This window comes from Sus scrofa, chromosome 15, assembly GCF_000003025.6.
Source record: "Sus scrofa isolate TJ Tabasco breed Duroc chromosome 15, Sscrofa11.1, whole genome shotgun sequence".
Classification (NCBI taxonomy): domain Eukaryota; kingdom Metazoa; phylum Chordata; class Mammalia; order Artiodactyla; family Suidae; genus Sus; species Sus scrofa.
Genome location: NC_010457.5, coordinates 18,133,502 through 18,272,500, shown reverse-complemented (window position 1 = coordinate 18,272,500; position 138,999 = coordinate 18,133,502). Strand labels below are relative to the sequence as shown.

Below are 138,999 nucleotides of genomic sequence, written 5' to 3'. Positions count from 1 at the left end.
GACAGCATCTCTGGAGCACTGGGATGCAGGTTAGATTCCCAGCCCAGCACTGTGGGTTAAGGATAGAGTATTGCCACAAACTGCGGAGCTCAGATCTGATCCCTGGCCCAGGAATTCCATATGCCGTGGGGCGGCCACAAAAGAAGAAGAAGAAAAAAAAAAAAAAAAAAAAAACCCTACTCCTTTCAGTGGTACCATAAGTAAATAGCAAGGATTCCAAAAATGTTTTTTGCCTCACTGAGTGTGGCTGGTTTGAGTATTTGGCTTCATTTTGACAATGACTGATACATAGTAGGAGGCCAATCAATATTTATGCATTGACTTTCTAGTACAGATTTGATGCATGAATGAATGAATGAATGAACACCTGAATGATTTACCTAAAGCATATAGGAAGTTAGCAGAGGCAGAGGTCAGTGTGGATGGAAGAGATTAGGTGAAGGCCTATAACAGGTGGCTGTGAACTGGGCCTGATGTCAACTTTCCTTTGTTGTAAAGCTTTCCAGAATTCTCAAACATCCAGGTTAGAATGAGCCATGGAAACCAACCAGTAGAGTGGTTCCTAATATTATTCTGGTCACAGACCCTTTAGAATTGGATGAAAGTTTTGGACACTCTCCCTCCAAAAATACATCCAACATCCACACTTAAGTATCCAATTTGAGTTGGTTCCCTAAGCGAAAACCCTAATGTCTAGTTCCAAGTCCTCATTAATAGAAAAGGAAATGGAGTCCAGAGAGGGTGAGTGTCCAGAGCTGATCAAAACCTAGTTCCCAGGGCACTGAGGGTAGTTGCCAACCTTAAGTTTATATACCCACCGAGGACCAAGTGAAGAGGATGAAAGTGTAACTAATTACTCTGTGATTCCTCCTCCCTTCCCTTGATGTCTCAAACCTCACACACCATAAAATTCCAGTAGCTAATCTAACCCTACAGCTGTGCCACTTCATTAAAATGTGGAAACTGAAATTCTAGAGCAACTAAGTCTTCCAAATCTACTGTGTCTTCATGCCAGGCTCTGAAAATAGAAGAGTGGAAAATGGCCACAAAGAAAGCCAAGCAACCCTGAAATGGGGACCAGCCAGTGGCCAATCCCTGGAGCAACCAACTTATCAGTCCAGCTCACACATAGCTGAGCTGATGGAGAATCCCATCACTCCAGGTGTCAGGATCAGAGATACCAGGAATAGTCCTGGCAGGTAGCTGGAAAGCAGGTGTTCTGAGTAAGATAGGAGCTCAGGAAGTAACAGAAACAACCAAGATCAAATAATTCATGCAGTTTAGGGCTAGGATAAGAACCCAGTATTTCCTTGCCTGGGCTGGGAGTGGGTCTTTGAAGGCATGTGGCAGAGAACAAGTGTGGAAGGATGGCTGTCTTAAGTCTGAGGAAGGTTTACTGAGGCTCACCCCAGTGACACCAGGCTCATTTCTGTCCTGGGAAAGGACACAAATGCAAATGCTGTCCATATTTCAAAGGATCCAGGAGCAAATTTTCTAATGTCTGTTTCTTTCTCCTCCTCCCCTGTCCTGAGGCTCTTCCTAGGGAGTCATGATTGTTACCAGCACCTCCTCCGAGACCAGTGAAAAAAGCAAACCTCCAGTTAACCACTAGGTTATGTGTTAGAACCGTGGGAAGACGGTGCCTTTGTCCAAAATGGCACTTGAGAATGTCACTGAGGCATGTCTTCTCCTATTGACTAAGCTCTCTTCTTAACTCTCTAGGGACAGCATTAATACTCAAAATACAAAATGAAATGGTCAGACCTGTGGTCCATCCTGCACAGGAAAGGATCCATGAGACATTATGAAGAAACATGGGAGATGCCCTACTGATAACCATTTCCTCCCAAAGGCCACTCAACTTCATGATGTTGTAACCAAGCAAGACCCTATGGCACCTTCCAGGGACAGATCTCCTCACCTCCACCATGTCTTCTGCATGCCTCCTGTCTGCAGAAAAACTTGAGACTCCTAGGCCTTCCCTGGTTTCCAAAGAAAAATTTAATCAGAGAAATGAGAAGATGCAAAAACAAAGGTAAACATTCAAGCAAGAAAAAACAATAATAGTTTTTAAAAAGTCTAGGGTCTTAATTCTCCTCAAGGGCTATAGATAATATTCTAAGCCATGTCCTTTGATCTGCTTTGCAGATACTAAAATCTCCACCACATGGAAGAAGTTAACTGTATGCTGCCTATAAGCACATAGACCCCCAGACTGTTTGGAACCAGAAGGTTGATGATGTTGACTCCCAGTTACCTCATCACCACTCAATTAGAAGAACATCCATGAGCTGATCACATACCCTACAATCCCCTTCCTTCACCCTGTTTTTACAAACCTTTCCTGGAAAGACACTGGGAGAGTTCAGGTATTTTAAACACTAGCTACCTGGATTCCTTGCCTGGCACCCTGCATAAACACTGCACTTTCCTTCACCACAACCCAGTGTCAGCAGCTTGGCTTTACTGCACCTGCATGTAAATAATGCCATGAGTCAATCATCTAAGATCTCTATTTAATATCTCTAAAACTTTTTTTTAAGTTTCTATATATTCAATAAATTTTTTCAACATGTGTACTTTTTTAAATGATTAGTTCTATAAATCTGTTTCCCTGTCTATCACTTCCTTAATCACATGAAATTTAGGATTGGATTAATTGATAGTACCCAGTTCTTAATACACTAGTAAAGCCAATGTAACATTTGATACTTGAAGCCACTCTGCAGGGTAGACTGTGTGCTTCAGTTTACAATTAAACATATCCTTCATTTGAAATATCTGAGCTCCTAAGCATGACATGTAGACAAAGTGTATAATATGTCATGAGTTTTAAATATGACAACTGTTCTGACAGCTTGTTAAGGTATGAGGTATGTAGACCATGTTCATCCAGTAAGAATACAGAAAGGTTATGAGAGATTCAGGAAGGAGGAAAAGTATGAGGGATATATGGTAAAGTGGGAAACCAGACAATGTGAGTTTCAACCTACATTGTACCTCTCACCATCAGAACCTATCCTGTAACTTGGTACATCCATGGCATTTTATTAGGAGGTGTTAAACAGTAAGACTCCACTGGTTAAAGCCCAGGGTCCTCATATGTCTAAGTTTTCATTAATCATCTACCATAATCAGAGGCAACTTCTTACTAAAGGTCTAAGGCCAGTAGGCACATGAAAAGATGCGCAACGTCACTAATTATTAGAGAAATACAAAGCAAAACTACAATAAGGCACCACTTCCCACAGGTCAGAATGGCCATCATTAATAAGCCTGTAAATAACAAGTGCTAGAGAGGGTATAGAGAAAAGTGAACCCTCCTACACTGTTGTTGGGAATATAAATTGGTACCACTATGGAAAATGGTATAGAAGTTCCTCAGAAAACTAAAAATAGAACTACCATATGCTCCAGCCATCCTACTCCTGGGCATATAGCCATACAAAGCTATAATTCAAAAACTACATGCACCCCTATGTTCATTGCAGCCCTATTCATGGTAGCCAAGACATGAAGACAACCTAAGTGTCCACTGACAGATGAATGGATTAAGAAGATGTGCTACATCTATGTAATGGAATACTACTCAGCCATAAAAAAGAATGAATTGATGCCATTTGCAGCAACATTTATGCGACTAGAGATTCTCATACTGGGTGAAATAAGTCAAAAAGAGAAAGACAAACATATGATATCACTTACATGTGAAATCTAAAATAGGGCACAAATGAACTGATCCACAAAATAGAAAAAGATTTACAGACATGGAGAATAGACTTGTGGTTGCCAAGGGGGAAGGGGAGGGAGTGGGATGGACTGGAGTTTGGGATTAGTAGATACAAACTATTAAATTTAGAATGAATAAGCAATGAGGTCCTAGGAGGAACTATATCCAATCTCTTGGGATAGAACATGATGGAAGATAATATGAGAAAAAGAATGTAAATATGCCTGGGTCATTTTGTTGTAGAGCAGAAATTGGCACAACATTGTAAATCAACTATACTTTAATAATAAAATAAAATAAAATGTCTAAGTCATCTTGGAAAAATTCCTGTTTTCTAAACACTTGCTAGGGCAGGGCCAAAGATCAGCATGCTCTCTACCTGGTAACCTGCCTCAGCAAGTGGAGCGTGAGAAGGAGCTAGTTTCTCTAGAGTCAGGTCTGGCCTCTGCAGTCTATTCTATGCCTGCTTGCCTCTATGCCCCACCCCAGTTCATTTTCAGCTTTCCAAGAGTAGATCATCATTCCAACTACATCAGAATTCACCCCAGGAAGAGAATTTCAACAAAGTATTTGCTTAAGAGGGTGAGCCTTAAAAGTTCTCATCACAAGAAGAAACAATTTTAACTATTTGTCCAGTTGGATGTTAACTAGACATACTGTAATGATCATTTCAGCATATACAAATATCAAATCATTGTTACACACCTGAAACTAATACAATGTTATATGTCAATATCTCAATTTTTTAAAAAGTGTTTGTCCCTTGTTATTTCATGTAGATTTCCTCTCTTTTCCCACCTCCTCCTAAAAGTTCTCCCCTAGAGACATAGCCTCCTACACATCCCTGACCTTGGAATTTGTTCTTAACCCATATCAGAGCCCCTCTCCAAGACAGAGCTCCTGGAAATGGGTAGTCACCCATAGCAACATTTGGTATAAAGACTTGAAGTAGTGACTTGAAACAATTAAAAAAAAATTTCCCCAAAACATGACTAGTAGTAACTGTGCTTTTAAGCCAAGCTTCACACATACACAATTGCAGTTGTGTGGAGCTTCCTGAGGACTATTATTTTCCAAGTATAGCCAAGCCATGATCCATTTGGAAGTTACCGTAGGGGGAATAAAATCAGCAAACAAGCCATAATCATAGGTTTTTCAGATCCCTGTAAATTGATATATAGCCTTCAGGCTGAGAAATATTCTACAGGAAAGCAGCAGTTCTTATAATCTTCTTTGCATAAAAAAATCCAGTTCACCTACAAAAGATAATGGGTGAGCGTTTTCACTCTAATTTTCTCATTCATGGGAGAGTTGCAAAGCCCTCCTTTACCAAAATGTTTCTTCCTGATACTCATCTGATGTGTCAGGAATAGACTAATTAGTATAGGAACCTCAAGGAGATCCCAAGGGACAACAATATCTGCAATATCTGAGATCCTGCTAGCTGCCCTGCCAGGGAAGGATGCTGAGAGTCCTGTTAGCAACAAGCATCATTAGCCATTCCACACTTTGAATCATTTTCATTTAGGCAGAGGGAGAGGACCTTTCAGAAGGACAGACCGCTGATTCCCTGTCATTTAAAGGACAGAGATGTATTATGCAGCTCTCTTATTTGAATTATGACTCAGAGATAAGCATTTCCTCTCTGATGAGAGTGGAGGTCCATAATAGCCATGGAACTTTTTTCCTGAAAGCGTTCTCATTTGTATGCTTAGCAGCTGCTAGGAAACCTGTGAACAGCTGGCTGGGGTCTGATGAGAGCCAGACTTGCAAGCTTAAAGGGAAGACTTGGAGTCATGACCACGGGGGAAGCTGGCCACTGATGAGACATCAGTATTAGTTATGCTGTTAATCTCAGGGCTAGACCCACAAATTCCAGGATCCTGCTGGGACCTGAATGAAGACAGACTGGGAACACAGTGAAGTATGCAGCCTGAAAGGAAGAGTCATAAATGTCGGCCATTTAGGGGGACAATTTTTCCTACTTGAAAAGCAGTGCAGCTCGTGGAAAGGGAATGATTTCCTAGTGATACCCGCACTTGGTGGTGCTGGTTTTCTGGATTTGAGTTGTTCTAATAGGTGTGAGTGGTATAGTCTTGTTTTCATTTGCAACCCCCTAATGACAAATGATGTTGCGCATAAGTGTTCTTCATATATTTTGCATCCAAAAATCCTTTATCAGATGTGATTTGCAAACATTGTCTCCCAGTTTGTGATATGTCTTTTCATTCCCTTACCAATGTCTTAGAAATAGAGAAAAAAAATTTAATTTTTATGAAGTCTAGCTTTTTTTTCTTTCATGGATCATGGTTTTGATATCATTAAAAATTAATTGTTGAACTCAAGGCCACCCCAAATTTCTTCTCTTATCTTCTAAAAATTTTGTTTTGCATTTTGCATTTAGGTCTATAATTCATTCTGGGTTAGGAAAGGCATGAGGGGAGTTCCTGGTGTGGCTTAGTAGGTTAAGGACCCAAAGTTGTTTATGTAAGGATGTAGGTTCAATCCCTGGCCTCACTCAGAGGGTTAAGGATCCAGCATTGCCACAAGCTGTGGTGTAGGGTCACAGATGTGCCTCAGATCCGGTGTTGCTGTGGCTGTGGCATAGGCCTCAGCTGCAGCTCCAATTCAGTCTCTGGCCTGGGAATTTCCATATGCCTCAGGTGCAGCCATAAAGAGAAAAAAAGAAAAAAGAAAAGTATATGGGGAGAGTCTAGGTTTATTTTTGCATATGGTTGTCAAATATCTCCACCATCATTTGTCAAAAGACAGTTCTTTCTCCATTGAATTACCTTTACTCCTTTGTCAAGAATCAGTTAACTATGTTTAAAAGGGTCTGCTTCTGGGCTCTCTATTCTAGTGATCTCTGTGTCTATAGTTTATCTAATACTAGGCTTTCTTGATTACTATAGCTTTATAGAAAGTTTTGGAGTCAGGTAACATCAGTCCTTCGATTTTATTCCTTAGTGTTATCTTGGCTATTCTTGGTCTTACATTTCCATACAAACATTAGAGTCAGTTTGTCAATATTCACCAAATAGCTTTCTGAAATTCTGACCAAAATTTCATTGAATCTATAGGTAAATTTGGGGAGAATTAATACCTCAACAATAATGAATCTTCCAGTCCATATACACAGACAAGTTATTTAGATCTTTGAATTTTTTTTCCTCAAGACTTTTGTAGTTTTATGCATATTTTGAATACATTTTGTTGGATTTATACCTAAATTTCCCTGTTTTGACACTAATGCAACTGCCATTTTTCTTATTTCAAATTCCAATAGTTCATTGCTGGCATACAAGAAACTAATGGACCTTTGTTATATTAACTTTGCATCCTCTGACCCTTGCTCCAATTGCTTATTTGTTCCTAGAGATTTTGTTGACTCTGAAATTTTCTACATAGCTAATCATGTCAACTGTTATTTTGTCACAGTCTTTGTAGTTTTATTTCCTTTTCTTGTCTTAGTTCATTGGCTATCACTTTCAGGATGATATTGAGTAGGAGTGGTGAGAAGGCACATGGTAAACTTGCCCCCAATTTTAGGGGGTATTCATCCGGTTTCCTACCATTCTTCAGCATGATGTTAGTTTTAATCAAGTTGAGAAAGTCCCCCTCTATTCCTAGTTTGCTGAGAGTTCTTATGACGAATGGGTGTTGGGTGTTTGATATTGCCAAATGCACTTGTGTATCAGTTGATATGATTATGTGATATTTTCCCCCTTACTGATCAATGTGGTGGATTACAATAACTAGTATCCAATTTCAAACATCGAACTAGTCTTGCCTACCTTTGTTGTGGTGTATAATTCTTTTGTTGGATTGGTGATCCCATAGCTTGTTGAGACATACTCAGAAAATAATGACTAGATTCATTCTTCCAGGTATTAAAATGTCTACTTCAGTATAATTTTAAAAACTTTTTTTAGTATAATGTTAGTGAAATATTTCCATTTTTCATCTTATTCAGAATTTCTTGCCTTCCTGGCTTGTCTTGCTCCCCTCTCCAGAATGAGAAGCCAGCAAGGAGGAGAGACTTGATCAGAAGTTTACTCTTCTGGAGTTCCTGCTGTGGCTCAGCTGTAACAAATCCATCCAGTATCCATGAGGACGAGGGTTTGATCCCTGGACTTACTCAGTGGGTTAGGGATTCAGCATTGTGGTGAGCTGTGGTGTAGGTCACAGATGTGGCTCCGATCTGGCATTGCTGTGGCTGTGGCATAGGCCCTAAGCTGCAGTTCCAGTTCAACCCCTAACCTGGGAACTTCCATATGCCAAGGGTGTGTCCCTAAAAAGAAAAAAAAAAGTTACTATTTTCTTCATAACCTCCTCCCTTACTCACTAGCTGAGATATTTGGCCACTCTTGGGTTGGCCTGGGCTTGGAAGGGAAGGAAAGAAGCACAGTTCTATGTGGCCAACATGGTTGTGATAGATGCATCATACTGCAAAAGTTCCAAATCTCCCATGAGTCATTGGGAGGGTTCTTCAGGAAACCTGCTCCCCGCTGAGGGCTGGCATCCCCACACCTGCTACTCCCATGCCACAAATGACATCTCTCCCAACTACCCACCTTTTTTTTTTTGTTTTGGCTTTTCTAGGGCCACACTGGTGGCATATGGAGGTTCCCAGTCTAGGGGTCGAATTGGAGCTGTAGCTGCCGGCGTACACCACAGCTCATGGCAATGCCAGACCCTTAACCCACTGAGCGAGGCCAGGGATCAAACCCTCAACCTCATGGCTCCTAGTCGGATTTGTTAACCATTGAGTCACGATGGGAACTCACCAACTACCCACTTCTGATTCTCCCTCAGCTCCCAGTTTTCTAGGGTTCTTCCTCCTATTGGGAGTTACCTCACCCTTCCAGATGGTTTCCTTGTATAGGATAAGAAGACTGATACCTGCTTCTTTTTCTAAGGATCCACATCAGACCCATGTGAAATATATATGCACAGAAATTCCCCCTGAGGCATGGCTGCTTGGGTCGCCACTGAGGTGCAGGTTTGATCCCCAGCCCATGGCAGGGGGTTAAGGATCCAGCATTGCTGCAGCAATGACCTATGACCTATGTCACAGCTGTAGCTCAGATGCAGTCCCTGGCCTGGGAACTTCCATATGCCATGGATGCAGCCAAAAAAAGAAAAAAAAAAAGAAATACATATGCTCACAGCCTTGCCTCCCCCCACACTTTCACTTCATGCTGTATAGCTGTAAGCTTTATTGGGTATGAATTAGATGTCTATATCCTTCATATCCCTAATTCCAAGGGACATAGTGAAAACTCTCTAGTTTTCTTAAAGTTTGACTGAAGGTGAAGGAAGTCTCCACATCCACCCCCGCCTGACCTCCTTCTCCTCCAGGCGAGATGCAGACATTATAATCAACTATACTTTAATAAAAAAAATTTTTTTCTTTAGCAATTGGATAATTTATACTGTTTCTTTTTTCCTTTCCTTGATCACTGAATCATATTTCTGTTACTCATAAACTATTTAAATAAAACTAATTTTAAATATTAAAAAATTATTCCATATTAATTTATTATCACAATTATTGTTAGCACACAGTTGAGCAAAATAATATAAATGCCTTACGCATCCTTATAAATTTTAAAAAGTAAAAATTTCAAATTAAAAAAAAAAGAGATGTAGACAGGGAGTTCCCATTGTAGCTCAGTGGATTATGAACCCAACTAGTATCCATGAGGATGCAGGTTTGATCCCTGGCCCTGCTCAGTGGGTTCAGGATCCAGCATTGCCACGAGCTGTGGTATAGATCACAGATGCAGCTGGGATCCTCAGTTGCTGTGGCTGTGGTGTAGGCTGGCAGCTATAGCTCCAATTTGACCCCTAGCCTGGGAACCTCCATATGCCCCTGGTGTGGCCCTAAAAAGCAAAAAAAAAAAAAAAAAGGATGCAGACAACACACAAGGCTTAGCCTGGAGGTGATGAGCTATTGGAGGTGGATCTCCTTTCACCATCTCAGTGATGTGGGAATCTCTTCTCCTCAAACTGCTTCTCTCCAAACCTCAGAAGTCAGCCAAGAGCAAAAGGTGAGCAGAAGCCAAAAAAGACACCACAGAGGACAGACGCCTTTCCCCTAAGGAAGTGAATATTCCTACCACCAAGCTTCCTAGAAAGACGTCAACCTAATGGCAGGAAAGGAATACTCCTGAATGGGACTTTGATTTATGGAAGGGAAGTCTTTTCTGTGCTCACTGGTCTTCAGGGCTCTGGGAACAGAAATTTTAAAAAAATTTTTTTTAATTAGAGTCTAGTTGATTTACAGTATTGAGTCAATTTCTGCTGTACAGCAAAGTGACCCAGTCATACATATACACACATTCTTTTTCTCATATTATCTTCCATCACATTCTATCCCAAGAGACTGGATATAGTTCCCTGTGCTGTACAGTAGGACCTGATTGCTTATTTAGTCTAAATGTAGGCACCAGAACTTAGAGATGCAGACACCCTAGAGCACTGCTAGTGAAGGGGCAAGTTGGGCCTGAGGGTAGGAGGCAGGCCAGCAACCAGGCCAAGGAGGGCCCTGCTCCATCCTGGGAAAGGCAGTTTGTGCTTAGGGGCCCTTGGAGACCTGGTTCTTCCTGAAGGGTATAACACTTCTCCTAAGCCTAAACCTCCAACTTTTTATCAAAAGGAGCCTGGCCTTGGCTGTGTGGTGGGGAATCCAGAGACAGACCTGTCCCCCACTTGGAAAAGAGTGGTTACAGGGAGAGCAATGGCCTGTCTTTTCCCACTGTTCCCCTCTGAGGCAGGATTGGCAGTGGCAGCAGAGGGCAGCAGCCAAGGTCACCAGCCAGGCAGCAGGATGAGAATTTGGAGTGACCTGGTCCCACAGCTCCTTGAGACAACACCAGGAAGGGTGTTCATTGATGGGCTGGGAAGATGGAGGCCAGATGTCAGTCTCTGTCTGGGTATAATGAGTAGAAGTGTAGCCTTGTTTAGAGCAAGCACAGCGAGTCTTAGGTCTACTAGTTATAGCAACAAGCTGTCAAGAATTGCAGGCCAGAGACCAAAACCGTATGGACTCTATTAAGTTTGCAAAAGTGAAATTGCTGTTGTCTTCTGTCTTCTTCTTTTCGATGATGATAAGCCATAAACTCTTAAAGCAGAAAAGGGTTTCTGAGTTGGTCTTTGGGGCAGCAAAAAAGGCTGGAGGGAAAAATTGAGGAGACAAATATCTCTGTTAATCATTTCTTCAGGGAAAAGGATTTCAAGATGCAGGGAAAGTGGTGGCTTCATCACAGAAGAGTGGACAGTGGCTGTCCTTAAGACAGAAAAGAGAGGACGCTTCCATTGCGGCTCAGCGGTAATGAACCAGACTATTATCCATGAGGATGCGGCTCTGATCCCTGGCCTCACTTGGTGGGTTAAGGATCTGGAGTTGCTGTAAAAAAAAAAAAAACCACAACAACAACAGCAAAAAGACAGAAAAGAGAGTGTGAAGAGGGGGCTAGGCCTGAGAAGGCCACTATCTCCTTCAAGAAATATTTAAAAATAACACCCTCACTCTGGAGAAAAGAAAACCATCCTACATTGTTGGTGAGAATGAAAACTGGCTCAGCCACTATAGAGAACAGTATGGAGGCTCCTTAAAAAATGAAAGATAGGAGTTCCCACTGTGGTGCAATGGGATCAGTGGCATCTTGTGAGCACTGGGACATGGGTTCAATGCCCATCCCAGCACAGTGGGTTAAGGATCCATCCAGCATTGCCACCGCAACAGCTGGGGTTGTGACTACAGCTCAGATCTGATCCCTGGCTTGGGAACTCCATATGCCACAAGGCGGCCAAAAAAGGAAAATAGAGCTACCATATTATCCATCAATTCCATTCCTGGGCATATATCCAGAGAAAACCATAATTCAAAAAGATACATGTACCCAATGTTCAATTCAGTACTATTTACAATAGCTGAGACATGGAAGCAACCTAAATGTCAGTCAACAGAGGAATGGATAAAGAAGATGTGGTACATATATACCATGGAATATTACTCAGCCATAAAAAGAATGAAATAATACCATTTGCCGCAGCATGGATGGAGCTAGAGATGATTATACTAAGGGAAGCAAGTCAAGGATAGACAATTGTCATATGATATAAATTTTATGTGGAACCTAAAAAAAGATACAAAAGAACTTATTTTTAAAATAGAGAAAGACTTAAAGACATAGAAAATAAACCTACGGTTACCAAAGGAGAAAGCGGACAGCAAGGGATAAACTAGGAGTTTGGGATTAACATGTATACGCCACCACATATAAAATAGATAAGCACAAGGATCTACTGCAAATCACAGAGAAATCTACTCAATATTCTATAATAACCTATATGGGAAAATAATCTGAAAAGCATATGTATTTGTGTGTGTGTGTCTGAATATATATATATATATATATATATATAACAATATATATATAATTGAATCACAGTGCTGTACACCTGAAACTAATACAACACTGTAAATCAATCATACTTCAATTAAAAAAAAAAAACCTTCACTCCCCCACAAAAAAATATGTGTTTTGCAATCTCCAGACTTACCTATCTCGGAAGCTTATTAGCTATGTGTTTTTGGGCAATTGGTCTTTGAGTCTGTTCTCTCACTTTTTTTTTTCTTTTTTTTAAGGCCTCGTCTGCACCATATGGAAGTTCCCAGGCAAGTGGTCAAATTGGAGCTGCAGCTGTAGGCCTACACCAAAGCCACAGCAACACCAAATCCTTAACCACTGAGTGAGACCAGGGGTCAAACCTACATCCTCATGGATACTAGTTGGGTTCATAACCCACTGAGCCACAACAGGAATTTCCAGTTTCCTCACCTTTAAAATGCAGCTAACACTACGTCTACCTGCCACTGGAGTATTGCAGAAATAAACTGAGATAAAACAGGTAAAACACTTAGAACAGAGTAAGCACTCAGTAAAAGGGAATTCATAAAAATTATTCTATTCGATATGACCTAGGGATAATACTTCCACACAGTGCATTAACGGATCCTCATAATGAAGATCTGAGATATCGAGAAAGAGTTAACCTAAAAAAATCGGGCACTTGGGAGTTCCCATCATGGCCCAGTGGAAACGAATCTGACTGGGAACCATGAAGTTGCAGGTTTGATCCTGGCCTTGCTCAGTGGGTTAAGGATCTGGTGTTGCCATGAGGTGTGGTGCAGACACGGCTTAGATCCAGTATTCCTGTGGCTGTGGTGTAAGCCAGCAGCTACAGCTCCAGTTAGACCCCTAGCCTGGGAACTCCATATGCCGCAGGTGCAGCTCTAAAAGACAAAAAGACCAAAAAAATAATAAAATTTTTTTTTAAATTGGGCACTTGAAGTCTTTAGCAATTTTCTGGAAAATTTATTCGTTTAGAATGTGTTTAAATGACCACAAGCTCGTTGATAGCCCTCTCATCAAGAGTTAGGGCCTGTCCCTCTCTCCTGGGTCTTCTCAGGCTTATACATGTAGAGTATAGCAGGAATGATGCTCTAGGACCTCTGAGGCTGGGTCATTAAAGCCCATGTAGTTTGTGGCTATTTCTCTTGGGACATTCACTCTGGGGGAAATTGCCACCATACCAGAAATCTGGCTGTCATGACACCACCATTCTGAGAGGTCACAGGTAGGCTATCAGTCAATAGCCATGGCTGAATGAGCAGCTCACAGACAGCATTAAATGCCACCCTGTGATTGAGCCACCATCTTGGACATCAGCCCAGCTGAGCCTTCAGATAACAGCTGCTTCAGCCGACCTCTGACCATAACCATAGGAGAGGTTCCGAGTAAAAGCTTCTAAACTAGGAATGCCATGAATTTCTGAGTCACAATTTGGTGAGCAAAGTAAAATGGTCGCCAGTTTCTATCACTAAGTTTTGAGAGAAATTTTTTTTTTCTCTTTACAGCAGTACCTGCAGCACATAGAAGTTCCCCGGCTAGGGGGTGAATTGAACCTGCAGCTGAGGCCATGGCAACAATAGATCTGAGCAAAATCTGTAACCTACACCACACCTTGTGGCAACACCAGATCCTTAACTCACTGAGCAAGACCAGGGATAAAACCCGCATCCTCACAGAGACTACACTGGGTCCTTAGCCCACTGAGCCATGATGGGAACTCAGAAAATTCTTAGCCAGCAATCATAGCAAGGACACCCCATTAGCCTATGATGGATATACTTGATGTGACGTGGTACTCTCATCACAACAAGTTAAAAAAAAATCACCTACAAGTTTAAGAACCCCACAAACACAATGTTTCCAGATTCTTCCCAAGTTTTCCTAAGGCCTGTTTGGTCAGTGAATGCAGAATCCTAAAAATAAAACAAACCTCTTTTTCATGCCAATTTCTGCTACCTGCTTGATCATTTTGCTGGTGATGAACAATAATTCTGTGTTTCTTTTGTTCCTCCAAGTGCGATGAATGGCTCTCATCCTTCAAAATGGGACAGAGCACCTGTGTCCACTGCAGGTGGGACAGTAGTCAGCAGGAGAGCCACAGACGGGCAGTCACAGGGCTCCCTTCATCAGCGCAGCAGCCCCTCTGTCAGCAACTGTCTGAGTGGAAAATAGACCATTGTTGGTAGAATCTGTGAGGCACCAATCTGTCAATAAGCACGCCTTTGAAGGGAGGAGGGCGAGGGTGGAAAGAGGAAATACAAATCCTATTTTTTAATCCTCTGGGGTTTAATGTCTGTTTCACTGCTGTTAAGATTTTTGAGAGATAGAGCGTGCCTGAGAAAAATACTATGGCAAAGGGAGACAGTACAAATTGGTTTCCATAGCAACTTCTCGGATAAGAGCAATGGTTCTACCCAGCCTAGAGGGTACAGTAGTAAGACTAAAATATGCTCAAAATAAACACTTTCATGACTTTATTTTTTTCCTTAAGTATTTAATTTTATGTAACTTGCTTATTGCACAGATTAGAACTCTTACCATGACATAATGTTTCCCCATGATCCCATTTCTGAGGAACTCATGAAATGCAGAACTACACTCTGAAACACGACATAGTGCACCTACTCAAAGAATAGAGCATAAAATGTATAATGTAAGTGAAACTCAGCAGACCTAAAGTGATATTTCAATGTCATTCTTTTTTATTTTTTTTTTTTTTGTCTTTTTAGGTCTATACCCAATGGCATATGGAAGTTCCCAGGCTAGGGGTCAAATTAGAGCTGCAGCTGCCAGCCACAGCCACAGCCACATAACATCTGATCCGAGCCACATCTGCAATCTACACGGCAGCTCATGGATCTTTAACCCACCAAGTGGGGCCAGGGATGGAACCAGAATCCTCAAGGAACCGGAGTCCTCAAGGATACTGGTCATGTCCATAACCCACAGAGCCACAACAGGAACTCCTGTCCAATGTGATTCTTGATTGAACACTTTAGAGTTGACTTGGTACTCACGTCACTTACCCGAAAATGGGTCCATTGATGTCTTCCTATTTCATAGGACTATTGTGAAGATGAACTGACAAAGCCTATTTTAAAAAATGCCAATCTAAAATGCAGAAGTAATAATAATTGTACCAGCAACATCAGTAACAGGGGTAGGAAAATATCATTTTTAATATTGGAGAATCTAGATTTCCTGAGTTCACCACTAACACTGGGTTTTTTCTACCATATCCCCAATATTCAAGTCCCTTTTTGCTTATGGCCTCATCCATGGCATATGGGGGTTCCCAGGCAAGGATTTAATCCAAGCTGCAGCTATGGGAACACTGAATCCTGTAACCCACTGCACTGTGTCAGGTATCGAACCCGCATTTCCACAGTGACTTAAGCCACTGCGGTTGGATTCTTTTTTTTTTTTTTTATTGTCTTTTTGCCATTTCTTGGGCCACTCCTGCAGCATATGGAGGTTAGGATAGGGGTCTAATCGGAGCTGTAGCCGCCGGCCTACGCCAGAGCCACAGCAATTCAGGATCCGAGCCGCGTCTGCAACCTACACCACAGCTCACGGCAACGCCAGATCCTTAACCCACTGAGCGAGGCCAGGGATTGAACCCGCAAATTCATGGTTCCTAGTCAGATTTGTTAACCACTGAGCCACGATGGGAACTCCTGGATTCTTAACCCACTTTGCCACTGTGGGAGCAACTAGAGTCCCTCTTAATGTCCATCCAACCAAAGATTTTGTTTCCTCCCAGTGAGATCTGTTCCAGGCTTACTTAATGTCACAAAATATATAAGAATCGAAGGATAGTGGAGTGCCTGTATCCTGCCTTTTTTTTTTTTTTTTTTGGTTCTCAGGGTCTGTGCTATTGTTAGCAGCACTTGTCTGTACTCATAGGGCATTTTAAACAGCACAGCTGTAATGACCCAAGGAATGATAAATGGACTGGGACAAAAAAGAAAGAGAAGGTGAATTCCAACGAGGAAGAACAAGAAGTTAAGAAGGCAGGAGTTCCCGTCGTGGCACAGTGGTTAATGAATCTGGCTAGGAACCACGAGGTTGCAGGTTCGATCCCTGCCCTTGCTCAATAGGTTAATGATCCGGCATTGCTGTGAACTGTGGTGTGGGTCACAGACACGGCTTGGATCCTGAATTGCTGTGGCTCTGGCATAGGCCGGTGGCTACAGCTCCGATTAGACCCCTAGCCTGGGAACCTCCATATGCCGCGGGAGCAGCTCCGGAAAATGGCAAAAAGACAAAAAAAAAAAAAAAGCATACTTTTGGCCAACACTGAAGACCTGAAATTTATATTTAAAGTAATTTTAAAATAAATAAATAATATTATTTTGTTTTACATTTTTAAATACCAAAATAAATATGATATTAGGCTTCAAAATAGTTGCCCTAGGAGGCTATGGTTTGATGTGATGCTCAAACATTTTAGCACTCCTATTTTAAAACTGACTTCAGAACTAGAAATTAAGTCCTGCTACTTTAAAATTAAAAACTATTAATGACCAAAATTTTATTCTTTCTCATAATTCCCAAATCATTCACCAAACATGGCTATGAATTGCTTTCAGTTGTTTCCAAAAGTCACACTCACCCTCACAGGATAAAAAGTCATCACCACTGAAAATAAGTAGAAACATGTGCTCTGAATGCAATTAATTCCTACAGGAGCTTGAAACCACCCTAGGCAATAAAGGTATTGCAAGAATAAATCCAAGACGATTACTTTGAAGTGGAGAAAAATCTGGACCTAAAGTCCTAGCATATTTGCTTTAGAAAATTAATTATACAACTTTGTAGTTAGAACTTGACTCATTCATTTATTCACCAATTTGTTCATTCAACAAATGCTAATTTTCACCCCTCCTACACAGATAGTGTAATAGCAAGTTTAAGACAATCTTCTCTATATGCTGATGATTTCCAAACTTGTATTTCCAACCCCAATTTTTTTTTTGTTTTTTAGGTCCATATGGACCTTCTGAAACTCAATCTTGATGTTCTCTAGATTCTTCAGATTTTAAATATGAAAGTTTATGTCTGGACACATCAACTTGGGGGCAAAAACTGCATTTTGTTTTTCCAGTTAATCACTGGAGCACTGATCTGTTTTTTTCCAGTAGGAAGTCCAGATACGCATTTTTAAGACCCACATTTACTATGATTCTTTTATATCCTAGACCCTTTTTCAGACCCATGTGACTTCCAAGTGACAAATAGAGAGAGAACTGTGAGGTTCAATGTGTCCACTGGCCCCACCACCTCAAGTATAGTCACAGAATGAACACTGGTCCCACACAGGTCAGTGGTGATTTGCCTTGAGTGATGCTCTTGGATACCTAGACCATATTCTACGCACCAAAGTGATGATCCTGGCTTAGTTTAGGGTCACAGCTTGCTATGTCTTCCTCTGTTCACCAAGTTTCTAAAGCATGACACCACTCCACCCCCAGCATATCCTGCCAGGTCTATTGGCCTCCACTACATATTGCTTCTCTCAGATGTAAACCAATAAGTAGCCCAGGCTCCCCAGGTATTGTGGTGTTTCTCTGTGCTGTGCTGTCTTTGTGCCTCTACCTCTCTCTCTTTTGTATTAGAAGAGGGTCTTAGAGTTCCCGCTGTGGTGCAGAGAGTTAAGGATCTGGCTTTTCTGCGGCTGCAGCTCAGATTTGACCCCTGGCCTAGGAATTTCCATATGCTGTAGGTGTGGCCAAAATAGGAGAAGAAGGAGAGGAGTCTTAAAAATGCTAGTATGTCCTAAGTGGAGTAAGTCAGAAAGAGCAAGGCAAATAGCATATGATATCACTTATATGTGGAATCTAATATATGACACAACTGAACCTATCTACAAAACAGAAGCAGACTCAGGGACATAGAGAACAGACTTGTGTTTGTGAGGGGAGCGGAGGGGTCCAGGTGGGATGAATTGAGAGTTTGGGGTTAGCAGGTGCAAACTATTATATATAGAATATATTAAACAAGGTCTTACTGAATTGCACAGGAAAAAATATTCAATATCCTGTGATAAACCATAATGGAAAAGAATATGAATATATATACACATATATATGTATATATATCCCTGAATCACTTTGCTGTACTTTAGAAACAGCACAAAATGGTAACTCAACTATATTTTTTTTTTTTAAATGCTAGTATATCTGTGCTCTGATTGACACATTTTGTCATTACACTAGTAATTAAGGCCTTTGAGTATATGCTAGGAAGAAGGCACAGTTACTGAAAATGAATAAAATCTAATCCCTATCCTCAATAAATCAAGAGTTCAGAGGACATGGCTGACAATAAACACAATAAATCAACACTCTAGGTGCTTCAGCAAATACATCGTCCTGAGAACCAGAAGAGGAATATCTACAAGGATTTCTACTCCCAAAGAATTTCCTGGAGGCCTGACTCTCTATTGCTCTTCTTTTTCTCAACTTTAGGCTTATGGTCTTTGAACAAGATGATTTTAGGAAAATGAGCTGTTACCTCAGTCTTGTACCCAAGGAGCAAACTTATAGAGTCTTGCAGAGCGCAGAAAAAAAAGAAACTACTGCTGTGACCTTGCCCTCCCCCCCTCTTTTCTTTTGTCTTTTCTTTTTCTTTTTTCTTTTCTTTTTTTTTTGGGGGGGGGAGCTACACTGAGGCATATGCAAGTTCCCAGCCTAGGGGTCAAATCAGAGCTGCAGCACCCTCCCCTTCTCAATGTTCCTAGTTCTTTTCTTTCTCCTGTGAAATAATTTAATCCTATCTGTGCAAAAACACTTATCCAAAACCTAGCACATGTTGGGCTGAGAGTTCCTGATCCATGAGCAGAGGAGCAGCCCACGAAATCAAGTGAGCAGATACATTTCTCTAGGCATTGGCAGCCTCTGACTAAGCAAATTCTAAATTACCAGCTGTCAGGGGATGGAATGCTGATGAAATGGGGGAGCACAGACATCTGCAAAATGAGTCTGATTCAGGTGATCACCAATGTTGAGACCACTTTAGAAAGGGAAGCACACACTTCATTTATTTGATCTCCTTGAACTGAGCTTGCTTCTTTGGCCACAATCAGATTTTTAGAACATGAGTCACTTGGGCTTAAAACACATACACAAATACACATGGATCTCTCCCACACCACCTTCAGAGATGCCAGAAGACTCCATTCAAAGTCTTTAGAAAGGTAGGAAATGGCAGCCTCCATTCACCCAGCCAAAAGAGAAACTCCATACAAAACTGCCACATCCCAGGTAGCTGCTATGGTTTGGGATAGCATATCTCTGGTTGCAGAGATAAGAAAGGTGTAGGGGGGAGTTCCCTCATGGCTCAGTGGGTTAAGGACTCAGCTGTGGCTCTAGTTACAGCTGTGATACTGGTTCAGTCCCTGGCCTAAGAACTTTCGCATGCTATGGTCAAAAAAAATTAAAGATAGGAGTTCCCACTGTGGCACAACAAGATCAGTGGCATCTTGGGAGCACTGGGACATGGGTTCAATCTCCAGCCCAGCACAGTGGGTTAAGGATGCCGCATCGTCCAGCAGCAGCTTAGGTCACGGGTATAGTTCAAATCTGATCCCTGGCCCAAGAACTCCATATGCTGCTCGGGGCAACCAAAAAAGAAAAAAAATAAATAAATTTTAATTTTTTTAAAACAATAAGTAAGGTGGAGGAAAAGGGAAGATGGACAGTCAGATTGAGGAGGAGTCAAGTCTGCACCATAATTAGGCAATGCAGGTGGCCAATGGATGCATGTCACTTAGGAGACAAACAAGTACACTTGACCAGAAATACTACAAAACAACTGGATCGCTACAGAGGCTCATGGGGAAATCATTCCCTATGGATTGAGAAATGAAGACATGTGTCTGAAAAACTACCAGTGCAGGGAAACACAATCCAGTTGTGTCCACTACTGCCATAGTTTAGGATATCAAATTATATAACCAATCACCCAGCAAAACCTTGAAGAAATAATGAAATATCTAGGTAAGCTTTCATGATGGGGAGGGGACATGTAAGAACTAGAACATAGGCATAGACAGGGAGGTAATCGTAGGTGGGTCAACTCTCATTCAGTCAATGGCATCAGACATTTACTGATGCCTTACCATGTTCCAAGCACCATGTATGGGAATATGGAGATAAACAAAGGCCTGAAAGGAGGTGTGTGTGTGTGTGTGTGTGTGTGTGAGAGAGAGAGAGAGAGAGAGTTAGAGAGAGTGAGACAGAACCATTGGCCTGAGAATGTTGTTGACCAAAAAAAAAGTGACTTAAATTCTGTGAAGTTAGGGGCAATGGACTGAGAGGACCAAACTCACTTTCCAATCATGGGATGGTCCCCTGATGTGCATCCCCAGCCCCCAGCCCCACACACAGAAAAATTATTTTTTTCTTGAAAGATTTCAACCAGAAACACATTCACTAGCCCTACCTTTATGTTCATAGCTCCACCTTCCAGCAGCAACACAGAAAACCTCATGCTGATGGAGGCTGGAAAAGCACCAGGGAAAAGCAGTGCAGTGGCCAACAAAGCTGCCCAGCCATCAGCTCGTGGGAAGGCTGGTGGCAGGACAGGCTGTAGAATCCCCTGTTCTGAGAGAACCATGCTGCTGATGGCTTCCAGGTTCTTGGTCTCTATCTTCCCCCTGTCCCCAACCTCTGTAGACTGCCCCCCAATCCCTCCAAGCTTGCTGTTTACATAGACTTTGAATGGCCATCTAGCTTATGCACTCTGACTTTTGGTTACTTAATTTTCTCTGACTGACTACTCCCTAGAACTAGGAGGCCCACTTCCAGCATCCCAGCATCTCCCTTTACTGGTGGCTACCCACAGTGATGCTTGGGATAAGGAAGATGAATCTTCTGGGAACACAGCAGGAAAGCTTTTATGCTGGCTGCTTTCCACTAATCTTCCACTGTGCCAGACTTTGTGCTCTGGTGCTCTTTATGGACCACATCAGTGGGCTCTTTTGTCTTCTGATTCCACTGGGCTTGGAGGTGAGGTCTGGAAATGAAAGTCTTTCCTCAGGTCTCATGAATTCCTCTTCCAAAGGCCATACTGCTGTTGGGAGGCCCTCTGCAAGTAGCTGTGCTTTAGGATCTGAGAGATTAGTGAGGACTGCCCTGGGATTTGGCAGTGAACAGAAACCTAGAATGTCTTGCATTCATGGGTTTCACATCGAAGAGCAGGAGACAGACAATGAAGTAAAAGATAACCAGGTGAGATGATGGTACATACAATGGAGAAAGCAAAGAAAAGAAGGACAAAGAGGGCCAGCAGTTCAATTTGATACACCACACCCAAGGAAGGACTAGTGTGTTTGTTCAGGGCAAGGCTATCAAGCTCCATAGGAAAAAGGGAAATCCCAACCTCCACAAGGTGAGAAAACTTTCTATGAGAAAATTTTGACTAACTAGTGGAAGGCAACAAGCAAGGATTTAACATGCCATTATACTTAGCAAGAACCAAGAAAAAAAGAATATTAAAATTAATAAGGATAAATATTTAACAAAAAAGTTTAAATATTTTAAGAATTCTACTTACAGGGGAATATATTCCACCCCAAAGAGAACTTTACCCTGATAATATATCTGGATAACAGGAAAATGTTATTTCAAAATAGTGATGCTTGATGTTGTTATTTCAAGCAGTAATTCAGGGGAAAGTGGTTTTTTTCCTAATAATTTTTTATCTCCAGATGAACTCTTTCCCTCCTCTCCATTTAAGAAGACATAGTCTGGGAATATCAGTCATGGCTTAGCAGAAATGAATCTGACTAGCATCCATGAGTTTGCAGGTTCGATCCCTGGCCTTGCTCAGCGGGTTAAGGATCTGGCATTGCCATGAACTGTGCTGTAGATCACAGATGCGGCTCAGATTCCAGATTGCTGTGGCATAGGCCAGGAGCTACAGCTCTGATTGGACCCCTAGCCTGGGAACCTCCATATACCATGGGTGCGGCCTTAAAAAAAAAAAAAAAAAAGGCAAAAAAAGAAAAGAAGATATAGTCTATTCTGGGTTCTTAGCTTCAAGGATGGTTATATGTGGGGAAGGAAATATTTAGTGGGTTTTAGAGGACTTGGATCACAAACAAGTTGCTTTGGAGGAGTGTTATTACAAAAAGTATGTGAGGGCCACCACTGGCATGTTCAGTTCTAAGTGAGGATTTTCCCCAGCCTCACAGGTTCCCAGGGCCCCAAGCTCAACTTGCACAAGAATAAGATCGAAATCAAAGAAGAGGAGTTCCCGTCGTGGCGCAGTGGTTAACGAATCCGACTAGGAACCATGAGGTTGCGGGTTCGGTCCCTGCCCTTGCTCAGTGGGTTAACGATCCGGCGTTGCCGTGAGCTGTGGTGTAGGTTGCAGACGTGGCTCGGATCCCGAGTTGCTGTGGCTCTGGTGTAGGCCGGTGGCTACAGCTCCGATTCGACCCCTAGCCTGGGAACCTCCATATGCCGCGGGAGCGGCCCAAGAAATAGCAACAACAACAACAACAAAAAAAAAAAAAAAAAAAGAAATCAAAGAAGATATGACAGAAGGAAAGACAAAAGAGCTCTGCTTCCTGTGCCCTGGGCAGTGTATGGGAGGGAGGGGCGTGTACTGCCTGAGGCCAAAGGGAAATCTGATTTGAAGAAGGATTTTTGTAAGGAGAGCCAGGTCTAGCTACTCCATACAGTGAAATCTTTATTATTCAAAGCATGAGAGAGTGAAGAAATTAACTATATCCATTCATGTTTCTCCAGGCCATCAAACTCTGGTCACCTGCCCCTTCCCTGGAGGACACAAGGGACCCAGCTATGCTTGGCAAGCTTCAAGACCAATTTGTTGTTTACTCAAAAGCTGGGGTGGCTTATGAAGGGTTTTACAGTGTTCTTCAAGATGTTAAAGATAAGTTTGGTATTATTTATGCCCTGGTGAAACAGAGAAGGACCCTGTAGGGCTCCTGGGCATGGAAGCCATTTTGTGTCCCCTAGTTCTTATTTGTAAGGAAGAGGTTTCAGCCTCTAGGATCTTCCCTGAGCTCCAAAGGGCAGGTTCAAACAGTTGCTAATCAGGGAGGGAGGAGATGAAGAGACAAGAGACCAACAGCCAAGAAACATGAATGCAACCTTAGAGCAGAGTCCTGGTTCCTCCTCAGGGGATACATAGAACAATATCTTTGAGCAGAATTAAAACCCCCAACTAATGGAAGATATTAATTACTGGGTGAGGCATTCTTCATTCCAGAGAAAAGGTCACAGTTTGATAAACTTCAAACCACAAAACTCAAGCAGGAGACCCCCTGAGGCCAGATTAAAGGAATTCAAGCCCTGCACACTCTGTGATCCTTATCGGAGCCATTGCTAAAACACTCCTCACCAAATCCTCCCAGGCAGAACACACAGTTTTTGGAGACAATAACATTCTGATTCCCCCTTTGCCTGGCAAAGCAATAAAGCTCTTCTTTTCTCCTTTACCCCAAATGCTCTGAGGTTCAATTTGCATGCATGCACAGAGGCTGGGTTTCAGCAGCTACTCGTACGAAGCAGCCAGTCACCCTCAACCTCTTGCAGTTACATGAAAAGAAATGAAAAACCAAATGCTGACAATACTTCTTGTACAGGGTAAGGCTCACGGCAGAGGCCCCCAAAGTGCTAGACAGGTTGGGTGGGAAAGCTACACTCTTTCTAAGGTGAAGGTCTGTATTCTCAAAGGAATTCCAGCTGTGGTTTTCTCATAGTTTCTGGAATGTTCTGCCTCACTGCTTTCTGAAGCTGGCATAGGAGGATCCCATCTCTATCAAACAGAGAAAACAAAACATGGTCCTCTGTTCATGAAAGAAACAGAGATGGGTTCATGAAAAGCCTTATTTCTCCAGTATAGCATGAAGAGTTTTAGTGACTTTATCCACAGGGCCTCCTCCCCCTAAAACCTGGCACAGAATTGGGGCTGCAGGTGCCCATCTAAAGTGAAGCCACGTGGGGCCTGGTAAAGTGCTCAGAGCCACTGTATGTTTTCCCTCTGCTTTGACGATAACCAAAGGTGAGTCACCAGGCAAGTCACTGCACAACTCTGGTTGTCAATTTCATCACCTGTAAGATCAACAAACGGATTCCATTGTAGGGTCTCTAACTGGTGGCCCTGAAGCTGAATCTGGCCACAGACATGCCTTGTGTGCCTCGTCACACCAGCTCCTCCAGGCTCGGTGATGCTGAAAGATATTACCGGAACCCGGGTTCTTGTTCACACAGCCAAAGAATGAACTCCCCAAACATACAGGCAGCAAGCAAGTAAAGTCTTTATTACAGGAAAGCAAATAGCTCCCAGGGCTGCTGGGAGGGGAGGAGAAGAGCCCCCTTCTCTTTTGTCTTATAGGGATTTTTATCCCTTAAAGATGGAGATTACCAACGGGTCCAGAAAGATGTAGTTTCCTCCCATTGGCCTTGCCCATTTACCTATATCAGTCCTTGTCCAATAGTGGGTTTAGGGGTGGAAATGTCCTGTAAGTTTTATGATTTCTTTGTCCTTCTCTTCCCTTAGACTGAGTCACCCTTCCTCTCATTCCTTTTTTATCAATTGAGGAGTGGGTTAGAGATTAAGGTCCATGTGGGCATAGGTACACTTTCTATAGCAAACAAGGCCTGTGGGGAAGGTACATTTTATATAGTAAAAAAAAAAAAAAAAAAAAAAAAAAAAGCCTGTGGGGATATTACTCCCTGGAGCCCTTAAACAACAAATGTTACTCAATAGCCATATCAAAGAATGCATCGAAGCCCATGCTCCTACACTGACAACCTGAGTTAGGATTCTGCCTCATCAAGACAAGTGGACCAGCCCTTCTGAAGTGACCTGTGACTCTGCAGTGTCATTCCCCAAGTGAAAACCAAGCAGGGCAGCATCAAGGCACAGCCCTTCCCACTTCCACAATCTGCCTCCCCAGTCTCCTTTGGGGACTTCTACTCATCCCTTGTATATTGGGGTTCCTTCCTCAGGGTCCTCTTCAAACCCAGTCTACACAAAACCTCCTGGGTGCTCCTTCAACTCCCAATGCTTCCAGGGCTGCGTGGTCATGACTTCCCAGCCTATGTTTCACCCCTAATCTGCTCCATTTATTCCCCTGAACATCTCTACTTAGATGCTTCACAAGCATTTCAACACATCCAAAACTCACCTTCCATTAATCTCTCTTTGCCTCTTGACCAAATCCACCCCTGGTTGTTCTCACTCATTCCTCCTCTTCCAACCTCTGGGTTGCGCTATCCCATTTGCTTGGATTACCCACTTCCACCTCTCTCTTTGCCCACCACCCTTCTCATCCTTCAGATGTCTGTTTGCATCCTTGGAGAATCTTTCTCTGCCCACTGAGACTATGCTGCTCTGGGCTCTCACAGTACCCTGAATTTTTACCTATCTCCCAGCACATATCAGCACATGTGGGCCATCATAACATGTTCACCTGTCTACTATGAGTTCTTTTTTTTTTTCCCTTTGGCCATGCCCACAGTATGTGGAAGTTCTGGGACCAGGGATTGAACCCATTCCATAGCAGCCACCTGAAACACAGCAGTGACAAAGCTGGAATCTTCACCCACTGAGTTACCAGGGAACTCCTACCCTCCATTTTTTTTTTTTTTTCCTTTTAAGGGCCACACCTGCAGCATGCAGAAGTTCCCAGGCTAAGGATTGAATCAGTGCTACAGCTGCCAACCTAGGTCGCAGCTCACAGCAACACCAGATCGAAGCCACATCTGCAACCTACACCACAGCTTGCAGCAACCCTGGATCCTTAACCTGCTGAGCGAGGTCAGGGATTGAACCTGCATCCTCAAGGAACTACTTTGGGTTCTTAACATGCTGGGCCACTCCCTCCTGCCCTCCATTCTTTAAAAGAGGATCTGTGTCTTATGTGTTGCTCCTCCTGTATCTAACACTCTACCTGGCCCAGTGAATAACTGTTGAATGAGAAAACCAAATTAAAGGTAGACACTTGTGTCTTGCTCCCAAAAATGTATAATCCATCTCTAGGAATCCTTTTCCTCTCTCTTTTTTTTTTTTTTTTTTTTTTTTTGACTTTTTAGGGTCACACCCACAGCATATGAAGGTTCGGCAGGCTAGGGGTTGAATCAGAGCTGTAGCCACTGGCCTATACCACAGCCATAGCAATGTCAGATCCAGGCCGCATCTGTGACCTACATCAGAGCTCATGGCAATGCTGGACCCTTAACCCACTAAGTAAGGCCGGGGATCAAACCTGCGTCCTCAGAGACGCTAGTCAGATGCATTTCTGCTGAGCCATGGCAGGAACTCCCCTTTTCCTCACTTCTTTCTTCTCGGCTTAGCCTATAAATTAGTGACCTGCCATGATACATTCTCCTCTATTTATTATCCAGTAATATAATTTGGGCATTGAAAAAAAAACTCTTGTCTGTGCAGGTTCTTTTGCATTTAAGTCACTGCTTCTGTGACAGCAGGAGGACCACTAAAAAAGAAATGTTGACCTAGGAATGGAGTAAAATTTGCCGCCTAATTCAACACTGAATAGATTTGGTAGAATTGAATTCCATGGGAAATTAGCCCTCGCTTGCTAGGCGGCCCTTTCTGTGCTTGGTTCACACACACACACACACACACACACACACGTTTCTGGTGTTTTGAAAAGTGAGACCATCTGTCACATTTGCAGAAGGTGGAACTCCATCTCTCATCTCTAGCTTCTAACCTCCTAACACTCACTGCCACTTCAAACAAAACTGGAGTGGGGACTGTTTTTTATGTGTGTGAGGACATATTTGCAATTTACCTGCCTCTTTGACCTTGGCAAGAGGACTAGGTGTTTGAGGTGAAGATTAATGAGACAATTACTTTTACAAGGAATAGAAAGAGTCTGAATCACCAGTGTTACCAGCCACCATGACAGCCATGGCTCCTTGGGGTCAAGACTTTGCTCCTTGAATTCTGAGCAGTGGAAAGTCGATACAAGTGTTCTTTGAGATAATCACTTCTAATGGAGAAAAGAAAATTAAGATACAGCTTGATATCATGACAACAAACTTAGTAGTTAACACTGAAGTCTCTTGAAAAACAGAAGGGTAGAGTGGGAATACAAGGTCTTAGCCTAATCACCTGCTGGCCCTGGGATGCCTAAAAGCCTTTATTAGACTCAGAGCCTCCATTTCCTCATCTGCAAAATGGAATGATTATTCATGAAAAGGAAAGGAAAAATCAGTATTTAGTATAAGAACTAGCTACAGCCCCTTTGGTATAGTTAGGAATTCAACACAGGGGTGACAGCCCTTGATTTAGGAAAATAACTGAACGAGTTTCTTTGAGAATAAAAGGTAAGAACTTTTCATGGTCTGAAAAGAGAAAATTTTAACAAAATGTGGGAAAAAAAGAAATCATTCTGCAAATCAGGTGTTCCCGCTGTGGCTCAGCAGGTTAAGAATCTGACATGGTATCCATGAGGATGTGGGCTCAATTCCTGGCCTCACTCAGTTGTTTAAGCCTCAGGCGTTGCTGCAAGCTGCAGTGTAGGTCCCAGATGCAGCTCAGATCTGGTGTTGCCATGGCTGTGGCATAGGCCAATGGCTACAGCTCTGATTCAGCTCCTAGCCTGGGAAACTCCATATGCCACAGCTACAGCCCTAAAAAGATGGAAAAAAAAAAAAAAGAAAAAGAAAAAGAGAGAAAAGAAAAGAAAAAGAAATTGTTCTGCAAATCAAAGTGAGAGAAAACATAAGCCCAGAATAAAGGGGCAGAGTCATCGGGAAGGAAAGAGGGAGACCTTGTAGGCAGCAAGACGGCTCCTACAACATGGCAGCAGGTGAATAAGACATTCCCTGTGGTGAAAAGTGCCTAGTGGATTTCTACGAACAAGGACATCTGAATGCAGTTTGAAGTGGTTTTCTACCTGTGGTGTAATTACCTTCCATTTCTCCTCAAACTTCAATAAAGTCTGCAAAACACAAGAGTCTGGTATGAGTGGTGAATAGTCAGGAGGAAGAAAAGCTGCCGACAGGGTGATGGGAAGATGGGACATGGCATCTCGCAGGTCAGACAGCTGCAGGGAAGGCTGACCGGGGGCCTGCAACCTCCCTCACAAGGCCCCTTTGGAGGCAGAACAGAACTCACCTCTCCATCTTCCATGCCATGCTTGTCTCTCCTGGAAATTCATAGAATCAATGGGTAGCATTTTCTACCCACACAGAAGGGAGACTTGAGTCCTCTTGTTTAGATTAAACAGCTTTTTTTTTTTGCCACATCCATGGCATGTGGAAGTTGCCAAACCAGGGACGGAATCCAAGCCACAGTAGCGACCCAAGCCACTACAGTGACAATGCCTGCCGAATCTTTAACCTGCTGTGCCACAAGAGAACTCTTGAGTCCTCTTATTTGGATATTCAAGTGAAATGTGACCCCAGAAGCATAGCATACTTAGAGCATCTGGGCTTCAAAGCTGTCAGAACTACCTTAAAGAGATGCAGTGAGGACTGCATGAAATAAAAGATGTGAAATTAGTTGGCAAACTTTACAATAGCATAAAGTGAAATTAGATCTGAACTAGTAGATCTCAAGTCAATTTCTTGCAGGCAAATGCAAAGCCACCAGATTCGTAGTTCACTGGGGTTCTTTAGAAAGGGTTATATCTGACAATTGTTATGATATTCAGAGAGAGAACCATACATGTGCATTCAAAGTATACTTCATTAATCAAATAATCAATGAGTATGTATTGAGAGATACCATGGTAGGATTGATACAATGAAATGTTAATACATAGTCACTGAGCACAGAGATTATAGTGAAGAATTAAGTCAGCAGAAACCTAAAGACCAGGAAAAGAATCTATCAAATGTGGCCTCCAAGACCAACCCCAGCATAAACTAACCGCAACTTTGAACAAATCACCCAGCCTCTTTGGGCTTCTTGTCTTTGGCTATAAAATATAAATAAATAGGAGTTCTTGCTGTTGTGCAGTGGGTTGAGAATCTGACTGCAGTGGCTCAGGTGGCTGTGGAGGCATGGGTTCGATCCCCTGCCCATCGTAATGGGTTAAAGGATCCACTGTTGCCTCAGGTATAGGTTGCAACCGTGGCTCAGATTAATCCCTGGCCCGGTAACTTCCATATGCCATCAGTGCGGCCATAAAATAAATTTTAAAAAATTTTTTAATTTAAAAATAAATAAATAAGGAGTTCCCGTCCTGGCTCAGTGGTTAACAAATCCGACTAGGAACCATGAGGTTGCGGGTTCAATCCCTGGCCTTGCTCAGTGGGTTAAGGATCTGGCATTGCTGTAAGCTGTGGTGTAGGTCACAGATGCGGCTCGGATTCCATGTTGCTGTGGCTCTGGTGTAGGCCGGTGGCTACAGCTCTGATTGGACCCCTAGCCTGGGAACCTCCATATGCCATGAGAGCGGCCCTAGAAAAAGCAAAAAGACTAAATAAATAAATTTTTAAAAAATAAATACATAAATAAAAAGAAATATATGAGCTCTATCCTATCTACCTCCCAGCACTGCTAAAAAGTTAGAAAGAGTTAATATATATGAAAACCCTTTTAAAACTGTGAGATGCTCAGAAAAATGTCATTATTACTGTTAAGAAGCCTTTTCTGAGTGTTTTTTTCCTCTGTCCATTGTTTATCTGCTTGGTGTTAGGCAGACTCTGCATTAGGCTGTTCATGCTGCATAAAATGTCTGATCTCTTTAAGAACACTGAGTGATAAATCACTCACCCGGCATCCTCTAAGGGGTTTGGTCCTGCTCCCCTCCCATATGCTGGAGAACAGAAGGGCAGAGAGCAGCCTAGAGGGAGAAGTGCTTCAGCTCAAGATCACCTCTGACTGTTTTCATGTGGATAAGAACTGGAAGGGAATATACAATACCAGAAAATAATAACTGCGTGGGTAGCATTGCAAGATCGCAGGCTTCTCTTTTATGTCTTCAAGGCTTCCTTGTTATAGCTGTAGTGGTCTCGGGTAATAAATAAAAATACGTGTAAACAAAATACACACTTTGCAACCCTTTTCAACCTACAGAGCATTTTCACATATAGCAATTTTTACTAATGCTCTGTGAACCTAAGAGGGTGATATTGGTGACACCATTTTACAGTTGAGGAAATTGAGGCTTGGAGAGAACACAGGCTGCAGAATCAATATATTCTTTTCATTACTGGGCTCTACTTTCTAGAAGAAAGGAAAGGCTGCTCCAGGGAGGAACTGAGAGGAGAGGCGGGATCAAGCAAAGGGTTCCTCAGAAAATATTCTGGAAAGAAACAAGGTGAGGCCATGACTCAAGACCAGACTGCTGCAGGCTCTGAAAGCAGTGGTGAAGATGGCCAGAGACATGTGATATGGTGCTGATCTTGCCTTTGAGAAGCAGTCTTGGTATATTCATGGATGCAAAAAGAGAGCCCCTTGGTTACCCCCTCAAGAGGAGAAACCAAGCCTCAGTGCAAACAGATGTGGTTGGGGAGGGTGGAGCACTGGGCTTTCCCAGTAAGTTTTCCTGGAAGTCACCAAATTTTTACTGTAATTTGGTAACCAAGCAGGACCCTATATGGTCTTCCCAGAACAGAACACCCCCCACCACAGCTACTAACATGTCCTCCACCTGCCTTCTGTCTGTAGAAAAATTAAGCCTCCTAGGCCTTCCCTGGATTCCAAGGATTAAATTTAATTAGAGAAATGAAAAAAGGCAGAAAGAAAGGAAAACAGTCAAGCAAGACAAAATAATACTTTAGCCATTATAAAAGTCGTGACAAAGTCAAGGACCTTTAGCTCCTCCTCAAGGGCTGTAGATAATATTCTGAGCCATGTCCTCTGAGCTATTTTGCTGACACTCAAACCCCACCAGGTGGAAGGAGTTAATTGTATGCTGTTCACAAGCACACAGACCCCAGGCCGGTTGGAACCAGAAGTCTGATGATGTTAACTCCCAATTACCCTCTCCACCCACCAGTCAGAAGAATGTCTGTGAGCTGATCACACACTCCACAACCCCTCTCCCTCACCCTGTCTTTAAAACCCTTTCCCTGAAAGCCATTGGGGAGCTGGGGTCTTTCAAGCACTAGCTACCTGGACTCCTCACTGAGGGCTCTGCAGTAAACACAGCAATTTCCTTGACCGCACTGACTCTTCCGGGTGCCAGTAGATCGGCTTTACTATGCATGGGCAAGCAGGCCCAGTTTGGTTTGGTAAATAACAGTCCGATGACCTTAAAAGCAGTCATGATTTTATAGAAGAGAATATTTTCTGTTTGTTTGTTTGTCTTTTTAGGGCTACACCCACAGCACATGGCATATGAAGTTCCCAGGCTGGGGGTCAAATCGGAGCTACAGCTGCTGGCCTACACCACAGCCACAGCAACGCCAGATCTGAGCCTTGTCTTCAACCTACACCGCAGCCCATGGCGTTGCTGGATCCTTAACTCGCTGAACAAGACCAGGAATCAAACCTGCGTCCTCATGGATGCTAGTCGGATGTGTTTCTGCTGAGCCATGACAGGAACTCCTAGACGAGAATATTGTCCTGGAAAAGTTATTTCAAGTCAATATATAACATTTAGCAGCTCTTGGGGTCACAGGTCAGCCTGGCCACCAAGCACAATGTCCAGGCTGGTAGTAGGCCCTGGCCTGAGGACAGGAAAAGCTGGATATTACTGAAACGCCAGACACTGAGCTAAGCCAGAGGTGTTAACTGCAGCCACAGACCGAACCTACTCTGGGATGTTCTATTAGGAGTCCCTGGGACTGTTATGGTCCGGGGCAGTGTTATAAGAGTCAATAAGCAATCAATTGCCAACATTTGAAGATGGTAGAATACAACACAAAAATCTAGGGTTCTAGCCTCTCTTGCACATATCAAATGTTCTGGCTTCCTGAACCCAGATGCCTGCAAGGAAGCAATTTGCAGGAGACTTCAGAGAGCGCTCTCTGCTTCTCCCCAGGATCCCCTAGCCCAGGCTTCGTGTACTTTATCTGGATGGCATGGCATGCACTCACGCTTGGGAGCCCTCCTCTACACTGAAGCAAAGACTTGGAGGACAAGCCCAGACAGGCATGAGGCAACTCCCACAACCTGAGGTAAAGACAGCCAGGAAACTTGCTTTGGTGTGTGGCGCTCAGGCCCTGTTTTCTTCCTCCCTGGCCCTCCTGCCTGTGACACCTATACTTTTTTTTTTCTTTTGCTGGCAATCTATTTTTTTTAACTCAGTGAATTTTATATTTATAGTTGTACAACCATCATCACAACATAACTTTTACATTGCCATCCCAAACCCCTACCCTATCCCTTTCCTCCCCCATAACCTGTCCTCTTTGGTAACTGTAAGTTTTTCAAAGTCTGTGGATCAGTTTCTGTTCTGCAAATAAGTTCATTTGTATCCTTATTTTATTTTATTTCATTTCATTTCATTTCATTTCATTTGCTTAGGGCCGTACCTGAGGCATATGGAAATTCTCAGGCTAGGGGTCAAATTGGAGCTATAGCTTCAAGCCCACACCACAGCCACAGCAATGCCAGGGGATCCCCAACCCACTGAGCAAGGCCAGGGATCAAATCCTCATCTTTGTGAGTACTAGTCCAATTAGCTTTTCCTGCACCACAAAGAGAACTCCTGTATCCTTTATTTATTTTTTATTTTATTTTAATTTATTTTATTTTTTGTCTTTTTGCCATTTCTAGGGCCGCTCCCGTGGCATATGGAGCTTCCCAGGCTAGGGGTCCAATCGGAGCTGTAGCCGCCGGCCCGCACCAGAGCCACAGCAACGCGGCATCCGAGCCACGTCTGCAACCTATGCCACAGCTCATGGCAACACCAGATCCTTAACCCACTGAGCAAGTCCCGGGATCAAACCCACAACCTCATGGTTCCTAGTCAGATTTGTTAACCACTGAGCCACAATGGGAACTCCCTGTATCCTTTTTTTAGATGCCACATATAGAGATAGCATATGACATCTGGAGACACCCAGATTTAAATTTTGGCTGTCTCCCTCCCTGAAGAGAGGCAGAGAGCAGGGCTGAGCAATAAGGTGCAGTTGGAATGGTGACCAGGTGAAACCTGGCACAGCAGATGGGCAGTCAGTGTCAGAAGCCAGCAGGAGCAAATAAACAGACAAGAAGCAGCTACGAGGGCTCAGAGGAGGAGGTCTGGAAATATCCCCTCAATGTGGGTGACTCACAGTCCTCTTCCATGAGTTAAGATCAAAACTGGAGGTCTCTGAATCCAGTGCCAACCAACAGAGGAGGAGAGGCAGGGAGGGTGAGGCTCCTGACTGGCCTGCTGCCTCCATGCCTGCCACACTGAAGACCTGCAACACAAGTTATTACAGAAATGCATGGTTGGCTCAAGTCTGCTTCCCAGAGGTTACTAGTGGTGTACACATCAGTACAACCTTTAGAGAGGGCAACTTTGCCATAGTTGGCTAAACCACCAGAGAATATAGACCTGGCCCCATCAATCCCATTTATTGGGATTTATCTTTTAGCCATAACTACAAGGGTACAAAATGACATGAATATGAGTCCACTCGCTGCAGGTTTTTTGTTTTGTTTTGTTTTGTTTTTTTGTCTTTTTAGGGCTACACCTAAGGCATATGGAAGTTCACAGGCTAGGGATCGAATTGAAGCTGCAGCTGCCAGTCTATACTGCAGTGACAGCAATGCCAGATCCAAGCTGTGTCTGCAAACTACACTGCAGCTCATGGCAATGCTGGATCCTTAATCCACTAAGTAGGGCCAGGGGTTGAATCCTCCTCCTCATGGATACTAGTCGGGTGAGTTACTGCTGACCCACAACTCCTATTGACTGCACTTTTTACTAAAGATTGGAAATAACCCAAGCTTCTCAAGGGAAGACTGTTTACCGTTAAATCGTTTAAATAGCTAACAACTGGTGAAATACTTTTAACAGCCAAAGAATGGAACCCTAGCAGCCATTTTTCTTAAAAAGAAAACCAGTGATTTCTATGTACTAATATGAACATTTTCCAAAAAATTAAGTGGATAAAGCAATGCACAGAACCGTCTGTATAGTATATTACCTTTTTCTACATGAAAAGAGGGACGACAAACATCTATAGTCATGTGTGCTCTGTTTGCTTTCTAACCTCCCCCCCACACACTAAAAAACGGTAACAACGGCTACCTTTTGGGGACAGGGTGGGAGGATGGGGTAGATGGGGGATGGAAACCAGGTAGAAGAAAGACTTTTTGCTGTTATGTTTATTGTTTTGCATTTTGATTCATGTGGATATAGTACCATTTAAAACACACGCATTTCTTGTTAACTGCCAAGTCAGAAGGTGGAGGTATCGGTGGGTCTGGGCCTGAGAACAGCATGGGTAGGAGCAAGGGAGCGATCCTTGAAGGCTGATGGTGCAGGATGCTGTGATCTCTGGAGACCTCACAGGCTCACACACAAAGAACCATGGAAGGTCCAGCCTCACTTACTGCCCCAGTTCACCTAGAGGTGCCTGAGGGATGAGGGGCAGGACCCAAAAGCAAATGTAACAAATTCCTTTAGGTCACCCCTGTTCCTCAGGATTTGGAATATTACACTTCTAGAACATGACATTCCTTTTTTTTTTTTATTGAAATATAGTTAACCTACAATACTATGTTAATTTCAGATATGCAGCATAGTAATTCTGTATTTTTGTAGATTATACTGCACACAAAGTTATTATAAACTCTTGACTGTATTCTCCGTGCTGTGCATGACATTCTTGTAACTCATGGTTTTGTCCTAGTAGTCTGTACCTCTGAATCCCCCCTCCCCCACCCTCTCTCCTCTGGGAACCACACATTTGTTCTCTGTATCTGTGCATCTGTTTCTGTTTTGTTATAACCGTTCATTTAAAAAAAAATTCTAGGAGTTCTCCTGTAGCACAGCAAGTTAAGGATCTGGCATTGTCACTGCAGTGGCTCTGGTTGCTGCTGTGGTGCAGGTTCATTCCCTGGCCTGGGAACTTGCACATGCCATGGGCATGGCAAAAAAAAATTCTAAATTCCACATATAAGTGAAAAGATGCAGTATTTGTCTTTCTCTTATTTTACCAAGTTTTATACCCTCATGGACGTGAACAACATTCTTATAAATACTAAAATACGACTAATCATCCATATATACTGATAATGGTTAACATTTATATACAAATGATTCCATTCAATCTAAGGGAAGCAAAAGATGTGGCATTGAAGGCTTTGTGTGTTTGTGCATAAATATAACATGGGTATGTGAAGATTTTTTTAAGATAATTTCCAAGATATTTTTCACCCTGTGATCCTCCTTGTCCCTGCAGGTTCCAGACCATGGGTGCTGGTGCTTCACAGCGGGGTGAGCAAAGTCGCAGTGGATTTTAGTTTGACAAGAAGCTGGAAATCCCAGCATTACTCAGAAAGAAAGGCACATGTAGATGTTTTTTGCCTATCAAGAACAAAGACTGGAAGACACAGATGACAGAATTTCTTCAGTGGTTGCAGGAAGGAGCTAGACAAGAAGGATGAGGTCCTCACTTTTAGTACTTCTCTGGAAGGTGCAGGCAGTCTAGAAACATCCAGCTAGATGTGGAGGAGGAGGAAAGTAAGGCATGACAGCCAACAGCAGCTCCCATAGGTGCTGTTGAAGAAGCCTCCAAAGAAGTCTCCTGTGATGACCCAAATTGTGTCCCCTCCCCCAACCCCTGTAAATGCATATTTTGAAGCCCTAACCTCCGGTATGACAGTATTTGGAATTAGGATCTTTAAGGAGGTACAGTGTCCTTCAGAGAAGAGGAAGAGACATCAGGGATATACCTGCACAGAAAAGAGGTCATGTCAGGACACAGTGAGAAGGTGGCTATCTGCAAGTCAAGGAGAGAGGTCTCACCAGGACCAGCCCTACCAGCACTTTGATCTTGGACTCCCAGACTCCAGAACTGTGAAGAAATCAATTTCTGTCAGTTAAGCCATTAAGTCTGAGGAATTTTGTTAGGGCACCCTGAGCTGATGCAGACAGTTCCCACAGCCCCTCACACCACTGTTGGATAGGATGTCCCAGCTCAGCAGGAGGAGTTGGCTTTGTGTGTCCCCCAGGTGTGGCATGTAGGGCCTCAGAAGCCTTCATGGGATCTCAATGGTGCTGAGAGCCCAGATGGCCTAGCAGAAGGTAGGAGTCCCTACAGATGAGATGAAACTTTGAAAAAATCTGATTCAAAAAGTGGGATCCAGTGTCTGTAGCATGGACACCATCATATCAAACCATCAGGACAACTTTATTAGTTCCTTGTTGATGGCACCAGTCACACATGCCAGTCCTGACTCACTGTACCAGAGGCCAGAGACCCCAGAGGATGCCCTGTGGATACAAGAGTCCCTACCTTCCTCTCACTGCCCTCAGGTCAACCAAGCCACACCCCTCCCCCCATACACTCAGCAGCCATGTGGCTCAAGGGAAGGGAAGAAAGCAAGAAGAAGCAGAAATAGGAAAGGCCACATTTGCTCTGAAGAAACAAAATTACCTAGAGAGACTCTTCAAACTACTGGCTCAGATAGGACTAAAATTAGGTCCCTTCTGATCTCCCCTGTAGGAAGGGGCCTCGTAAGAAAATCATATCAGTAACTGGCAAAATAAGGAAAACATTTTTCTGCAGCCCTGAGTGGAAGAGTAATCCATGACTTCACTAGACAGCTTTATGAGTATATCCATCTGTGAGTGTGTGTGCGCGCACACGTGTGCATGCATATATTTCATATAAGACAATTTAGTGCCTTACAACTGGGCACTCCTTTCAAAGGAAGGATTAAGTGCTGTCTAAGCTTCAGGAAAAAAATTTTCCCTGATTAAGAATTGCCCCCAGGAAGTCTCTGATAGCCCTTTTCCATGTATGTCCAAAGCATTTACCATCTGGTCACATCTCTGACAAAATACAGCCCTAGGAGACACTCACCCTCTGATCTCCAGGAACACCATTCCCACCCTTTCACAGTGGAAAACCTCATTCCCTTAGGGCTACACTGCCCGTACCCTAAAGACAATGAATGGAATGCTTTATCTTACAGATTACCTTTCCCACAGCAAGATACACTATTGCTGGTCACAGAGAACATCATGGCCCTGGAACCTCCCTGCAGGTCCACGTAACACAGGGGAGAAAACACACTGAATGGATAGCTTCAGTCCCCTTATGTTGCCATTTCTTTTGATTTTCCTTTCTCAAAGCAGCTCCATAGGTTTTACAGCTGATAAGCAAATCAAACAAAAGAAATATCTTTTGTAAAAAGGTTTTTGGGGAGCTCCCTGATGGCTTGACAGGTGAAGGATCCAGTGTTGTGCCTGCTGTGCCTCAGGTCACTGCTGTAGTGCACTGGCCCCAGAATTTTTGTATGCTGTGGATGCAGCCAAAAAAAAAAAAAGACTTCTGTTCATATTAAGTTACAGGCCACTATAATGGAAGAGGCAGACAATCCTAAAGCCTCAGGCACCTTGGCAGGGTCTGGCTCTGGCTCAGACCTCAGGAGGCCATCTGTGGTTGGTCACTCCAAGTTGTCTGTTCTCTGGAAACACATTCGGAAACTCACAAGTTATGGAAACAAGAGAGAGGTCCTAGCATGGGAACTGAATTGGAGACATTAATAGGAGAAAGAAGACAATGAATTTTGTTTTGTTTTGTTTTGTTTTGTTTTATTTTGCTTCTTAGGGCCACACCCACAGCATATGGGGTGGAATCAGAGCCACAGCTGCTAGCCTACACCACAGCTCACAGCAACACCAGATCCCCAACCCACTGAGCAAAGCCAGGGATCGAACCCACATCTTCATGGACACTAGTTGGATCCGTTTCTGTTTCACCATGAAGGGAATTTCAAAAATAGATTTTTTTTTAAATAAGTTCCTAAAAAAGAAGGGCGTAGGGAGGGGCAAGCGTGCAGAGCAGGTTAATGTGGGTTCTGTTGAATTTCACAAGCCCTGGCTTGTGGTCTTTCTGCTTTGTTTTTGTCTGGGTTGGCTCTCCTCCCTGTGCTGGGATGGGACCTTCCAGTGGCACAGTGCTGCCATGCTCTTGCAGTCTAGAGGTGATAGGGATGGAGTAGGCACAGGTAGTTGTAGATGTCCCAATAGAGGATCATAGACAGGGAAATCTAGGGGATGTTGGGGGATCACTGTAAGTTAATAATTGCTCAAGAAAGCCATCAAAATGAGGCAGGCTTGCTTGACTAGTGGAGGCATGAGACTTTGGGTTGGAGGTAGGCCTGCATTCAGATTCAGACCAAGGGCAGTAGTTGATTTGATTTGAATACACACATTACCAGATACTAAGGAGGGGCTACTACTTGAAGAAAGAGGAAGAAGTGGTCTTTTCTAACCCCCACTCCACTTGGACGATAAAACCATAGCCCACCAGATCCTACTGGTGGAACCTCCTTGCCTGCCTGCTCTCACAAGTGTCCTATCTTAATAAATCCATTTCTTGCCTACCACTTTTGTCTCTCAGTGAATTCCTTCTGTGCAGAGGCATGAAAAACCTGAACCTCAGTAAGTTCAGACATCATGTGAGTGATTCTAATTTAAAACATGGGTACCAGTTTGAATCTGGATTTAGTCTAGGTTTGAGTCCCAGCACGTGTGTTCGAATCCCAGTCTGTTCTGGCTAGGTTCAGGCCATTAGTGCTATCAGTTTCCATAGGACATGGAGCATTGACCTCCAGGATGAAAGCTTGCTATGCAGGGCAGCCTAGCAGAGTACCATGAAAGAGACAGGGATGGTGACTTCCCGGGAGGGTCATCGCATTCGAGTTCAGGACTGTGAGATTCTGGAGGGGCTGGAGAGATGGGAGCCAGTGAGCACAGTGCAAGGCTGCTGCTCATCCCTGACTCGGAGAGAATATGAGGCTCTTTTCCCTGACTGCAGTTAAGCTCAGAACATCCTCTGACATCCCTCCCACAGAATGGTCCAAACCCACCCTGTTCAATATAGGAGGTGTCAGCCACATGTGCTCCTGAAATTGAATTTTAATAATTAAAATTAAACTAAAAATCCAATTCCATGCATGGCTAATTATTGGACAGCACAGAGGGTGAACATTTCCTTCCCTTCCCCACAGAAAGTTCTACTGAATGGGCTGAACCAAAAAATAAAAAATAAAAGAAAATAAAATATTTAGCAGGGGATGGCAATCCTGTAACTATCAGTTTGGTTGGGAAAATAGAAAAGTCATTTTAACCTGAAAAGTTTAAATTTAATATTTTATTTTTAGGGATGCACCTGTGGCACATGGAGTTTCCCAGGCCAGGGATCAAATCAGAGCTGCAGCTTCCATCCTACACCACAGCCACAGCAAAGCTGAACCTGAGCCACATCTGCGACCTACACTGCAGCTCACGGCAATGCTGGATCCTTAACGCAATGAGCGAGGCCAGGGCTCAAACCCGAATCCTCATGGATACTAGTCAGGTTCTTAACCCACTGAGGCACAACAGGAACTCCCAAATTATTCATTCACCTGAAGGATTATCCCAAGAAATTTCAAGTTCAGAATTTACATGTTAGCAAATTCAGGTAGTATTGAAGATTCCTACAAAAAAGAACTTCATTGATTTTCCTTGAGTCTTTCCTACTAATGTGTGTGTCAAATGTGGAGGGAAAAAACAATGCTCCAAATGGTTTACAGAAATCCCAAACTAGCATCCCACTCACCAGGGAAATGTTGAAAATATATGCTTTTCTGTCTCCACCCACACAGCCACATTGTGTAGAGAACACAGCTGTTCATTTGTCAGTGGTTCACAGTGACCTCTGGGGTGGTCCTCAGATACTGTCCCCTGAGCAATCTTACATGTTTTCATAGCTTTTTGAGTGGGTTCATGCTTAAAGCAGGCAGAGTCATCCCTTGTCCCCAAATAAAGACCCAGAATTCACCTGTTACATTTTGGGTTCATAAATCAGCCAAAAAGGTTTCAAAACTTCCAACTTGGATTTGGCAAAATATGTAATGGAGAATGATGGATGATCACAGGACACTCAGAAAGCCACCTGCAGCTCATCAGCCTCCTTGGAAACCAGCTCTTCAAAGAACAGCCCTGTTGCTCTCAGATCAAAGAAGAAAAAGAGGAGGAAAAAATCCAGACAAATCTTTCACTTCATTGTCTGCTAACTTCCTCAAAAAAATAATTTACTCCATGACATGGCAGCAATATATTATGCCCTCATTCTCTTTACAGAACTCACCTTTAGTTCCTCAATCATTATATCTCTGACTCAGGTTGTTTCTTCCATGAATGAAATGATTTATCTTTTTGAATAGACTCTTTCACCTTGTCATGAAGACATAGAATAGTGATTGATTCTGAACTCTGGGGTCTGGGTTGGCCAGTTCTTTTGTTGTTGTTGTTGTTGTTGTTGTTCCCCAAAGCGGGGGAGGCATGGAGGGATGGAACTGTTTAAAAAAAAAAAAAGTGGAGATATGCATTTGGATTTTCCCAAAGGGACAAGAGAAGCTATGTGGACTCCCACTTGTCCAGGCTCTGGGTAGAGTGGATTTGCCATCATGACAGTGTTTTATAGGTCAAATTAACTTGGTTGATTGGTTAGTCTTCTCACCTAACCTGTTGATGCCTGGAATGCCACTATTAAGTCTTCCTTTTAGTTTAAAACTTTACTTTCTATAGGAGTTCTCTGATGTCACTGTGGGTTAAGGATCTGGCATTGTCACTGCTCTGGTGTAGGTTCAATCTTTGGCCCCAGGAACTTCCATATGCCATGGGTGTGACAAAAACAAACAATAAAAAACTAACAACTCCTTACTTGCTATTAAAATGAAAATGTGACATGTAGAGTTATAAGACTTCAGGCCAGGCTCTCTGCGTCCTTCGCTTTTCTCAGTTTTAGCGTTCACAAGTACACTTTTGGTGAGCATGGAAGAGGCTCTCCTACCCAGCTCTTACAACGTCTCCCCAGTTGAAACAGAGAGCAGGGCCAACATGGCCGCCTCTGCACACCTAGGTTGTGAAACTTCAGACCTGCAGAACATCCATGGATAGAAAGATATGGAATAAAACCAACCTGGGAACAAATTTTGGCTCCACCACTTAAACAGTTTGTGATTTAGAGCAGGTTGTTTTGTCGTTCAGGGCTTCTGTGCTTTCATCTATAACTGGGAATTCTACCCATACTTTGTTTTACTTTAAACAAAATTTTTTAATTTTAAATCTTTTGCCACATCCATGGCCTGTGGAAGTTCCTGGGTCCAGGGATTGAATCTGCACCACAGCAGCAACCTGAGCCACAGCAGTGACAATGCTGAATCTTTAACCTATTGCACCACAAGGGAAATCCCCCATACTTCATTTTCCAATGAGAATTAATGACCTAACATATTGAAAAGGTCTGGTCCACAGCAGGCACTCTTATTGTTTTGGCAAAAAGAGGAAATATGCATTCATCGATACCTACTGTGTGCCACATCCTCTCACAGAAGTTTTCTTAATTAATTTTCACAAGCACCCATTTTGCTAGGAAAGATGGAGGGTTAGAGAGGTTGGATGATTTGCCTAGGATCATATAGTTAGGCAGTGGTGGAATCAAAATTCAAACCCATATTTTGACCTCCAGTTTAGTGTTCCCTCCACTTCAGCACATAATTTCTCAAGAAGAAAAGGATAAAGGCAAGGGAGAGGTCCTTGCTGCTGATCTTATCAAACTATGCCACATAGGCTGTTATCTTCCAGCCTTTGTGCAGCATGGATGTTACTGCAAAACTCTAGGATAAGTTCCCTTTTGTCATACTGAAGACTGGATGACCTCTTAGTTTCTCTGCATCTTTTGGAACCTCTGTTCCACACCAAATGGGCAGTATTGATTACTTTATTACAAGATAACAAGCAGATCCATGAAGCAAGCACCAGAACTAATTGGGCCTGGTTTGCTATAGATTCAAGTTTTCTGGCTGAACAACTTGTGAATTGAATTAAAACAAAGATATGTGGATTTCTGGTTTCCTTTGGTCTTGGACATTGATGTGTTCTTTGAGATCCTTTTCTGAGCATTCTGGGTCTTGAACCAAAGAGCTGAAATGCCCAGTGTGCATGGCAATGACCTTTTCTACCGGCACAGGGGAGCAAAGGGAAGGCAGGGAGGCACTGACAGGGCAGAGAAAGGGGGAGAAGGAATTTAATATTCATTTGATGCCAACCACATGCTAGGCACTTTGTCTTTTCTTTTATGGTACCATCTGCAGTAATTTTTATTATACTCTTTAACACAGCCAGTAAGTTAGAACACTGGTATTTTTATTTATAATTTAGACTTCGCTCTTGTTAAATGAGTCCACTTTTTTCAAATATAAAGAAGACTCAGAAGGAGCCAGGGCTTCAGACAGGTTTGACAACCTGGCAAGGGAAGCCTGCTGGAGCCCTTTTGCAGTAAGTCTAAAGAACCTCCTGGCAGAGGAGTCACAACAAGAAGTTGGAGGAGAACAAACACATATTTGCTGAGTAAATAGATCCATTCTTTACCTCTTTTTAATTAAAGGAACACAGATATTGGTAGGAGAATCAATACATCTAGATGAAAATTTGTTTCCCCAGCCTTCCTTGTAGAGAGGTATGATCACATTACTGAGTTCTGGCCAATAAGGCATGTACAGAAATTTGCACAGACATTCAGGGTGCTTCTACTTTTCAAATGAAAGGGGAGCAATGGAGGTGGTACCACCCTTCTCTATTTCATCTTAGTTCTGTTTTAAATATGGAAATGATGTCTGGAGTGGCTGCAGCCACCTTATGACCATGAGGCAATAGTATGAAGGAAGAAGACCAAGCAAACCATGGGGCTGGCAGGGAGGTTAAACTGACTTGATTATACTCATCTGCACCAACAATCACCTACCTACAAAATCCTTGTTACATAACAAAGTTACAGGCCCATTTTTTTAATCCTCTCTTCCTGGATTTTTTCTACTATAAGCCAAACGCATTTATAATTGTTATACCCAGTGATAAAGCCTTCCTTGAATGGGAAAGGAGGTCCTCATACAACTTGGGTCTGTGGCTTTGATTTGTCTCCCTTTCCACACTGGGTCATTGTCAAAGTATCGAGGAAAGCAGGGGACCCACAGAAAAATAGAAGTTAACAGAGCTCCTCCTTTGAAAACACTGTACCCTTTAAAAACCTAACTTAAAAGGGAGAAATATGCTCTATATTATGGTTCTTTAGGTTTAAAGTGATAGAAAATGTATATAGACTGGTTTTAGCAACGTGAGAAACAAACTACTTCACATAACTGTCAATCCAAGGGTAATGCAGGCTTCAGGCACTTGGGGTCCAGGGGCTCTCACAACAGCATCAGGTTTGGCTCTGTCTCAGTTTTTCTACTTTGTATTGGCATGGCTCTCAGAAAGTCACCCTCTTCATGGCAGCCTCTTAATTCCACTCTTACAAAGCCAGCAGACAGGAAATGTGTCTTTTCCTGGTCATGCCACCAAAAAATGAGCTTTATTTTCCAGATTTGGATCATGTGACCCACAGATACCCAGAAGTGGGGCAAGAAAAGGGAAAATTAGGTCTACCCAAACTACATGGACTGTTTATGTGTATGGGCTTGTCTCACAAGGAAAATATATTCCTAAAAGGCATAAGGATTCTTGGCAGGCAAAAGCAATGCCATCCCAGCACAAAAAGTTAGGAGTTCCCACTGTGGCACAGTGAGCTAAGAATCCAACTGCAATGGCGTAGATTGCTACAGAGGTACAAGTTCAATCCCTGGCCTGGTGCAGTGGTTGCAGCTGTGGCTCGGAATCTATCCCTGGCCCAGGAACTTCCCTATGCATAACATTTTTATGGTGCAGCCATAAAAATTTTAAAAATAAAAAAATATATATTTAAAAGGTTAGACACCAGGAAAACTCATAATTCATCTATAGTAGGAAGAGTGATGCTTCCCGAATACAGAAACACTAGAAAATTCTAAGACAGATACCTGAGAGAATAATGATGTCAGAAATAGGCTTTTAGGGGGAGTTCATGCAAGACATTGCCCAGGAAAAGTACCATAGTCTGAACTTTTAAATTGGTAGACAGCATCCAAAGCCTGAGTAGTCTGGATTTTGTGTTATTATAGGTCATTTGTCCCCAAGGGTTGGTAAGAACATTAAATTAAACCATCCTCCAACAACTCTGAGCACCCATCACGTGGAGGGTAATTAGTGGGCTTGGTAATTGTGAGGGAATCAAAGAGAAGACATACCAGTCCTCAGAGATTTGACAAATGTGTTTATTCAAATACAACTAATAATGCAAAACAGAATGAGTGGAACAGAAAAAGAAATATTAACAATGGCTGAGCATGTCAAGGAAGAAGTCATCAAGAAAGAATGTGTGTTCAGGATGTGAGAAGAGATATTCCCTGGCTATGAAAAGAATACCCCTCTTTAAATCAAGATTTCTGTCTTGCAACTTTCCCAACATCTCCAAGCTAGAAGAGCAAAGGCCATGTATGAGTTTCCAAAATTTACCTTCCCTTCAAGACTGACCCAGGGGAGGTTAGGTGGGGGTGGTCTCAGGGGATTCTGCAGAGACTGAGCTAACAACCACTGTGGGTGGGCTGAGATGAGTCCTTCCAGGGCAGGTACAAAGGCCTGAAGGTCCCTCGGGAGCAAACACAGAGCAGCTCACAGGCCATCCTGCTCTCCTCCCATGTGATCAAAGAAATAGCAGCTGTGGGAGAGAGAGGCGGACCAGGTCAAAGGGCACAGGGGTCAAGGGGAGGGCAAGTTGTTGTTTAGGATGGAGCATGCTTTATTGCTGAGAGAAAGACTGCACTTGAGAGACAGATATGTGTACACAGAGGGATAATTGATTAAAGCAGGATTGCTAACGGGGCTGGAGATTCGGCCCAGTGCCCAAAGGAAGATTGGCCTTAGACAGAGGAAGGGACATGTGAAAACCTCTCTTGGTACAGGAAACCTGCTTGGGTGGGCCTAGCGGGAGGCTCAGTGGTCAAGTATAGGACTTTCAAAGTCAGGTAGAGTTTGGGTCAAGTCCCAGGTTACCCCTTCAAAGCTGGATCACCTTGGGTTCCATTTTTGTATCCAAAAAGATAAGAATTCCATGCTTCCATCATAGAGTGTCTTAAAGACTATATGAAATCATGTACAGAAGAGGCTTAGTCTAATAGGAAAAACTCTAATGTAAACCCTAAGGCCTGTATAGAGTATCAGCACATATATCAGTATGCCAGTATATATAGCAGTATATAGACTCAGTAGCAATGAAAAAGAATGAGGTAGATCTTTACACACAAACAAGGAAAGACCTACAAGACATACTTGGAAGGGTTTCAAACAGGAAATTACAAATAAAATATATGGTAGGGTAATATTTACTTTTGACAATTCATATACCTGCAGTGCATTGAAAAACAAATATAGATAAATCCCTGAGCTCATCACGATACAAAAAGAAAACTAATTAATAAGAAAACTCTCAAAAATGCTAGGGAACCAATTCATTATTTTGAAAATAGGCTATTAAAGATAAAATCAAACATTTTTTCTTTGAATTCCCTATACATACTGTACTTCAAAGTAATCCAAGAGTTGATAAGGGAAAGTTTTTCTGGATATTTGAGGTAATAAAGAAGAGATAATGGAATTTTTGTTTTTAATCTTTGAACATGTGGCATATGGAAATTCCCAGGCTGGGGGTTGAATCAGAGCTGTAGCTGCTGGCCTGCACCACAGCCACAGCAATGCCAGGTCTGAGCCACATCTGCAAACTACACTGCAGCTTGCAGCAATTCCAGATCCTTAACCCTCTAAGTGAGGCCAGGAATTAAACCCACATCTCATGGATACTAGTCAGGTTCTTAACCCACTGAGCCATAATGAGAACTCCCAGGAATTTGAGTATCATTGGACAACCCCCAATGAATTCATGTAGCCAAGTATTGAGTATCAGTGGATGATAACCTCACAAAGAGAAAAACACCCAGAAATTAAGCACCTTCTTACAGAAGAATACAACACCTCTAATGAAGAAGTCTTGACAAAAAAATCAAATCTGAATTGGAGCCTACCTATAGAGGCAACTACCAATTTACAGGAAAATCAAGAACAGGGTAACATATTAAATAACACCAAGGGAATGGCATAAAGGGGTGAGACAAGATGATATGGATGTTTGATCACGTCATCTGACCCTCATCAGACCAGCAGAGCTCCCTTCAAAGAAAATGTGTTAAATCTGCCTCTTGTGTTTCCCTGGTGGTTCAGCAGTTTAAGGATTGGGCATTGTCAGTGCTATGGCCTGGTCATGGCTATTGTTCAGGTTAGATCCCTGGCCTGGGAACTTCTGCATGGCATGGGTGTGGCCAAAAAATTTTTTTTAAATCTCCCCCTTTCCCACCCTTCCTCTTCATTAAAAGGCAGCCTGCGGACTGCGTCCTCACCCACTCCTCTTCTGCGTGTGCAGCTGGGAAAGCCAGGACTCACCCACCCCCACCCAGCATCCCTCACTTGTTCTGGAAGAGACTCCCAAGACGTATGGACCCTCCCAACAACCTTACTTCCTGCATGGTTTTCATACCCCTAACCCCAACTGGATCAGGAGCTAACTCTTCAGTGAGAATACAGTGTGTACACCATTTTACGGGGCCAGCAGCCACCTATTTAGATGGGAAGCAACTTACACTGCACTTACCACATGCCAGGCTGCAATCTAAGTACTTTACAAATAATAAATCCATTTAGTCCTCATCATAACTCTGTAAGGTAAGTACTATTACTATCCCCATTATACAGATGAGGAAACAGAGGCACAAAGAAGTAAATTGATTTGCCCAAATTCTCCCAGAAAATAAATCATATAGGCTGTTGGCCCTCACTGAGTATTGATCACATTGAAATCTTACGTGTGTGTGTGATGAGAGAGAGAGCTCATATGTGGTGTGCACATAACTGCTCCTACCTCATTATAAACAGAACTTTGGTTGTACACAGAGATTCTCATTGGTAAGGAATGCTCACGTGCAGGACCAAATCTCTTCCTGGGGTCTTGCCTCTTTAAGAGGGGTCTCTATGGCTTGAGTAAGGCTTTGATTAAGGTAGGAGACTGGGTGATATTTTGAGGATTCTCTAAAAGATTATTTACTGAAAGGACATGTTGTGCTATGCCCATGCTAATACTTTTCCTACATTACTTCATTTAAGCCCTCAACAATCAGTTTTATTTTTGTTTTCCTTTTTCTTTTTTTACAGCCACTCTGTGAAAAATGGAAGTTCCCAGCCCAGGGGTCAAATCAAAGCTGCAGCCTACGACACAGCCATGGCAACACCAGATCCAATCCAAGCCGCAGCTACAAACTACACCACAGCTTCTAGCAATGCAGACCCTTAACGCACAGAGCGAGGCCAGGGATCAAACTCACATCCTCACAGAGACAATGTTGGGTCCTTAACCCACTGAGCTACAATGGGAACTCCAATACTCAGGTTTTTTAATTGTGCAATTTAGAGTCGAGGAAACTGAGATTTATAGGGATAAGAGTGACTCATTCCTACATTCATGGCTTTTCTGACTGCAGACCCCAAGTCCTTAGCCCTTTGTGTTCAATGACGAGTTAGTGAAGGATATGAGTTCACTGGATGTGATAATAGAAGGCTATTATCCTTATAGTAAAAGCATTAAGTGTACTTATCAAATTGGCCAAGATAAAAAAATAAAATCTTTAGCTATTGGGAAGAGGTTCAGGGAAATTGTTACTGAAAAACCTCTTGGTTTGGGAAAAAGTAAATTGGTACACACTTTCTGGAGTACAGTTCAACTCAGAAGCTCTTAAGAAGTAGCTACGATCTCATTTCTAGGCATTTTGCCTGAGTATAATTGGACAATTATACAGACATATGTGTAAAGCTGTTTATTACAATAGCAAAGTTATTACAATAGCAAAAAATCTGGGAAAATCAACCAACAACAGGAAATTGGTTAAACAATGTGAGGCATGACAAGATACTTCATGTCCATGGAAAGTGGTGCTGTAAACCAATATTCTGACAAAGAATGATACCTGATTTTCTTAGGTTGAAATATGCTGTATTTCTCTTCAGAATTAAAAAGGAAAGCAGCACAGCCCAGTTAGAGGATAATGTTGGAGGTCTGGAACAGAGGATTGTATTGCTTATGTCAAGAATCATCTTGCGATCTTCTTCTTTTAATACATTCACTTTTCCTGTATTTATCATTAAATCTGCATTGACTGGCCGGACACTTTTCTTTCTTTTTAGATAGAACACCTAAAAGCACTCTCTTTTTTTTTTTTTTTTTTTTTTTTTCCTTTTCTAGGGCCACTCCTGCAGCATATGGAGGTTCCCAGGCTAGGGGTATAATTGGAGCTGTAGCTGCCAGCCTATGCCACAGCCACAGCAACACAGAATCCAAGCCGAGTCTGCAACCACACCACAGCTCACGGCAATGCCAGATCCTTAACCCACTGAGCGAGGTCAGGGATCCAACCCTCAACCTTAGGGTTCCTAGTGGGATTCATTAATCGCTGAGCCAAGACGGGAACTCTGAAAAAGCATTCTAAATAGAAACAAAAATAAGCAATTAGCCAGGGGTGGGGGGGAAGAAATATACACATTACAGACCAAAAATAATACTTTTTTTTCATGAAAAAAGTCTGGAAAACAAACTACCCAAAATGTTAGTAACAGTTATTTCTTTCTCCTCCTTTCTCCCTTTCTTTCTTCCCTCCTTTCTTTCTTTCTACTTTCTTTCTTTCTTTGTCTTTCTTCTTTTTTTATGGCCACACTGAAGGCACATGGAAGTTCCCAGGCCATGGAATGAATCCAAGCCACAGCTGTGGCAACACCAGATCTTTAATGCACTGCTCCCAGCCAGGGATTGAACCTGCAATTCTGCAGCAGCCTGAGAGGCTGCATTGATTCTTGACCCACTGTGTGACAGCAGGAACTCCAGTAACAGTTATTTCTGATTTGTGAAATTTTAAATAATTTTTTCACTTGATTAGCTATATTTTCCCCTATAAAATAATAATTGCACAATTTTCCTCAAAAACAAAAAAAAACGTATATTTTTAAAAGCGAGTCCTAGAGCAAGAAAAGAGGGCGTCATCTGTATGGTCTTGAGGAGTAAGCAGTAAGACTTGCATCCTGAGTCCCACCAGGAAACCCCACCACCCACAGCAGATAATTGCCACCAAGACCAGTACTGATCTGCAAGTCAAAAGGGTTGAGAAAGATTTTTTCTTTTTTTTTTTTTTTTTTTTTTGTCTTTTTGCCTTTTCTGGGGCTGCTCCCACGGCATATGGAGGTTCCCAGGCTAGGGGTCTAATCAGAGCTGTAGCCACTGGCCTACGCCAGAGCCACAGCAACACGGGATCGGAGCCACGTCTGTGACCTACACCACAGCTCATGGCAACGCCGGATCCTTAACCCACTGAGCAAGGCCAGGGATCGAACCCACAACCTCATGGTTCCTAGTCGGATTCGTTAACCACTGAGCCACAACAAGAACTCCCCAAGAAAGATTTTTTAATAAATTAACCCATGAACCATAAAATCCTTGATAGTCCACTAATTATGAAAACAAATTTGGCAAGAATTATGAAAGAGGACACTTCTCCCCTTCTCACTTATGTAAATTGAGAAGCAGTAACTGCCCTTCCTGCAGTGTGGTCTGAGCCTGAGAGTCCCAGCTGAGAAGGAAGGGCACCAACAATGCCACCTGCATGATCTCAGATCAGAGAGGTAGTGCCCACTAAGGGCAGCTAGCATCACCCCACCTTCACCAGTCAGCCTGGGTTCTTAGGTGGCTCCAACATCCATGAACTGCCAACAGCCCCATCCTACCTTCAGAGCCCCATCTTTTTGGCACATGGAAGGTTCACCACCTGGGATGCTGGAGGGCTAGATTCTAAGAATGCCAGGATCCTCAGAAACTTGCAGGGAAGGGTTCATTTCATCTCTGCTGGTTAAATGTGAATAATGATGGCCTTTTTTAAAGCTATCTGGAAACATCTATCAAAATTAATTGCATTAACATATCCCCCAGTGCAACAGCTTTATACCTGGAATCCATCCCACAGAAATAACAGCACCAGTTTGGGAAAATGCATCTCGGTGAATCAGGTGTAGTGTTTGAAGTGTGCACTATAGTCTTATTCCTAGTTTCCAGATGTTGCTGGCCCTAGGATATTGAATAAAGTGACAATGAAAAATTACAGAGGGAAGTAATTCTGAGTTGGAAGGCAGGAAGGCAGGAGGTAGAGCAATCTAGAATAGGAAGCACCATGGGTTATGAGCTCAAAGAGCATGACCCAATTTCCCTCTAGGTGTAGGAGGGATGGTGTTTAAAAATGAACCCAGATTTGTTTTAATCAGGTATGGTGACCTGCAGACAAATGCTCATCATGGAGGAAAAGGCTTTTTTAATTTTTATATTTATTTTTATTTATTTTTTTTTTTTTTTAGGGTTGCACCTGCAGTATATGGAAGTTCCCAGGCTAGGGGTCAAATTTGAGCTTCAGCTGCCAGCTTACACTACAGCCACAGCAACACCAGATGTGAGCCACATCTGTGACTTACACCACAGCTCTCGGCAATTCCAGATCCTTAACCACTGAGCAGGGGGTACAGGGATGAAACACACATCCTCGTGGATACTGGTCAGGTTCATTACCACTGAGCCACAGTGGGAACTCTCCAAGGAAGACACTTGTATACTCATTGTTCCCTAGAAACAGGAGTCAGTCCATGCCATGCAGGGCCACACAAGGAAGCACAAGGGCCAGTCAGAAAACAGAGAGAGTGAAGAAAAGATGTAGACAAGAGCCTTCATTGTGGTTTCCATGAGAAGGAACCAATGAAGCAGGGTGAAAGCCAAGGATTGGCTAGTTGGAATATTTTGTCAGGCTGTGGGGCATATAAGTTGTCCCTAGTTGTCTAATCCCTGGCTTGGGTATAAATAGGACAAGAGAAAAGCAGCCCAGCAGACAAAAGCCTGATGGGGTGGGGAGGGGAGTGGGTTCCGGTTTTCAGGGCTATTGAAATTGACAATAAATGAGATTTTGCATATGAAACCATAGGAAATATTGAGGTACAAAAAGGAAACATGAAAAAAGCCATTGACATGTTCAACGATGCTATTAACTTGGCCAAATCAGAAATGGAGATGGGTGATCTATACTCACTTAGTGATGCTGCCCATGCCCAGACAGAAGTTGCAAAGAAGTATGAATTAAAACCACCAACATTAGGAGTTCCCACTGTGGCACAGCAGGTTAAGGATCTTGAATTGTCTCTGCAGCTGCTCTGGTCACTGCTGAAGGGCAAGCTTGATCCTTGGCAGTGTTGGGTTAAGGATCTGACATTGCCACAGCTGTGGCATAGGTCACAGCTGTGCCTTGGATTCAATCCCTGGCCTGGGAACTTACATATGCCATGGGATGTGGCCAAAAAGACAAAAACAAAACAAAACCCACCAATATTATAAAATATGAAAAAAGGAAAATGACCCACTATTTAGAAATTTACCCCCTCTTCAACTGAACCCTAAAGGCACTGTAATGAATTGTGTTGAATGGTGGAACTTAATATTTCCCTGGGTGCTATTGTCAGTTGTCATATGTTTCCTATTCAGGTGTTATGGGAGTGACTGTGGAAGAAAGTTTGCAGTGTTGCAGCTTTTATTCCCTGTGCAGCAAAGCTTAGAACCCATTAAAGGGATACCAAAATAAAGTTGTAAAAAGTGCAAATTATAATTATCCATGCAAATTTTAAAAAATGGTTCACATGCGAAGCGTGCACTTCCAGGCAGGTGTTTTAGTGTCTCTAGGAATTCGCTAACTCCAGGAGGGCAGTTTCTCTAAAGTCAATAAAGTCCCATGCCAAAATGTCAGAATAAAAAGACATGCTTGACACAGTTGGCCAGGCCCTAGTCATCCAGTGTTTCAGATTTCCCCACCTGCATCCAAGGAACCAGATGAGCCAACCAATCAGACTGCAGGGGCTGAGGTAATTCCAGGTCCAAGTCCTACAAGGACCAACACTGCAAGAGGAAGAAAACCAGACGTGATGTCTGGCTGGCTTCTGAAGTATCGAATTGCACCTCTAAAACTCAAAGGCATACAGAGGAGACTCAGACTGTCAAGGACCATTACTTTGGGATTCTGACTAAAGGGCAAGGTCCAACATGCCAGTTAGAGGCCCCAGGTGATGTTCCACTATTTTGCCTCAAGATTGTATTTCTTTCTGGGTAATATTCTGTAGATAGAAACTGGAGTCTGATCAGTAACTGAGGCCCCCCAGAGGGGAAAAAAAAAAAAAAAAAAAGGCCAGGGAGAGAAAGAAATATTCTTTCCTCCTCTTGTGCCAAGACTACATTCCACAAACTTGGGTGGCCTTGGAGACTCAGGTAGGTCAGGAAACGAACCATGCCTGGGTGGAAAGTCTGACTTCTAATGATGTGCACACACATGAAAAAGGAAGGGATCGTTGCTTCCACCCATGAACACTCACCTGTGCTCCCCTCCTCCCACAGCCTAGGTGGACCTGACTTTCTGCAGTGTGACACTTCCTCCCTCGCTCCATTTATTTCCTTAATGGCAGTTAATTTTGCTTTTATTCTCAAAGAAAAATTAGATTGGCTTATATCCAGTAGTCTGAGAATTTTACAGAGAGGAGTTTGTCTTCATGCCAGGCAAAAGCTGCATCCTGAGAGTTACCTTTGTGGCTCAGCAATTAACAAACCCAACTAGGATCCATGAGGACTCAGGTGTGATCCCTGGCCTCAGTCAGTGAGTTAGGTATCCGGCGTTGCCGTGGTGAAGGCCAGCAGCTGTAGCTCCTGTTTGACTCCTAGCCTGGGAACTTTCATATGCTGCGGGTGCGGCCCTAAAAAAAAAAAAAAAAAAAGCAAAAGCTGCATCCTATTTTATTTATCTTTCGCCATGGCATGTGGCATGTGGAAGTTCCTAAGCCAGGGATGGAACCTGTGCCACAGTAGTGACAACATTGGATCCTTAGCTCACTGAGCCACCAGGGAACTCTGCTGTATCCTACTATCAAAGCACTTGTTATACTTGAGAGACACAGATAGTGATCAGCCTCTACCACATGAATGGCAGCTGAGATGGTCAGAAAAAGAATGGGAATGGCTCCTTTAGGCCGAATATCCTGATTTAATGGGCACAAAAATCTCTTGGCTGTGAGGGCTGTGCACCTATACTCTGTATCAATCTACCACCTAATAGATGGCCAAACCATCCCACTTAGCACCCAGAGGTGCTGGGGACAGCCCCAGCTACAGTCTGAGGCAAAGTTGGGGGCCCCTTGGCCATGGGAAATCACTTGATCTCTGTGGGTTTTGCCTGAAAAGGCTGGAAAGTTCCAGTTCAGACTGCCCTCTCCATTCTTATCTAAGGAGAGGCCTTATGATTCCAGGTGGTCTGGGGTGACCAGAATGAACATGTCTGTGCTGAGATTCCACTATTTTCTTGCCCCTTCCTGCCACCTCACCCTACAGGACACTGTGACCACAATTGGCTCATCAGAGGCCAGGGATCACATCTGAACCGCAATTTTGACCTACACCACAGCTACAGAAACATCAGATCCTTAACCCACTGTGCCAGGCCAAGGATTGTACCCACGTCCCAGCACTGCAGAGATGCAACCAATCCCACAGTAGGAACCCCAGAGAAAAGCTATCTTGATACATACACCCATATGTTCATAGCAGCACTATTCACAATAGCCAAGACATGGAACCAACATAAATGTCTGCTAACAGATGAATGAATAAAGAAGAAGTGTTATATATACACAACAGAATACTACTCAGCCATAAAAAAGAAAGAAAGAATGCCATTTGCAGCAACATGGATGTAACTAGAGATTCTCATAAGTTAGAGAAACACAAGTACCATATGATATCACTTATACATGGAATCTAAAATATGGCACAAATGAACCTATTTGTGAAACAGACTTATGGACACAGAGAAAAGAATTGTGATTGCCAAGGGTGGGGGGTAGTAGGGAGTAGGATGGACTTGAAGTTTGGGGTTAGTAGAGGCAAACTATTACATTCAGAATAGATAAGTAATGAGGTCCTACACAGAGGACTGTATCAAGTCTCTTGGGATAGAACATAATAGAAGATAATATAAGAAAGAGTCTGGATCACTTTGCTGTACAGCAAAAAATGGCACAATATGGTAAATCAACTATAGTTTTTTTGTGTGTGTCTTTTTAGGGACACACCTGCAGCAAATGGAAGTTCCCAGGCTAAGGTTCGAATTGGAACTGAAGTTGCCAGCCTACACCACAGCTCACAGCAACGCCAAATCCTTAACCCATGTCCTCATGGATACTAGGCAGATTTGTTACCTCTGAGCCACAACAGGAACTCCCCAAATCAACTATACTAATAAAAACAAAACAAAACAAAAAAAAACAAACAAAAAAGTTCAGAGACAAAAGAAAAAGCAGGAATCAAAACTGTGTAGCAATTTCAAAAAGCTATCTTATCTTTCTCTAATTATCACTAAACCACACCCTATGCCCTAAAATGGCAATATATGTAGCCCCTGTTTATTGTTATATAATGCAACATGCTGATAGCCATCAATCAGCCCCACTTTTCTCCTCATATGGGACAACACGAGAGAAAACACAGTCCTTGGTGATTAATAAAAATACACTATACACACCCTGGGATGCAGGGCCCAGTTCTGGGGTCCTCCCCACCCTACTGGACTATCAGCTCTTGGAGCTGGCTTTAAAGTCTCATAGGGCTGCATTTCTCAGACACTAAAGAAGACACGAATTCTCTGGAGAGTCTTGTTAAAATGAAGATTCTAATGCAGTAGTTCTGGGTTCCAAAACAGTGCATATCTAACAAGCTTCCTGGTGATGTTGACACTGCTGGTCCATGGACCACACTTTGAGTATCAAGGGCACAAGAAACAAATAGCTTTGAGCTTCCAAAACATGTGTACTCATGTGGGCTTGCTGAGGCAAAAATGCAGCTTAAAAGGGGACACTGTAAAAATGCTCTGTTTGTTTCTGAATTGGGCTGCTTTAAAGATCTCGAAGTTTCCGCATGGCTTCAAGGTGTACTCATTTTGATAATATTTATAAACACATCTTATACATGAAAAGATGCCTGACTTAACTATTAAAAAATGCAAATCAAAACTGCAATGAGGCACCACCACACACCATTCAAAATGGCCATCATTAATAAGTCTACAAATACTAAATGCTGGAGAGGGTGTGGAGAAAAGGCAACCCTCCTACACTGTTGGTGTGAATGTAAATTAAGTACCACTTAGCACTATGGAAAACAGTATGGAGGTTCCTCAGCAAACTAAAAATATAACTGCAATATGATCCAGCAATTCTATTCCTGGGCATATATCCAGACAAAATTATAATTCAAAAAGATACAAGCATCCCTATGTTCATTGAAGCATTATTCACAATAGCCAAGATATGGAAACAACATAAATGTCCATTGACAGATGAATGGATTAGGAAAATGTAGTACATATATACGCACAATATGTATGTATAATGGAATACTACTCAGTCATAGAAAAAATGAAATAATGCCATTTGCAGCAACATGGAAGGATCTAGAGATTATCCTACTAAGTGAAATCAGACAGAGAAAGATAAATACCATTTGATATATATGTGCAATCTAAAATATGACACAAATGAACTTATCTACAAAACAGAAACAGACACACAGACATAGAGAACAAACTTATGATTGCTGTGGCGGGGGGGTGGGAGAGGGATAGATGGGGAGTTTGAGATTAGTAGATGCAAACTATTACATATAGGATAGATAAACAACAAGGTCCTACTCTATAGCATAGGGAACTATATTTAGTACACTGTGATAAACCAAAGCGGAAAAGAAGGTGAAAAGGAATGAATATGTATATGCATAACTGATTCACTCTGCAGTAAAGCAGCAATTAACACAACACTGTAAGTCAATTATATGTCCATAATATACATTTTTCTTGGCACCATGTTCTAAACAACTGATCTAACCATCCAACTGACCATTTTCAAACAAATTTTAAAAATAAAAACTTCTTCTAAAAAATTCATGTACCCATGCCAAATTCAAAATGCATTTACTAGGGAGAAAGAGAAACGTGAGTGGGAAGGAAGTTTCACTTTGGGCCCCAGTTAAATCCCCAGTGACTCAAGGATGCAGGTAAAATTGACTTATGGATGTGGAATTTGAAACTGAAAGGGCTCCAGAAATAAGGGCAGGTGGCTGACATCCCCTAACAGCTCTGGACTGTTCAGTGAGGGCTGACATTGTTGCTGCCCTGTGTTGTGTGTGGCTGGATGCTCTCAACTTAAAAGCATTGTTGCTGCCCTGTGTTGTGTGTGGCTGGCTGCTCTCAACTTAAAGGCAACAACCCTAACCCTAACCCGAACCCTAACCCTAACCCAAACCCTACCCTAACCTGAACCCTAACCCGAACCCGAACCCTAACCCTAACCGGAACCCTAATGGTGGGGAGAGGGGCGGTCATTTGCATTTTTGCAGAGAGCTGGTTTAATGGACAAACCTATATAACTTGAACAAAACAAAATGGTTTGGACCTGGGTTTGGGTTTTGGTTTTCTTCTCTTTTTTCTCCAGTTTTGCCCCAGGAAGAAAACCCCTTGGCAGGGGATAGTTGTTTTCTCTCTTTTGGATTTTGTAGGGCGTAGGGCTTAGACATCCCACTCCTATCTGTATAAACTAAATATTTAGGTCACGTGATGAAACCCTGGGGGAGATTTCATGGAGGGATTCTTTTCCTAACAGAATGAAGCTGATTTTTTGTTTGTTTTTTTGTTTGTTTCTGATGATTCGGCCCCCAACCTCTCCATTTTCAGAAGCCAGCCTCACCTTTAAGCAGTCTGCCCCCTTCCCAAACACCTCTCACATCCCCAGATCATCTTGATTCGGGGGTGGGGAGAAGCTGCACTTACCTGCCACCACAGAACAGCCCAGAGTTCCCTGAATAGACAGAGAACGCTTAAATGCTGGAGGTGCAGGTCTGAACTGAGATTCCTCCCCTGATGGGACCTGAACTGTCTGCCACGTTTGCTTTAATCCGTTTTAGCGCACTCTACAACTTATTCCAAGCTATTTGGTGCCATCTCCTGGAAAACTGCAACTATGGCGAAAAGGCAGGTTTCCCAAGCAAGTCCTGGAGGAAGATCATTTGATGATCGTTGCAATATTACAGTGCTTGCATTTCTACCTCTAGGAATGAGCTTTATGTGTAGGGTTTTTTTTTTTTATGGAAGTATAGTTGATTTACAACGTCATGTTAGTTTTAGGTGTATAGCATTGATTCAGTTACACATCTACCTAACTATATCTATCTATAGCTGTGTATCTTTTCCCTTATAGGTCCCCACTCCAAGAGTTACTATAGTAACTATATAAACCAGAAACAGTACACCAAAACTCAAAGATGCATGGCAGGTGTATATGTCCCTTTCAAAAACATAACTAATTTTCTCAGCCACCTTTGCATTTAGGGATGAATATGAGATAAAAGCTGACCAATGAGAAGCAAGAAGACATTGATGGGAGAAATCTAGGAAAGGTCCATTAAAGGAAAGCTCACCCAGCTAGCATGTTCTTTTCACCCTTTGCCTGTTCTCTTCTTCCTGCCCAAAATGCAAGTAAGATGGCTGGAGGATGGCAGTCATTTTGTGGCCATGAGATGAGCAGACACTGAGAATGATGGAGCAGAAAGATGGCAGAACCTGCTGGACCTCTGATTACATTATGGAGCTGCCCTTCCAGTCCTGGACAGTCTCACAGACTTCATATCATGTGAGAAAAATAAGATCCTTTATTAGAATAAGCCCTATTTTTTAATACCCAATAGTTCTTGCTGAATGTTAAGCCCAAAGTGATACAATTATTACTGACTAACCAATTGCCTAGTCAGTTATGGAGGAAGGAAAGATTTTTTTTCTAATTTTGTCAATCAGTACAATTGCAGGAACTCAGTAAGAATATTTGGCACTAAAGAGGCACTCAGTTTTTGCCTACCAATTCTAAACCCACATAGAGGAGTTCACAATTTGTTTGGCTAACACATATGTTTTATTTCCTGGTTGCAATTTCAAACTTGTAGTTCCTAAGCTTGAACCTTGACCACTGACTGAGATAAAATATGTATAAATTTTAACACAGAACATTTAGTGCTGTGAATGCTTCTGAAAACTTGAACTCTAAATCTGTAGTAGAGAGATATTATGTAATAGTCTCAATGGAGATTTGTTTCTGAAATCCTAACTCTTTATACATTATTAAGAATTATGTTCCCATCTTGGCTCAGCAGTTGACGAACCCGACTAGTATCCATGATGACTCAGGTTCCATCCCTGGCCTCACTCAGTGGGTTAAGGATCTGGTGTTGCCATGAGGTGTGGTGTAGGTTGCAGACACGGCTCAGATCTGGAGTTACTGTGGCTGTGGTGTAGGCCAGCGGCTACAGCTTTGATTCAACCCCTAGCCCGGGAACCTCCATGTGCTGAAGGTGTGGCCCTAAAAAGACAAAAAAAAAAAAAAAAAAAAAAGAATTATGGGTTTACTTGATTATTTAAACTATAGTACAAGTAATAAGCAGATTAATAAAAATATATGATAAAATGCATTCTACACTTCTTCTTAGCCAAAAGGCTGAGAAGCCATTAAAATGCATTCAAATAAAAGAAAATGAAATTCCAAAAATTATGTACGTATCTGGGAACTGCACAGCCCCACTGTGGCACATGCAGGTGCAGGGGAAGAAAGTGCTGGCTGTCACTTTAGTGATAGGTAATCACGGGGCTCAGGTTAGACTCTGTCGAAGCATTGTCCCCAGCAAGGATATGAAGCTGTCCTTGGTGACTTTATATCCTAATGCATCATTCTTTTCTCAAAGAGTCAAATGGCTTGGTAACACATACTTCCAGCAAAGGAAAGGTTTATCCACAATGAAGACAAGCTGGGAGGGTTGACACTGGGCTTGTGGAGCCCTTGGAGTGCTAGACAATTGGCACTGGCTCCCTCCTTCCCCTTTTTATGCTTTTAGCTTTCTGCGGTGTTTGAATTTATCAAATCGGTTAGGTCTGGCTCCAGATATTTTGTTTGTGGTTTGTTTCTTTGTGTTCAGAGATGATTGAGGAGCCTCTCTAATTTCTCCTGGATGAAGATCTGCTTATAGAATATGCTTCTGAGCTGGTTGGCATGGCTGGGTCTAGGGGAAAACATTGCCTGTGTTTTAAGATACAACTTGATCTTCTGCTTATTTCTGACTCAGGCTCAAGCCCTTAACATACATATTTGTTTGGTCAGTAACGTACCTTCAAATAATTTACTGGAACACAAAATAAATAGCAGAAAGAGAGGCTACAGAGGCATTAACAGCCCTCTTTGCCGAATATGCTCATCTTAAGAGAGTGAAGTTTAGAGGGGTCTTTGGCACAGAGGGTTTGCACTAGAGGACACCAATAGTCACTATTTAAGAGTATGCATAACAGTTTACATGCTCCCTTTTTTAAAAACATTTTATTGAAGTATAGTTGATTTACAATGCTGTGTCAAGTTCTGCTCTAAAACAAAATGATTCAGTTATATGTATGTATGTTTTTTTACATATTCTTTTCCATTATAGTTTATCACAGGGTATTAAATATAGTTCCCTGTATTCTACAGTAGGACTTTGTTGTTTATCCATCCTGTATATAGTAATTTACGTCTGCTGGTCCCAAACTCTCAATCCATCACTCCCTCACCTGGCAACCGCAAGTCTGAACTCTATGTCTGCATTCTCACTTTTTTTAAAGTAAAAATATACGAAGGCACATTTACATAACAGCAAACTACAAAAGATCTTTCATACACACGCATACGTATTTTTGTTAGGAAATTAAGTTCAAAGACAAATAATGTAATACTCTAGCACAGTGTAGATTCCATTAAATGGAATACGTACTGACTCCAAAAAAATATTCAGTCTTCTATATACCTAACAAAAAAGCACTATATTCTTTCTTTCAAAAACATTTGTTAAATTTTTTTTTGACTTTTTGTTTGTTTGTTTGTTTTTATTTTCCCACTGTACAGCAAGGGGGTCAGGTTATCCTTACATGTATACATTACAATTACATTTTTTCCCTCACCCTTTCTTCTGTTGCAATATGAGTATCTAGACAAAGTTCTCAATGCTATTCAGCAGGATCTCCTTGTAAATCTATTCTAAGTTGTGTCTGATAAGCCCAAGCTCCCGATCCCTCCCACCCCCTCCCCCTCCCATCAGGCAGCCACAACCTTAGTCCAGGCCCAGCGTTAGAAACCAGAAATAAAAGATGAATAAAGCGTAAGTAGTACTCTTAAGGGGGAGGGCCGTAGCACAGTGGTTAAGACACTGGAGCCAGACTGCCTAGTTATGAGTACCAGCTCTTCCACTTATAAGATCTGTGATCATGAGCAATTATATAATTTCTTTGTGACTCAGTTTTCTCATCTGCAAAATGGGCATAATAATAATATCTGCCTCTGAGTGTTATGAAGATTAAATGAGGATAGTGATATCATCAAAATGGTAAAATATGAGTTTTCACCCATCTTCCCCTCAAAGAACACCAATGTTGACAATCACCTACAGACAAGCGAGCCTTTGCAGAATTTTGGAGTTCCAGCCGAGCATTTCCAGAACACTGTTGGAGCAAAACCAAAAAACAATAACAATAATAACAACAAAAATTCAAGATTGGACATATTGAGGAGGATAAGAGGAACTTATCCTTTGTGTCAAGTTTATATTGTCACCAAAGATGGCACAGCTCAGTGCCAAGAGGGAACTTTTCAGCCCCTGATTCATTCCCAGGGTACGTGAGCGCCTAACTTCTACAGCTGTTCAGGTCAAAGCCAAAGAGGTGTACTTGTCTCTCACCCCACTTAGAATGCTGAATCGTGAATTACATGACTAGGGAGGGGTTGATGAGCAGCAAAGAGAATAGCAGCCAGGCTCAGAACAGAACTCATCAAAGGGACACAGATGTGGAGGGCATTATGTGAAGTAAAATAAGTCAGACAGAGAAAGGCAACAACTGAATGATCTCACTTATATGGGGAATCTTAAAAAGCTAAACTCAGAGTTCCCATTGTGGAACAGTGGAAATGAATCTGACTAGTAACCATGAGGTTGCGGGTTCGATCCCTTGCCTCGCTCAGTGGGTTAAGGATCTGGCATTGCCGTGAGCTGTGGTGCAGGTCACAGACACGGCTTGGATCTGACACGGCTGTGGCTGTGGCATAGGCCAGTGGCTACAGCCCCAATTCGACCCCTATCCTGGGAACCTCCATATGCCCCACGTGTGGCCCTAAATAAATAAATAAATAAATAAAGCTAAACTCATGAAAATAGAGAGTAAAATGATGGTTGGCAAGGGCTGGGGGTGAAGGAAGTGGGGAGATGTTGGTCAAAGGATACAGATTCCAGACAGAGCATGAGTAAGTCCTGAGGATCTGCTGTACAACATGGTGACCTTAGTTAAAAATATATGATTATACATATGAAAGTTGTTACGAGAGTAAATCTTAAATGTTCTCAGCACAACAAAAGAAAACATGTAATTATGGGAGGTGATGGAGATATTAACTAACCTTACTATAGTAACTGTTTCTATATTTGTATAATATATATTTTTATATTACACAATATTTTTAATGTATTATGTATCTTATATAATATACATTTTATATATTTTGTATATTACATATTATATATTATATTTCTTTTGCATATTATATATATTAAATATCTTATTTTATATATAATATATAGGAATTGTTTATATATATAAAATCATCAAGTATGCCTTAAATTTATAGAATGTTAACAGTTGAATATACCTCAATAAAGCCACGGGAGGGACAACAATTATAACAAGAAACAAAGATTAAATGAGTTAGTATTTGATAAGCACTCCTAAGAATTAAGACATACCAAGTGTTTTTAAATAAAGGTTCAGAGGCAAAGACAGACTTGTAATTCAGGCAATGTATAAAGAGCTATGATCAAGACATGTTCTGGAAGTGCAAACAGGGAAGAGATCAGCCATACTGAGAAGGTCAGGAGAGGGTTCTCAGAGAAGATGGAGAAGATGGTCCTAGTTCTGAATCTACAGGCTAAGGAGTCCTCCAGGGAGATGAGCGAGGAAGCAGAGGGCCTGTCATAGGCAGGCATCTAAGCTGCCTTCTTGGTTGGTTCGGTGTTCCTCTCAACCCGCCTGGAAGAGACAATCCCAAAAGCAAGAGGTGGCCCTTGGCCAGATTGAAAAAGGTGTGCTCAGCAGTTTTACTTTCATAACTTCATTCCTTCATTCCTTCATTCATCAGTCCTTGGACAAGCAGTTGGCCAGGCTCCTAATTGCCATCACGCTCCCTGCGTGACCATCATGATTGGACTGATTCCAACCAGCTGCAAAGGCGCAACCCAGTGAGCTCGGGTGGAGCCCTCAGAACAGCTGTGGTTTCCCTGCTCTGCAGCACCTGGAGAGGGTGGGGCAGGGACGGCTCTCCTGAATTCCAGTCGCTTGGGCCATTTCTGGTGAGCTCCCTTCCAAAGAACCCAAGCCCAACCTGAAAGATACCCAAGTCCAACTTGCAGGAGACAGTAAGGACCAGAAACCCAGTTGTTTCCTTCATCCTTCTAGCTGTGTGTGGCTGTGTGCAGAGAATTTTTCAGAGCAGGACCTCACTCCTGAAATGTGTATACCCTGAGTCCTCACAGGTAAGAAGCCTCCTTCCTTTACAGCTGAAGTTTTGAACCAGGAAGCCTGGTGGGCAGCCTTCATCTCCTTTCCCATTCTGGCTCTGACTTTGCCACCTCCCATCGCTCTCTTTTATGCCAAGGGGCTTCCTCTCTATACTACACCCACCAACTAAGGTCCCAAAGGGGATACGGTGGCAGAGATGAGTACATTAAAAAAAAAAAAGAAAAGAAAAGCCTGGTTATCATTGCTCAGCTTCATCTCTCAAGATTAGTTCCCAGAGCTGGGCCATCAACACCCATCAGAAAGAAGTGATGCAGGCTGAATTTATTTTATTATTATTATTGTCTTTTTAGGGGCACACTTATGACATACGGAGGTTCCCAAACTAGGGGTTGAATTGAAGCTGTAGCCACTGGCCTATGCCACAGCCATGGCAATGCTAGATCTGAGCTGCATCTGCAACTTACACCACAGCTCACAGGGCAACAACGGATCCTTAACCCACTGAGCAAGGCCAGCAATCAAACCTGCATCCTCATGGATACTAGTCAGATTCCTTTCCACTGAGCCACGACAGGAACTCCCAGGCTGAATTTCAACTTGTTTGTCTGGAATTCAGTAATTATATAGTTGATACCTGCCGACTACACTTAAGGAGCCTTTTACCTCAGGCACTCAGATTTGTAGGAATTCCATATACTCACAAGTGGAGGAGTTATTTTATAGCCAACCTCATTCATAGCCTTCCCCAAATACATGTACAGTATCTTCTGTGCAGCCTGGGAACATCCACCTTTTTTTGTTTGTTTGTTTAACCAAGCCAAAGAGTCCTGGAGAAAGAGGCACCCCCCCCCATCCCCACCATCTGTTCTGGGACTTGGAAAAGCACCCCAGGCACAGCTGATGCCCATTCTGTTCCATTAGAATTTGTCTCATCAGTAGAACTTGACAACTCTAATCCCAAGTCCCGTGGTTCTCAAAATATGATTCCCCAGTCAAGCAACATTAGCATTGCTTGGATGAGACTCGATAGAAATACAACTTTGTGGGCTCCACCCCAGACCTACTGAATCAGAGGTGGGGCCCAAATAACTGCACTTGAGTAAGTCCACCAGGTGATTCCAGGATGCTCATTCAAGCTTGAGAATCACTGATCTAGTCTTGGCTGTAAAGGGCCAAATCCTACATATGTTAGGCTTTGCGGGCCATAAATCCCTGTCACAACTACGCACCTCTGTCATTATACTGTGAAAGCAGCCATGAATATGGTGTAAGATGGATGAGCTGGACTGTGTTTTAATGAAACTTTACAGAAATAATCAGGATACCAGAGAGGGAGGTAGGGAGACTAGGTTAGTCCTACTTTATCCTGATATACCCTGAGAGTTCTATCAGTCAGAATTTTTATTTCATCCTTGTTCCTGATTCTGGGTTTTTGGTTTTTTTTTTTTTTTTTTTTGAAGTTCTTATTGTCTGTGGATGTTTTAGAAATTTATCCACAGTGAAAAAGAAAAAGCAAAACTGTATAGAAAGGTGCAAGGCATTGTGTCTTTTCCAAAGGCCTAGGAAGTGTGTAGTTGCGCCATTTCACAGTGAAGAAACTGAGGCACAGATGGAACACATTCAGGGCCTGCCGTGCTGTACAGGCAACACTGTGTTCCTTGAGCACAGAGGCCCTGTTTCCATCAAACACAATAGGAGCAGTGTTTTGGGGAGCTGTCAACAGGGACCTGGGACATAGGATTTTATTCAACCCCACTGCTGATCCCAGGCAACCCCCTCTAGAATCCCAGTTTCACCATCCCTCATCTACATCTATGCCATGCTGCTTTCTTTTCCTTGAAGCCACACAAACAAGAGTAAAAACAGACAAAGTAGCTAATCATTCGTTCATGTATTTCTCTAGACTTGATTCATAAAGGATCCATCCTGAGAGCTGTTTACAAAGCAGCTGGTCCTCTTTCCTCACCAGGCATAAAGTACAAATCTCATTCAGCAGGTTAGGGATAGGTTTGGTCCAAGCAGAAAATGGCATCTAGGTCTTCAGCTTGAAGAGTTTTGGCAACTGCAATTCCTCCCAAATTGGGTGGGGGGAGTGGAGAATGCAGGCAGGGCTGCAGGCCAGAAACACAATTATCAAAAATTATACACGGACATGCCTGAGCTACTATATGAAAAGCACAGCCAGATTACCTACTGGGGACAGAAAAAGTGTGAAAAGACTGTAATGTTTTCTTACTGATTTCTTAGAATGAGCCAGGTTATCTGGCAGTCACAGACAGCCTTCAAATCTCAGTGGCTTCATGCAACAAAGGATTGGTGGTGATGGGTGATGCAAGTGCCTCTTTAGGGCAGATTTCCTCATGGTGCAGCTCAGGGTCTAGGTTTTGTTTTTTCACTTTTTTTTTTTTTTGGTCTTTTTTTTTATAAGTTCCCAGGCTAGGGGGTCAAATGGGAGCAGCAGTTGGCAGACTATACCACAGCCAAAGCAATGCCAGATCCAAGCCACATCTGTGACCTACACTGCAGCTTGCAGCAATGCTGTATCCTTTCACCAAGTGAGCGAGGCTAGGAACATAACCTGCATCCTCATGGATACTAGTCAGGTTCTTAACCCACTGAGCCACAATGGGAACTCCCAGGTTGTTTTCATCTTGCAGCTCTGCCCCTAAATCAAAGCCTCCTGCAGCTTCACATGCCCTGAGGAAGACAGAGTGCCTGGGTTTTCCACTGCCTCCACTCACAGGTCATCAAGGACTAGACTCATGGCCCTGCCTAAATACAAGGGGCCTGTGGTTCATACGCCTGGAGGGGACATAATTCTACTGATACAGGAACCCATGGTGTCTGCCACATGACATGGTGTCTCTCTTCACAGCACCAAAGAGATCAGCTAATACAAGAGCCAGACTAAGGACTATTTTTTTTTCTTTTGTCTTTTTGCCATTTCTTGGGCTGCTCCCACAGCATATGGGAGGTTCCCAGGCTAGGGGTCTAATCCGAGCTGTAGCTGCCAGCCTGCGCCAGAGCCACAGCAACGCAGGATCTGAGCCACGTCTGCGACCTACACCACAGCTCATGGCAACGCCGGATCCTTAACCCACTGAGCAAGGGCAGGGATCAACCCGCAACCTCATGGTTCCTAGTCAGATTCTTTAACCACTGGGCCACGACAGGAACTCCCAGGAGCATATTTTAATAGCCCTGCCATATCATGTGTACCAATCAGCAGTGGAATTCCCCAAGACCCATTAAACACACATCCCTCATGTCATCATTCTCAGCACAGCCAATTCAGGCTTTGCTATGATTGCCTTTACCCTTTGTAGGACTCCATGAAAGAGAGAGACAAAGAATCGACATCATTTAGGAGTTCCCATCATGGTGCAGCAGAAATGAATCTAACTAGGATCCATGAGGATGTGGGTTTGATCTCTGGCCTCACTCAGCGGGTTAAGGATCTGGCGTTGCTGTGAGCTGCGGCGTAGGTCGAAGACATGGTTCAGACGCCATGCTGCTATGGCTGTGGTGCGCCAGCATCTGTAGCTCCAATTTGACCCCTATGCCACAGGTGCAGCCCAAAAAAAAAGAAAAAAAATCATTTAAAAACGACACAGAGGAGTTACACAGTAGCACAACAGGATCGGCAGTGTCTTTGTAGCACCAGAACACAGGCTCGTTCCCCGGCCCAGCACAGTAGCTTAAAGGATCCAGCGTTGCTTCAGCTGTGGCTTAGGTTTCAACTGGGTCAGATCTGATCCCTGGCCTGGGAACTCCATATGCTGTGGGTGACCAAAAACAAAAGAGAAAAAAAAGAAAAAAACAGAAACAAACAAAAAAAAAAACCCAAAAAAACAAGAAATGGAAACTAAGACCAGACAGCTGTGACGTGTCTGCTGGGTCTGATTGTCTCTTTCCACTCTCCTTGCTCTGTCCCTTCAAACAGGACACATTGACCCTCTAGCATATTTTGCTTTATCTCACTTCAAGTAACTCAGGCTGAAAGACAATTTTGGGTAAAACCCTGAAAGATAAGGGCTCCAGGACTCCTGTGCTCACCCACCCCTATCTGTTCAGTATATGGTTCTTTCCCTAATAAATACCATTGTCCAAGAACCTATTCTGTGCCCAGTGATAGGAGCTTTAGATGTATTATCTTAACAGCACGATAATCCTGTGAGGAAAATACGATTGTACCCATTTTGCAGATTAGAAAACTGAGAATGAACAAAGTAATTCCTCTACAATGTTACACAATTACCAAACCACAAAACTGGAATCTACCCTCAGGTCTGCTGACTCCAAAGCCAGACCATGTTACATCTGTTGTGCTATGCTGTCTTCCTGATCATGACCTTTGTTTGCACTTCTCAAACTTTCAGAGGGTGTCTACATGTGTCCCGCATTTTCATAAGGATCACCCAGGCAGAGACATAGGTCCTCTGGCTGCTCACAGTCACAGTGATGGTGGCAAAGATGTCCTCAGGGACCCCAGAAGCAAAAACTGCCATCTTTCTAGAGGGGTGGAGAAGACTTCAAAGAAGAGGTAAGACGGACTGTTCCAAGGAGGAAAACTTGGTGGTGATAGGGACATGGTAAGAGAGAGAATTTTCACTAGGCTCCCTCTATGCCTTTCAGCATCAGGATCCAAATGGGACAACAGCAGGCGTGTAGAATTGGTATTGAAGGGTTCCTAGAGGACGTGCACAACCTAGGCCCCAGGCTGCCCATGGGTTTCACATTCTGAGCAGCCCTGGGTTTCAGGCCAGCAGAGTCAGCTATTGGGACTTTGGTCAGGATAAGTTCTTCCCACAAGTGCCCATAATGAGGATGTGGCTATGACTGCTGAGAAAGTTGTGAAACAGGCCCTGGTCCTTGAGCTGGGGGTGGGGGGAGAGTGTCTTTCATTTTCCCAGGTGAAATTCACCTCTAAGAGCTTCCTCTCAAGTAAAGGAGGGTTGGCTCTAAAGACAGAGGGATCATTCAGTGCCATGGTCAAGGTGTGGTACCCAGACCACCACCAGTTGCAGCAGCAGCACCTGGAAATGTATTTGAAATTCACATTCTCAGAGTTCCCGTCGTAGCTCAGTGGTTAACGAACCCGACTAGGAACCATGAGGTTGTGGGTTCGATCCCTGGCCTTGCTCAGTGGGTTAGGGATCCAACGTTGCCGTGAGTTGTGGTATAGGTCAAAGACTCAGCTCAGATCCTGCGTTGCTGTGGCTCTGGCGTAGGCCAGCAGCTACAGCTCCGATTTGACCCCTAGTCTGGGAACCTCCATATGCTGTGGGAACGGCCCAAGAAATGGCAAAAAGACAAAAAAAAAAAAAAAAAAAAAAAAAAAAAAAAAAAAAAAAAGAAAGAAAGAAAGAAGGAAATTCACATTCTCAGGATCCACTCCAAGCCAACTAAATCAGAAACTCTGGGTCAATTTTTAACCTGGGGAGAAAGTCCAATCTATAAATTCTGATGTATCTCCCTCAAAGACACTTGAGAACTGGGGATGGTCCTTCAACCCTTGTGTGGGCCTATTCCCCTGCCTACTTCTTCCAAGATCAGCCCAGGCTACCCCTGAGAACCACAGACTCTTAATTACCTTCAGGGAAGCCACCACAGGGCATAGAATAGTTTGAGAGAGAGCAAAAGCAGAACTGTTGGATGTATTGACATGTGAGGTAATGGGTTATTTGTTTGGGGGAGAGGCTAGAAGTGGGTGAGTGAGTACCAGCTCTTAAAAGGAAAGAGAAGGGATACCGTGGAGCAAAGGCTAGAAGCCCACCTATGAATGGTGCCACAGGAGCATGACCAGGCTCTGGGCATTGTCCTAGATGCCAAGAGAAGTGGCAGGAGACAGAAAATATAGGAACCTCCCCACAAGGGAGCAGTTAGACCACAGCATCTTAATTTTGCCCAGTATTGATTAGGCATCTGCCCTGTGGCAGGCACTTTGACAGTAGAGAGACAGAACAGAGGAGCGGTGAGAATGTGGATCCTGCTGCCAGGCTGCCTGGGTTGGAACCTCCACTGGGGGTAATGCTTAGCCAGTAAGACATATGTGGCCATGCCAGCTTGATTTATAGGGAGCATCTGTTCTGAGTGGTCACAGCCTTGAGTCTGACTGGCCAGAGTCTGGATCATCCTACTTGTTAGAGTTTTGGAATATCACCCATGTGGTCATTCACTGCAGAGTGGACTTAAATTAATAAGCCTCTCTGCACCTCAGTTTCCTCATCTATACAATAGGAACAGTAACACTGCCTATCTCAAGTGTTATGAGGATGAAATGAGTCAACAGGAGGACTGTGCCTAGAATGATACCTGGTACATAAATTCTCATAATATTAGCTATGATAATTCCTCTCTCTCATGGTGAGAGAGTGCCTGAGCAAAAGATAGCTTCTCAGAGTTCAAATGTCCAGAGTGGCCTGAGCTGCTAAAAACAGAAGCTTGCTTCTCATAGGATTTAATTCCAGGGCTCAACACATACCATCAGCTGCAGAAAGGGGCAGCTGGCTAGCTACAGCTAAGGTGGTGGGGCCATGTCACCGGCCAGAAGAAGCCATTGCACACATGGGCTGCCTTGCTCTCCTCCAGAACATGCAGATGTTCTGGCCCAAATGCTGGCATAGACCCTTGGAGTCCATTCAAATGTAGAGAAATATTTAGATCTAATCAAAACCACTCCAGATTGTTGGCTCTTGTTTTAGATAAACAGGATAAGCAAACTGCCTAAATAGGAACTGGTAATAAATATTTCCTTTTTCTGTCTTTCTAATTCTTCAAAGTCAAATGCTCTGAGTCTAAACATTTCCCAGGGAATGTCTGAAGGATTTCTGGAGTGTTTTATTTGGTTGGTGACAAAAATTCTTTCTATTATACAGACCTTTCATGAAAATGTGATGCTCATAATATAGCTTAGAGGTAAGTAGGAGAGATGGCCTTAACTTCAAACTAGTTGGAAACTGAGGCCCAGTGGGTGTAGGAGGTCTGTCTTGGGGCTCTTGGACATTTGGGGTGGGGAAGGTGGCATGAAACCATCACTCTAGAAATATACAACCTTCTCTATTCATTGGCTGATAGAGCCCTTTCAGAACACTACTCCCCAAACTCTCACCACAGATTATCTTGAAGATGCCCATATGCCCGATACTCATACAACATCATCAACAACCATTCGCCTCAGGTAAGGAAGGGAGTGGCTTATCCTGGAAAAGACTGGAGACCTTCACCTACCACATCCCCTCTCCCTTTAGCACAAACCATTGAAAGCTGGTTCTAAACATGGGCTCCTACCTTCTGGACATGAAAGAATTAGGTACATATCTCTTGCAGCCTTTATTAGGTATTTGGGGGTGAAAATATTGTTCTAAATGTTGAAAAGACCTCCTTACATCTCTATAAAGAGACAGTCAACATCATATACAAATAGCATAATATGCACGTATTAGAATGCAAAAGAAATGGAAGTGGTAACTTGCACCTTTTACAGCAGACCTGGGCAGGAAGACATCACTTGAAACCATGGAGGAAAAGAACTATATGAAATGGTCTATATCATGTCATAAGTACAAACACGTAAATATGTTCATATATTTTGAGGCTTCCAACTACCATGATTCTCTGTATCCTTACAAAAGTAAAAAAATAATAAAATAAATCTTCCTTTCCATCATGAGAAATTATGAAATCAGCTGAAAGCTAGCAACATAGTTTATCCTATAACACGTCTACATTTAGGTCCAAGAGGCACTGCCACATTTTGTTAATCAATTGGACAATGATTTCATGAGAGGTGTCTAATATGCCTACCTTTATGTTGGTGCTTCTCCACTGGAGGGAAGGACCCAGGTAAGGAGACAGAGTGGTGCTCTCCATGAACCATCTAGTCGGGCATCCTCACTGCAGCACATGATGATGGCATAGCAACAAAGACTATGGCCAGGGATGATCAATTCTTCCTTCCAAATGTATCCAACTCCTTTATGATCTTCTTTTACTCCTAGGAACCCTAGTCCAGACCCTCCATCATTCCTTCCTCCTGCCCTGGCCGCTTCCAACCTTTTCCTCTCTGGTTCCCTTGAAGGGACCTTGGCCAGAATAATTTTTCTAAACCAGACACAAGTAAATCAATGGTAGCGGCCAAGCTTCCCAGCCACGGGGAATCAGGGAATACTCTGGCCCTACAATCCCTCAGCCACACCAACCATTGCTCCTGAGCTAAATCACTGCAGCCAGAGCAGCTTTGATAGAACTAGTCTCTTCACCTTAATCCACCTGAGAATTCCTTTTTGTCCTCCTCACCTTTTCCAAGGGCTTCAAGATCTAACTCAAATTCCATCACTTCCACAAAGTTTTCCTTGCCTCCTCAGTGTGATGGATTCTCCTTTCCCAAATTCTAATACCAATAGAATTTTCTATGGCTCTATTTGCCACCAAGTGGAGAAAAACAATGGTGCAAGAGAGTGAAGCCGGTGTACAGAGAGAAGCTAAGACAGGAGGTGTTTTATGCACAAGTAAAATAATCTTTCCATCCTTTAGACAAGGGATAAATAAATCAATTTTAGATACCCTTCCAAGCAGAATGGCCAAAATAAAAAGTCTTAAAAGAAGACAACCAACATTGGCAAGAGTATTAAGCAAGAAGAACTCTTATATACTACTAATAGGAAGGTAAATTGGTCAGTCACTTTGGAAAAATACAAATAACCACTACAGTTGAACATAAGCTTACTCCACGAGCCAGCAATTCCAACAGAATAAGTGCACATATGTGCTACAAGAGATGCACTGGAATGTTCACAGCTGCACTAATTTTAATCACCAAATAGTAGAGACAACCCAAATGGTCATCAACTGTAGACGGAATAACATCACTGAATAAATACAATGACACGAAAGCCAGCAAAGTCAATGAATGAACTCAGCCACATGCAACAACACAGATAAACCTCACAAAGATCATTGAATGAAAGAAGCCAAACACAAAACAAAAAGGGTAATAGTTAGGAAGGAACACAGAGTTTTGTGAAGTTTCAGTAACATTCTGTTAACTGATGTGGTTACATGAATTTATTTTGTGAAAAGTGATCAAGCTGTATGCTTCTAATGAGTGCCATTTCTCTTATACATATTATACATAATATACATTTAAAGTGTTTCTATGTGTAGAAGAGGGACACACAGAGAAATGCTCCAACTAGAGAGCAGAAAGAGAGGGCGGTAGACCAGAGACCATGAAGAGCATCTGTGAGCACTGAGGGCTGGCTTTATGGGTGTGGGAGCTTTGCAGTTGCACTGGGCTTTGCATTGACAGGGTCCCAAACTCGGGTCAATGCTATGCTGTCACTGTCTCACAATTCTTCATAACTTTCGAACCAGAGACCTGCATTTTCCCTTCACCCAGGCCCTGTGAATTTTGTCTCCATCCTGAGTCCAGGTTTATTGTCAATTCCCAGTATCAAGAATCCGAATTTCTAAGATCTTAGAGAAGGTCACTGGATTGAATAGGCTCAACCTCTGAAATGCCTGGATGCCTTTTCAAGGAAATTAGAACTGCAGCTGCCTTCTTGCTATAAAGTCCCAGAGATCCCACTCAATTTCAAAACCCCTAGTAGGCGTAGAGAAGGGAGGGGTGAGGGAGCTTCTACCTTCTGGGTTGTCAGCTGGTTCCTAAATGAATCAGGAAAACCACTTGGTTCTGCCAGATACTAGAGGAGAGTATCCCTTCCCCATGCTGAGGATATCACATCCCATCAAGGGCCAGATTGATACATTTAAGAACCACTGGATCTGCTTGTCTCAGCTCCCCTTCTCTCCTCTGGGGAATGAGATGCCCTAGGGAGCAAGTGGTTTCTGGTCCTGCATGTGTGGTGACAGATAAGCGTGCCTAATTCTGGGGACACTAGCAGACCCAGAGCCATGCCCTCCACCCTGGCTTCTTCCTACTTCTCCTTCATCTTAGTTCTCAAATCCTTTAGAACCAGGGAAAGGGGAGCTGACCAGGTTTCAAACCTAGAAATGTACTGTGCTTTACCTTCTCTTTAAAAAGAGAAACAGCAGAACTCGTGCAAAAGCTACTACAAAGAGTTCAGTGACCACATCCACGGGATAAAGGCCAGCCCCCAAACTAGCTTCTATGTGCGTTGGCTTTTAGGCACATCAGATAAAACAAGCTTCTCCTCCCAAACTCTAATGAGCTCGCTGCTCCTCCTCCCTCTCCACTCCAGCTGCAGGGATCCTGTGGAGAGAGGAATCCAGCCTGGGATCACTGGGCATCCAGGCCACCAAAATGACTGACTTTTCCTCGGTCCTGGGAGTCTAGCTAGGTGGGCTTCTCACCCTGCTGAATTAAACCCATTCCTTACCCTGGGTTCAACGCTGATACCATAGCCTGTCATCGCCTTTATTATCTGCCTGAATTTTGCTCCCAGTTAATCTGCTGAAGGCCCAGGATATTTTCAGGGTTGATTTGACATGAAAGGAAGAGCTCTCTGATTTTCCACTGAAAATAGATACAATCCCCAGGGTACCCCTCAGTCAAACAACCGCTCCAACTGATTCCAGGTAACCAGTCTGGTGGCTGCACTCAATTTCAATTAACCCCAAGGACAGCTTTCTTGTCCTGTGATGGTAGCAAAAATAACTTTTTTTTTCTTTATGTGCTATCAACCTACAGAATTCTAAATATGAGCTATACAGTTTTGTGACTCATTCATCTTTGGGAAAACTGTCTCTCAGTGGTTTGTTCTAGCCAAGGATATTTCACTTAATTTCACATCACCTGCATGCATGCATGCTGCATCCATCAATTCATTCTTTCATTCATTCATTTATCTCCTTATTCTGCAACATAGCACTAAGTGAACATTCATTTTCCCTACCCTGCTATCCCTTCAAGATCTTTTTTTTGAATACTTTATTTTTTCTATAGCTTATTTACAATGATCTGTCAATTTCTGCTGTACATCAAAGTGACCCAGTCATACATACATATATACACTTTTTTTGTCACACTATCCTCCATCATGCCCCATCACAAGTGACTAGATATAGTTCCCTATGCTATACAGCGGGATCTCATTGCTTATCCACTCCAATAGTTTGCATCTACTAACGACAAACTCCCAATCCGTCCCATTCTCTCCCCCTCCCCTTGGCAACCACAAGTCTGTTCTCCAAGTTCATGAGTTTGTTTCTTTTCTGTGGATGTGTTCATTTGTGCCATATATTAGATTCTAGATATGTGATATCATATGGTATTTGTCTTTCTCTTTCTGATTTACTTCACTTAGTATGAGAGTCTCTGGTTCCATCCATGTTGCTGCAGATGGCACTATTTTGTTCTTTTTATGGCTGAGTAATATTCTGTTGTGTATACATACCACATCTTCTTAATCCATGCATCTGCCAATGGAAGATATTTTCTTTATGCTATCAATGCCTGGTTCATAATGCCATTCCCAAAATATCTTCCACGATTAAGTACATCCTACTCTGATCTTATCTCTTTCTTCTGTGTCTACTTGGTAATAGCTGCTTAGTTTCCAATACTAACTGTCATAGCTCTCATGCACATGTCTTAAACCCAGGTAAAGCCTGATGTTTTCAAATGGGGAGGAAGATTAGCAGTGAATCAGCCTAAAGGGAGGATCCTTATAGGTCCCTTGTATTTTATAAAAAGCATACCCAATGTTACACTGCATTTCAAATAATAAGTACTTGTATTGGTTTTGGTAATGCAAACTATATGAAATATGTCTTAATAAGATACCCCTGACCTGGGGAGATATAATGAAAATGTAGTGGTTCTCAGTGAGAACTTGTCCCTGTAGGAAGTGATCAGCTCCTGAGCCAGGAGAAGGCAAGATTTCCTGTCACTGTTCCCTACAAGTACTAGATCCATCTCTATTCCTAGTCATAAGCCTTTGTTCAAACCCTTTTCCTACCTGGAGTGCCTTTCCCTCCCTCTATAAAAATCCACCTGTTCTTAAGGAGCCATTACAAATATCACTTCATACTCTAAGACTTCTTGTTCTACCACATGGACTTTCCTTATTCTGAATGCCCTATAAGATGCCTCATTTATTACACTAATTGCACTATGGCAAATAGTAACACATTTTTATCCACTGACCCCTGACAGTAAATTCCCTGAAAGTAGGAATCATGTGCAAAAAGTATGATTTTTAATTCCAAAACCATAAGATACAAAAAGATCACTTTATTCTTTCTCTAAACCAGGTTGAATTTGTTCTAAGCGCTATTGCCCAGATGGAGGAACATTCAGTCTCAGCATTTAGTGAGCTTCCTTCTCACATCTGCACTCGAGCCACCATGAGACTCTCCAACAGTATTGAGTTTACAAGGGAGCAGGTAACATGACCAAGGTCTCATCCTTTGAATAGGGTGGCCTCAGCTTGGGTGCTCACTGCCCAAGCCCACATGGTCAAGTTGAAGCAGGTGGCTCCACCCCCTCCTACCTCTTGCCAGAGCTCAGTCTAAAGCCCACACTCAGCTGGGCCTGCCCATCTTTCCATCAGGATAGATCTTTGTCTCTTCTGAATCCCATCTCTTCAACCCCCTATTTGATGTTGGCTACATTCTAGCATTTGCCTTGGCATCTGTTTTGTACACACTTACGCCCTCCAATCTTCTTTTTTTTTTTTTTTTTTTTTGCCTTTTCTAGGACTGCACCCGCGGCATGTGGAGGTTCCCAGGCTAGGGGTCTAATCGGAGCTGTAGCCGCTGCCTATGCCAGAGCCACAGCAATGCGGGATCCAAGCCACATCTGTAACCTACACCACAGCTCATGTCAACGCTGGATCCTTAACCCACTGAGCAAGGCCAGGGATTGAACCCACAACCTCATGGTTCCTAGTCGGATTCGTTAACCACTGAGCCATGACAGGAACTCCCGCCCTCCAATCTTCGAAGAAAGTAATGATCTTAGTCACATTTGCATCTTATACTAGTAAATAATATGGTGCCACCAAAATGAAGGCATTGAGTGAATGGTTAATCTTTTTCTGTTCTTTCATCTTCAGTCCCAGGAGATATTTTTTGAGACATAGGACCCATCCTGTAGAACTCAGGGCAAAACTTCCTCAGTGTCTGTCCCCTGTCAGTATTCTCACAGCACCCAGTAAATTGATTCACCTGTCACCACAGCTGTTTGTATCATTATGCAATCCTGTTTGCAGAACTAAACTGCAGGTTCCATGAGGTCAAGAACAGCATCTATTTTTGCTCACTCTGTTCCCTGCCTAGAGACCTGACACCCAGTAGCCCTTTAAATCAATACTGACGAAAATAATAAAACCTCTTCCTCCCATCAGCTCCCCAGGTGGGATTGTGTTTCTGACACACAGGATATGTTTGAAGCTGTGGGGTAATGGTTCTTCCCTAAGGGAAAAGTAGAGGCTCCTTTCCCACCAGGACCTCCCTTGAGAAGCAAAGAGTGAGAATCAAGATCCTTGCCTCTCCCCAAGCCTATTCCACTAGCTCTGACTCACTTTCATGCCTCTGGTCCTGTTGAGAAAACTCCCTACTGCTCTCCATTTTTCCAGAGATCCATCCAAACCTGAGCAGAGGTGAAAATTCCCCTCATATCCAAATAGGCTTTTAGAGATCCTTCAGGCCATTCTTTAAATACTATTTTCTACCACTAGACTGTGCAGCAATGGGGACGTTAATGTGTTTGGTTGAAAATAGCCAAGAATTCAATTAATTTAATGTGCTGGGCATTTGAGATCTGACATTGTGTGATTCTAAGGCAGTGACAGCAATGGCTTTGTAGACTACGCTGGGGGACTCTGAGGAACGTGATCCTCAGCACTGATGGTCAAGATTGTCTTTTCAGTCATTTCAAGTTTAAATAAATGTACATATATGTGTAACTGGGTCACCATGCTGCACAGCAGAAAAAAAATTGTATTGGGGAAATACCTATAAAAATAATAATAAAATGTAAACTAAATTAAAAAATAAAATAACTGGGTCTCTTCTAGGGTGTTCTAGAACTGTACTTTCCCACATAGTGCTAGCTACCTGGGGCTCTTTACATTTAAATTCAAGAAAAAATGAACTTTCTCAGTCTCACAAGTCACACCCAAGTGCTCAATAGCCACAAGTGGCCTGGGGCTAACCTTTTGAACAGCACTATGTGTTACATTCCTATCAGTCCAGGACGTTCTATGGAATGGCACCTCTCTAGATGCCTTGAACACACACCACGTCGAAAAATCATCTCAGCAAGAGGACTTGCGCTCAGATAGGAAACATTCGATAAACATCCACTCTTTACTCCAAGCCAGATTCTGTTGGACCTGCTTTGTACTCAGTGCATCATTAAACCTTCACAACTTAGGATATAGGCAGCAGATGACTAGTTCCCCCTGAACTAGTTTGCTTGTTCTGCTGTTGCAGAATAAAACCCACTTGGTGGCTGCATTTAATAGAAAACAGAGCAGTCAAATGAGCCAGATGAATGACTCTACTTATCCACTTCCTTTTTCTTCCTCTTTGCCCTCCTGACCATCTGGGTAGAAATGTCTCACAATGGGATAGGTTATAACTACACACTTCAAGAGATGGTAGCGTGGGTTATAAGTCCTTCCCAGAACCACACCTGAGAAGACAGTCTTCCAGGTTGAGAATAAGCAGCCAATTCAGTGCAACAGATGGCTCAGACTGAAATGATTCAGGAATGGGGTCATCATCCAGTGGGACTTTTGCATTGTAATATGCTATTGGCCAAGCCGGCGTGATGGGCAGGGAGTAAAAAGCACCAGTTCTCCTCCAGAAAAATAAAAATGACATGCAGCCAGCTCTCTATTAACCATAGAACTTAGAGCATAAGGACAGAGGCAATTGGAATTCATAGATAATTCCAAAGCTTTTCTCTAGCAAGTGACAGCAAGTGAGCTCATTTCCAGAGGCTTCAAGGCCAATTCTAAAATGTAATAAACAGAAATTGTGTGACTGTAACACACACACACACACAGCTTTTCTTGGGAGGAACTGAAGGGAACCAGCTTGGATACCCATTCAGGCCTAAACTGTTCCTGTCGAACCCTTAGACTTTGTGTTCATAAACTCATCACTCATTCAGGACTTTTGGGCTTAATGCAGACTAATTAAACTGCCATGCAGCTCATTTGACCATTATCGAAGTTTTAAAATAATTAAGAGTGAAGGCAACTGATTAAAGCCTTTCCAGGCTGCTGTAGCAGTTTATGAATTATATAAGTTCCATATTAATGTGACTCCTCTGTGACTGCAGATTAGCTGGGGGATATTCATTAAGATGGAATAAAAAGGCAACAGTAGCTAAGACATCCCTTTGTTTCATGTTCCCTGACAGCTTTTCAGGGCACTCAATGTGAAGGCATGAAAATAATATACTATATACTATATTCCTAGAGCATTTTACAAATAGGGTTATATTGCTTATTCCATTTGATCCTTCTATTAATCCTATGAGCTAGGCAAGGCTGGTGTTATCCCCTTTGTTTTGTATGAAAAGGAACTACAGGTCAAAGAAGTCTAGTGCATCACATAGGTAATAAGTAGAAGAAACATAGTCAAATACCCAGGGCTGCTAACTTTGAATCCAGTGTCCTTTAGGTGTATCATGGTGTCTCTTTATTAAGAGCCAGTCTTCTCAACCAATAGTCCCTTTATCCTCACATCTTAGGCGTCTGAAATTTCCAAAGAGAAAGATTCATTACTTTGGCTTAAGGTAAAGATTCCTATATTAAAATAAAGCATAAAAATTTTTCACCAAGAGATAGAAGAACAGAGGTATTTTTGCTTGTAATCTCTCCCTATGAATTGATGACAATAAAAAGAGATGGAAAAATAATACCATTTGACTTTTTAAGTTTTATTGTAGTATAATTGATTTATAATGTCACTTTACAGCAAAGTGACTTAGTTATACACACACACACACACACACACACACACACATTCTTTTTCATATTCTTTTCCATTGTCAGGATATTGAATATAGTTCCCTGTGCTATGCAGTGGAGCCTTGTTTATCCATCCTGTGTATAACATTTTGCCTCTGCTAATCCCAAACTCCCAATCCTTCCCTCCCTCACCCCTCCCTTGGCAACCACAAGTCTATTCTCTATATATCTGTGAGTCTGTTTTTTTAATAGATATTTTGATTTGTGTTGTATTTTAGATGCCACATATAAGTGACATCACATATTATTTCTTTCTCTGACTTAATTGGTATGAGAATCTCTAGTTGCATCCATGTTGCTGCAAATGGCATTATTTCATTCTTTTTTATGGCTGAGTAGGATTCCACTGTGTATATGTACCACATCTTCTTAATCCATTCATCTCTTAGTGGACATTTACGTTGTTTCCATTCTTGGCTATCGTGAATAGTGCTGCAGTTAACATAGGGGGTGTGTGTATCATTTTGAATTATAGTTTTGTCTGGATATATTCTCAGGAGTGGGATTGCTGGATCATATGGTAGTTTTATATGTAGTTTTCTGAGGAAGACTCATACTGCTTTTCCATAGTCGTTGTACCAGCTTACATTCCCACCAACAGTGCAGGAGGGTTCCCTTTTCTCCAAACCCTCTCCAGCATTTGCTGTTTGTAGACTTTTAAATAATTGCTGTTCTAACTGGTATGAGGCGATACCTCATTATAGTTTCAATTTGCATTTTTTAATAATTAGCAATGATGAGCATTTTTTTTTAATTTGTCTTCTTTGGAGAAATGCCTGTTTAGGTCTTCTGCCCATTTTTAGACTGGGTCATTTTTTTTGTTTTGTTTTTTGTTATCAAATTGTTTAAGCTGTTTGTATATTTTGGAATTAAGTCCTTGTTGGTCACATCATTTGTAAAAATTTTCCATAGTCTGTAGGTTGTATTTTAATCTTGTTTATGGTTTCCCTTGTTGTGCTAAAGTCTATAAATTTAATTAGATCCCTTTTGTTTATTTTTGCTTTTATTTCTATTGCCTTGGGACACTGACCTAAGAAAACATTGGTATAGTTTATGTTGGAGAACGTTTTGCCTATGATCTCTTTTAGGCGTTTTATAGTGTCATGTCTTAATATGTAAGTCTTTAAGCCATTCGGAGTTTATTTTTGTGTATGGTGTGGAGGTGTGTTCTAACTTTATTGATTTACACAGTGGTGGCTGTCCAACTTTCCCACCACCACTTGCTGAAAAGAATGTCTTCTTCCTGTAGAATATTTTTGCCTCCTTTGTCAAAGGTTAATTGTTCATAGGTGTGTGGGTTTATTTCTGGGCTCTCCATTTTGTTTCATTGATCCATGTGTGTTTTTGTGCCAATACCATGATGTTTTGATTATTGTAGCTTTGACATATTATCTGAAGTCTGGGCAGAGGTGGGGGGTAACACCATTTTAAATAAAATAAGGAAACAAATAGGTGCCCAAAGCATAAGCAATGAAGCATATCTGCCAAACACTACAAGATCTGAGTCTAGTTGAAAGAATATGGTGAGCATCAATTCATTTGCCTCAGACTCCATGGAAGGTGCAGATTTTCCCACAGTCAAGTGTGGCTAAGAAAGAAAGCATCAATCTTCCAAATACTCTTCCAAAAATTTTTTTAAATGGAGAGTGTTTCCTAAATAATTTTTGATGCCAGTATAACCTTGGTACCAAAGTTACATTACAAGAAAGGAAAGTTACATACCAAACACGAATTCATGATTTGTACACATAATCCCAAATGCAATATCAGGATTCAAAAATGCTAAGCAAAATATTATCAAAAAAAGTCCAGCAATATGAAACCAGCAATACATTGTGAAAAAGTTGAGTTAATTTATGAAATGCAGGGGAGGTTTAAATTTTAAACCTCAAAGTTATTTTTTTCCATTTACAAAAAAGTTACATGAGTTTATTCAATAGGTGTAGGACAAGACATAAAATTTACTACTTGTTTTTAATAAAATCTTAGAACACTAGGAATAGAAATGAATTCCCTAATCTGATAAATGAGATTACAATAATCTAAAAGCAGATGTCATGCTTAATAGTGAAATAGTGATACTTTCCCTCTAAACTGGGAATGAAACAACAACAGAACTTATTAATTTCTATTTAACATCATACTGAAGGTTTTATTCAGTCTAATAAGGCAAGGGAAAAAATATTAAAAATAAGAAAATCACCATACTTTGCATAAGAGATAACTGTGTACATAGAAAGATAAACTATAGACAAATCATTAGATTAAGAAGTGGGCTTAGCAATTATACTGGATAAATGCTAAATACACAAAACAAATTGTATTTCTACATAATAGGAAAAAATTAGACAAAAAATTTAATTATATCATTTATAATAACATTAAAAAAACAAATACCCAGGAAATAAATCTGACAGAGGATGTACAAGATCTCTACACAGAAAACTCTAAGGCATTACTGAGGGAAATTAAATAAGATAAAAATAAATTTGTGTATACACACACACACACACACACACACACACACACACATATTCCTAAATCAAAAGTTTCAATGTTGTAAATATTCCTGAATTGAAAGCTTCAATTGGAACTTTCCTGAATTGAAGTTTCAATGCTATAAATATGTCAGTTCTTCCTAAGTTGGTTTATATTCTCAACACAATCCCAAATGATATCTCAGCAGTACATGGGTATGGGTGTGTATAATGTATATGGGTGTGGGTGCCATTATATATGGCAATGTAAAGTTCAAAGAATATTCCAGATAAATTCAAAGACGTCTAAAAAATGTCAGAACTGACAGTAAAGCTATATCAATTAAATCAGTGTGGTGGTATTGGTGCAAGAAAAACACAAGTAGGAGAATGGAACTGGATAGAAAGCCCAGAAAGAGTCTTATGCAGGACAAACATTTGATTTATGACAAGTGTGGCACTGAAAGCAGCAGAGAAAAGACACTCTTGTCATTAAATATTGCTGGCCAGTTAGATATCCATATATAAAGAAATGAAACCCAATCCATATCTCATACCATGCAAAATAATCAATTTTAGATGAATTATTGATCTAAATGTGAAATATAAAATAATCTAAAAAAAAATTTTAAAAAGGAGTTCCCGTCGTGGCACAGTGGTTAACAAATCCGACTAGGAACCATGAGGTTGCAGGTTTGATCCCTGACCTTGCTCAGTGGGTTAAGGATCCAGCGTTGCCGTGAGCTGTAGTGTAGGTTGCAGATGTGGCTCAGATCCCACGTTGCTGTGTCTGTGGTGTAGATGGACAGCTACAGCTCCGATTAGCCCCCTAGCCTGGGAAGCTCCATATGCTGCGGGAAGCGGCCCTAGAAAAGGCAAAAAGACCAAAAAAAAAAAAAAAAAATCTGAAAATAGTAGACTATCTTTATGACCTTGGAGTAGGCAAAGATTTCTGAAAAGGACACAAAATCTACTAACCACAAAGGAAAAGGTGACAAACTAGAGTACACTAAAAGTAACTGTTCATAAAAAGATTTCACTATGACTATAAAAACACAAGCCACAAAATGGGATTTTACACTGCATGTAACTAAAACAGACACATATTCAGAATATATAAAGAAATCCTACCAATAAATAAGAAAAAGCCATCAACTCAATATAGAAATATCAAGATACTTGAAGGGACATGTCACAAAAGTGAATATTTAAATGGCCAATAAACATGTGAAAATGTTCCCATTTGTACATCTTCTTTGATATAAGAAAAGATGCTCAGTACCACTAATCAGGGAAATACAAATCAAAACCACCAGGAGCTACAACTTCACACCTGTTAGGATGGCTAAATATACGTATACACACGCAAACACACACATATGTATATGTATGTGTATATATGTATATAAGTGTACCATTCAGTGGGTTTTAGTGTGTATATATGTATATGTGTGTATATATCATGCCTATATATTTGTGTTTATACAAAATAAGTGTTGGTGAGCATGCAGAGAAATTACCACTCCTGTATGCTGTTAGTAGGAATGTACTACAATGGTGCTATCACTATGAAAATAATATGGAGGTTCCCCAAAAAATTAAAAATAAAAATATCACATGATACAGCAATTCCACTCTATTTATCCAAAACATTAAAACCAGCATCTCAAAAAGATATTTGCACTCCCGTGTTCGTTTCAGCGTTATTCATAATACCTAAGACATAGGAAAAATCTAAATGTCTATTAACAGATGAATGGATAAAGAAAATGTGGCATATGTGCACAATAGAATGTTATTTGTTCTTTAAAAAGAAGGAAATCTTGTCATATGTAGCAACATGGATTAAACATTCAGGACATTATGCTAAGTGAAATAAGCCAGTCACAGTAGGACCATTATTGCTTAATTCCACTTTCATATTTAAAATAGTCAAGCTCTTAGAAGCAGAGAGTATGATGGTGATTGACAGGCTCTGGTGAGGGGCAGTGGTGCTGGGAAACTCCTGTTCAATGAATATAAAGCTTCAGTTACCCAAGACAATTAAGCTTTAGAGATCATCTATTAACATTGTACCTATAGTTAGCAATATTATACCGTACATTTTAAAAACTAAGAGGGTAGATCTCAAGCTAAGTGTTCTTATCACATTTTTTTAAAAAGGAAAATGTTCCCAGGCAAGACAGATGCATACTAAAACTACAGTTAAGATACCACTGTATAACCTCCAACATGTTTAAATGTAAACACCTGACAAAATTAAGTTTAACTAGAATGTAAAGCAACTGATACTCTCACATGCTGTTACTGGAGTATAAATTTGTACAAACACTTAAATTGTATGGCAGTATCCACTAAATTCAAACATGTGCATAGTCAATGACCCAGCAATTCCTATATATGCATCAAAAAATTATTTAATTAAAAAATTTAAGTTAAAATAAAATTTAGAAATAGAAAGAGAAGGAATTCCATTGTGGTGCAGTGGGTTAAGGATCCAGCATTTTCGCTGCTGTTGCTCAGGTCACTGCTGTGACATGAGTTCCACCCCTGACCCAGGAACTTCCACATGCCACGAGTGTAGCCCACCCCAAAAAATAGAAAAAGAAATTCATGCTCACGTGTACCAAAAGTTACATGAAGCAAAATTCACAGCATTATTATTGATAATAATCCCCAAACTTTTTTCATGGTGTATGTATACAGTGAATTCAATACAGCCAAAAAATGTTTAACTATAGCGGCAGGCAACCTACACGGTATTGTGCAAAAGAAGTCAGAAAGGAAAGGATATATAATGTTAATTCCATTTATAAAGTTTCAAAAATGTGTGCAACTAATCTATGGTGTTAGAAATCAGGCTGGTAGTTATATTTAAGGAAAATAGAAAGGTTATGGAATGAGCAGATACACAAATTGTACTTTTAGGATCCTGGAAATATTCTTTCTCTTGACCTGGTTAACAGTTAAACAGATGTATTTACTGTGAACTTAGGGTTGATATAATTTTCTAAGTGTATTTTAATTTAATAAAAAAATACAGTTCACTGCCATAAAAGTCAGCCAATGTCCAGCCATTAATCCTTCACTTAAAGATCTAGGGTCAAAATGTGCTTTCACTTTCTCAATGAAATCCTTTGAAACAGAAAGCTTTTCATTTTGATGAAATTCCGCCTATTTATTTTTTCTTTTGTTGCTTGCACTTTGTGTTATACCTAAGAAACCATTACTTGATTCAAGTTCACAAAGATTTATTCCTGTGTTTTCTTCTAGGAGTTTCTTTTTTATTTTTTGTTTGTTTGTCTTTTTGCCTTTTCTAGAGCCACTTCCCACGGCATATGGAGGTTCCCAGGCTAGGGGTCTAATCGGAGCTGTAGCCACTGGCCTGCACCAGAGCCACAGCAACGCTGGATCCTTAACCCACTGAGCAAGGCCAGGGATCAAACCCGCAACCTCATGGTTCCTAGTCGGATTCGTTAACCACTGCGCCACGACAGGAACTCCTCTTCTAGGAGTTTCATAGTTTTAGCTCCTACATGTAGGTCTATGATCTATTTGGAGTTAATTTTTGTGTATAATATCACAGAGGGGTCCAAATTCATTTTTTTTTTTTGCATGTGGATATCTGGTTGTCCCAGCACAATTTATTATAAAGAATATTCTTTACCATTAAATTGTCTTGGCATCCTTGTCAAAAATCAGGTAACCATAAATGTAAGGTTTTATTTCTGGACTCTCAATTATCTCATACTGATCTCTATGTAATTTACACCTGTGCTACACAGTCTTCCTTATTATTGCTTTGTCCTAAGTTTTTGAAATTGGGGGATATGAGTCCTCCAGCTTTTTTTTTCCCCTAAATTGTTTTGGCTATTCTGAGTCCCTTGCATTTCCATATGACTCTTATGATTGTCTTGTCAGTTTCTGAAGAAAAGTTGGTTGAGATCTTGATAGGGATTACACTCAGTCTATAAATCAAGTTGGTGAAATTTGTTATATTAATAATATTATGTTTTCTAACTTATGAGCACAAATTGTCTTCCAATATACTTAAATCTTTAAATCATTTCAATGAAGTCTTATAGTTTTTTTTTAACGTGTGTGTGTGTGTGTGTGTCTCTTTAGGGCCACACCCACAACATATGGAGGTTCCCAGGCTAGGGGTTGAATCGGAGCTACAGCTGCCAGCCTACATCACAGCCACAGCAACACAGGATCTGAGCCAGGTCTTCGACCTATACCACAGTTCATGGGAGTGCCAGATCCTTGACCCACTGAGTGAGGCCAGGGATCAAACCCACAACCTCATGGTTCCTTAGTCGGATTCATTTCTGCTGCGCCATGATGGGAACTCCAGTTTTATAGTTTTCAGTGTACAATTCTTACATTTCTTTTGTTAAGTTTATTCCTAAGTACTTTATTCTTTTTGATGCTATAGTAAATAGAATTGTTTTCTTAATTTCATTTTGGGATTGTTCATTGACAGTATTACAATTACCAAAAAATAAGTAGATTTAATTATTAGTTTCACAATTGATGTACTATTTTGATCATATATCCTGCAACCTTGCTGAATGAATTAGCTCTAATAATTTTTGGTGTGGATTTCTTAAGATTCACAGATATATGAAATTTATATAATATACATATAATATCATCTGCAAGATTTTCCTTTTCTAATCTGGATAGCTTATCTTTCCTTTTCTTGGCTAATTAGAACTTTCAGTACAATGTTAAACAGAGGTGATGAGGGTAGACAGCCTTCTTTTGTTCTTTATCTCAGGGGGAATGATTTAAGTTTTTTTTTCCTCATCTTTTTGTCTTTTTCGAGCTGCACCTGTGGCATATGTAGGTTCCTAGGCTAGGGGTCCAATCAGAGCTGTAGCTGCCTGTCTACACCACAGCCACAGCAACACAGGATCCTTAACCCACTGAGCAATGCCAGGGATAGAACCTGCATCCTCATGGATACTAGTCAGGTTCATTAAGCACTGAGCCACGACGGGAACTCCGATGATTTGAGTTTTTAAACTTTTGGTATAATGTTGGCTGTAGGTTTTCCATATATGTCCTTTTGCATGTTGAAAAATTCATTTGTATTCCTAGCTTATTGAGTGTTTTTAACATAAGGAGTATTGATTTTATCAGATGCTTTTTTTCTGCATCTGTTGAGAGGATCATGTTGCTTTGTCCTTTATTTTATTAATATTGTTTTATATGGGTTAATTTTTGTACCTTGAACAAATGTTACATTTTTGGGAAACAACCCAACTAGTCATGGTATATAATCTTTTTTGTATTGCTGATTGAGTTTGATAGTATTTTGTAGAGGATTTTTAGTCTATATTCACAAGAGACGTTAACCCATAATTTTCTTATGCTGTCTTTGTCTTGTTTTAGAATAAATTGAGAAGTATTTCATCCTATTCTATTTTGGGGAAGACTTTGTGAAAATGTGACATTCATTCTTTTTTAAATGTTAGGTAGAATTTACCAGTGAAGTCTGGTCCTTGGATTTTCTTTGAGGGAATTTTTTTTTAATTACTAATTCAATTCCATTATTTGTTATAGGTCTACTCAGGTGTTCCATTTCTTCTTGAGTAATTTTTGGTAGTTTTTTTTCCTATGAATTTTCCCATTTCATCATAGTTTTCTAATTTGTTGGCATGCAATTTTTAATGGCTTTATAATCCTTTTTCTTTTTCTAAGACCCCCTCTTTCATTCCTGATGGTATTATTTTGAGTATTCTCTATCTTTTTCTTCATCTGTCAAGCTAAAAGTTTGTCAATTTTGTTGATATTTTAAGGAACCACTGAAGTAAGCAAGGAGGAAGGTTGATTTACTAACATTGCAAGATTTTCCATGTGGAGAGGCTCCAAGGAGGTTATTTCAGCAGCTGTTCAGAGGAGCCAGGTCATTTCTGTGTGTTTGCCCTGCAATTCTCAGGTTGGGTTGGCCCTTGATTGCCCCCCCCCATGGCTGCCTCATCTGCATTGTATCCACGTACATGTGATTGTGTCCAATATAAGAGTTAAAAAATACAACAAAATGTTTTTCAAAACGCTCCTGCAGACTCACTTTTACATTTCATTGCCAGAATTGTGTCCTAATCCAGTCTCTAACAAGGTGAATGGAACTATCATGATGGCCATAAGTACTTAGGATGCATAAAAGAGGGTGAGACCTGAACAAAATTATAGCAAGAAAGAAGGGACTCAGCAGACACCACCTGAATTTGAAATAGGTATTTAAATGTACTGAATATAATTACTGACAGATTTTTTTTCTTTTTAGAGCTGCACATGCAGCATATGGAAATTCTCAGGCTAGGGGTTGAATCGGAGCTGCAGCTGACAGCCTATGCCACAGTTACAGCAATACAGGATCCGAGTCCCATCTGTGATAATGCCACAGCTTGCAGTAATACCAGATACTTAACCCACTGAGCAAGGCCAGGCATCAAACCTGCATCCTCATGGATACTAGTGGGATTCTCAACCCAATGAGCCACAACAGGAACTCCCTCCTGACAGTTTTTTATAACTTTCTTAGGATATTTTTAAAGGTTTTTTTTTTTAAGAAAGAGATATCTTTTATGATGGAAAAAACTTCTAGCTAAAATTGAGCAATTACTTGAGATTATGTTTCTTTATTCATATTGATAAGCCTACTTTATATTTTAGTAATGTATACACCATAATCCCAAGTTTCCAAAAAAACCAAAAACTAACAAACAAATAAAAATACAACAAAGGTAGCTATCTTTACTAAAACATAAACCACCCAAGGAGAAATTATTTTATGTAAGTGTATACTGCTTACAGTTAGTATTTATGACATTATCAGCCATTGATACCTTTGTCAGAATTATCCCAGATGAGCTTATCTGCCATATTGAAAAGCACAATGAAGCACAGTTTGAGAAGAAAAAATAGTTCAGAACGTTTATAGACCAAAATAAGACACTGTGGTTGATTCAAGGCATAGGAGCTTCTCTCAGATATCAAAGCAGTCCTCAGAGCTGTGCAGGAAGGGCCCGTGAAGGCTGGACAGATAGTTTTCCTGTTCCTTCCTCTGCTAAATGCACAGAAAACTTGCTGTGAAACACTTGAACCCTGAACAATGATATCTATTTGATATTGACAATGTGGCCCTGGGCCAGAAGTTGATGATACAAAGATGAATGTGACTCAGTTCCCGCCCTCAAGCACTCACCGTCTACTGGGAAAAATGAAGTCATAAAAAGCAATTTCCAGAGCAACATTAGAGATGCAATGGTATGAGCCACAGCAGTTGCCCAGTGGGGGAGTGATTAATTCAGTTTCAAAAGGCAGAGACAATGCTATAGAGAAAAAAAATTAAAATAAAAAGATACATTTGCGTTCACCAAGTGTACAGCAGAGGAAAGGTCTTTCCAGAAACAGAGAACAGAGGTTGGAGGCAGCCTGGAGTTCTTGGTTAGCTGCAAGACAGCTGATCTTGACACAGCATGGCGGTGGAGGGAGATAAAGACCAGATCTAGGTGTGCCTTCCTCGCCTTACTAGGGAGGCTCATCCTATGTATCAAGGGGGCCACCACGAGTTTTAAGTAAAGGAATGTCCCAATCTTCATTCTCAGAAAAGAGAGCTTTGGGGTTTTCTGGAGAACACATCAGAGCAGGTAAAGATGAAAGACTGATGACCCGTTAGGAGGGGTCATTGGAAAGAGGAAGATGCAGATAGTAGATATTGGAGCCTGAACTAGGGACATGACAATAAGAAGGTACAGAAGGAAATAGTGATTGACTCTTTGAGGGTTGATGGAGAGAAAGCAGTAAAATATGACATGCAGGTCTTGGCTTGAGTACCTAGTTAGCTGGATGTAGGAAGTAAATTCAGCCCAAGACAAGCTGACCTCAAGACATCAGTGGGACAACCCAGGGAGGATACACATTGGGCAACTGGACATAGGTCTCATCCAAAAAAATGAATTTAGACTGTATAAAATAGATAATTAATAAGAACTTATATAGCACAGGAAAATCTATTCAATAGTTTGTAATGATCTATATGGGAAAAAAGAATGGATATATATATATATATGTGAGTGTGTATGTGTGTGTGTATATATATATATAAAATTATTCACTTTGCTGTATACCTAAAACTAATACAACATTGTAAGTCAACTGTACTCCAATAATCTGGACAAAACTACAATTAAAAAGATATATGCACCCATATGTACATAGTAGCACTATTCACCAATATCCAAGCAACCTAAATGTCCATCAACAAATGAGTGGATTAGGAAGATGTAAACTATTGCCTTTGGAGTGGATAATCCTCCTGGAGATCCTCCTGTATAGCACTGGGAACTATATCTAGTCACTTATGATGGAGCATGAATGAGGATAACGTGAGAAAAAGAATGTATATATGTATTGTGACTGGGTCACTTTGCTATACAGTAGATAATTGACAGAACACTGTAAACAAACTACAATGGAAAAATAAAAATCATTCTAAAAAGAAGAAGATGTGATACATATAAATAATGGAATGTTACTCGACCATAAAAAAGAACAAAATACTGCCATTTGCAGCAACATGGACGCAGCAAGATATTATCATACTAAGTGAAGTAAGTCAGAAAAGAGAAACACAAATACCATATGATATCACTTATATTTGGAATCTAAAATATGGCACAGATGAACCTATCTACAAGACAGGAATGGACTCACAGATGTAGAGAACAGATTTGTGGTTGCCAAGGAAGAGGGGGGAGGAAGTGGGATGGACTGGGAGTTTGGGGTTTGGTGATGCAAATTATTACATTTAGAATGGATAAGCAATGAGGTCCTACTGTATAGCATGGAGGACTATATCAAGTCTCTTGGGATAGTACATGATAAAAGTGTCCATATATATATATATATATATATGACTGAGTCACTTTGCTATACAGCAAAAATTGGCACAACATTGTAAATCAACTATACTTTAAAAATTTTAAAAAGCTATACTCCAATAAATTTTTTTAATGAAAGGAGAAAGGAAAGAAGGAGAGAAAGGAAGGGGAGGAAAAGTAATGCATAAGAAAGAAATAAAATAATAAATTGGGTATTTAAAAAAATATGAATTTAGAAAGCTTGAGGTGGCATCTCCTGGATCTACCAGGAAAGGCTGTATTGCCTGGGGAGTGAAAGAAAGTGTGAAAGGGGAAAAGGAGCGGCCTCTACAATTCAGGAACCAGTGAGTCAGTCCCCAAAAGAGACTGAGCAGGAACAATGAAGAGGTAGAAGGGGAGATAAGAAAAAAACAGTGCACCCAAATCTAAAGGTTGAAAAAAAAAAGTCTCCAAAGAGAAATTAAAGACAGGGAAAAAGAAAAGCAGGAGGAGGAAACACATTCATGCATCACTGGCAGAAAACTGTCTTTAAGTATCCAGAACCCTGCTGCTGGATTCCTAGCCTTTTTTTCCAGGGAAGCATGGAGGTTGTCAGATGAGGTCCAGGTATCCCGGAGTGGGGTGGGCAGCAAAATCTATGCTGTTTCTAAGGACCCTTCCTCCCCCACCCACCTGGCTAGAGCAGGGGCGCTTTCCTGGTCCACTTTGTGGAGAAAGTGCACTCTCCTATGGAGGTTTCTGGTAACTAAATCCTAGGGACTTGTCTACCTACTCATGTTTTTGCCTCATAGATAATCCTTTTCCTCCATCTGACATCCTGAGAAGGAGAAACCTGGGGGCCTTCTGAGACAACTGAAGAGAAGCCTAAGCAATTGTCTCCTCTTTGATTTCACTCAGCCGTGGGCTATGAACCAAAGGTGTCAGAGTCCTGTAGCCTGAAGCCTGCCCTCTCAACCTGCTCCCTCTGGAGCGTGAAGTTGGACAAGTCAATTTAGAGAGAGACACACACACAGCCTATAAACACACTGTGGATACCATTTCAGTCAACTCCTTAGAGAATAGGAAAAAGAACAGACTTTTACCAAGAGCCAACTGAGTGCCAGATTAAAGCTACATACATGTTAGCTCCTCACATGGCCCCTGAGGCATGTGGTTTCATGCCCATTGAAGAACCTCAGGTGTGCATCCTCCACAAAACTACCTGACTCTTAGTACTAAAACAGCGGAGACAGGTTTGGTCCCATATCTGTGTGACCCAAAGTCCACACTTTTCCCTATGTGAAGAGTCAGTTTCTATTCCTTTTATTTTAATGGCTCTATATTCTTCAGATTCCAATATGTAGATGAGCTTCAGATTAGAAAGACATGTGTCCCTGTAATGTTGCATACAAACTTTTTGTAGCTCATATTTCAAGTATCTTAAATTTCATGACAAATCCTTTCCACATCAAAGAACCCTTTCATGGAGCAAAGAGCCAGTCCCAAATTTATCTCCCATTTTGTCTGTGAAGTTTCCTTCAAGTGCACCTTGATTTTGCTACTCAAGAAACTGTACACCCTGAGCAAGCACCACATTCGAAGTCACACTTTGTTTTCAGGGAGAGCCAAGAAGCAGAGCTCCTGGAATGAGATCCTGGGTGTTCCCCTGGCTGCCTGCAGACACGCTTCTCCTCACAGAGCCCCTCCTCTTAAGCCCACACTGGCAGGACCCACCCTTGGAAGCTTTACAGAAGGCATGTAGTTTGAGCCTGGATTAGCACAGAGTTTCCCATCCTTCTGGCCACATGAATCTCTCAAGTAGAGAGAGGCTGGGCATGAGTGAGGACTATAGGCATCTCTTGATTTCTGTGAAACCACAAGTCTTCAGCCCATTCTTAACTTCCTAAGTCTGTAGGCAGATTCCTCCTTCCCTCACCCCACCCCACCCCACCTCCCAGAAACTGGATAGGTGAATTTGAGGGCAAGTGTGGGCAGTGACTTCCATGCCCTCCCTTTTTTTGTGTCTGTCCTGAATTTATAAAGAAGTGTGTACAAATCCATGTGTACCCGAATGGGCTGAGCCTCAGATTACATAGGGAGAGCTGCTGTGCTCTTAGCTTGGACTGAAACTCTAAAGCAGGCTCCTCTTTCATGCTGGTCATCTGTGTCATCTGCCAGAGGTTTCCAGGCTTCTCCTGGACACAGGTATGATTGCCCTTCCCCTAGCTCTTAGAGTTAGGCATGCCATGCGACTTGCTTTGGTCAATCAAACATGGGCAAAAGTGATGTGGGTCATCTCTAGGCTTTAGGAGCCAGTGTAAAGGTGAAAATAAGCATTGTGATAAAGCTGCTGTTAGCATTGAGATGATTTTGAAGAGAGCCACCCACCAATTGCCAATGGATATGAAGCCAAAGAAGCCCAAGATGCCATGGGGGTCCTAAGGGAAATATCTCAAGGAAGGGGAGACTGCTCAAGGAAGCCTACCTAGATGAGGTTGCACTGATATTGGGTAAGAGTGGAAAAGAAAGAGGTGGTAACAAGGCAAAGGGGCTGGTGGAGCAGAGGCAGAAGGAGGCATTGCAAGCAGAGGAAACAGCAGGTACAAAGACCCAGATCAAGGGCTCTTCTTTCCTGATAAACATGGGTACCAGCCCAACTCCAACCAGAGAAAAGGAAGAGAGAAAAAAGAGGGAAAAAGGTGGAATTGAGGATAATGAGAAAAACAGAAAAATGGATTTAAAGGAAAAGAGAACTAAACAAGAACCAGAAGCCAGAAAATTCAGACCATAGGAGAAAATAAGGAACAAGATGCAGTGGGTGGAATGAAAGCACCAAGGATATCAAGTCCTCATCCCTGAACTTGTAACTGTGACCCTATTTGGGGACAGGGTCTTTGCTTAATGATTTTGAGATGAGGAGATTGCCCTGGATTATCTGAAGGACCCTAAATGCCATCAAACATGTCTTTGTGAGAGATAGGCAAGAAGAAATTCTCAGAGGGGAAAGCCACAGGACCACAGAGGCAGAGATTGGAAGAATGTTGCCACAAGCAAGAGACGCTTGGAGCCACCAGAAGCTGGAAGAACCAGGAATGGGTTCTCCCCTGGGGATTCTGGAGGGAGCCTTGCCAATGCCTTGATTTCAGACTTCTAGCCTCCGTGCTTCAAACAAATACATATCTATCATTCCAAGCTACCCAATCTGTGGTCACTTATTCCAGTAGTCACAGGAAAGTAGTGAATAAGGTGACAGAGAATGTCTCCTCATTCTGTTTGGCTGCGCCCCCACCCCAACACACTTCTCTTAAATAAACAGCCTCCAAGCCTCCCGCACAGTCATCAAAAATTCCTGCACTTTCCTACTCAGGGATTCACTAATACCCCCCCCCCCACCGACCATTCTTTTCCTTTCCGTCCATCCATTCAGGCTTCACCTCAGGGCTCACTTCTTCTTCCCCCTTTCCCACGTGTTCCCCTAACCCCCATTCAGCCTTTGTGCCAGATAGAACTAGTCTTTTTTATTTTAATTTTTAATTTTTATACAATTTTAAAGGTTACTTTCCATTTACAAATGTTACAAAAACATTGGCTATATTCCCCATGTTGTACAATACATCCTTGAGACTATCTTACAGTTTGTACCTCCCATTCCCCAACCCCTATGATGTACCCTGCCTCAGTGGTAACCACTAGTTTGTTCTCTAGATCTGTGAGTCAGCTTCTTCTATGTTATATTCACTACTTTGTTGTGTTTTTTAGATTCCACATATAAGTGATATCATACAGCACTTACCTTTTTCTGTCTGACTTATTTTGCTTAGCATAATGCCCTCTAAATCCATCTATGTTGCTGCAAATGGCGAAATTTCATTCTTTTTTATGGCGGAGTAGTATTCTATTGTACACATGTACCATATCTTCTTTATCCATACTTCTGCTGATGGACACATAGGTTGTTTCCATGTCTTGGCTATTGTAAATAATGCTGCTACAAACTATGAAACTAGTGTTTTCAGTTTTTTCAGTTATATGCCCAGGAGTGAAATTGTTGGATTATATGGTAGCTATATTTTTAGTTGTTCGAGAAACCTCCTCACTGTTTTCCACAGCAGTTGCACCAATTTACATTCCCACCAATAGTATACAAGGGTTCCCATTTATCCATATCCTCATCATATTTGTTGTTTGTGCAGAACCACTATATCGTTGGCTGTGTTTCTCCACTCACTTAGGTGGTTTTCAGCTCTTCAGAGGCAATCCTAATCACCTTCAATATTTCATTTAAAGTCAGACTCAGCACATGGATTTAAATGCATAAAAGGCCATTGATAAACATTTTATAATTGGCTGATTATTTGGTTTTGGTAATTATTACTATAATAACCACTTATGTAGTACCCATTATGTTCCAGGTACTACACTGAACTGAGTAATAATAATGGCCATTATAATTAGTGAGCTGTAATCATGTGCCAACTCTTGTGATATGAACTAGAAATATGTTATTTATTTAATCCTCACCACCATATTATTATTATTCCATTTTATACATGAGTAAACCAGGCTAAGTAATCTGCTCAATGTCACCCAGCTAACAAGCCTCAGAGCCAGAGTTCGGGCCTAAACCTGAAAAGTTCTCAAAATTATGCTTTTAGTAGAGTCTTTTGGAAACTTCTCTAGATGGCTGTTTCCTTGGCTACTGTCTTGAGGTGGCTCAGTTTTTCAAATGTTTGGGATCTTCCTTAAATAGAGCAAGTCCAGGTTTACCAGAATCACAATTCCAATGTAATCAACCTAATTGGCCACTAGGTGGCACTAAAAAAGTGTGTCTGAGACAACAAAAGCCAGCCAGGCAGCGTGATTTCCTCCTTTGAGGTGTTCCTGTAGCTCAGCCGTGGACAGACAGAGAGGCAAAACTGCCCAGAAGAAAATAAGCCAAACCTCAAAAAACAGATTGGAAAACATGTTTCCTTGGGTGTCAAATGCTGATAGAAAATATTCAGTGAAATATCATAATCCTGAGAAAAGCAGATTATTTAAATACATATGTTGACCAGAAGCACACAGAAATCTCTGTAGGTACTCCAAGAAAAGAAAAATTATAGGCACAATCACCAACAGTGAGGATGTCCAAACACCTTAACAAGTCCTTGTTGAAACAGCAGTTCTTAAATGATTCAACTGCCTCTTAGCCAAAACGCATAGCAACAGCCATAAATACACTATAATTAACATCACACGCAGACCAAAGGAAACTTTGAAAATACTTCATTTAGCATCTCAAAGGAATCACAGATATTCTTCCCTGTGAATGAGGACATTGTCAAATTATTTATCTATCTGTGCCTTCTGAGTGGTAAAATACCTAGAGATTGCTACATGGTTAATAGGAAGAGTGATAACTCACTGGACAGTGTCACATCCCTGATCTCAGGGACCTGACGGGGCATGGCTTCCATGCAAGAACTGTGTCCTACGTCACTGATACTGATTGTGGTTCACAGAGTGCTTTCCATCTGTAAATGGTTTGCTACCAGTCCACAAGGAGATAAGAACAGAGAGTGAGAGTAAGCGTTAGAAATTGGTAGGGCAGTTTGACCTTGCCATGACATCGCACAATGCAATCAGTTCCACAGATTTGGATGAGTTGGAATGTTGCAATCTTGTTGGTAAGTCATTTTGTAGCAAGAGATATGAACTGGGCCTATGCAGGAGACCCACACATGGATCTGAAACAGATTGGAAATGAACAGACCCCCATCATGGGTAGTTTGATAAGCATTTTCCCATGGCAGATATCTTCTGCCCTGTTCCCCCAGTACCCCAGCCCTGAGAAGCAAAGGTTGCTAGGTGGTAGTGATTAAGGGCATGGTCTTTGAAGTTGGGGAGAACTAGAACCATCCAATCTCCTCTACTAACAGTCAACTGTTTGACATTAGAAACATTACCTAAACTTTTGGATCTTTAGTTTCCTTAACACTAAAATGTGGCTAATAACATATACTTTACAAACTGATTGGGAGAATACAAAACAAGATGTGGTGAGAGTGAACGCTCCAATGGTTTTTATACTTCTTTTTCAGTATTTCTATCTATCAATCTATCTTTCTTCCCCATTTCTCTCTGTCTCTGCAAATAATATCCTTTATCTATGTGAAGAACTTTTTTTTTTTTTAATGGAGTCCTATTTGTTTTCTTGGCCTAAAACAAATTGACTGCCAAGTATTTCTCCACCAAAGATGGAGTTATTCAGAGTTGGCAGAGAATTGTAATTCAGGGTCTGCAACCATGGTGAGCCAAAAGCAAGATCTCATGCCTCAAGAGAAGAACTTTTTAATAGAGAACAAAAAGGAAGTTGAGCGGGCTTTGGTCAACAGTCCATGGCTTTTTTCTCTTTTTTTAATGTTACAATAATTTTTATTTTTTCCATTATAGCTAGTTTACAATCTTCTGTCAATTTCCCACTGTAGAGCAAGGTGACCCAGTCACACATACATGTATAAGTTATTTTTTCTCACATTATCATGCTCCATCATAAGTGACTAGATTTAGTTCCCAGTGCTATACAGCAGGATCTCATTGCTTATCCATTCCAAAGGCAATAGTTTGCATATAATAACTCCAAATTGCCAATCCATCCCACTCCTTCCCACTCCACCTTGGCAACCACAAGTCTGTTCTCCATGCCCATGATTTTCTTTTCTGTGGAAAGGTTCATTTGTGCCATATATTAGATTCCAGATAGAATTGATATCATATGGTATTTGTCTTTCTCTTTCTGACTTACTTCTCTCAGTATGAGTCTCTAGTTCCATCCATGTTGCTTCAAATGCCATTATTTTGTTTTTTTATATGGCTGAGTAGTATTCCATTGTGCATATACACCACATCTTAATCCAATCATCTGTGATCTGGACATTTGGGTGTTTCCATGTCTTGGCTATTGTGAATAGTGTTGCAATGAACATGCAGATGCATGTGTCTTTTTTAAGGAAAGTTTTGTCTGGATATATGCCCAAGAGTGGGATTTCTGGGTCATATGGTAGCTCTATGTATAGTTTTCTAAGGTACCTCTATACTGTTTTCCATAGTGGTTGTACCAGCTTACATTCCCAACAACAGTGTAGAAGGGTTCCTTTTACTTCACATCCTCTCCAGCATTTGTTATTTGTGGACTTATGAATGATGGCCATTCTGACTGGTGTAAGGTTGTACCTCATTGTAGTTTTGGATTTGCATTTCTCTAATAATAACTGATATTGAGCATTTTTTCAAGTGCTTGTTGGCCATCTGTACATCTTCCTCAGAGAAATGTCTATTCAGGTGCTTTGCCCATTTTTCCATTGGGTTGTTGGCCTTTTTTGCTGTTGAGTTGTATAAATTGGTTGTATATTTTAGAGATTAAGCCCTTGTCAGTTGCATCATTTGAAACTATTTTCTCCTATTCTATAAGCTGTCTTTTTGTTTGTTTGTTTTTTATGGTTCCCTTTGCTGTGCAAAAGCTTGTGAGTTTGATTAGTTCCCATTGGTTTATTTTTGCTTTTATTTCTGTTGCTTTGGGAGACTGACCTGAGAAAGCATTTGTAAGGTGGATGTCAGAAAATGTTTTGGCTATGTTCTCTTCCAGGAAGTTGATGGTGTCTTGTCTTATATTTAAGTCTTTAAGCCATTTTGAGTTTATTATTGTGCATGGTATGAGGTTATATTCCAGTTTCACTGATTTACATGCAGCTGTCAGTTTTCCCAGCAACAATTGCTGAAAAGACTGTCTTTTTCACATTTTATATTCTTGCCTCCTTTGTCAAAGATTAATTGACCATAGGTGTCTGGGTTTATTTCTGGGTTCTCTATTCTGTTCCATTGGTCTGTATGTCTATTTTGGTATCAGTACCACACTGTCTTGATGACTATGGCTTTGTAATATTTCCTGAAGTCTGGGAGAGTTATGCCTCCTGCTTGGTTTTTGTTCTTCAGAACTGCTTTGGCAATTCTGGGTCTTTTGTGGTTTCATATAAATTTTTGGATTGTTTGTTCTAGTTGTGTGAAAAATGTCATGGGTAATTTGATAGGGATCGCATTGAATCTGTAGATTGTTTTGGTTAATATGGTCATTTTTACAATATTAATTTTTCCAACCCAGGAGCATGTAATATCTTTCCATGTCTTTTCATCCTCTTTAATTTCCTTGATTAATATTTTATAGTTCTAAGTATATAAGTCTTTCACCTCCTTGGACAGGTGTATTCCCAGATATTTGATTTTTTGGGGTACAATTTTAAAAGGTATTCTATTTTTATATTCCTTTTCTAATATTTTATTGTTAGTATACAGAAAGGTAACTGATTTCTGAACGTTAATCTTATATCCTGCTACTTTGCTGAATTTGTTTTTCAAGTAGTTTTGGGATTGTGTCCTTAGGGTTTTCTATATAGAGTATCATGTCATCTGCATACAGTGACAGTTTTACCTCTTCTCTTCCTATTTGGATGCCTTTTATTTCTTTTGTTCGTCTGATTGCTGTGCCTAGGACATCCAGTACTATGTTGAATAACAGTGGTGAGAGTGGGCATCCCTGTCTTGTTCCAGATTTTAGTGGAAAGGCTTTCAGCTTTTCTCCATTGAGCGTTATATTTGCTGTGGGTTTGTCATCGATGGCTGTTATTATGTTAAGGTATGTTCCCTCTGTACCCACTTTGGTAAGACTTTTGGTCATAAATGGATGTTGGACTTTGTCAAATGCTTTTTCTGCATCTATTGAGATGATCATGTGGTTTTTGACTTTTCTTTTCTTAATATGGTGTGTGATGTTGACTGATTTGTGTATGTTGAACCATCCTTGTGCACCTAGGATTAATCCCAGCTGGTCATGGTGTATGATCTTTTTGATATGTTGTTGGATTCAGATGGCTAAAATTTTGTTGAGAATTTTTGCATCTATATTCATCAAAGATATTGTCCTATAGGTTTCTTTTTTGGTGATATCTTTGGTTTTGGTATGAGGACGATGATGGCATCATAGAATGTCTTTGGGAGTATTCCTGCTTCTTCAGGAATACTTTGAAAAAGTTTAAGGAGGATGGGTATAAGTTCCTCTTTGTACGTTTGGTAGAATTCAACTGTGAGGTTCTCTGGTCCTGGACTTTCATTTGTATGGAGTATTTTTATGACATATTCAATTTCATTTCTAGTGATCAGTCTGTTCGGTTGATCTTTTTCTTCTTGATTCATTTTTGGCAGTCTATAAGTCTCTAGAAATTTGTCCATTTCTTCTAGGTTGTCAAATTTGTTGATACAATTGTCCATAGTAGTCTCTTATGGTTTTTGTATTTCTACAGTATCTGTTGTGATTTCTCCTTTTTCCTTTCTTATTTTGTTTATTTAGGTTTTTTTCCTCCTCTTCTAGGTGAGTCTAGCCAGAGGTTTGTCAATTTTGTTTACCTTTTCAAAGAACCAGCTCTGGGTTTGATTGATTTTTTTCTATTGCGTTTTTTTAAATTTTTTTATTACTCAATGAATTTATTACATTTATAGTTGTACAATGATCATAACAATCCAATTTTATAGGATTTCCATCCCACAGCCCCAGCGCATCCCCCCACCCCCTGAACTGTCTCCTTTGGAAACCCTTTTTGAATCTCTATTTTATTGATTTCCTCTCTGATCTTTACAATATCCTTCCTTCTGCTGACTGTGGGTTTTGTTTGTTCTTATTTTTCTAATTCCCACTTAGGTGTTGGGTTAAGTTGTTGATTGGAGATTTTTCTTCTCTTTTGAGGAAGTCCTGTATTGCTATGAATTTCCCTCCGAGCACTGCTTTAGTGGAAACCCATAGATTTTGAGTGATTGTGTCTTCATTATCATTTGTCTGAGGTATTTTTTAATTTCCTTCCTGATTTCCTCATTAACCCATTGGTTTTTTAGTAGCATGTTGTTTAGTCCCCATATAGTAAGTTTTTTTTTCTCATTTCTTTTCCTGTAGTTGATTTCTAGTTTCATGCCATAGTGGTCAGAGAAGATACTTGAAATAATTTCTATACTCTTAAATTTGTTGAGGTTAGCTTTGTGCCCCAGTATGTTATCAGTCCTTGAGAATGTTCCATGTGCACTTGAGAAGAATGTGTATTCTGATTTTTTTGGACGTGATGTCCTGGAAATGTCAATGAAGTCTAACTTTTCTATTGTGTTGTTTAGGATCTCTGTTGCCTTATTGATTTTCTGTCTAGAGGATCTGTCCATTGATGTGAGTGGGGTGTTAAAGTCTCCTACTATGATTGTATTCCCATCAATTTCTTCTTTTATGTCTGTTAGTATTTGTTTTAGGTATCTGGGTGCTCCTATATTAGGGGCATATATATTGACATTAGAATATCCTCTTCTGGAATGGATATTTTTACCATTGGTGTCCTTCTTTGTCTTTCTTTATGGCCTTCATTTTAAAGTCTATTTTGTCCGATATGAGTATTGCAGCTCCTGCTTTCCTGTCTTGTCGATTGGCATGAAACACCTTTTCCCATCCCCTCACTTTCAATCTATATATGTCCTTTGCCCTAAAGTGAGTCTCTTGTAGACAGAAGATTGTAGGCTTTTGCTTTTTTTTCCATTCTGCCATGCTGTGTCTTTTGACTGGAGCATTCAGTCCATTGACATTTAAGGTAATTATTGCTAAATATGTAATTATTGCCATTTTAAACCTTGTTGTCCAGTTGATTCTATGTTTCTCTTTCTTCTCTTTTTTTTGGTTAGGTGATTTCCATTTATTTTATGCTTGAGTACTTCGCTTTTTAGTTTTTTTGAATGTGATGTTTGGTTTTGATTTTTGGTTGCTTTATTTTTTAAGTATGTTAAAACCTTCATGTATCTGTTTGCTTTAGCCTGATAGTCATATAGGCTCAAACACATTAAAAAAAAAAAAAAAGAGAGAGAGAGAGAGAGAGAGTCAGAGTTCCCGTCGTGGCGCAGTTGTTAATGAATCCAACTAGGAACCATGAGGTTGTGGGTTTCATCCCTGGCCTTGCTCAGTGGGTTAAGGATCGGGCATTGCTATGAGCTGTGGTGTAGGTTGCAGATGTGGCTTGGATCCTACATTGCTGTGGCTGTGGCATAGGCTGGCGGCTACAGCTCTGATTAGACCCCTAGCCTGGGAACCTCCATATGCTGCGGGAAGCAGCCCTAGAAAAGGCAAAAAGACAAAAAAAAAAAAAAAAAGAGTCTATATTTTCTTACTTTCCTTCCCCACATTCTATGATTTTGATGCTTTTTTTTTTAACATCTCCATGTTCAGTTTGGTATGCTGGCTTATTTAAGTGATTGCTTTCCAGTTGTGGTTTCCTCCACCCATTTTCTTCTTACTTCTTTTTTAATATTTTTCCCTTTTTTATTATTCAAATGAACTTATCACATCTGTAGTTGTATAATGATCATAACAATCCAATTTCACAGGATTTCCATCCCACAGCCCAAGCACATCCCCTCACCCCCCAAACTGTCTCCTGCAGAGACCATAAGTTTTTCAATGTCTGTGAGTCAGTATCTGTTCTGCAAAGAAGTTCAGTCTGTCCTTTTTTCAGATTCCACATGTCAGTGAAAGCATTTGATGCTGGTGTCTCACCACATGGCTGACTTCACTTAGCATGATAATTTCTAGGTCCATCCATGTTGCTAAAAATGCTGGTATCTCATTCATTTTAATGGCTGAGTAATATTCCACTGTGTATATGTACCACCTCTTCTTGATCCACTCCTCTGTCAATGGACATTTAGCTTGTTTCCATGTCTTGGTTATTGTATATAGTGCTGAAATCAACATTGGAGTACAAGCATCTTTTTGAGTCATGGTTTTCTCTGGATAGATGCCCAGGAGTGGGATTGCTAGATCAAATGGTAGTTCTATTTTTAGTTTTCTGAGGAATCTCCATTCTGTTTTCCACAGTGGTTGTACCAATCTACAATCCCACGAACAGTGTATAGGGTTCCTTTTTCTCCACACCCTCTCCAGCACTTCTTTGTAGATTTTTGGATGATGGCCATTCTGGCTGGTGTAAGGTCGTACCTCATAGTTGTTTTGATTTGCATCTCTCTAATAATGAGTGATGTTGAACATCTTTTCATGTGTTTTTTGGCCATCTGTATGTCTTCTTTGGAGAACTGTCTGTTTAGATCTTCTGCCCATTTTTTGAACACTCTCTAACACCATACACAAAAATAAACTCAAAATGGGTTAAAGACCTAGATATAAGACCAGACATTATAAAACTTTTAGAGTAAAACATAGGCCAAACACTCTCTGACATAAACAACAACAACATCTTCTCAGATCCACCTCTTAGAGTATTGACAATAAAAACAAAAATAAACAAATGGGACCTAATCAAACTTAAAAGTTTCTGCACAGCAAAGGAAACCTTAAACAAAATGAAAAGACAACCGATAGAATGGGAGAAAATCTTTGCAAGTGAATCAACTGACCAGGGATTAATCTCCAAAATTTATAAACACCTTCTGCAGCTCCATACCAAAAAAACAAACAACCCCATCAGAAAATGGGCAGAAGATCTAAACTTCTTTTTTAATTTAGAGAAGCCCTTTCAGTATTTCTTTGAGAATGGGTTTAGTATTGCTGTATTCTTTTAGCTTTTGTTTGTTGGTGAAATTCTTTATTTCCCCTTCTATTTTAAATGATATTCTTGCTGGATGGAGTATTCTAGGTTGCAATTTTTTTGCTTTCAGCACTTTGCATATATCTTGCCACTCCCTTCTGACCTGTAGTGTTTTTGTAGAGAAATCAACTGATAGCCTTATGGGGGTTCCCTTATAATTAACACTTTGCTTTTCTCTTGCTGCCTTTAGAATCCTCTCTTTATCTTTAACTTTTGCCATTTTTATTATAATATGTCTTGATGTAGGCCTGTTTGGGTTCAACTTGTTTGGGGCCGTCTGTGCTTCCTGTATCTTGATATCAGTTTCCTTTAGATTTGGAAAGTTTTCAGACATAATTTCTTCAAATATATTTCAATCCCATTTTCTTTTTCTTCTCCTTCTGGAATTCCTATTATGCATAGAGTGGCCCGCTTTATATTATCCCATAGATCTTTTATATTGCTTTCGTGTTTTTTCATTTGGTTTTCTGTCTGCTGTCCTGATTGGATGATTTCCATTATTCTATCTTCCAAGTCACTGATTCATTCCTCTGAATTATTCATTCTGCTCTTTAGTGCCTTTAGCTCAGTTTTTGTCTCTGCAAATGAATTTTCTAGTTTTCGTGGCTCCTCCTTATATTTTCTAGTTCCTTTCTAAAGGAATCTGAATTACTGTTCATATCTGCTCTTAATTCCTTGATATTCAGCCTTAATTCCTTAAGTATATTCACTATCTCCCTTTTGAACTCAATGCCTATGAGACTGTAGAGGTTTGTTTCATTGTTGACTGCTTTAGGTGAATTCTCCTGTCCTTTAACTGGGAATGGTTTCTAAGCTTCTTTATCTTGCTTATGTTTTTCTTTTTCTGTGAGTTTAGGGAGGCCAAACTGTAGTCTTGTAGAGATACTTCTATGAAAGAGCACCCCTTTGTGTTTTGGGGGGGAGGTTACTATTTATTTTTGGTGTGGGAGTTTGAATATTAGCTGTCTCTTTCTTCAGTGTGAGTAGGCTGTCATCCCCAGGGTGCTGAGTGTGTTTCCAGGGAGAAGGAGGCAATGGGTAGAGCTAGTAGTCAGTGCCTGATTGCTGGGCTCTCAACAGCAGCAAGGACCTGCAGGAAGGTGCACAAGCTACTCCTAGTTGCAGGGCCCTGGGAACTGGTAATGAGCCTTAGGGAGATTTGCAAGGTGCCCAGAGCATTTGGCAGTGGAAGCAGCAGGGTGTGTGAGTTCCCAGGGGAGTGAAAGCAACAACAGGTAGTGTTCAATTGCAATGCCCTCCTCTGAGTTGATTGGAGCTGGAAGTGGTGCCTGTTCAGGGACCACTAGTGGGAGCGGGTCACGCCCACCTCTGGAGTCAGTAATAACTTCATTGGTTTGCCCCCACCACCTTGTCTCACTTAGCCCCCAAAAGATATGCTGCACCAGCTATTCCTAGTTGTAGGTTCCTGGGAAGGGACAGTGATGAAGCATCTGGGCACTGCCCAAAGCATTTGGCAGTGGCCACAGCAGGGCAGGTGTGCTCCCAGGGAAGCGAGAGCAATAACAGGTGGTATTCCATCACAATGTCCTCCTCTGTGGTGCCCTCTGAGGTGGTTGGGGTTGAAGGTGGTTCTTATTCAGGGATCTCCAGTAGCAGTGGGCCATTCCCACCTCTGGAGTCGGAGATAACTGCAGTTATTTGCCCCTGCCACCTGCGTAACCACTCAAGAAGCACACTGTCCTGCTTAGCCCATGCCGGAGGTGCTGCACTAGCTGCTCCTAGTTGTAGGGTCTTGGGAAGGGACAGTGATAAAGCATCTGGGTGCTGCCCAGAATGTTTGGCCATGACAGCTGCAGGGTGGGTGTGTTCCCAGGGGGGTGAGAGCAGGAATGTGTGGTGCTTGGTTGCAGTACCCTCTTTTTTTTTTTCCCTTTGCCGACCCCTGAGGTGACTGAGGATGGCAGGCCATGCCTCCCTCTGGCCTCTGAGATGACTGCCACAGTTCATCTCTGCTGCCTATACATCATGCAAGAGGCACCATGTCACACCTAGCCCCCTCCGCCGCTGCCCTTAGCCCACTCAAGCGGTTCCTGCCCACCCATAGCCTGCACAAGAAGCACCCAGTCTCCCATGGCCTGAGCTAGTGGCTTCTCACCACCTGTAGCCTGCAGCAGAGGTGCCCTGCCCTCTGAGGCCCATGCTGGGATATTCCTATGGTGTTCCACCCCTCCTCCTCTCACCCTCCCCAACAGTGGCTCCTTGCTTCTCCTGTTGGCCCAGACCTTCTTCCAGGTTCCCTCTGCAGTGGTGTTCCACTCCTCAGCCCATAGCACACTGCTCCCCTGCCTGTGGCTCAGCACTCCTTAGCTCCTTAGGCTGTTCCCACATAGCTAACCCTAGTCCTCTCCCAAGGACTGACCTCTAGAGCCCAGCCCCCACCCAGGCATCTCAAGCTGTGGTGTCCAAGGCAGTGGTGCAGATGATCTATGTGGCTCTCACTCTGCTTTGCCCTCCTCAGTCCAGCTGCTGTGCTTTTCTTGGCAACTTTGAGGTCCCTCCATCTCAGCTGATATGGTCAGTTAGGTGGCTTCCTAGGGTGTGGGTTCCTTTTCTCCTTCACAACTCTCTCTCAGGAATGCTAGTCCAGTCCTGATTCCTTTTCTTTCTTTCTCTCTCTCTCTCTCTTTCTCTCTCTCCCTCTTTTTTTCTTTTGTTCTACCCAGTTATATCAAGAGTTTCTTGCCCTTTTTGGAGGTTTAAGTTCTTCTGCCAGCATCCAATAGATGTTCTAATTGAGTTGTTTTACATGTAGATTTTTTTTTTTTTTGATGTGTTTGTTTGAGAAGGTGAGTGTGACGTCTTACTCCTCTGCAATCTTGATCCACCCACCATGGCTTTTCATTGGCCGATTTTTGTCAGGAAGAAAGAAGAGTCTTTCTCTTTCTATTTGGGCTCCGTTATCATTGCAGAGCATGAGAGCTCCCCCTTCTGGTCTCCCAACTCTATTTAATTGAGGTTTCTGTTTATTATTTTTTTTACATTTCCTCCTTTTGATCAAATCTTTCTCAGAAAGTATCACTGATCAAGAGTCAGATTTTCTAGTTTCAGCAGCTTTGTGTCCCTTAATGTCTCTTAATACTATACCTAGGAAATCTTTTCTTTTAAATACAGTCAGAGTGTGGTGCTTTCTTTAGGTTTGTCATGTGAATCCAAGAGTCTATTTTTTGGAGTTTGCTGACCGAAGGGCTGTTTAGCAGTATCTGATAGGGCCTCTCCAGTAAGGTTAAAGAAAATTCTTCTGGAGGTATATATTCCAGTAGATGAAATCTCCAGGTTGAAATGTGTGAAACTTAAGGTCTTCATCTCTGGATAGTGAACTGTGAAGAGATGGCTCTACCAAAATATGGTTATTTTCAATAGAAAAAAAATTAGCTTTGTAATAATGGAATATCTCTTCTTTTATAAGTTGTAGGTCAAGAAAGGAGGATCCAAGACCATTGAGTGTCCTGCGACTATCTCATAGTGTGAGAGTTTATGAGCTTCAAAGGGGGTGAATCTGAGATTTAGAAGGACCAAGAGTGATGCTTTTGGTGAAGGTATTTAGAGAACCTCTACCAACTTTGCCAACTAAGTCTTAACAATGCCATTAGTGCATTCTGCTAAACCAGAGGATTGAGGGTAGTAAGCACAGTGAAAGTATTGTAAAACTGGCCAACAACACACACTTGTCAAAGTACCTGGCTAATAAAATGAAGTTCAAGGGAATGTCCTCATGTAGAGATAATCTTTTCTAAAAGGACTTTAGGCACAAAACAGGCAGTAGCCTGTCTGCAAGGAAGGCTTTGGTCCAGTTTGAGAACATACAGACCATAATTTTTATATATATATATGTAACTTATGTGGAGATATATATATGTGTGTGTGTGTGGATTATAAAATCCATTTGCCAGGCCCTCAAATGGTCCATTAGGCAGTTTAAAACATCTGATAGCAGTAAGCACAGCCTTTCCTGGGTTATACTTCAGACAACTGGGACCGGTGAGGCAGCACTTTTGCAGCCTTGTTTTTATTTCCCCACCAATATTGATTCACAGTTTAGTGTATGTACAGTGAAGGGTGAGGATTTTAGGGCTGGGTTGTTATTTGGTCTAAACCATCACTTTCTCCTTTTATCAAACCAACACCTGTTGAATTTCCAATCTTTTTCTTCCTTTTCTAAGGCTAAGTTTTGGGCTTTTCTGCCAAGTTTTTCTAAGTTATCATTTGGGCAAATATCACTTTGGGCCATGAGAGAGATTTGGTTGCTATTAGTCCCTTTAATGGCAGCATTCTTTGCAGAAATATCAGCAAGTTAGTTTCCCAGAGAGTCAAGTGTAGAATTCCCTGGAATCTTAATAACAGGTAAAGCAACAGGTAAGATACTGCATTCAAAAACTTATAAATATAGGAGCCATTTAAATTTGTATTTCAGCTGGAAGTAAGGAAGCCATGTTGCTGCTACAACATTCCAATATAACAAGATACTCCACAGGCATATGTACTACCAGTATAAATACTGCCAGTTTTGTCCTTGTTTAAAAGGCAAGTTCATGTTAGAGTGTATAATTCAACCTATTGGGCTGAAATAGCCATATGTAAAGATTCTGCCTCAACAACATCAAAACTAGCATACCCAGCACAATATTTGCCATTGTCACCTTTTAAATAGGAACCATCAGCAAACCATGAGAAGTCAGCATTACCCAAAGGAATTTCATGTAAATCATCACAAGGAGTCAGGAGCTGGTCCATCAGTGTTAAACAGTCCTGAGGGACTTTATCAGTGAGAGAGAAGGGAAGAGTAGCAAGGTTTAAGGTTACTACCATATAAAGGTGTTGTGTGAAGAGCAGTAACAAAAGGACTTCCTAGGAGGTGAAATGGCTGGCTGATGATGAGAATGGAATGTTGGATGTGATGAGAATTCAGGAGAACTGCATGAGGTGCAAAAATTGGCTAAAGGAGAACCTACAATCATTTTCCAGTGACCTTAACCAAAAGGGCAGTGACCATAATGACTCTAAGGCAAGGGATGTATCCCCATGTCCCCATGGGGTCCAGTTGCTGCCTATGGGCCAGTGGTGGTCCTTGTGCTTTTGGGTGAGTACTCCAAGGGCAATCCTTTCTTTTTCATATATGAAAGGGAGAAAGGAAATCTGATCATTGGGATGCCTAAGGGCAGGTGGGTTCATCAAACATTCCCTTTAAGGCTTTAAAGGCAGTGTCATCCTGGCCTTCCCATAAAACTGGTTTGGGGTTGTTATTGTTGAGTAAAACAAAGAGGTTTGGTCATAAAAGAGAATCCAATTTCAGCAATAACCAATTAACCTGAGAAAAACCTTACTGTTGGTGTTTAGTTTTGGGAAACTTAGGACATCATGAATGAATCTATGAATCTGTGTCTCCATGAATCTAAATATAGCCCTTGTTCTAACATCAGATGCCCTATATATTGAATGTTGGTTTGGGTATACTACAATTTTTCTTTGGTGATCTTATGTCTCTTTAATGCCATAAGCTTTAGCAAGTGGATTCTGTGTTCCTATGAGGAGGCTTTAGAAGGAGAGCAGAGAAGCAAATCATCTACATACTGCAAGAATGTAGAACCTCTAGGGAGCTTTATATTATTCAGATCAGTTTTCAGGACTTGCAAGAAATAAGATAGACTCTCAGAAAAATCCTGAGGCATTACTGTCCAGGTGAATTATTTTTCTTCCCAAGTGAGGGCCGAAAGGTATTGGCAGAGCTCATCAACTACAATATTTAAAAATGCACTGCATAGATCAATTACAGTAACAAATTTACTTCCAGTGAAAACAGATGTGAGTAATGTATGAGGGTTAGGAACAACAGAGTGTTGATGGATTATAATATTGTTTATGGCTTGAAGATCTGGACAAACCTCCACCTTCTGTCTTTATTTTTTTTTTTTCTCTAGTAAATGAGGGTGTTATTGGAGCTAGTACAGGGATAATGAGGTCTTGAGCCTGAAAAACATCTATTATGGCCTTTATGCCTTAAAGGGCTTTTTTACTTATAGGGAATTGACTAATATGGGGAAGAGGTTTTGAGTAGTCTGTTTGGATCTTAATGGGAGGTGCACTGTAAATTTTGCCAATATCAGTTGGAGATTTTGCCCCTAAAGAGGGTGGTAACTGATTCAATTGGGACAAATAATCAGTGTTTCCAGAATCAGCTCTAATACCATCAGAGACAGAACATTAAATATGACAGACATTAAATATGTCAAAGGATCATTTATTTCACCTGCTTGGTTACTTGACAACTAGTGTCAAATTCTAGATTTATTTCCCCTTTTTGAAAAAAATTCTGCTATGATACTTCTTTAAGAAGTCTTGGCCCGATAAATGGGTAGGAACAGAGGAACTTAGGAGAAAAGAGTGTATATTTCTCAAAGAGTCTAAACAAAAGGGAGTATGTTCAGAGTCAAAAACCTCCTGAGGTTCATCAGAGATTTGCACTATTTGAACAGTTAGCTTTCTGAGATAGGAGCTGTTTTGTAGCAGTGGGGTTGAGATGTCACTCCAGTGTCAGTTAGGGTTGGAAGTGATTCATCCCCAATCTGGAGAAATGTTTCCTCAAACTTATTAAGAGGGGGATTTGGAAGACCCCCTATAGTTCCTCAGAGCCTGTCATTGAGAACTGGAGGGTGCTTGAAAAGCTGGTTAGAGGACTGAAAGTGCCTAAAGCATTTAAATATATAACAGTCTCTTCTTCAATGTCCTGGCTCTTTGCAATAATATCGGAAACTCATAGAGTTTTGGTTTCATTTAGAGGCTTCATTTGCTGGAATTGAAGATTAAGAATTTTGGCAGCTTTCCTTTTTAGTGATTCACCTAGAGTGGAAGAGAACTGGTTTGCCAGATTCTCTAAATATAGAGTGGACATAGTTTTCCATTCCATCTTGGCCTTTTTAGGAGAAGGGAAATGTTCCCAGTTAAGCCCATTGACATAGAGTTAAAAGCTACCTGGGTGAAATCAGCACCTGAAAGAAGACCAAAATCCTCTTGAAAATCAATCTGAAGTTACTTAAAATAGTCATGAATGGATTCGCTAGTTTTTTGAGTGTAAGGCTGAATTTTGTTCGAGTCAACAGGCTTTGGAAAAGCCCTAGGAATTACCTGATGAAGCCACCTAGCAGTCACTCGAGGACAGTCATGTTAGTGCAGTGTTCTCTCAATTGTTATTCTAGAGAACTTTTGAAATTTTCCCAATTAGCAGTTTTTAATTCAGTGCTGGATTTGGCCTTCACCAACAAGCATGTGAACTAGCTGATATAAGTAAGAGAAACCAGATTGATAAGTTTGAATGACTATATTAAATTCTTGAGTGAATCTGTGAGGATTTTCAGTTATTTGGGGATAGTCTTTGACTGTGGCTCTCAGTACAGCTTTAGTCCAGGGAATGTAAGAAATTAAGGATTTAGACTCTGGATTATCAGAAGGCTGAATTTTAAAGGAACAGTTCTGACAAATTCAGAGAAAAAGGGAGTGGGGAGAATTTCAGAGAAAAGAGAAAAGTTAACCAGGGAATGAGTGTGAAGGAACTAAGAGTATAGAGGAGGCCCAGCAGGGTTGAAGGGAAATAGGGATAGGGCACTAGAGGCAGACTCTGAGATAACAAAGGCAAGGAAGAAGAGTCTGAGGCATTGGAGTCATTTTTCTTTTCTTTAATCCTTTGTTTGCCTCAGCTAATCTTAAAATCTTATGTTGCAAAGAGGCAATTTTAGACTCCTGATAATGTCTGAAAGCCTCAAAATACCAATTGAAATAAACATGTCACTCAGTTCTGAAATTTTTGAGCTATTGTAGTTCAGTTCAGTTTTAAGGAAATTAAGTTGGGGATTTCAAAAGTTCCCCATAATGGCCATTGATATTCTCAGTTGCCTGTGGTCAAGTCAGTCCATTTAGTTAGACATGTGCATGAGGAAGAACAAAGAATTTTAAACATAAAATCAGTCAGAGCCCCTGATTGGGATGAGAGGGTTCCCTCAAATATTTAATTAAATATTTAATTATCCCATTTTTCAGAGGCTTTTCTGTAAACTAGAAGAACCATGTACAAACAGCTTATAGTACAGTTTGCAAGCTAATACCAGCCAGTTTTTTGTTTGTTTTGTTTTGTTTTTTAGGTCCACACCCATGGCATATGGAAGTTCCCAGGCTAGGGGTCCAATCAGAGCTATAGCTGCCAGCCTACATCACAGCCACAGCAACATCAGATCCAAGCTGCATCTGCAGCCTACACCACAGCTCATGAAATCACCAGATCCCCAACCCACTGAATGAGGCCAGGGATCAACCCTGCATCCTCATGGACACTGGTTGGATTCATTTCCACTGCACTGCAGTGGGAACTCCAATACCAGCCAGTTCTAAGGAGGCAGTTTGGTCTAAAAGAAGTCAAGCCAAAGGCTTTTCTCACCAGTTTCCAGAGAGCAGCATCTATTCCAAAGGAAGGAGGCAAGGGCTGAACTAGTGCAGTTTCACTGAAGCAGCCTCTGTCCCTAAAGGAATTAGCAGAAGTATGGAGTTAAGAGATAAAAACTACTATGTTTAATATAGATAACCAATGAAGGTATATTATACAGCACAGGGAGTTACAGCCATTATCTTATAATAACTTTTAATGGAGTAAAATCTGTAAAAATACTGAATCATTATGCTGTATACCTGAAATGAATACAATATTATTAATGAACAACACTTGTATTAATTTTTTTTTAATCAGACTGAAGTGCCAAACAAATACTTGTCTACAGAGCAAGGCCTTAATCAGAAAAATGAAACCTGGAGTTCCCATCGTGGCACAGTGGTTAACGAATCTGACTAGGAACCATGAGGTTGCAGGTTCGATCCCTGCCCTTGCTCAGTGGGTTAACGATCCAGCATTGCCGTGAGCTGTGGTGTAGGTCGCAGACGCAGCTTGGATCCTGGATTGCTGTGGCTCTGGCACAGGCTGGCAGCTACAGCTCCGATTCGACCCCTAGCCTGGGAACCTCCATATGCTGCAGGAGCGGCCCAAAGAAATGGCAAAAAGACAAAAAAAGAAAAAAAAAAAAGAAAAGTGAAACCTTAAAATAGATCCCAAATAAAGCCTAGAGAGCTTCAAGCAGAAAAAGGACATGAGCTCAGATTCATGAGAAAGATGTATCTTCAATTCCAGTGTTGAAGAGAAAAGCAGTGAACAATAATGAGCTAAATTTTGAGTATGCACCTGTTTGCTCACCAGTCCAAGAATCTTCAGCAGTCTCTATACTCCACATATACGCCACCAAAATGTTGACCAGAAACAAATAGATGGCTGAATATTACTCTGGCAAAGATGGGTTTATTTAGAATCAGTAGAGACTGCAACCATGATGAGTCCACACGGCAAGGGAAGAAGAACACTTTTATAGGGAGGAAAAGGAAGGTGTGAGAGGTAGAGTTAAAAGGAGTCCATGGCTGGAATTCCTATCATGGCTCAGGGGTAACGAACCAACTATTATCCAAGAGGATGTAGGTTCTATCCCTGACCTCACTCAGTAGGTTAAGGATCCGGCATTGCACTGAGCTGTGGTGTAGGTCACGGTCATGGCTCAGATCCCATGTTGCTGTGGCTGTGGCATAGACCATCAGCTACAGCTCCAATTCGACCCCTAGCCTGGGAACTTCTTTATGCTTCAAGTTCAAAAAAGAGAGAGAGAGAGTTCATGGCTTTTCATTGTCTGAGTCTTTGCCAGGGAAGAAGAGGACTCTTTTTACTTGCTGTTGAGTTATGCTGTCATCACAGGACAAGAGAACTCCCCAGTATGGCTTCCTGTCTCTATTCAATCGAAGTTCCTATTTATTAATTTTTTACAGTCTTCAAGAAAACAGTGTTCTCATTACTCTTAGAGTTTCATTAGAACCAAGGCTCTGGTTTTATTCAGTCATCCAGTTCCCTTTTAAAGAAAAGAGAGAATTATAGATTAATGGACAGAAGAGAGAAAAGAGAAGATACAGGGTGAGGGATGGAGTGAAAAAGAAGGAGGGATTCTCTTGGATGAGAGGAAAAGTAAGTCTTGAGACCTGACACAGAGGAGAGTAAGGATGAGAAGGACTGGAGCACAAGAGCTTGATGCTGATTCTGGGGAAAGTTTACAGAAGAGAGAAAGGCAGAAAGGGTACACCAAGTCTAGAGCTCCATGAATAGCCTTGTGGAGTTCTCAGAACATAGCACACCTCTTTCTGTAACCACCTGGGCAGGTGAGGTCCATTCAGAACTTGGTGTTTCCATCTTATTCTGTCATACAACAGATAATATTTCAACACTTCCTAAAGGTGATCTCTTCTTTAACAAGTAGCAAGGTTTCCCTGAGTGCTTACCATGTGTCAGGCAATGTGTTTACCTGTGGCTTAGGAATCCCTAACCACCACATCAACTCAAAGAGATAAGACATGTGTCCTCCAGCTCCTCCAGGAAAATATGAGTTGAATCAACATTATCTCCAAGGTAATGAGCTGGAGATGCCTGTGAGTATGTTTGCCTGTTGCAAACAGACCTAAGCCAACTGGATCTTTCATGGTTGTGTGGATGTTTTTGGCAGCCATCCCTAACATCTCGTTGCTAGAGGTCAGTGACGTCTATAGGCCATGACAAGTGGGATGCAGAATGCACAATGGCCAGGCTGTATGTGACAATACAATTCTGACCCACAACTTCTGTATCATTCAGTCCAGAATGGTCAGGACTTGGTCAATGACCGCCAACTTCCCTGATTTTTTTTTGCCCCACTTCCAACTCAGGACCAACCAGAGAAAGCCAAATACATTCCCCAAAGCAATCACATCAGATCCCCTGCTTCTAGTTGTCCTGCCTCCAGCTTCTTCATACCAAAAACCTGTATCTGGCAAACCTACAGCCTTCGTTTTCTCTCACTGTAAAGTTTTCTCACTCCTCCCCCTGCCTTTGAGTCTCTGCCTAATGCTAGAGATGGTGGCCAACTCCCTTGCTAGAGCAACAGCCTCAGAGAAGAAATAACCTCTATGTGTTCACGTATGGGTGGCTCACACCTAGTAAGGCCCTCTCTTTGTCAGACCAGGTCCCTTGTCCCCTGTGGTGAGCAACCTGGCAGCCTCCAGCAGTGATTCTGTGTAATTCTCATCTGCCTCCTCTTCCTTTGGCTTTATTTTCCTGATTCTTCTGAATTTCAACATCTCAATATCACTGAGAGTTCAAAGTGCTGTTCTGGGGCAGCAGACTTTCACATCCAAGAGAGTTTCGGTCTTGTCTCTGACACCTACTGGTTGTATAGCCTGGGTGTAGTGTCTGTGCCATCTAAGGTGAAGTTTCCTCTTATGGGAAGTGGTGATAATCAAGCCACCTGGCCAGGTAGTTGTGCCAGTTAAATGCCACAAAGCACATGAATTTCCTGGTCCCCAGAAGTTGCTCAACAAATGCCATAACCTTCCTTTCCTGTCTTCCCTTAGATTTTTTTTTTTTTTTTTGGTCTTTTTGCTATTTCTTTGGGCCACTTCCGAGGCATATGGAGGTTCCCAGGCTAGGGGTCTAATCCGAGCTGTAGCCACCGGCCTACCCAGAGCCACAGCAACGCAGGATCCGAGCCGCGTCTGCAACCTACACCACAGCTCACGGCAACGCCGGACCGTTAACCCACTGAGCAAGGGCAGGGACCGAACCCGCAACCTCATGGTTCCTAGTCGGATTTGTTAACCACTGCGCCACGACGGGAACTCCTTCCCTTAGATCTTAAAATTCTCCTCCCTTTCCTGAAGGAGCTAGAGAAGGCTTTTTAAAATGACACTAACAGAAAACATATTTGCACATTTACTAATATTCTGGAAGAGTCCTAAATGCTTTGCACATGTCATCTCTCTGAGCTCTCTTATGTTGTCTGTGATTTATTTGAAACCTATGAACCAGACAATGTGTGTGCGTGTGTGTAATTGCAATTAACAAGTAGCTTGGGTGCGGCCAGCATTCCAATGTGGAATGGTTCGCAAGCACTCTGACCAGGTGGTCTCTCCCTGGACTAACATAGGTTCCTGCATCTGCATCCCCATTGAGATCAGGTGTGTTGTCTATGAGCTCAGAGAATGTCAGAATATTTCCTTACTGGTGAAATTACTGTATTGTTAAACAGCGTGGCAACTGTTAGAAATACATTTTAATGGGGAAATAAAGATACTTCAATCTTTAAGATATTTGGGCTGAGTAAAATATTTTAGAAATGCTCTCAAACTTTGTATGAGTTGTCTATAAAGAACCAGAAAGACCTACAGCCTTATAAATAGCCAAGACCTTATAAGAAAGATCTAATCCTTAGAAATAACTCTGGTGGGCTAATATGCAATCTGTCTGGTATCCAGCATGAGCAAGGAAGAAGGTTATGGCGCTGATGCCAATCATAACATGAACAAAATTCCTGCCTCAGCAGTCATGGTGTGTCTGCCCTGAGGGAAGCCCCCTGCAAATGGGGGTGGGAACATGAATGAATGGAGAACTTGGAGCTTACAGGCAAGCCCTGTGGGTTGTTTGGGATTTTCTTGCTAATAAATGTCTATGTGTGAGAGAATTTTGAAATGTCCTTCCTTTTTAACCTGGTGATTAGCTTGTAGAGAAATTAGCCAACCTCTCTCTACTTCAACACACTTCAGTTCCCTACATCTACCTAAAGGCACCTAAGAAATGCGTGAGATGAAATTGGCTGAGATCACAATAAATCCTACAATGGTGGTATCCAGGTTAGAGGAGTCAAGCCACTTGTCTGCAGTCACCAGAAAGTGGCAGAAGCAGGATCCCAGCCATACTCTTAATGCAGAGTCCTCTCTCTTGATTACAGTGAGGTTCCGCCACAAGAAGACCCCTCTGTTATCTGAACTTTTTCTATTTTTTTCCATGGATAAGCACTCTCAGCATGATTGACATCATTTGCACTGACAGTTCTCTGTTGTGGAGCTGATCTATGCATTATAGGATGTCTGGCACAAATTCTACCAATGGCATCCCTTACTGCTGCTGTGACAATCAAAAATGTCTGCAGTCATTGTCAAATGTTCTCTAGGGAGCAGAATTGCTCCTGGTTGAGAAGTACTGGTATAGATCCTACCAAAGATTTGGTACAAGTGATAAAACACCAGTGAGAGAGTGGGGGTGGGCATCAGGCTGGGGAAGGGAGGAGGCAGACTTTTGTAACTGCACTAGTTGGCACTGGCTTGGGGCCATGGCTCCCAGGCAGGCCTTAAACTCTTCTGCCTCTTCCAGTTTTCCCTGAGTGTAGCAGCTCCAGTGTGCTTGGGTGGTCCTCTGAATGCACACAGAAGCTGTGGAGCAGACACACAGAGCAAGGAAAAGGAGCCCCAGAGGCTCTGGGAAGGGTATCAGCATCATGCACTGGCTGGCCATCCCAGCAACCAAAGGGGTTCATCCTTCAAAATCCAGTAAGATCTAAATTTTTGCACAGCCCAAATGGCCTCCTGACTGGCCCTGCCTAGCCATGTATCTCAGACCTCCTTCTCTTGCCTCCCCAGTCCTGTTCCAGGCACACTAGCCTTCCACTGGCCCCCAGAGACACCAGGCTCACCCCAACTGTGACCTGTGCTAGTCTGCTCAGGAACCACTTCCCTGGAGAGCAGCCTCGCTCCCCCAAGGCCTTTCCCCTGATGACATCTTCTCCAGGAGGCCTGATCACCCTTTATAAAGGTGCCCCTCTTCCCTTTCACCTACAACCCTCTCCCCATGTCCACCTGACACAGTCATGTGTGTTTCTTTGTTAATATGTTTATTGGCAACCTAATGACAGAGAAACATAAGCTCTAGGCAGGCAGGACTTCTGCCTACTTTGACCACTCCTCCTTCTTCTGTATCTGAAATAGCACTTGGTATAGAGTAAGAGTGAATAAATACTGTGGTTGAATGAGTGAGTGAAAGAACAAATGAATCCAGAATATATTGCCTAAGGCAGCATTACTGGAAGTCTGTCCAAGGATCACCTAGGTCAGAATTCCTTGGGTAAACTTATTTTTTATGGTTGCACCTGTGTCACATGGACGTTCCCAGACCAGGAACTGAATCCAAGCTGCAGCTGAAACCTATGCCACAGCTGCAGCAACAACCAGATCCTTAACCCACTGTGCCTGGCAGGATTAAACCCATACCTCCACAGTGAACTGAGCCACTGCTGGCAGTCCCTTAACCCACTGCACCATGGCGGGAACTCCTCAGGTGAACTTACTATCATTGCAGATTCCTGAGTGATTCCATGATGGGTAAGGAAAAGAATTCTTAAGTTTCCCTTGGTATTCTTGACCACCACACACCTTTGCAGAGGCCTCCATTAAGAAGCTGCCAGGTGGGAGGGAGGGATTAACAGCTTGGCCACCCAGAGAGGCTGGGCACTTGGCCCCCATGTCCCAGCCTTCTGCCCCCCCTTTCCCAAGTTCCCAGAACCCAGGCCCAGCCAGGAAGCAGTGGAGCTGTCTGATTCAAGGGATACCTGTCAGATTCAATGGATATTCAAGGATGCATTTAGAAAAGGTAACTCTTGGGGCCCCCATAGCAGGCAGGCTATTAGAGAAACCTCATTGCTTTTCAGATACTGTCTAGGCCTTCTTGATTCTGTGACATTTGGAAAGGGATGGTCCCTAATACTCACTGATATTGAGCCTTTGGATTGTGTTTTATAATGAATGAGAAATAGCAACTTGCTGTTTTACCTGTTTTTACAACTCACTGTAAGGTGGATAAATCATCTATATCATTTTAGCTTTCTTCAATATGAATCCTTTAATTTATTGCTCAATAGTTTTAAGATCTTATTTTTACTCAATATGAAATTTAACTTATATTTAAATACTTCTGAAGCTCATAGTGACACATGTACTTGATTAAAAGATGAAGTCAAGGGGTGTGGAGAAAAGTGAACCCTTCTGCACTCTTGGTGGGAATGTAAGCTGGTACAACCACTATGGAGATCAGTTTGGAGATACCTTAGAAATCTATACATAGAACTACCATATGACCCCGCAATCCCACTCTTGGGCATGTATCCGGACAAAACTCTACTTAAAAGAGACACATGCACCCACATGTTCATTGCAGCACTGTTCACAATAGCCAAGACATGGAAACAACCCAAATGTCCATCAACAGAGGATTGGATTCAGAAGATGTGGTATATATACACAATGGAATACTACTCAGCCATAAAAAGAATGAAATAATGCCTTTTGAAGCAACATGGACGTTAACTAGAGACTCTCATCCTGAGTGAAGTAAGTCAGCAAGAGAAAGACAAATACCATATGATATCATTTCTATCCAGAATCTAATATATGGCACAAATGAACCTTTCCACAGAAAAGAAAATCAGGGACTTGGAGAATAGACTTGCGGTTGCCAAGGGGTAGGAGGAGGGAGTGGGGTGGTTAGGGAGCTTGGGGTTAATAGATATAAACTCTTGCCTTTGGAACGGATAAGCAATGAGATCCTGCTGTGTAACACTGGGAACTATGTCTAGTCATCTTATGATGGAGCATGATAATGTGCAAAAATAGAACATGTATGTGTAACTGGTTCACCATGCTGTACAGTAGAAAAAAAATTGTATTGGGGAAATAACCATTGAAAAAATAGTAATAATAAATGGAAAAAAAATAAATAAAAGATGAAGTCAGGGAGTTCCCATTGTGGATCAGCAGGTTAAGAACCAAACTAGTATCCATGAGAATGCAGGTTTGATCCTGGCCTTTCTCAGTGGGTTAAAGATCCAACATTGCCACAGACTGAGGTGTAGATCACGGATAGGCTCAGATCTGGCATTGCTGTGGTTGTGGCGTAGGCCAGCAGATGCAGCTCTGATTCAACCCCTAGCCTGGGAACTTCTACATGCTGCAAGTCCAGTTAAAAGAAAACCTTCAAAGAAAAAAAAATGAAATCAGACTATTTCTGTCACTCAAATCAGACTGAATTTGACAGAGAAAACAAATCAAGGGAGAGGGCTTTTAAATTGCAGATTCCTGGGTCCCATCCCAGGGCCACTGAATCAGAGTTGGCTAGAGTGGTAGCGCCCTAGAATTGGCCTTCTTACCAGGTTCCACGCAGAATTCTAGTACCTTTTGTGAAGTTCAAGAATCCCTGTGCTATATGGCCTCAGGGTAAGTAGGGATGTGGGGATAAGCAAAGGGGGTGGGGTCAGAGCTAGGCCCCTGCCACCTCTATGCTCCTGGGTACTTGGTAAGTGACACTGATTTAAAGCCTACCTCTCTTTCTCTTAGACATAAAGTGGCTCTGTTCCCTTCTAGCCAAAGAAGACCCTGCCTCTAGAGGCCAGCTGGAGTGGCCAGCTGCTAAGCAAACAAAGTAGAGGGAGGCAGGATTGACTTCCTAAGGAAAGAAGAAGAGACAGGAAACAGGAGCGAAATGATAGACTTGCCACATAATAAGTGTTAATATTAAGATGTCGCTGAAGGTTTAAGATGGAGTGGAAAGAGCAGCTTGTGCTTTGAAAGCAGGCAACCCAGGATGTGGATGCAGAGGCCATTTGTATGGCTTAAGGGAAAGAGTAGGTGGCTGGGATGTGTTTGATCTCTTGGCTCAGCTATTCATTTGCTCTGTTTCTCTGGGAGCAGCATCTACTCTGTGCCTAGGGTTCCTCATCTGTAAAAAGGCATCATTATCTCTGTGCTTCCCCTGGATATTTGGGAGGGGAGACTGGTGGGGTCCACTATCTTACAGAAAACTCTCACCATGGACCATCCTTCCTATACCTGTGCTCCAAAGGGTGGAGCTGGAACAGCTCTGCCTGAGGTCTGCTGCCATTGACCATTGAGACGTTGGTACTTCTTTTCTATCAACCTGGACCAGCCTTGCTCTGCACCTCCATGTTGACTCACAGTTGGGTTTTGGTTTTGCCTGGAACACTCTTTCTTTTTCATATCCACATGCTGCCTGCTCATCATTCACATCTCAGCTTGACTCTCATCTCTTCAGAGACCTTCCACGTCCCCAATCCAATATCATTTCCCCAACACTCATTCTCAGGTGTTCTCTGTGCATCATCCTCTCATACCTTGGTCTTAGGACTTTCCATGCTCGATATCATTAAATTTTTCCATTTGTTCACTTGTTTCTGGTGTGCATCTTCACTGTCATGTGAATTCCTTGAGGTCAAGGGCCATCTTTTCCCATGAGCAGACTCCCTGTAATGTCACGCATACCCCTAAATATCCAGAGAATAAATGGAGTTTGCCGGTCCTTCTTGTTGTGTCTCCACCTTCTCTCTGTTCCACCCAGTTCTCCGCTGTGTCTCTTTTCATCTTTTTATTTCTGCCCTTCCCTCATCCTCCATCTCTTTGCCTAGACCCTGACTCTAAAAATTTCCCCCAGATAGTGCTGGAGAAAGTTTTAGTTCCTTCCAGTCTTTCTGGAGGAACTTAGGTTGAATAATACAATCTCAGTAGGAAACATCAAAGACAATCCATCTTTCTCTGGCTAATGGTGCTAAAAAGTATAGCCCTGATGCATTATTATGTCCATATTTCTTCCTTTAGACCCTAGATGATCTTCTGATCACACAATTCTGGGAGGGAGGGATTGGGGTGAGGATGGAAGGAGAAAACTCCATCCTGCCACATTATCCAACAGACTTTGCTGGTGATATGTGAGAGCCTAAAGTAAAAAGCCCTCCAAGGAATTGAGAAAACAGTAAGATGGACTTCAGACAGGAAAACAGGACACCAAGCAACCTTGGATCAAGGCTGTTAAGAGGGGGCATATCTTAGGTGGAGGCACCAGTATATCTAAAGGGAAGAATCTCTTCCTTGACAGAGGGGTTTGTCAGGCCTAGAATTAGAGCAAATATTTATTTAGCCTCAGCAAACCTTGAGGCTAAGACCAAACCTTGGCTAAACAAGGATTGTTGAGAGATGTCCTCATGTTCTCTCCTGGAATCCTCCCAACAGCCCTTTCCTTTGCTACTATTGGTCTTATCCTCAAGAGTAGATTACTGAGACTTGTGGGAACAGAAATGTTGTCTTGTTTCTCACCGTTCTTTTTGTTTAATATGTGGTCCCAACATCATGGCACAGAACACAGTTCTGGGAGGAACAACTGACATTGGTTGATTGATTCATCCTCTAGCCAGGGGCTTTCCTGCCTCTTTGAAAATAGCCTCCTCCCTTTGCTTCCCTATCTACCACCGCTGCATTGCCTATTCCTTGCCCTTAACCTTAGGTTCTTCTGTACCCTGTGAGAGGAATACCTCTTTCATCTTTGGCAGACACCACTTACTTTAAAGCAATAGACTTTTGTGGCCAAGCAAATGGACCTTTGAAAATAAGAGCCCCAGGAGGTCCCATCATGGAGCTGCAGAAACAAATCCAACTAGGAACCATGAGGTTGTAGGTTCAATCCCTGGCCTTGCTAAGTGAGTTAAGGATCCGGCGTTGCTGTGACTGTGGTGTAGGCTGGCAGCTGTAGATCCGATTCGACCCCTAGCCTGGGAATCTCCCTGTGCTTCAGGTGCTGCCCTGAAAAGACAAAAAATGACAAGGAAAAAAAAAGAAAGAAAGAAAATAAGAGCCCTGGGTGTTGAAGTGGCTGTGGTGTAGGCTGCCAGCTGCAGCTCCAATTGGGCCCCTAGCCTGGAAACTTCCGTGTGCCATAAGTTCGGCCCTAAAAAAAATTAAAAATAATTAAAGGATTTCCCATTGTGGCTCAGTAGAAACGAACCCAGCTAGTATCCATGAGGTTGCAGGTTCTATCCCTTGCCCCACTCAGTGGGTTAAGGATCTGGTGTTTTCGTGAACTATTGTGTAGGTCACAGACACAGCTCAGATGCAGCATTGCTGTGGCTGTGACTGTGGCTGTGGTGTAGGCTAGCAATTGAAGCGCCAATTCAACCCCTAGCCTGGTAACTTCCATGTGCTGCACTTGTAGCCCTTAAAAAAAAAAAAAAAAAAAAAGCATGCACAAGAAAGAGAGAGAGAGACCTGTGTTTTAATTCAGGCACTGCCAGGAAATAGCCATGTGTCATTGGGTGAATTAACCCTTTGTATCTGAAACCTTTAATGAAGTGGGTATAAAATAGCTACTCCAAAAATTACTGTAAGAGGTATCATAAAGGGTTGAAGTGTATCTTCAAAATGTATTTAAAGACAAAGCACAATATTTGGGAGGGGAATTAAAGCTGGAGAGAATATTTGATGAAGATAGTAAGTGTCAACAAAATAATAGCTTGTAGAGGGTTTTGTTGGTAGTGGTTGGTTGGTTTGGCTGCAAGAAAAAGAAATTTCATTTGGACAGCTTAAACTGAAAAAAAAAAAAAAGAAAAGAAAAGGAATCCATCAAGATGCTGTGACACTAACTGGCTCAAAGTATAATCAGAACAACCAACCTTGGGAAGGTCTAGTCTCTAGGGATCTCAGCAGTTGAAATTCACTTAAGAGCCTTATTTCGAGTGTTGAACCGGGATGATTTAGCTCCAGTTGCCTTCCATTCTGATCCTGATCTCAGTTCATTTAAAATTCACACTCCAGGATACATCTGGGTCATACCTTCTCTTTGGAAAGGAAGTAGGATAAGCACAGTGATTGATAGTCACCAAGATCATGTTGAACGGGCAGAGTTCGAGGTTTCTATCAGTTTCCTATCATGGCTGTAAAAAAATTACCACATACTTAAAATAACATTTTTATTACTTTACAGTTCTGAAGGTCATAAGTCCAGGATCTGTCTCTCTGGGCTAAAACCAAAGCATCAGCACTGCTGGGTCGCTGCCGTCTGCTATGACAGCCTTACTCAACATCAGGTAATCACAAAGTGCCTTTCCAATCCCCTTTGCCCTATAAAGTAACCTGATCAATGTGTGATAATCCATTTTATTCACAGGCCCTGCCCACACTCAAAGGGTGGGAATTATATGTGCCATCTTTGTGTCTAAAATGTACCTTCTAGTAAATGTATCTGAAGATAAAAAGGGAAGCAGGTTATAATACAGCATAGGCAGTTTGGGCACAAAAGGTGTGTGTGAGACCTATAAGCAATTAGGAGTAAATGTGGAGGAGAGCAGGAAATAAGGTTCATAAAAAAGGGTGAATTATGAGCAGAGATTTGATGGATGAGAACTGGTCCCTACCAGGAGCTGCAGATGTAAACCAAATTCATGTTTCTGGGCAAAAGACTAATGCTTTCATCTAGACCACAGCTGAATTCAAAAAGAGCCAGAAATTAAATCCAAGCAGAATGAATCATTTAATCAGTCAGTCAGGCTACCTTGACTTGCTGTGGTAATTTAAGAGGGCTTAGACAATGCATCTGGATCCCCTTTCTAAAGCTTGTTGCATCTTGAAATTCTTCTTATCTTAGGATGACTAGTGAATTTTCAGAAGGCTTTTGCTGAAAAAAAAAATGCTATAAAGGAGCAGGCATACGTGGAGTTGCTGGAAGGAATAGTCATAATATTGTCTAGATGGTATGGTAGTTGAATTCACCAATCAGCCAGTTGCCCTGGGCTTATTAGTTTCTTTTTAATCTTACACCGCAATATAGAACTCTAGGATGGCGTGAAATGTGAAAAAGAGGAAAGGGGGGGAGGGAAGATTCTTAAAGCAAGCACAAAATTGAAAGAGATCAAGTAGAAAGCCATGCATGAAGTTCCAGTTGGCTGCCAATGATTGATCATAGCTCTGTTTGTTGTCAAGTTATGGAGGTGGGAGGCATTGGAGGGGGTCTTAGTTCCAAGAAATTCCTTTTTCATCAGTTGTAAGTTGCCCCAGCCTAGTGTTAACCAAGTCTAAAGACTTTGAAAATTCAAAGGTTTCTTTTTTCTTATTTGTAGATGTTTATCCAAATAGTACATGCATATATATATATATATATACACCTTTTGTCTTTTTAGGGTCGCACCCACGGCATAGGGAGGTTCCCAGTGTAGAGGTTGAATTGGAGCTGTAGCCGCTGGCCTACACCATAGCCAGAGTAACTTGGGATCTGAGCTGTGTCTTTGACCTACACCACAGCTCATGGCAATGCCGGATCCTTAACCCGCTAGGCTAGGCCAGGGATCAAACCCGTGTCCACATGGATACTAGTAAGATTCGTTAACCACTGAGCCACGACAGGAACTCCTACATGCACATACTATTAAAAGTCAGATTTTACAGAGGGATTGGTGAAGGAAAATAGTGTCTCTGTCTCATGCTCCTCTGTATCTATGTTTTCAGTTGTTTGGGTAGTTCCTGTCCTACCCACAAAAAATATGTGTTTATGTCATTATTTGTATGCTATTTGAGAGATGAAGTCCACTCTTTTTTTTTTGGTCTTTTTGTCTTTTTAGGGCCACACACACAGCATATGGAGGTTCTCAGTATGGGACTGGAATTGGAGCTTCAGCTGCTGCCCTCCACCACAGCCACAGCAACATGGGATCCAAACTGCATCTGTGACCTACACCACAATTCATGTCACTGCCAGATCCTTAACCCACTGAGCGAGGCCAAGGATCAAATCCCTGTCATGGATGCTAGTCAGCTTCACTAACCACTGAGCCATGACTGGAACTCTGAGAGTTGACTTCCCCTCGTTAGTAGAAAGGTTTAGCTCACCTATAACAGCAACCTCCCCACCCTTAACTTCCATAAAATTTTATCGCTATTTGTACTTTCTTGATTGATTTTTCCTCACTTTATATGATATCCCACAACCTTTATTTTTTGTTCCATTGTCTGCAAACATTAATACCTCTTGACTTTCTTCCTTGCATCGGAAAGATTTTTTAATAGCCTGCTGACAGGTGAACATAGTTACATAGAATATTAATAGATGGGCCATAAAAAAAGATGTTTCATGTATAAATAAGCTGAAGGAATCCTGGGTAAATAAATAGAACAAGTCTCCTGCAATGAATCATCTCAGTAGCTTTGATGTGCAAATATACACTGTGAAGCTTCAAAAGGGCACAAAATGAGTAGCATTTCCCAAACTTATAATCATAGAAACTTTTTTGCCTACAGAACATCTATTCATATCTTAGAGAAATGCTTGTAAGAAGGTAGAGGAGGCAGTCTCCTATGTGATGCAACATAGGAATGACCTGCTCACACGGTGAACACATGCTCCCTGCTGATGCTACTGAGTGTGAGCACATAGCTCCCCATGAGCTCTGTACTAGCTGTCCCTCCGGTCTGCAAAGAGGAAGTCTGAGGCTCAGATGTAGCCAGACATTTGTCCAACATCCCACAGCTAGTGAACTGGTAGAGTCAGAATTCAAACTGAAGTCTCAAGTTTAGAACTCCCCAACTACACTATCTGAGCTCCTCCCTGGACGGACACAAGGCCCAAAAGTAGAGCAAGGTAAAAGGAATGCTCTAAGTGGTTATATTACTGAGTGCATACCCATCCTGCTCACCACTAGACAGGCCAGTAAACCAAGGGACAAGGTATGGGGCAAGGAATAGAGACTTTATTTGGAAAGCTAGTGGACTGAGAAGATGGTGGGCCAGTGTCCCAAAGAACCATCTTACCCCAGTTAGAATTCAGGCTTCTTTTATAATGAAAGGGGAGGGATGTGGCTGGTTGTTGCAAACGTCTTGGCACTGGAATCCTTTGTTCTTGCAGCTGTCCAAGTAGGTCTGATTGCAGTGTTCCTGAAAACCTCCAAGATGATTGTTATTTTCTTTTTTTTTTTTTTTTTCTCTTTGCTTTGTAGGGCAACACTCGCAGCACATGGAGATTCCCAGGCTGGGGGTTGAATCAGAGCTACAGCTGCCAGCCTACACCATAGCCACAGCAACATCAGAGCCAAGCGACATCTGTGACCTACCTACACCATGGCTCATGGCAATGCTGGATCCTTAACCCACTGAGTAAGGCCAGGGAGTGAACCTCCAACCTTTTGGTTCCTGGTAGGATTCTCTTCTGCTGAGCCACCACGGGAACTTCCGATTATTTTCTGTTCTGCAACTATTTGTTTCTGCATGAATGGACAAGGCTAAGCCTAGAAGGCAGAATATTGAGATATTTCATGCTATGGGCAATATTCTTTTACAAAAGTTTCCGACTAAGCACAGACAACCACGTACAAGGGTTAGAACTAAAAGAATAGATCCAATATGGAATGGGATTGGGCTTCTCTGTTACAGTTAGGCATTGAACTAGACTTATACATTTCTGTAGTCCTTATGCTATCTCTTATCTCTGCAAAGCTAAAGCAACTTATAATACACCACAACACTTAAATTCATTATTTCACTGGACTCTCACCCAACCCTATCTGATAGTGGAGCTAATGAGGATACAGAGGTTGTATGTACTGATCAACTCAACACAGCTAACACCAGGAGTTTGCCTTATCACTGGCTATATCCAAGTGAGCAGGCTTTCCAGATTTAGCAAACAAACATATAGGACTCTCAGTAAAATTAGAATTTCAGGTAGAAAATGAATAATTTTTTGTATGTTTCCTGCAATGTTCGAGACATACATATATGAAAACATCATCCATTGTTTTCCTGAAATTATTATCAGCATTTTATCTGGAAACCTTACAAGTTAAGAAAAGAGCTCAGAACAGAGAGAAGAGGAGGAGAGTTTGGAGGCCCTGAAACACTATGGACCACTTATGCCTCTGAGCTCCCCAAATGGTGTGGTCCAGTGGTTAAAGTGAACTATGAGATTCTCTCAGCCATCTACACATCCAAAGATGCCTGGAGTGGCAGAAACACAAGGCCCAGTTCTTCTAGTCACAGAAACCTCTTTTAGGGCTCCTTGAGGGGTGGCGCAAGCATGGTGAGGTTTAATAGTGGGCCCATGGTTTTCTCAGGTGGCGTCCAGAAGGGTTCCATGTAGACCTCGACACTGGCAGCCAGCTTCAAAACACTCAGCTGCCCATCTTGGCCAAGGGACCCATAAACCAAACTGGAGTTCACATTCCAGGTGCTCACAGAACGGGACTCACAGGTGAAGGTGCAACTTGTTGGGGCAAAGGTGACAAGAGGCCCTGAAAGGCACAGCTCTGAGCAGTGTAGCCCCAAACCTCTATTTCACACAGAAAAGAATGTGTTGTTTTGTGCCCTTACTGGCAATCCAGATATCTTCACAGTGAAAGCTTTACCATCCATGTTCTGTGACTGGAGCATAATTGTTATTCTCAAATACTTGGTATGCAAAAGATAGTTTGTGTTTGAACCCTGGTTTCATTATTACAAAATAAAATGTAATGTCCCTTGTGTCAATAAAAGAAGAGGAAGCACTATTAAGGTTTTTAAACCTAACTTTAACTCTTGCAAATGTGAGAATGCTTGTAAAAAATGGCTTCAAATATTTTATCACTTCTTTGTGAGACTGTTTTCAGTGGTGATGATGGGAATTTGACGAGAGTACATTAAAAAGCCAATTAGGATTTGCTTGTAACCATTTCAACATAAAACTTGATAGAAAAAGCTATGGTGACTTCCTCTTCCACTTGGGATGTGGAAAGTCACAAGAGAACTTTGCTGTCACCCCAACAACAAGCCAGTTAATCCATAAAATCATAATTTTTTAAGCCTGTAAGGATATTCAGTTTGTAAAGAAATCTAATGAACAAAAATCCAAAAAGTAGCAACATCTTCCTTGAGACCTGCTTTTATCCTTGGCAGCACTGCAACTTGAAGAGGAGACTGAAAAGAAAAAAATAGCTGAAACTTCAGTGCAAATTTTAAAAATTGAAGTATAGTTGATTTACAATGTTGTATTAGTTTCAAGTGTACAGCAAAATAACACACACACACATATATATGATTCTTTTCCATTATAAGGTATTACAAGATATTGAATTTAGTTCCCTGTGCTATACAGTAGGACCTTCTTGATTATGTATTTTTAGTGTGTATCTGCTAATACCAAACTCCAAGTTTATCCCTGCCCCCCTTTCCCCTTTGGTAACCATAAGTTTGTTTTCAATATCTGTGAGTCTATTTCTGTATTGTAAATAATTTCATTTGTATCACTTTTTTTTTCGGCTTTTTAGGGCTACACCTGTAGTATATGGAAGTTCCCAGGCTAGGGGTCAAATAGGAGCTACAGCTGCCAGCCTATGCCACAGCCATTGCAACATGGGATCTGAGCCTCATCTACGACCACAACTCCTAACAACACTGGATCCTTAACCCACTGAGCAAGGCCCAGAAAGTGAACTTGCATTCTCATGGATACTAGTCAGGCTTGTTAATGCTGCACTACAACTAGAATTTCCTCGTTTGTATCATCTTTCTAGATTCTACATGTAAGTGATATCATGTAATATTTGTCTTTCTCTGTCTGACCTACTTAGTATGATAATCTCTAAGTCCATCATATTCTGGAAAATGGCATTATTTCGTTCTTTTTTATGGCTGAGTAGTGTTCCATTGAATATATGAACTATACCTTCTTTATCCATTCGTCTGGTGATGAACATTTAGGTCGCTTCTGTGTGTTGGCTATGGTGAATATCGTTGCTATAAACTTTGGGGTGCAAGTATTTAATGAAGTTTTAAAGGGATTTAAATCCGCAGGAGCTAAGACAGAGAGGGATCTGCCCCTACACACCAACTCTTTCCACAAGCCTTCACTAAGTGCCCACAGGGCTGATTGGGGTATGGCAAGACTGACGAGAGACCCCTGTGTGGAGACTGCCGAAGTCAGAGCAGGAAAACCAAAGGAACTCTCCCAGCTCTCAGACCCTGGCGCTGATTGTGAGGCAGTAGCTGTCCATCTGTGGTAGGGGTTGAGGACGGTGGCTGGAGACCCAACAAAAGCCTCCCCTCTCTCTCCCCCTGTGCAGGTGGGCAGAGCCTGCTGAGGTCCAAGGAGAGCTGAGAGAAACTCCCACAGACACTGAAAGACCTTACCTTACCAGGGGGAGTTCAATGTTGTGGCACAACAGGTTAAGAACTTGACATAGTGTCCATGAGAATAGGGATTCGATCCCTGGCCTCACTCAGTGAGTTAAGGACCCAGCATTGCTGCAAGCTGTGGTGTAGGTCACAGACATAGCTCAGATCCTGTGTTGGCATGGCTGTGGCATAAGCCTGTAGCTGCAGCTCCAATTCGACCCCTCACCTGGGAACTTCTATATGCTGAGGGTGTGGCTGTAGAAAGAAAACGACCTTACCTCACCAGGTTTGGTCCTTCTCCCTACTAGGGAAAGAGCCAGAGAGCTGCAGAAGATATCTTTCACCACAAACACAAGTGCATAGGACTCACTGGAGTCCAAGGGCAGAACACAGGTATCGAGAGAAATCCCAGACCTAGCACTGAGTGCAGGCAGGGGCCATGGGCATTGGGAGAGTGCAGGATTGCTGAGAGGCAGAAGAAAAGCAAACAGAGGCTGCTAAAGTTAAGGGCAGGAGGGAAGAACTGATAAAATCCCTCCCAGACACTCATACCTCAAATCCTGCTACAGGTAAGGTTCTGATTCCCCCATCAAATAATATGGAGCCTGTGTTAACTAAACCTAATTAAAATGATAAAATGTCCAGATCTAGGTCAATTACAGATTAGATTGTCTCAAACCTTCTCACTAATGACCTGCCAGACAAAAAAAGGTCTACCATTTTCTAGATATTAGTATTTTCTTCATTTTCTACCATTCATTGTTAATTTATCATGTCTGAATTCAATCAAAATCAAGTCATGAGACACATGGAAAAGTAACTCTTTCTTAAATAGAAAACAGTAAATAGAACCAGACCTAGTAAATAGAATCTCTATTGGAATTATCAGATAGGTGTCTTAAAATAATAATAAACATAAAAAAACAATAGAGTGGAAAAAGTGAACAACACATTTGAAGAGATGGACAATTCCACATGCAAATGGAAATGCTAGAAATGAAAAATATATCAGAGATGAAGAGTTATTTCTATGATTTTATCAACAGACTGGACACAGCAGAGGAAGAAATCAAATTGAAACCAATCAGACAATTTATTTATTCACTTATTTATTTATTTTTCCCGCTTACAGCATGGGGGTCAAGTTACTCTTACATGCATACATTTTTTTCCTCCCTTTGTTCTGTTGCAATATGAGTATCTAGACATAGTTCTCAATGCTACTCAGCAGGATATACTTATAAATCTATTCTAAGTTGTGTCTGATAACCCCAAGCTCCCAGTCCCTCCCACTCCCTCCCTCTCCCATCGGGCAGCCACAAGTCTATTTTCCAAGTCTATGATTTTCTTTTCTGTGGAGATGTTCATTTGTGCTGTATATTGGATTCCAGTTATAAGTGATATCATATGGTATTAGACAATTTATTTTTATTATTAAACTGTGCATTCAAGATATCTAATACACACACATACATATGCACACATACATATGCACATAATTTGTGCCACAAGAGAAATGTTTGAATAGCCTAGAATTTTCTAACATATGTGAAAGACATCAACCCATGATTCAATAAGCTTAGCAAACCCCAAGAAAGATAAATACAAAGAAATACTAATAAAAGCACCCTGAGAAACATCATAATCAAACTGCTGGAAACAAAACATGAAGAGAAAATCTTAAAAGCTGCCAGAGAAAATAAGACACATTGCATAAAGAGGAACAACAATAAAAATTACAGCTTCTTGCTGGAAACAATGGAGACCAGAAAACAGTGGAATGACATCTTTAGAGTGTTAAAAAGAGAAAAAAAATCAATCTAGAATTCTACATCTAGTGGAATTATTTTCTGAAAATTAAGGAAGGTAAAATAAAGATTTTTTTCAAAAAGGCAAAAGTAAAGGAAATTGTCTCAGACAGAGCTCTACTATAAGGAATACTAAAATAAGTTATATTACTCAAATAAAAACAATAGCAGACAGAAACCCAGTTCTTCAGGAAGGAAGAAAAAAACACAAGAAAGAGGAAACATGTCAATAAATATAAAGTACTTTGGAATTTTAAAAACTATTGACCTTTTAAAGTAAAAATAATAACAATGTAATACGAGGTTCTGGCATATTTAGAAGTAAAATATATGACAAGAGCACAGAGAGTGAGAATAGTAATTAAAATATATCATTTTAAGATTCTTACATTGTGTAGTATAACAATTTTTAATTGTGACAAGTTAGAAAGGCATATTATGATCTCTAGATCAATCACTAAAAGATAAAAAAACAAGGAGATATAACTACTGATAATAACTAATATTAAAAATAAAAATAAAGCAAATACCTAAAAATACTTAATTCATACACACAAAAAAAAGAGGCAGAAAATGAGGAGCAGACAGAAAAATATAAATCAAAGAGTTCTGTGGTAGATTAAAATCTACATATATCAATAAAGGCATATGGACTAAAGAGACAAATTAGAAGCCAGAGATTTTTAAAAATGGTTAGAAATAAACAAGACCAATGTGTATGTTGTTGACAAGAAACACACTTTAAACAAAAAGACACAGAAAATTTGAAAGTAGAAGCATGGAAAAGGATAAACTATGCAAATACTAATCATTAAGAATCCACCATGACTGTATTTTATAACAAAAGTAGACTTCAAGACAAAGGTTATTATTGAGATAAAGAGGCATTTCATAATGGTAAAAGGGTAAGGTGATCAAGAGAATATAACAATTTTAAATGTGACAAAACTAAAAGTATACACAGATATGCAATTGTTGTTGAAGAATTTAGCACTTATCTTTCAGCAACTGATAGGACAACTAGACCAAAAATTAGCCAGGGAGTTCCTGCTGTGGTGCAGTAGGTTAATAACCCAGCTTGTTTGTGGAGGCAAGATTCCTGGCCCAGCACAGGGGGTTAAAGATGCAGCGTTGCTGCAGCTGTGGCATAGGTCACAGCTCCAGCTCAGATTCCATCCATGACCTGAGAACTTCCAAATGCTGCAAGGGCAGACAAAAAAAAAGTTAACCAAGGCATGGAAGACATAACTCAACTGATAGTTACAGAACACTATCCCCAGTAATAGAAAAGGATTGTATAATCTCTCTATATACATGAAACATAAAAGAATAATACATTCTGACCTACTGAGGTTTATCCCAGGAGTATAAGAATATTTAAGCCTTGGGAAATCCATCAATGTAATTAACCACATTAACAGATTAAAAGGAAAAATAAAATCATATGAGTTGAGAAAATCACTTGACAAAACTCAACGTGTTTCACATACACGAAAATATCTTAAACTGGAAATAAAAGCATATTTCCCAATCTAATAAAAGTCATCCATGATGAATGTATTACTAATATCAGTGAAATATTAAATGCTTTCCTCCTAAGACTGGAAAAAAAGATACGAATGTTCATTGTTGGTATTTTATCTTTTGTTGTTGCTATTGTCATTTATCAGGGCCACACCTGCGGCATACGGAGGCTTCCAGGCTACGGGTCTAACTGGGGCTATTGCTGCCAGCCTACGCCACAGCCACTGCAATGCCATATCCGAGCCATGTCTGCAACTTACACCACATCAATGCAACACCTGATCCTTAACCCACTGAGTGAGGCCAGGGATCAAACTTGCAACCTCATGTTCCTAGTCGGATTTGTTTCCACTGTGTCACGATGGGAACTCCTATTTTATCTTTTTTATCACACAGTTTCTTAGAGGTCCCACCCAGCATAATAAGATTGCCAAAAAATGAAAAGTATAAAGTTTGTAAAGGAAAAAGTAGCAGTTTTTTCCATAGTTGGAATAATTTTGTATATGAAATGTACTAAAGAATTTTTCTATATACTAGAAATAAACTGAAAATTTAATTAAAAGAAAACCCCATCCTATAATAGCACTCAAGAGATAAAATACATAAATATCAATTTCACAAAAAAATGCACAAAACTTTTATATTGAAAACTAAAAATCATTGCTAAGAGAAATTAAAGACAGAAATGCGAAAATAAACCATGTTAAATAATTGAAAGCTTCCATCTTGTTATTATGAGAATTCTACCCAAATGCACTAGAGTCAATGCTGTTCCAGCCAAAATAATAGCAGACTGTGTGTAGAAAATGACAAGTTTGTTCTAAACCTTTATAGAAACAGAAAGGATCAAGAATAGCCAAAGCGATTTTGAAAAAGTAAAAACAAATTTTGAGAACTGAGCTTCATTTTAATACTTACTGTTAAACTACATTAATCCAAACAGTGCAATATTGGCAAAAGAAAAACAAATAGGTTCTTGGAACAAAACAGAAAGTTAAAAAAAAACAACCCACACATATGCAGTGAAATGATTTTCAGCAAAGGCACCTGAGAAAATTAAAGAGAAAAGGAAAGTATCATTTTAAAAAATGATGGAGGGGAGTTCCCTTGAGGCTCTGCAGTAACGAACCAGACTAGTATCCATGAGGATGTGGGTTTGATCCCTGCCCTTCTCAGTGGGTTATGGATCTGGTGTTGCTGTGGCTGTGGCAAAGGCAGCTACAGCTCTGATTCGACTCCAGCCTTGGAATTTCCATATATCACAGGCACAGCCTTAAAAAAAACAAAAAAAAAATTTAAATTTAAAAACTTAAAAAGAGATGGAGGTCCAACAGGATATCTCTATTTTAAGTATACCTTGGACACCTTGCAGGTTTGGTCTGGGAAACATTTTTGGTTTCCCAGCACCTAGAAAATTATGTTAGACTGTAGGCTTTTTTTTTTCACCCACTGTACAGCAAGGGGATCAAGTTATCCTTACTTCACTCAGGATGAGAGTCTCTAGTTAACGTCCATGTTGCTTCAAAAGGCATTATTTCATTCTTTTTATGGCTGAGTAGTATTCCATTGTGTATATATACCACATCTTCTGAATCCAATCCTCTGTTGATGGACATTTGGGTTGTTTCCATGTCCTGGCTATTGTGAATAGTGCTGCAATGAACATGCGGGTGCATGTGTCTCTTTTAAGTAGAGTTTTGTCCGGATAGATGCCCAAGAGTGGGATTGCGGGGTCATATGGAAGTGCTATGTATAGATTTCTAAGGTATCTCCAAACTGTTCTCCATAGTGGCTGTACCAGTTTACATTCCCACCAACAGTGCAGGAGGGTTCCCTTTTCTCCACAACCCCTCCAGCACTAGAAGAAAACATAGGCAAAACACTCTCTGACATCAACATCATGAATATTTTCTCAGGTCAGTCTCCCAAAGCAATAGAAATTAGAGCAAAAATAAACCCATGGGACCTCATCAAACTGAAAAGCTTTTGCACAGCAAAGGAAACCAAAAAGACAACTTTCAGAATGGGAGAAAATAGTTTCAAATGATGCAACCGACAAGGGCTTAATCTCTAGAATATATAAACAACTTATACAACCCAACAGACTGTAGGCTTTTAATGTGCAATAACATCATGTTTAAAAAGCAATGTAGGAGTTCCCATCATGGCGCAGTGGTTAACGAATCCGACTAGGAACCATGAGGTTGCGGGCTCGGTCCCTGCCCTTGCTCAGTGGGTTGACGATCCGGCATTGCCGTGAGCTGTGGTGTAGGTTGCTGACGCGGCTCGGATCCCGCGTTGCTGTGGCTTTGGCGTAGGCCAGCCGCTACAGCTCCGATTGGACCCCTAGCCTGGGAACCTCCATATGCCGCGGGAGCGGCCCTAGAAATGGCAAAAAGACAGAAAAAAAAAAAAAAGCAATGTACATACCCTAAAGAAATACTTCATTGCTAAAACAGCTAACCAACATCTAAGCCTTCAGGGAGCCTTTTTGCTGGTGTAGGTCTTGCCCTGGTGTTTATGGCCACTGACTGATCAGATGGTTGCTGAAGGCTGAGATGGCTGTGAGTTTCTTAAGACAACCATGAAGTTTGCCACATCAATTCTTCACAAACAATTTCTCTATAGCATGAAATTCTGTTTGATAGCACTTTACCCACAATAGAACTTCTTTCAAAATTGGAAGTCAGTCCTCTCAAACCTTGCTGTTCCTCTTTCAACTAGGTGGATGTTGTGTTAAATTCTTTGTTGTCATTTCAACAATCTTCACAGTTTCTTCACCAGTAGATTCCATCTCAAGAAATGATTTTCTTTTCTTATCCATAAGAAGCAGCTCCTAATCCTTTAAAGGTTTAACATGACATTGCAGCAATTCAGTCACGTATTCAGGGTCTACTTCTCATTCTAGTCTTTTTTGCTGTTTCTGCCTCTTCTGTAATTAATTCCTCCACTGAAGTCTCGAACTCTGCCAAGTCAACCATGAGGGTTGCAATGAACTTCTTCTAAACTCTTGTTAATGTTGGTATTTTGACTTCTTCACATGAATTAACACATGTTCTTAATGTCATCTAGGATTCTGAATCTTTTCCAAAAGTTTTTAAATTTACTTTGCCCAAATTCATCACTATCCATGCAAATGATAACCTTACAAAAGATATTTCCTAGATAATAAGACTTAAGACTTGAAAGTCAAAATTACTCCTTTATCCATGGGCTCCAGAATGTTGTTGTGTTTGAAGGCATGAAGGCAGCATTAGTCTCATTGTACATCTCCATCAGAGCTCTTGGTGACCAGGTTCATTGGCAACCAGCAGCCATATTTTGGAATGGATTTTTTCTTTCCTGAACAATAGGTCCCAACAAAGGGCTTAAAATAGTCAGTAGACCATGATGTGAACAGATGTACTATCACCTAGGCTTTGTTGTTCCATTTATAGAGCAAAGGCAGAGTAGATTTAGTATAATTCTGAAGGACCATAGGATTTTCAGAATGGTAAATGAGCACTGACTTCAATTTAAAAAAACCAGATGCACTGACCCCTAACAAGAGTCAGGCTGTTCTTTAAAGCTTTGGGACCAAGTATTGACTTTTCCTCTGTAGCTATGAAAGCCTAGATGGCATCTTATTCCAATATTAGGCTGTTACATCTATATAGAAAATCTATTGTTTATGGCAGGTACTTTAATTAATTATCTTAGCTAGGTTTTTCTGGATAACTTATTATAGCTTCTACCTCCTCAGCATAAGCTGCTTGCATTTTTATGCTATGGAAATGGTTTCTTTCCTTAAATCTCACGAACAAACCTTTGCTAGCTTCCAACTTTTCTTCTGCAGTTTCCTCACCTCTCTTAGCATTCATAAAACTGAAAAGAGTTAGGGCTTTGCTCTCGATTAGGTTTTGGCTTAAGGAAATCTTTTGGCTTGTTTGATCTTCCATCAAGACCACTGAAACTTTCTCCTTATAAGGAATAAGGCTGTCATTCTTATTGCTTTCTTGTCATTCTTATGTTCACTGGAGTAGTACTTTTAATTTCCTTCAAGAATATTTCCTTTGCACTCACATGTTGGCTAATTGTTTAGTGCAAGAATCCTAGATTTGGCCTACCTCAGCTTCTGATATACCTTCTTTGCTAAGTTTAATCATTTCTAGCTTGTGATTTAAATTGAGAGATGTGTGAATCTTCCTTTTACATTAATACTTAAATGCCAATGTAGGATTATTATCTGGCCTTCTTTCAATATTGTTGTATCTCAGGGAATAGAGATACCCGAGGAGAGGAAGAGAGACAGGGGAACAGCCAACCAGTGGAGCTGATTTCTCAATTAAGTTCCTGATATATGAGAACTGTTCATGGTGCCCCCAAAACAATTACAATTGTAACATCAAAGATCACTGATCACAGATGACCATAACAATTGTAACAATAATGAAAAGGTTTTAGGTGTCATGAGAACTACCAAAATGTGGCATAGAGATGTGAAATGAACAAATGCTGTTAGAAAATGGTGCCGATAGAATTACTCAGTGCAGGATTGCCACAAACCTTCACTTTGTAGAACAGATGCAATGTCTTCAAAGTCTAATAAAGTGAAGCACGATAAAATGAGGGATGCCTGTAACAAATTACTGATACATGCAGCAAACTGAATGAATCTTGAAAATATTAAGCTTATGATGGTCTTGGCCCATAACATACTCATCAGTATGTACCAGTCACTCTCTCTCAGTCACTTTCATATAATGCAGGGTCAGCAACCTTTTTCTGTAAAGAACCACATAGTAAATATTTGCAGGCCACATATGTCTATGTTGCGTATTCTTGGTTTAGTTTAGTTTTTGTTTTGTTTTTTAACAATCCTTTTTTAAATGTCAAAACCATGTCTAACTTGCAGCTGTACAAAAACAGGCCAGCGGCTGGACTTGGACCATTACCTTCTGACCGTTGGGATAGAGAATGAGTATTTTGATGTGGGGGTTAGCCCTGACGTTCAGCCCTACTTTATTTATGTCATGTACTGTGGATTTCTGGAGACCAGATCCATGAATCCTTTTTGAATTCTGACAGGTATTTAGATCATGATCTTAATGGTATTGTTGCAAATGGCATAATGTTTTGTAAAAAGAATCTGTGAATAACCATGTTTGTGCTATAAGCGTTATGTATTTCAAAAATTGATGTCTCATAAAAACTTAAAAAAAGAAAATATTAAGCTTAATAAAAGGAGCCAGACACAGAAGGGTATATACTGTGTTATTCCATTTATATGAAGTCCTTTCCACACTAATGGATATTATTATTCTATGATCAAGTGACTGCTTCTAGGAGCCAGGCATTGACTGGTTGCAAAGAAACATTTTAGGGTAAAAAATATTCTATATCTTGATTGGGGGTTATTTGTTCACTTGTCAAAAATGATCAAAAGTGTATTAAAGTCTGTGTATTTCACAGAATGTAAGTTCAGCCTCAATAAGCTTTTCCACTAAACAACGAAGCTCTGTTTGCAAAATCAGGCTCAAGTTTCTCCAAAAATTCAAAACTTTAATTTGTAAAGGTAGTACAAATTCAGTATTTAATATCTTCTTTAGTATATGTATTTTATTTTTCTTATTTGTATTTTTTCACCAAGCCTTATCTAAATGCTTCAGAAGACTTTGCTGTTTGTTTCAATGTGCCATGTAAATATAGCACTTTTCCACACGGGCCATGATATGAAAATCCTGGGAAGCCCTGGTCTACCTGGAGTTGAAGCAAGGGGGATGGATGGGGAGCGAGACATGTTTAGGAAGCAGAATGCAAAAAAGATGGAAGGGATGTCTATGTCATAGTGTTGTCTTAAGGATTAAAATGAAATGAAGTCTGTGTTAGATCATGTATCTAATGTTTTGGGCACAACACTGTCCTGGCTCCAGTGGAAATGCTCGATACGTAAGATTTCCTCTCCCTTCTTGGGCTCTATTATTTAGGGAGGTGTTATTTTGTCTCTCTCTAAGGAAACCTACATTTTTATATTTGGGTAAATGTATTTTTCAGACCTTTATTTCCCATAAGAAAAGGTTGGCATAGTCAAGGGATTCAGTTTTGGCTGCTCTTCAGAAATGAGCTAATTTATTAAAAAAAAAAAAAGACGATTCTGAGTCTTCAAAGTTATGGATTTAAACTGTATGCAAATCAGGGATTCAGAATTCATTAATTGATCTTTGAGCAATCATGTGAGCCATGAAAAGGGCAGTATTCCTACAAAATTAAATACTTCGTCATAATTAAGATGACAGTAGGAGCTTTTCAGAAATATAAAAGACCTTTTTTCCCTAGACAATAGGCAAATACTTAATTTAAAATACCACAGTTAGAAATGCATTTATTTATTGAGATAACAAGTGTTCAAGAAGTATTTTTTTAAGTTTCTTCAAACAGTCCTTATGACTTCATCTCCCAAATTAATTTGCAAAGTGTCACTGTTTGACAAAAATACCTTTCAAGGCAGTTTAAAGCCAGTGAAGTCTAAATCAAGGGTTATTTTTTAAATGGTATTATTGATTTAGACTTGGGATAATTATCAGAATAATCCCATGGGTGTTATTTCATGCTTTGAACAGGAGACCTGGAAATGTGGGTTGGAGGGGGGTTGGGTTTTTTTAATTGTTCTTGGGTTTTTTTTGGCTTGTGATGTAGTCTATATTTCTCCAACATTTAACATTAATTATTTTTTAAAACTCTGAAGACATTTTTGGAGCACCCACAATACACCACAGCAAGCACATTTCTGCATTTATTTTCACAGCCCTCCTAAATTTACAGATGGTGAAGGAGTCAGGGCGCACCAGAGGGTGGTTGGTTTATTTATTTTCCCAGGGTCCACAGCTGATAGAAAA

At 41.4% G+C, this 138,999-nt stretch overlaps 1 long non-coding RNA gene across 1 annotated transcript; it reads left to right on the top strand.

Moving 5' to 3' along the window:
• On the top strand, positions 62,703-137,358 carry LOC110257154. The gene is made up of 4 exons (XR_002339401.1): positions 62,703-62,972; positions 67,338-67,501; positions 122,644-122,746; positions 137,019-137,358. It is a non-coding gene; the product is annotated as an uncharacterized LOC110257154 (long non-coding RNA).